General features: G+C 31.7%; 1 protein-coding gene across 1 annotated transcript; it reads left to right on the forward strand.

Annotated features, from left to right (window-relative positions):
- Positions 1–26,113: 26,113 nt before the first annotated feature.
- On the forward strand, positions 26,114–92,044 carry nAChRalpha2 (nicotinic acetylcholine receptor alpha2). The gene is made up of 9 exons (XM_040716792.2): positions 26,114–26,516; positions 48,433–48,477; positions 88,629–88,738; positions 88,802–88,982; positions 89,036–89,308; positions 89,375–89,487; positions 89,546–89,796; positions 90,696–90,919; positions 91,685–92,044. The coding sequence occupies exons 1-9, from the start codon at positions 26,337–26,339 to the stop codon at positions 91,886–91,888; spliced, it is 1,581 nt and encodes a 526-aa protein (XP_040572726.1). The 5' UTR covers positions 26,114–26,336; the 3' UTR covers positions 91,889–92,044.
- The last annotated feature ends 52,135 nt before the right edge of the window (positions 92,045–144,179 follow it).

Consider the following 144,179-nt stretch of genomic DNA (forward strand, 5'->3'; position numbering starts at 1 on the left):
TTTTGACCAAGTGTTTCTTCGTCTCCAACGTTACAGACTTGCTGACAGCATTAACAGTGGTTCTGGAGACGATTAACTGCTTCGAGAGCGCCAATGGAAATTCGTCCATCATGTTCAAATGCCATTTTCCCGACTTGTACGTAAGCTAGACAGCTCAATTTTGTTTTCTTTTTTAACCAATTGTTAAGCTTTAATATATCGAAATTATAAATTAATTTCCATCACTTAACCTTCAATTAATTATTGAATTAGTAAGTTTTCAGATTTCAATTTACCACCCGGTATAGAAATGATTAAAGTATTATAATAACAGATTTTTATAAAGACTCATAATGAAAAAATTAAGACTCTATTTATTAACACATATATTTACATAATGAATAGTTAGACCTTTTGCTTGAATAAAAAATTATAAAAAGATTTTAATTCATTCCAGTAGGGTTTTTTTTCTTACTTTTTATATATATTAAATATATTTTCTTTTAATTTTTTTCTGAGTTGAAACATTTTGAGCTTCTTTTAAAACTTTTCAGTATATTTAAAATACCATCTATTATGAATGTTTATTTAAGCTTACATGTACAAATTTCAATTTGAGTCTTATATAATTCTCAAATGTATTATATAACATATAATTATGTACATACGGGGTGTAATAACGAAATCTGGCTCTTTAGATTTCCGGTCTTTTCCGGCATATATGATGACAAAATTACAAAATGTTTTTTTTTGTTGTAAAATATCCATAAAAACATTTCACTTACTAGCCAAAATACTACGATGGAGTCAACAATAGACGATTTCAAACCTATTTTTTCGGTCTCAAACTTACATATCGACGCAGTTATATAATATATAAGCATTTCAGTTTAAAGTTAAAGCTTCAAGGTAATATTACATAGCAATATTACTAAAATTTACAAAAATACGTATATAAAACTGATCCATTCAATACTATCGGAGGTAAAAAAATTCAGCTTTTACAATGAAACTATTATAATTGCCACCCTAACATCTAGTTTCTTTCGGTATCCAGCCTTCTGCAAGTGGTTCAAAAAGGTTTTATGATCAATTTTCAGCTCTTGGGCGATGCAACGGCTACTAACATTATTGTTTGTCTCGATATTTTCCATGATTTTATTGACTTTTTCGACGGTATTCCTACCAGCGCATGGCGCATTATTCACCTCCACTGCATAAGAACAGAATAGACCGAACCACTGCTGTGCAACACAAATCCTAGGAGTATCGGTCCCGTATACATTGCAAAAAAAATTGTTCGGTTTCGACATGCTTTTCCCTTTTAGGCAGTAAAATGAAAAATATACCATTTTTTTCTTTTAAGACCTCCATACTTGACGTAAGATAATTCAAAACTAAACCGGCCTAGCAAACAAAAAACTTTTAAGTTATCCGCTTATACATTTACAACACTTTATCATATGATCTGATGTGACCAATAATAAACAAGATATACGTAGATAATAAAAAGGGCGGGAAATACGAAATTACTAATTCCCCAAACTTTTTTATAATCCCCAAATTTATCAACCTCAACTATATATATATTTTAATGATTACATTATTGGAAAAATCTTATTCATTCAATATTTTCCTTTCCGAGGCAGTAAATTGGGGTTTCAGCCTGACAATATTAGACCTTTATGATTTTTAATGTTTAATGTTCAATCAGGGAAAGAATATTCATACTTCAGATTACCAATTGCAAAAAATAGAAAACAAATAAACACACAACAACAAGAAAAAAGAAAAAAACGAACAAAAACAACTTCACGAACAACGTAAAAAAAGGATCAAGAGACTGGAGTTTGAGAGCTACATTTTTTCAATATTCCTTTAATTGGTAATAAGCAGTTGCAATATAGTTAAGTGTAATGAACCATTATAGTATTACAATTACTAAATCTGACCTAGGAATCTTTTTTGAAGTCTATATACATCATCTATATTTCCTTCTCTGAGAATGACCGGGGTGCGAACCTACGCACATTGAGTTTGAGAAAATAGTTTATCTCGAGGGCATAGTCCATTAAACTACGTTACTTTAACTATATTTGTTGAAGAGTAAATATTATTGAAGTGCGCTGCAGAGATAAATGTTTGTAGAGATATATATCCTTTGATGCCAAACAAAGTTTTAGCGAGTTCTTCCGAAACTGTGCATAAGCTTATTTGAATGAGGGCCTCTTCCAATCTTATCCCTCACATCATTCTCAATCTTCTTTAAGATGCCATCCGTAGTCCTAAAGTCCCGGAAGATATGAGTTATTGCCTGTCATTGATCTGAGTATCGAACCCCAAATTGTCTTGAGATATTGAGGCAGGTTTCCTTTCTACTCGGCTACACCAACAAACTTGTTGTTAAAATCATGCTTAGCCAAAATCATTCTCCTATTAATGATCTTATATGGACTTGCTTGCTTTGTAATTGGTTTTAGTGTGTATTTTTCGTTTGTTGATTCTTTAATAGATCTTCGTGGTTTTAACATCTATGTCTAAATGATAAGTTTCCGCCTACTTTTGGTGTTATTGTTTTTTTTAATTTAGAAAGTTCTCCTCTTTATAGCAGTAATTAATTTTCTCACACATAATCATACAAAAATCAGCTAATGTTAATAAATGCCTCTGTTCAATAATACCAAAAGTATCTACCCGTCCTTTTCCTCACTATACAAATGCCCATCCAATACTGTTTATTTTGTGTTCTTATGGATTTTACTTTATACGAAGCGTTTTCAAAAGGGGACCTTGAATTTTTAAAGAAAAAAATATTTATTTAATCATCAATATTGATGTTGTCCCCTTCAAAGTAATCCCCCTTAGACACAAGGCACTTGTGCCAATGATTTTTCCAATCCTCGAAAAATACATATGAATGTACTTTTCGGTTCAATCCTGAGCTCTTCCAGTGATGCAATATTTATCTCCTCAATCTTTGCATGTCTCCAACCTTTCATAGGTTTCTTCAGTTTTGGGAACAAAAAAAGCTACATAGGGCCAAATCCAATGAATATGGTGACTGTGGCATGATTCTAGTGATGTTTATAAAGACAAAATTAAGCGGTTTCGGAACAAACTTCGCTAATACTCGTCTACTGCCCAAAATGTTCGCAAAAATTGTATGGCACGAGCCAACCGATATGTCTATCTCCTCTGCAACTTATCTGATAGTGATCCAACAGTTTTCAAAAACAACTTTCTTTAATGCTTCAACGTTTTTATCCGTTGTTGACGTGCTTGGGTGTCCAGAGCGAGGCTCGTAATTTGCATCTTTCCGGCCATCTTAGAAGAGTTTGTACCTCTTGTAAACATTTTTTTAATCGTCAGAACAGTTTCAGTGTATGCGTTTGTCAATATTTCAAGTGTTTTGGAGTACTTAATTTCATATTTATATAAAAAAAAGAGGTGCCAATTTTTTAATCCATCTTTTTCAATAGCAAAAAATCGCCAAACATGCGAAATACTACTAACTGTTATACCTCTGACAAACAAACTATAAATTTTATATAGCTGAAACAGTAAAGATATGTTCGTGGCATGTGTACTAATATCAAAAATCGACCACACCAAATGTACCTTGCCTGCAAATTTTGAAAACTCATCTTACCTTTTCAATACACCTCGTATATAAAGTTCAAATACATTAGTAGGCAAGGAGCATTACATATATGTATATCAATCTCTGTCAGTTGATATATTCTTTATCAGAGATACCATTAGTTTTAAGTTTCAGCCTTAAAATCCGATTTTTAGTGTAGCAACCTAATTCGGTCCTTTGAAGAAGTTCTTTCTAGATCGGTATTTAAAAAAAAATTGGTCTAAATCGGGTGTAAATAAAAATGGGTATGAACTGGTCTTTCTTAAAATTTGTTCTTCATCGGTTTTTATAGATTAGTTGTTGATGACATCAGTTGTGTTGTAAAGTTGTGAACATTGACCCACAATAACGTCAAATGAATTTAAATGTCTCGGATAAACTATATATGTGTATTTGTGGTATCTTGGGGGGCAATTCATTGCCAGGATACATTATCATACAAAGCCAAAAATTTATTTACTAAATCTAAAATATAATTTGGTTAGCAAGTCCTCGTATTGCTAGATTTATAAGCCTTAACGCTATTTTTATCATGATAAAGTTAATATCCTCTTGTAATGTAAGTCTGTTTCTATCATAAAATATTTCTGTCATTCCACTCCTTTTCCCTCCAGTATATTAACATTATGAGAAAACCTGTTCTAGAGTGTCTTTTTCAATTTTACCGGAATAACATTGCCTCTCCTCCGGTGTTTTTCTTTTTATATTTCCAAAGGTTAAAGTATCTGTTATGGTTCTGTAAATGAACAAATGTATGGAGAATCCAGCCTTTAATAGTTTATAGCATGCCATAATTCCCTAACATAAGCCTCCCCACCCCCTTTATCATTAAGATATATGTGGATTAAAACAAGTTTAAAGATGCTTCATATTCATAATAATTGATTAATTGATATATACAAAACCCATAAGGAATTCCATTTTTTCCCTCGAATAATATTGTAATCTATATTCAACGCAACCTAACCAGCTTATTCCATGAAAATTCCTTAATATATATTAAAAACTAAATTGACCAAAAATCAATCAAAAACAGCCTTTTTTAATGGCATTTTTAAAAATGAAATGTAAGGTCTATTTCATATTTTTCGCTAATATATAAAGCACTCGAAGAAAAAATAAAAAAATTAGTTAGCTTCTAACTCGATTTGACGGTGGTTGAAGAGGAAAGTGTTAATGGTGATTTTCGTGTTTTATGTTAATAATAGTAATAAATATGGGGTTCAGCCTGTGGGCCAAATTTTGTTGCATGTAGATATGGTCTAACTAAATTTGTGAATAACTATTTTTGTAAAAATACAAAGAATGATCATTGATTGATCATCTTTATGTTGATATTTTTTCTTTTCAAATATAAGAATTTATATCTTTTTTTTAGTTGCATTTCTTCATTGTATCAATGGTACATTATTCATGTATATATGAATGTAATTTATTACTGAGTCCCATAATAGAACATTAATCATCTTTTACTTAGAAACTGATGAAGATTTCTATATAAAATAAAAGGCTATGAAGAAAATAAAACTATAACACTATGCAACAGGCTTTGTGGCCTCCAGCTAAAACCCATATTCTAATTGTCAATCGCTGTAAGTTTGGCCTTTGAACCCTTTATTTTTTAAATCACGTTTATAGAAAATAATTTGGATTTAGATCCATATTTTGAAATGAAATAACCATATAGATGAAAATAAAAATTGATAAAAAACATTGCAGTATGCCAAAGATAAAACATCAATTAAGCTATCTTAAAATAAAATTCCTAAAAAATCGGCCTAATCATCCAAAAGTGAAGTATTACGAAAAAGGCTTTTTAGGAAACAAATACTCTTTTGCAGATTTTTAAAGAATAAACTTTTTATTTTGACTTCAATAGATATATATTAAAAAATTGACTTTGATTGATTTCTTTCAGTTTAACTTTAATTTTATATAGAATATTTAATAAATAATCTAGGTTGTGTGAAAATGATGAAAATATTCAATTGAAAAAATCAATCAAAATCAAACTCTTTTTTTACGGTAAATCATTTTGAGTTAAATTTGATTCTTTAGTTATATCTATTATGCCAACCCAACATCACTCGTAAATTATTATTGGAGGAAAATAAAATATATACAATCAGTAAATTCAAATCTGTTCAAAAAATAAAAACCACACAAGGAACAATAAAATATTTGTAAATACAATTCATAGATTTGATGTTTGGTCGATTTATAAAAAATGTTCCGATAAATTAATTTTTCGACTAATTGTATATATAAACAATATAACAACTTATAAAAACGTACACTGCATGAATCTCAATACTCTCTCCGGTAAAGGACATCTTTAAAATTGCCCATTACGACCTGGCCCAATTTTCTTGATATATGGCATCCCAGGAATACCCTCTTCGTCACCATCGTCTGAAACTTTACGACGGCTTGTCACACATTCCTCAAGGCCACATTTTGGCTGACCAACAAGAAGCCGGATAGTAGTTTGTGCTGCGTGGGTACTCACCTAATATTTTGGAGAATACCCTCCGCCAGAACTCCCACCGCTTTCTCTATTCTTTTGACCTCCCTGAAGTCGTGTTCCAATGTCTGCGTCTCATTACAGTGACTACGGAGGCTCTGCTTATCGTGAAGTACTCTTGGCGTGAAGTATGTAGAGGCATAATACTGTTCCGTACTTTGTATACCTTTTTTCACCGTTAGTATAGGGTCCCATATTGTTTTAAATATTCTACTATCTTTTCGTTTTCCATTGTGGTCCTCATAAAAATGTTGAGTTCATCTGGACAATGACCTTGCAAATGAAGTCTTCATTTGATGGAGCGATTTGAAACACGGGAATTACAAATTATAAGTGAACATAAGAATTCTTAACACATGCAGTTGGTACAGATATTGTTGTTGTAGGTTTATAAGTTTTGTAAAGGGATCTAAAATAATATCTTAGAAATTTATAGCGAAATGGTATTTTTAACTACTATTTAAAATATAAAAGAATCGGAATCGGTATCAGCATAGAAAATTTTTACTAGAATCACATTGGAATCAGTAAGGGGATTTTTGGGAATTGTCCCAAATATATAATATATATATATATATGTTATTCACAAAAACATATATATAAAAATTGCTATAGGTCAGCCTCTTATTCCTAGCAGTAGCATAAAGGTATATAATTCTAAATACTAGACGATCTATATTAAAAAATACACTTAAAATGTCAATATTTGATTTTGGGAGGTTGATGGTGGTGTGAGCAGAGAGTCTTTTTACGTGGAAGAAGTATCCTTTATGTTGTAACCAAAGTAGGGGATGTAGGTTTGTATTTTTGTTTAAAAGTCGGTGTGGCTTAACAACATCCTTCATTGCACGTATAGGATACAGAGAGATGAGAGCAAGTCTTTTGATAGGGCATTGATGCTACCCAGTGAAGGAAAAAAGGATCCAAACCTAGCCTGCACCTTATGTAAGGACTTAATCTGGTATTTTTTGGAAGGATTCCAGATATCAGATAGGTTCATTAAAATTGGGAGGACATGAAGTTTATAAGGCTTTAAAAAAATAGATGTTGATAACCTACAGATATAAGTGCACTTATTAACTAATTCTATTTATTTTGGAAATTCAAACGTATGAGCGGATAAGGGACAGTATTATTTTTAGACTTTCAACCTATCTTTTTCTGCAGAAATGTTGTCAATCAAAGTTGCTGACATATGCTATTCTTTTTTGTTTACTCTGTCAATGATTTCGACAATTTTCACATGCCTAATAATGATAACCAAGTTATTATTCATAAAACACTGCTCAGGTTGCCAATAAAACCAAAAATCGTACGCTATAAAATGCACAGGATTTATAATTTTAATTATAATGTAAGATTCATTTTGTAAAAAAATAATAGTAATTCTTAGTTGCTAGAGATTCGTGTTAAAAAAATAAATATTTTTTCCCCAATGGGCGTATGAGCTACTTTTAATTGACATTCAAAAAGTATTTATATATAAGAAAAAAAACTTGTATAGTGGAGAAAATAAGTAACATGTAGTCCATTAAAATCTGATCAATTGAAAATTTGAAACTCCAACAAAATATAATTTATTAATTAACAACAGAATTTCAACAAAATTAATACTATAAATAGATGTGTGTAGCCGTCCTTATCGGCAATGATGGCTTTCAGGCGAGGTGGAAGGTCTGGCACCTGCTGCAAATGTAATCCTCTTTCTTGGCGTCCCAGTAGCTTTGAGGGCATCGGTGTTTGGATGTCAGACAATGCAGGCATACACCACATGTATCAAACTGCAGTGACTGTAATTGATAATGATAAGTACGTGGATGACTTGGTCACTGGAGCAAGTGACACTATCGAAGCAAAACAAATGGTGTATTAACATATTAAGATAAATTCTTATGGTCAATTTCAACTACGGAAGTGGTGCGGCAATATTCCGGAAGTGATTTCACATTTTCCTACTGAATTACTCAATTACGAAGATATAACTCTATTACTTGATGAAACTAAGGCTCTAGGTTATTCCTGGAATCAAAGGAAGATAGTATTTACTTGTTTATAGATTTTAACGAGGATTCAAAATCACTAACGAAAAGGGGCGTGTTATCTGAATCTTCGAGATATATGGATCCTCAAGGTAGATTTGCACCTGTTTTCTTCATAGCTAAACTCATCTTTGAAGAAACATGGAATCGGAAGATAAACTGGGATGACTTGTTGTCTAGAGATCTGGATGAGACATGGCTACAATGGAAACGTGAATTAAGACTTCTTAAATCCTTTTCAGTTCCTAGATGGGTCATGAAACCCAATTTTAATTATAAAGATGCTGAGTTGTGTGTTTTTGGAGATGCTTCATCCAAGGGATAGAGTGCAGTACTTTATGTCAGGTTTGTTCTTAATGATGGGTCTATCAAAGTCGGTTTTCTCACATCATGCACTAGAGTCAGACCACGCATGGAATTAGAGGCTGCACTTTTATGTGCTCGCCTTATTGAACATTTTTACCCAATAACTCCGATTAAAATATCCAAAGTTCGTGCATGGACAGATTCTGCTGTATTCAATATATTATATGTCCATCATGTTAGAGTCATGTCTCTGGAGTACATAATCCTGCCGACCATGGATACTGTGGATTGTTGGATGCTCAATTTGTAAAACACAATTTCTGGTTCTATGGACCTCACTGGCTTAGTTTAAAAGAGGAAGATTGGCCAAGGAGCTATGTTATTACTGGTGAAGAAAACAATGAAATAGGCTGTGAAAAAAAGAAATCTATTAATAAACTTATTGTTTCAGATATTCCCACTCTTTTATCTCGTATGCTAAATATATTTTCGTCTTTGTTCAAAATTCAAATATCTATAGCGTGGTTAAAACGACTACTTATATTCTTTAAGGGAAGTGTTCCCAAACTAGATGGTGCACTTTCTCTTGAAGAGCTGGAAATTGCAATAAAATGTATTGTGCGACATGAGGAAGAAATCTATTTTGACAATCAATTCAAGAAGTTAAGTAAAGATGATTTGTTATCAAAGAAGGATAGTCTTGCAAGCTTATATACTGTCTGGGATACTCATGATAAGTTAATAAGGGTTGGAGGTTGCCTTAAAAATATTGCAATATCACCATCCTATACTAGACGTCCGATGTTAGTTTCAAATTTCTCACGTTTTACTGTTCTTCTTATTGAAGATGAACATGCAAGATAACTTCACTCTGGTCCTGCTACAACTTTAGCATCACTCCGTTCTCGTTATGGGATTGTTCGGGACAGACAAACAGTTAATTTAATAATACGTAAATGTGTTAGATGTCAACATTCTTTAACCAAACCATCTCCACAGAAAATGGGTGATTTATCTGGGTAGATGTGGGTTCATTATTTGCACAAACTGGAATGGACTATGCAGGTCTGATCAATATTTATACTTCAAAAAGAAAAACTAATCAAGATAAGTCTTATATTTGTTTATTTACTGACCTTTGAACCAGAGCTGTGCATCTCGTACTTGAAAAGTCATTGAGTACTGAAGATTTCGTCAATACTCTTTGTCGGTTTGTGGGACGAAGAGGAACGTCTAGCGTCATTTGGAGCGATCATAGACGCAACTTTTTACAGAAAGGAAAAGAAGGTTTTGCCAAATGGCCATTTTCTAGAAGGATTGCATGTAAATGCATCGCACCTAGAGCACCTCATCGTGTAGGTGCATGGGAAACAATGGTAAAATTAACAAAAAATGTTCTTCGTCGTCAATTTGGAAATGTACATATGACCGTCAAACAACTAAATATTGCATTAATAGAGATCGAGGCTGTACTTATTAGCCGCCGTTTGGTTCCTTTGTCCCCAGATGCTTCTGAAGATACAATCACTCCGTCAATGCTCATCACTGGTTTCAACGTCACACGCCTTCCGGATCACTTTGTTGACAGCCATTACTATCCTAGTTCAAGATGGAGGAAACTAACTGTTATTTTACAAAGATTTCGTAAAAAATGGATGCCTGAGTATATACTCGATCTGCAACGGCGTCAAAAATGGAAACACGCTCGGAGAAATTTGAAGGTTGACGACTTGGTAGTTGTAGTCGATGAAATTCAAGGAAGTCATGAATGGCCTATCGGCGGTATTATTAATGTCAACCCTGGTTCTGATGGTTTGATTCGAACTGCCAAAGTGAAGCTTTCAAATAGAAACGTTTATCAACGCCCTAAAATCAAGTTAGCTTTGGTTTTGCCATCTGAAAATATATGATCCCCCTGAGGGTGCTCATGGTGGGGAGTATGGATAGCAAAGTTGTAATAATTGATTCTCTCTATTGGTGTTTCCTGTATCATTTATACTCCTTTCTTTTAATATGTCTCCTTTGTTTATTATTGTCGTTTTTTCTTATTATGTACACGAGCGAGTTACGCTCCTGTGTATATACATATTACTCATTCGTTGTGTGTGTTTAAAGGTAGCATGCGGTCGCCTCTAATAAAATTACAATTACAGTCCACTAATTAATTTGTGTTGTGAATTATGGCCGTCCTTGCCTCGAAAATGAAAAAAAAAAACGCTCGGGAGAGGTTTGATTCAATAGCATTGATTCATTTTCTTCACCTAAAATCATATAACAGGTAGTTGATATTCACAAGTGACTTAATTCAGGAAATAACAAAAGTAAAGTTTGATAAAATATATCTTAGAAAGCAGGAGATACTTTTTCTAATTAGTAGTCTGAACAAGATTTCTTATTTTCAAATCTGTTCTCATTATTATTTAATTCTTGAAAACAGAACATCTAAGTATAAAGTAATAACTGGAGTGTGTGCACATGAAAGACAAAGAGTTGTAACAATGGAGGTTTGCTCGGGATTTATTAGTATAAGTCCTTGTTGGACTCGACGTAGAATTGAGGATCAACAACAGAGTAATTTCAGTCCATCTGTCCTTCCTATACACAGAGTGGTATTTGTGTTTATTTATTCTTCTCAAGGCTGCTTGTAGCTGATCTCATAAAACGTTATAACGTTTAAGCAGCTTGCCTCCAAAATATTCTTCCAATTGATAGGGTGATCACGTACATTTTCCATTTTGTTTTATTTTAACATACCGGCGGTACATATACAGGGTTGCCTAGATAAATCCGGACACAATTAAATTGATAATAACTATGATTTTCTTGCATGGAATTCACACCAGAGTCTCTCTATTAAGAGATTGCAGTCTTGTGTATAATTTTATTCCGATTTTTTTATCAAACGAAACACTTAGAGTCATGCAGCAAACCAAAAGATTCACTGTCATCGAACTCGCTCGTGCAGGCCATGGAGCAGTAGCTATCATCAAGCTCACGGGATTTGCCAGGAGCACTGTCTATGATATCTACAGCAGATTCAAAAATGAAGAAAAGGAGGGAAGATCTCCACATAGTGCTAGAAATGATCGTAAAGTCACTCCTATGTTTCTGGCAGGCCTGAAGAGGACTGTGATCGCTGATCCATCATTCAATCAGACAACACTGGCCAGGAGAAAGGGTGTTCTTCGCAGCGCCATTGGGCATTGGGGGAGCTTGGTATGACTTCCTACAAGTTTTATGTGCGTCATCTGTTGACTAAGAAACAGAAGGAGGTCAGATTTGCCACTGAAGGACTCTGATCTCTAGGCTCAAGACGTCCAATGCAGGCCACACTATCATTTTCTCAGTTGAGAACATATTCACTATTGAACGCAAAAGGAACTCTCAAAATCATAGACGGTTTTCCACGTCCAAGGACAGTATCCTTTATCTGTATCATGTCAAATCTTTATTAGTTAGGAAAAGTTAGTAAGGCAAGAAATACTTATTCCTTCACTGAATAGATTCATAAAGTTCAATTTTACTTGTAGAAGTAATTGCACTATACAATTTTTTTAAATAAAATAACAACTACTTAATTTAGAATAAAGATTATAATTTTACTAACCTATCAACCGACATATAGGTTATGACTCAATCCTCATTCCCTTCATAACAACACTTGTAGTAATTAATGAAGGGGAGATGCTAAAAACTGAATTTTATGGGTATTTTAGTTTTGGAAGTACTTGACTATTTTTTTCTTTAATTAAATAATAATTATTTTGCGTCCTTTAAATTCTTCCACCCATTGTCACTACAATGATTCAATTCATTTTTTTATTGTCCCTTAAACAGTTTTCTTATACTGGTTATAAACAGACCTCGACGGTACAAGAAGGCCATCAATCCCGTATGGTTCTGTTCGGGATACATACTGATGAGTACATTAAAATTATGGACACCAAAGGGAATCCATCGTCGGTAATTCTCCTTTGGTGTTCAAATAGGATAACCTCTATGACCGCCGAGGACATTCAAAGGGTGTACAGCAGCTTCTATCACCACCTGCCATTCTGAATTTGCTTTTTTGAAGAAAAAAAACCTTTTTTTGCTGGCTACAACAACTTTTTTTTATGTATACTATATATATATATATAGTATACAAGTGTATACATTAGTACATAGATTTGTACATCTGTTGATATTTTATTAACAAAAACTATCATAATAGCTCCACATAATAAACAATTGAGGATTCGGCTCATGTAAAACATGCATGTTGATTCAAATTATATCCTTTTGTATACATGTAATTGATGTTTATCCTGCGTATATATTACTCCTCTACAGTTTCCTAACGTTATAATTTATTTGTAGAGCTGTATCCGTTCTCTTGTCTATAGACCTAAACATTGATCCATAGCCCTGTTTTCTATTTTTGAGTAACATATTATTTTTTAATACACTTTCTATGTCAAAACAAGATGAAGAAACGGTTCTTGTATATAATTTATTTTTCAACAATCTATTGCAATAAATATATTCTTGTTACCGGGTGGTCCATTGAAATTTAGATACTTGATAATTCAATAATTAATGAAGATTAAGTGATCAAAATTAATTCATATTTTGATATATTAAAGCATACACATTTGTTACAAAACAAAACAACAAATCTGAGCTCTTTAGGTTACGTAAAAGTTGACATAATAAGACCTGAACGTGATAGACAAATTTCCATTCGCGGACCCGAAGCAGTTGGGCGTCTTCAGAACCACCATAAATAAGTCTTAATCGTTGGAGAGGAAGAAGGCCTCTGTGACAAGGGCAAACTGTATTTGACTAAGTTAGAAGAAAAAACCCAGACTAATCTCCCCAGTTCACCAGAGCCCATGCAATAAATATATGGATTTCACACCAGACTGTTCAAAAAGCTATCAAAAAAGTGAATTGAAAGAGCCTTGTGAGTTTGGAGAGGCCACTTTTGATACCAACAATGAAAGATACACATCTCCTGTAAAGTTAACAATTACTTAGATGTGAATTTTGGATTCAGGACACATAGCTACAAAATGGTTATTTTTTGTCAAATTTCTTATGAAAAATGATAGGATTCCTATTTTCTAAAGTTTTTACTAGTGATGAGCTGCGATCTGAATTTTGCTGCTCTAGTATTTTCGTGTTTATAATCAAACACTTCAGGAATTTTGAGCAACAGTGTGCGTAAACAAATCGCTCAGCACTAATTAGAGCTCCATTAAGCAATTATTACTTACAATCGATGTTGGATTATTAAAAATAATTGTTTTGAAGTTTATCATCTTTCACCAGCCTGCTTGCCACTGGACTATGCAATATTTCAGTGGCGAGAGCAAGGCATACAATCTCCAAGGCTGCAATATTGATTCACTGAAGGCGGTAAGTTAAGCCAGGGCTTAGCTTATAACTTTAATATTTGAAGTCTTACAGGCAAACACATCAAATTATTTTTAACATAATTCTCCATGACTTCAATTCACTCAATTTTTTCAAACAAGCCTTCATGACTTGAAATATTTAAATGGGCCACAGAACCTATTAGATTAAATTTCATGAAGACGACAATATAAAACCAAAATAATCAATACATTTTTATTCTAAATATAGGCAAAACCTATTTTTTGTAATCCAAAGTGCTTAAAAAAAGGCCAGTTTAGGCATCCTATTCAGGGGCTTCCGTAGGATTTTTTTCATAATTTTTAAAAAAAATTTAAAAATAACTACCTTCTTCATAAACAAACGCAAGTTGAACAATAAGGGGCGGCAATACGGCATGTGGGCCACGTGTTGGATGTCCCCGCCTTAGATTATAGTATCTGGTGATAAGTAGAGCCCTAGGCCTTCAAAATACGCCACCTAAATGGCAAGGCCTTAAAGGACTCTATCAATGAGTAGTGGGTTGCCATGTCAGAGCACCAGTAGCAAATTCCAATGTGGCCAATGTTTATGTCAAACAATAGAGAGAAACGGAGGTTTTTATATAGTTTATTTTTTAACGATCTATCACAAATATATTCTCATTATAATGAACATTTACTAAAATGTGAGTTCTGTGAAACGGTACAAAATTCAGAAAAATAGTGGAATTTCATTTTTTATTGTTTAAAATTTGATAAATTTTTTAGGGAATATAATATTCCTCGAATAATCTAACACTACCTAAAAACAAGTGATTAAATGGGCTTTTCTTTATATTGGTGAGGTTTAAAAGACACATTAATTAAAATGTAAAACACAATTTAACTTTATTTTACTGCACAATAGTTCATATACTTTTTATGGGGGTATATTTAATGTCATGCACATGGGAGTATAAAATTACTTTATTAGTTTAAATATATATTTCGGAAAAAAGGAGCATGATTAAGAAAAAGTATTATCATTATTAAAAAGTTTTCTATTGGATATTTGAATTTATTTTTATTAAGCCAATTAGATTGAAAGTTGAATGAATCTCATTTTTCGGACTTATATTATAGCCATCTTTTTTCAAAATGAATTTGCAGAAAGTATAATCTTATGATTAAATTAGAAAAGAAAGATCACAGTATTTCAAATAAGAGTTCTAATGAAGCTACGCTCTATCCCCCTTGAAATCCTAATGTAAATACTTTTCAAGGGATTTTTCCACAACTCAACACAGAAGTTAATATTATGATCATTTTTGAAAGAATTTATCCTTAGGTTTTTGATATTCCAGATCAAACTGTTATTTTTCTAAAGTGCAAACTAACTAAATATATCGGTTAATTTGTTGGAACTTCGGTTATGTCTGCCTCAATAGTCATGGTAGTTTATGGAATGATGATTTTCAAAAACGCTGCAATTTAACTAAAAACAATTTCGAATATTGTTAACAAATTTAAGAAAACTTGATTAGCTTTCATTTGGTAACACTTTTAATGCTATAACCTAAACTTGTGGGAAACTACAATGAAAACAAGGTTATATTTTTCCAAATTTTTCAACCCTGTTTAAAAACGTCAAAAATTTACCTGGAGGCAGGCATAGATAAGCGTTCAAGATCAAAGGGTTTCTCATTAATTGTATCGTGTCTCAATTGAAAAAAACTATTATAAAACCATATTTTTGCTGACAAGATATCCATTACTCTAAGCCTTTTTTGAAAGTTTATACAGGGACTGGTGAAATTTAACCAGAGACTTTGCAATGACAATTTTTGTCACTCTGCTCAGCTTGTCTGGCTGTTCTGGTCGAGGGCTGTCTTCAAGGTTCTGTCTTTGTTCGAGGATGTTCCACCATCACGAAACTAAAAAAATCCAAACCTCCAACTGCTTTGAGCCTAAATCCTCTGTCAATTACATCTTCGGTTCAGTATCGAGTGCAAGACGAGAAGGTAGACTTTTGTTTCTTAAGTCTCTCACTGGAAAAACATTGAGCATACTATGGAAGAAGATAAGAAGAAGCTTGCCCCTGTATCCAGTGGTGGTTTTGTTCCTGCTACCGTAGGAACTGTTACCCCAACTAAAAATGAAGTCAAGAAACAAGAACCCGAAGCAGAATTGGATTATGACATGCGATTCAGACTATTGATTAAACAGACTAGTATAAATTTTTTTCTTTATGCTTTGTTTATATGAAAATAAATACAAAATATTATCCATATCTCACTGATAAACTGGGAGATATTATTCTGTTAAACTAATTGTGCGTTCGGTCCCATGTGATTCCTAGAGAATGAAATACACGATACTTTATGCATTTATATGGATTTCACAAAAAGATTCCTAGGTTAAATAGAGTAGTTCTAATATTATAATGTTTACTTATACTACATCAGTGCAACTCCGTCTCACTAATTTAGTACCCTAAAAAATATATGTGATCTACTTAAAACGCCTTTAATTATTTCTGCCCTCGTATCAAGGCAGTTATTGCCGTCGTGAGCGACTCCAATACTACTCCTCACCCAATTAAGGATTATCTTAATAAATAAATTATGTGTATATTGATGGAAGTATCAAGAAAGTCTTTAATAGTTTCCACCCAACTAAAAAAGTTGTAAAATCTAAATCCTTATAACTTTTTATCATTGTTTTTTTTTAATTTATGAAGTAAACAAATTTAGAATGCTCATTATTTGGATACATATAGATTTAGTGACGAGGATATATTTATTAACTGTATCAAAAAAGATAAATAAACTTAATTTTTTTCTTTTAAACTCAAAGGTTTAGTTGTATAATGAAATTCAATTCAACTGAGTCCTATTAAATATCGAAAAATACAAGAAGATTTTGTTGGCCAATATTAGGGAGGAAAAAATATTAGGTTGAGGCCAAGTAATGTCGTATTCCCCGGCCACTTTTTTTTAACCAAGTATATCTTGTTCATTATTGGTCACATTGGATCATTCGACAAAGTGTTTTAAAGGTGTGAGTGCATAATATAAGCGCTTTTTAGACAGTATTTCGCTTGGCAGGCTCAGTCGTGAATTATTGTGCGTCGAGTATGGACGTCACAAAGGAAGAAATATGTAATATTCTATAATTTTAATACCTGAAAGGGAAAAACAAGTCAAATGTGACCACGGTTCGTGTTACACAACAATGGTTCGATAATTTTTTTCCTACTCAATTCTGCTCTCTACTGTGAACAACGCTACCGTTTGAAGATGGAGATTGAACAGAAGCGGCCTGCATTGGTGAAAAGGAGACAATGAGGCATCATCAAGGCACCAGCTTGCACACATCTTTGATAACGTGCCATAAACTCCGAAGGCTCGGATGGGATGTTCTTATACATCCACCCTACAGTCCGGACTTTGCATCAATTAACTACAACCTGTTTTGTCCGTGAGAAACGCACTTGGGTGGACAAATTTTGGCTCAATAGAGGCCTGTGAAAATTGATTGCTCGAGTTTTTGCCAATAGGGAGAATGGGATTCTACAAAAATGGTTTTTTGAAGTTGGGGTTTTTTTGAAGCTGGATTCTTGTTAGGGCATACTGGGCTTAAATCGGATGACTGTAACATTTCAAATAAAGCATTGTAATAAAGTAAAAAAAAAAAATCCCCACCCTATTATTTATTCTTTTTTTGAAAAAAAAAATATAATTCGAAATTAAATTCAAATTTAAAAAGGAAAAGAAAAGAGCTCTCACATTTATCTTGGCTACAGGCCTTGCCTAGGGGAAAACCAACTCTCTCTCTCTCTCTATGCAGAGTACATTAGAGTTGATTGTTTTGAGGGGGTTCAGATCAATTTTTATATGGTATATGGCGTGTAAGCAAATCGTACCGTTTTTGAGAGTAAGATTTAAATCAAATTTATCGAGAAAAATATGTACATAATATCAGGAATATATTTTTATTATATGTACCTTTGATATCAAAAGTTATTTTTTAAATTGTACTCTTTCTTCTGCCACCATGGCCTGCAGTCTGGGCTGAAGGCCTTGGCTACCTTGATGACGTAGTCATTAGACATATTATCTCACTCTTTCTTGAGGGAGGCCTTCAGGGAATCAAAATTGCAGTGGGAAACTTTGCCAGCCTTGCTTTCAATGAAGCCCATATTCAATAATCTAGTCGTAAGCAGTGTTGTGATGAGGGGGGGGGGGCACACTGTTTAGAAGTAAAAAAATCAGTGATGTATTCCTTGCATTTTTATGCAGATGTCTGATTTTTTCTTTACTCAACAGATGTCTCAAACTTATAGCAAGAGTAAGATTAGAGATTTGAGATCAACGTGTCCAGTACATACAATTGATTAATTTGAAACAAATTCCATTTTTTCTAAGGCTCCTTCATTAATGAAATCCGTGAACAGTTATTCAATAATAAGAACCCTAGATTTCATTAAAAAATTGCTTAGTTTAGGGAAATTTGGATAAAATGACTAATTATTTTTATGTAATAATCACAATTGTTTACCATAAAATTATATGGAGATAAACTAATGGGGCTTGATGTTGTCTACTTTTATTCGTTTGTAAACAAAGCTAGAAAAAAAAGAGCTCCTTGCAAGAAAAATAATATAATTCCCCAAACAACAATATTGTAATGCAAAATGTAGGTGCAAGGTTTAATAGAATTGCAAGGTTATGCCATCATGTGATCGGGCTTGCTACAATTTAGAATTTGATGTAGCGTACCGACTGCTGGTCTAGACAGACTGATATGACATTATGGAGAATAATAGCAGTACTCAAACAGTAACAGTCAAACAAGGTGATCTATCACTACTCTTGGTAACAGTTACTCTCTTTGACGTCACAATTAAAAAGCGTGGTGGAAGTCAAACATTTGTAGGAAAATGGTCATGGTATAACTTTGTATAAGTGTATACTACACACATAGCGGGAAAAGCAAAAATTCTTCGTAACATGCTCCATGTTTTTAAATAACAAGGTACAGACTGACAAACCACCCCGTAGATACATGGGGTCCCTGCTTATCCTGGTTCTTGGGAGCAAGACAAATCCACGTTGTACGGGGTATTTTTAGTACAAAAATCCATAAAATTATTTTTCAAAATCGACTTTTACTATGTTTCCTTTTTTTTAAGTATGTTTAAAGTAATAAAAATATTTTTTTTTGTATGTCTACTCTATATTTCAATACATAAATACAAATTAAAAACTATGGTATAAACATCTTGGTACATAAATGAATGAATAGTTTATTAAGTATGGCAAAAAATTCATATAGTTTGATGCAGTTGTACCTTTATACTTAGGACACAAAAATACCTGCCACAAAATGTATTAATTACTCTTTAAATATTATTAGTTTGATCAAATGACAAGTCACAATTATGAAGAAAGGGATAGCAGATGAGAAGGGTTCCGCATGATTTCTTGAGCATTAATGCATATCATGCATGGTCTACAGTTGTACAATTTTAGAAATTATGACTCTCTAAAATATGTACAACGTCATTTGGACATTCCTTCATTTTCAAAAACCCCTATAAGCCCCTCCATCCCCACCTCTGCCTCTTAATTGTTTAACAACGAAATTAGAAATAATTAAAATATCAAGAATATTTTTCTATGGACATTCTTTGTATAGTCTGAACCGCGGACCAGTCCCGTACCGCCCGTATCGACCTACTGTGTTAATGAAGTGCCCCCCTCCCCCAACCATCACAGCCACAATGCATCTTGCCTCTATCATACTGCAATGGGTTGTTGTATCTGATGGCAAAATAATACCAGCTTATTAATTCCCTAAGGCCCACAAGTTTGGTGACAATGAGTACTTGGAGCTCTTAATAATGGTAGTATTGACTTGCCTGAAGTCACACTATCCTCAGGGTAACTACGTTTACCAGCAAGACTTGGATCGGGGGCAAAATACCAAGACAACCCGGACATGGTGTCTCAACAATTTGTCCAACTTTTGGCACTGGACAATGTGCCCACCCCCTAATCAATACCGTATTCCCTTGGATTACAGTATCTGGAGAACCGTCGAAAAGAAGATCTCATGCATTGCTGAACATAGAAAGCAAAGGGAAGTCTTTGGAAATTGAAAAAAGATGTTCACTAGAATATATAAATTATTTAGATGTTTTAAAAACTTATAGAAAATAAAGTAAGCAACAATTAGATATTCATTTATGACAAAATCACATATGTGACACGTTGTCGTTCAAAAGTTAAACTTTGGTTTTTTTACCATCCTCGTAGCTCACATTCATTTATGTCATCAATAATATATTGATTGTCATCATTAAAACACGCTCAAAATTTCTATAAAAAACATACACAATGTATATTTGTTTGGAGGAGTCATTTTTTACAACAAGTCTGTGTATCTATCACTCAGGACGTTGTATTAAAAAATAAAATTAAATAAAAGCAAATGAGTGTGACTTTAGATCAGGTCTTGGTATGGCCAGGTGTAATTAAAGTTCAGTGCGTCATATACAAAACGGGAAAAAAGGGTAAATATATTTAGGATTGTAAATTCTAATCATTTTTTTAGCAGGCGAGTTTTTGTTGCTATTGTTGGTAACCTGAACAATGTTTATCATTTTCTCAAGCTATTAGTATTAATATTTTATTCTTAAGGAGAAAACATGTAAGTGTTGAGTAGTTATCTGTGAGTGTACTCATGAAAAACAGTGAGTAAGACTGATGATTGGTTGAGGCATTATCTTCTACATTACTTGATATCTTTCATACAAGAGTGCATTGCATCTGTTTATAAGATGGCGTGGACTCTGTGATTCTTTCATACAGACATTGCATGTTCCAATTATATTTCCCATTTACACAGGTGGGCGAGAAATTGCCTGTGTAAGTTTTATCTTCTCACGTCCAAGTTTGAAACTAATTGGCTTAAGATCTTTCAGCATGATGCGTGTACGTTTCATACATTGGTCTTCATTGTATTGATTGCACCATACTTTGTAGAAGAAACCATGCATGACACGCTTAATGAACATTTTAGGCACTCCAACCAACTTTCAGTTTTGATTCTTAATGCTTATTTTGCTATATAATCTGACTATTAATTTCGCGATATATAAGTAGCAATATATAATTTAGTAAAAAGGAAAAAGGAATTTTCTATTCCTCAGCTGTTGTTGTTATTATTTAACTCCTTAGAAGGGAGCTTCTTTCCCTACTAAATTCAACTATATACAAAACCTGAGTGAAAATTAATGTGCGTTCATAAAAGACGGAGAATAACCTTGTGGTTTTTGTGTTGAGTTATAATTGTAAGACCTTGTTGGACTCAGAGTAGAATTGAGGATTGACATATAAGAACATTCAAAATAATTGCTTTTCCTTAGTTTTACACTAATTATGCCATCAAATTCAAGCTACTCACAATCAAAAACATATAACTTGATTCCAAAATCATACTTTTATTATATATATATGACCTCTAAAATCAGTTATGAATATTTTTAAATATGTGAGAGCCACCAGGGGTTAAAGTTTGAAAAAGGCCATATCATGCTAACTGAGTGTCCAATTCTGAAATTATTGTTTTAGAAGTGTAAGTTTAATAACATAGATGCTATTTTTAAATATAATTAAACCACGATTATATTGCTTTTGTTGAAATTTAATGAAAAAATCCCCCTAGCCCATATTTGTATGATCTCAAAGCCTCTATCTAGTAGTAGTGGGCGGCCATTTCCAAGGACTTCATGAATGAATGCATAATCGAACATAAATTTAGGAAAAAATTAGATACATTTTCAATTTGATTTTAGGTAGAGGTTTTTTGCTTTACCAAGTGCCTTCTCTTTTGTAAGGTTATTTTTTTCCCTCTATTTGTTTGCTAAACAACTGGATTACCTCAAAAGTTACAGATCCATATTAATCAAACTTGGTACAAAGATTTTATATGGTCACAATCAGAGGCCATTAATTTTTAAGAGGTATAGGTCAAGGTTAAGGTAAGAAAAAATGTAAAAAAGGCATAATCGATATATTGAAATACATAACTCCATTTTATTTTAGGTGGAGGTTTTGTGCCCTACGGAGTGTTCATCTTAGTATTAAATAATTTTTTGGTAGTCCTCTTAGAAAATGTGAAATCCGCTGTGTACTCTTTAATTGAGAAATATAAGATAATAAGTAACAATCTGAAAAAAAAAAAGAAGCAATCCAGACCGAATTTTTCTTTGAGACCGTTACAGACCAAACTTCATTATAAGATCGAATTACTTCGGTCCACGTATGCTCTCCGACCCGTCTAGGATCTTCAGAACGAATCCCAACACTAATTAGTACAAGGATTAGGTTAAAAATCCCTACTCAAATGCACAGGGAATTCATTTCGGCTCAATTTATTTACCTATGACCTATATATGAATGTATTTTGTGAAAGGGAGAAAATCTTAATTCATAAATAGACTGATAAGTCCATTACTTACAAAATTGAAGGATACAAAAACCTTCATAAGTAACATAAAGTGTGTGTTTAATATTTATAAGGGGAACAAAAAAAAAAAAAAAAAAAAAAATGGGGAATGGAGCCATTTCCACTCGCCTTTCATAATTTTCACATTAATGATAATAAGAAAAGGAACACTGTGGATAAGTAGAACATCTGGCCTTTGAATCTGAAATGAAGAATCATGCTTACATAGTAGTATTTTATATCTAAAAGATAATTTTCCATTATATGAATACATTAATAGTCCAAATTTGCAGAAATATTATTTTTTGGTGTTAAAAAGTCACATAATTACATATATTAAACCAAATTTAATTTGCGACATTTCTTTTTCATTTTGCCTCATCTTCGTTTCGTCATGTGATGTATTGTTTAACTCAATTTCTTCTCTTATCCTTATATTCTTCATCATTTTCTTACGTCATGTTTGTTTTCATCACAATTTGTCATACCAAGTCTTGTCTCGTCACATTTATCGTATATATGTAAAACGTCGGAGCGACAGCAAAATAATCTAGGCATGTGACATCTCCTCTACGTGCCGAGGAGGCTGCAAAAACCCTTGGTGTCTACATCCGGACTTCCTACAACATCAAAAAGTCTATTAAGGATGGAAATTGAGACATACTGCTAAAAAAGAACCAAAACTTATCCAGAAACAATATGATTGACTTCTGGGCTGCTTCCTTGTGGTACTTGATGAATAATGTCTGCTGCACCTCTCATCCAAATATTGATGCTCTCCGAGCTGACATTATGTGAGTGTGGCACGCCATGGGCACTGCCTTTATAGTCCTTGCCTGTCAATTTGTTTGCTGGTGTGTCGAGTCTGTTATTACTTTTAAATAAGGACATATCAAATCAAAAATTATATAGCCCGGTATAGTTTTTAAACACTCCCAAATGTTCATTTCGCCTTGTTACATTTTATTTCAGTACATATCATGTCATCTACGTTTCTCAACCAAACATTTTGTCTCGTCACGTTTTGATTCGTCTAGTTATATTCAGTCACATTTTGTGAAGTCAAGTTTTGTTCCTTGAAATACGTATTGTGTATTTTTTTTCGTGTAGCCTTGTCCTATTTTATTTCAGCATATTTTGTCTCGCCCTAGTCTTGTCAGATTTTGTCTAGTCCTATTCTTGTCAGATTTTGTCTTTTCACATTTTATTTCACCAAATATCTTCTCGTCTTCGTTGCATTACGTTTTGTTTCATCAAGTTTTGTTCTACCACATTTCGTATCTTGTTTTTGTTTTTTTCGTTGAGTCTAGTCTCAGTTTTTTTCAGCAACTTTCGTGTTGTTTCTGTTTCGTAACAATTTCAACTCGTCCTTATTCTTTAATGTCTTGCTTCATGCCATTTTGTCTTGCTTTTATTTCCTTAGACACACAACTTTATTCTAGTTTTCTTCCCGAAAAAAATGTTTATAAAATGAAAAAAATAATTTCAATATTTGAACACAAATTATTCCCAATATAGAAACATATTTATTTTAAGAAGCCGATGTTAGTGGTTCGGTTATGGGTGTTAGTCCTATACTGGTAGAAAATATTTATAATTTTTTTTCGTTTTTAACAGAGTCCAGTTTGGATCTTTCATTTGAATAATTCAGTCAGGACAAAAAAAAAAAAAAATCCATCCTGATCAATTTCATTCGAAATTCCCTATTGACTCAAGCAATAACAGCCTCTATGCACTGGCGAACAGATTGACCGCTTTTGATAACGAAGCCTACCATGCTGTCAAAATGACATCTCGGAGGAATCCAAATTTGAAGGTGCGGCAGATATTTTTCTCCAAGATGCCTAAAACTGCAAATTCCAGGGGGTGGAGGTATAGGCTGGAGGTGGGCCACATGGAGATAGAGAAAAAGTCCACGCTATTGTTGCTACAAAAGTGTTGCTGTATGTCTCAATTCCCATCTTTAATGCACTTATTGACGGTCTCTGAAACCTTCTCGGTACTGACACCATGTCAGAGAAGATTGCAGTGGTTTTGCCTATTTTGTATATATGCGGTAAAAAAACAACAACATGTTATTGCCTATTTGAGATGTTGGTTGGTTGTGTAATGGTCCTCGTAATTAAAACTACCGGTAATTAAATGTAACTACAGGTTTGGGTCCCAAATGGTCAAAAACGAAAATCAGTCTAAAGTCACTTTTCAGTCAAAATGAAAGAAAGGTTCACGATTTGAAAACGATTACATTTTGATCTACGGTATAAGACGACGGTTTTGACCGAAATTTGCTTTAAAAATATCAATTAAGGCCAAACCCAAGCAATAATTGACTTTGAAACAAGTCTCAACACTAATCTCTTCAAATACCGGGTGGTCCATTGAAATCTAAAGACTTTTAATTCAATAATGGAATAAGGTTGAATGATTGAAATTCATTCATACATCGATATCGTAAAGCATCAATAATTAGTTACAAAAAAAAAAAAAAAAAAAAAAAACTTGATCTCACTAGCTAACGTACAATTCGAGAAAATGACACTTGAATGTGATTTCCATACGTGCACTCCAAGCAGTTGAGCGTTTCCAGGCCCACTGTTTACGGCGTTATCAAGTCCAAAACGTTAAAAAGAAAGAAGAGTTTGGTCAAAACGGCCATACTAGACCCGTAGGAGTTAAAGAAAATATCCCAAGCTAATCCCTGAATTCCATGAGAGCCCAAGGAAGATATCTTGGGGTTACACACCAAACTGTCCAGAGAGCTATACAAAATGGTGAAAAGAGCCTTGTGAGAGTGGAGAGGTCACTTTTGGCACGATCAATGAAAGAAACACTTCTCCTACGTTGCAAGACTCTTTAAAATTTTTACAGCCCTGATGCCCACCCCCTCAACAACACGTTTTGGGTGCAAGGGCTTCAGTGCCAGTCATCCAAACTCCGAGGTCCTCAAAGCCACTGTCAGCCTGCACTGAGACGCCAAGACATAGGACTACATCTGTAGTGGGTGAACGGACGCCACCTGAAAGTCATCATTGCCACTACAGACAGCCACATTAATTATTTAGAGCGTTCAAATACAGATCTACACATTTATAGTATTAGTTATGTTGAAATTCTATTGTTAATTAATAAATTATTTTTCTTGTTGAAGTTTAGAATTCAAAGTGATGTGATTTTAATGAACCACTCGGTATAAAGTCCTTTTCAATATTTGAAACCCAATTCAGTGTAAATAGGTATATAAATGTATTAATACTTGTGTTTCCTAAATGAGGCTATTTCTTGTCAAAAACAAAACAAAAAAAACTACAGACTTTTATTGGAATAAGTAGATATCCCTTTTTTTTATATTATTATGGATGTTTTTAAATCATTCCGAATAAATAACATTTATTATGAGACATATATATTTATTTTAAAAAGAAACTGTCAAAATATATACTCTCTTCATTTGTATATTGTTTCATGTCTAACAAATATACTGTGTATTTGTTTTATGTTTGAGTGCTTGTACAAAAGTATGTTAGAGGCAAACTCCCTAGATATGTAGATATACATATAGCGTTTTTGATGTTGATTCTATATGTATAGAAGCAAGCTTCTTCTCGCTTACTTTTGTTCTGAGCATCCACCAAAGGAAAGCCTTCACACAGACACACAAATGAAAAAAAATAAAAGATGAGAGAGAAGCATCAGAATTGAGCGCTCTCATAAGAGAATTTCAAAAGTAAAAAAAAAAAAAAAATTATAAATATATAAATTGAAGAAAGGACCAACAAGTATAATCTTAAGATGCGGATAGATAAGAGGTGAAAAAAAGAACTGCGTACCCGATTTCTTTTTTTTTATTCCATAATTATTTGGATAATTAGCAGTTTGTTCATGGAGTATCAGGGAGTAGTGACACACTCAATAACAATGTGCGTTTTTTCATTGACTTCCTCAAGATATTAAAGTGATTCATTAAGAAGGGATCGAAAATGCTTTTTATTCTCATATTCCTCTCGTTTTTTTACAATCCTTCGAACGGAAATCCGGATGCAAAGAGACTCTATGATGATCTCCTTTCGAATTACAATAGACTCATTCGTCCTGTGTCTAATCACACTGAAAAAGTGACGGTCAAATTAGGTCTTCGTCTTTCGCAGCTCGTGGATTTGGTAAGGCACTCTCTTTAAGCTCTTTTATTTCGTAAATTATTCAAGTATATTTATGGTGCGTCACCATAAAAACAATCTTACACAAAAAGGGAAAAACATCTCTCTATATATATTTATATTGTAAATGTAACGTACAAGTAACAACTTCTATAAGCAAATTTTACAATTTGCAAAGAAAAAAAGAGAAGGATAATTTAAAATGAAGGATTTAAAGTACTTTGGAAAAAGGTAATGGAATAATCTATGGATGAGCGATTTTTAAATGGTATAATTTTGGACTATTGTTTTAAAAATTACAAGAATATTCATACTTTGTAGCACCCTATGAACTTCAAATGCAGATAGTTATATTACTTATCTCTCTCTCTATATATAATATGTAGAGTTTGTGCGGTTCCTTTATGGGTGCCCAAACCGGTTTAAAAAAAACATTATTTAAACAGTTTGACTCACTTTCATATCTATTTGACTTTGATAATATAAATATATCAATACTTTGTCCTGGAACACGTTTTTCTGCGGATCCAATTAATTTATTCAGAGAAGAAAAAAATGATTATAAATTTCTTTTTTGCCTTTGATGGCTTTTTATATTTGTCACAGGATATCCTGCAAACAACCATTGCCATAGAATAATTTGACCTAAGTATATTTAGCTGTAATTTATAAGAAAATAAGATTTATATGTTCTTTTTATCAGGCTTAGTTGCTCTATATATTTTTTTCCAACTCTTTATTTGTACAGAAAAGTTGCTTCTTGCATATAAGCATTTTAGTTTGAAAAAAAAAAAAAGGTCTACAAAAAAGGACATTAACATATTAGAATGCACTCAAACAAAACGTACTTTAAACGATTGCTAGAATGACTTACAGCAAGTTTATCAAAATTAAAAAAACAACAATAAAATTTGCAGTATCAAGAAAAACGAACAAACAAGCAAAGGACTATCTTGATTTAAACTTTTTGAACTTGATAAATTGCAAATAATCTTACTCTCCAATTGATGATCAATTTATCAGTGTTTTTTTTTTAATATGTTCATCGTTCACGAACAATTTTTTGCTAGTGTTTATTTTGACTTTATTAAAGCTGTAATCAATATTCTATAATTATTGAGGAGAGAATATGCTACTATAAATTGCGTTTACTCACAATAGACAGAGAGTAACACGGATTATTCGTAAGGAAGATATAAGTGTAAGTCGTTACATAGGCTGCTATATATATTTCAGGCCTAGGCTACACTAAGTGTTGCCCGGTGCAATTTCACATTTCTTTTGGTAAGTTTGACATTTTTGTTGCATACTCATACTCAGAATGTTTTGACGTGCGACCATCATTTGTTTTGTTTATAGTTACTTGAAAAAATAAATTTGGCAAAAAAATGAAATTAAATCATCGACATTTTCGTGCGATCATTTTTCACAACTTTCGACGTGGATTATCACGACCAGAGTGTATTGATGAACTTTAATCTTTGTAAAGCGATGAATCACCATCCTGTAGCACTTTGAAAAACTGGTTTAATGAATTCAATCGTGACCGACGCTCACTCAAAGACGAATTACGTGAAGGTAGTCCAAAAACGGCCGTTTTGCCAGAGAAAATTGATGCCGTGTTGAAGTGATAATGCAAGATCGTTTTGTGACATTCTGTGAGATAGAAGCATCCTTGAGCATTTTTTCCACTACCATACATTCGATATTGCATATACACCTCGTCAAACAAAAAAGATTTGTTTTTGTTGGATCCCGCACAATTTGACAATCGCTCAAAAGAAGGCTCGTGCGGGTTGGGGCAAAGAAATGTTGAAAAAATACACTAACGGTACTTTAAAAGACGTTTATAAGATCGTCACAGGTGACATATCATGCATCTATCCATATGAACCCGAAACAAAACAACAATCGACCGTGTGGGTCTTTGAAAACGAGCCAAATCCAACGAAATTTGTTCGTGGAAGAAGCACTTCGAAACAAATGGTCGCCTGTTTCTTCGGCAAAACTGGTCAGGTGGCGAATGTTTTACTTAAACATTGTAGGACGGTCAATTCTGAGTGGTACATCACAATTATTTGCCTGAAGTCTTCAGGGAAATTCGAAAAACGAAGAAAAGTATACCTATCATTGTTTACCATGACAATGCAAGCTCTCACACATCGGCTCAAGCCTGCCCTTTTTGACCGGCCAAACGTCGAATTGATGTGTCATCCCCCGTACAGCCCTGACTTGGCACCCAATGACTTGTTTTTATTCGTGCAAATTACTAAGGTAAATATCACAAAATGGCTTGGGGCAGTATACGCTGCGGCGTAAAATTTTGTGGCAAATGTACTGGATATTATATCTAACAAATATTGTACTCTATCTATAAAGTTGTAAAAAATATGACCACCCGCTACATTTTGAAAAATAAAATGAAACTTAACGTGTGTGGTCATAAAAGATGGAGCGTCACCCTGGGATTTGTTGCAGAGTTATACTTGTCAGTCTTTGATGAACACAAAGTAGAATTGGTGATTTACATCCGAGTAATTCTAGCAAATGTTCTTATTTATTTCCGTCTCCCCTTCCTCCCTTGTCACAGCTGATTCTAGCTGATCTAATGAAACATCATAAGCATTATTCTTTATCTTCTCAAAAACATTTTTCAAATTGCCAGGGTTACAAAGTTGATTTTTTTTTAACTTGCCCATTGTTCACATGATTTTCATCACTACTTATAACTCCTGACCAAACCCTCAGTGTTACTTTCCCTCATTCAGGAGCACACGTATTTTATACCAAGATGTTAAATATTAGAAAGAATGTGCTGGAGGAAAACAAGTTGGTGGTAACGACGTTTTATTACTTAAGCTACCGGGAGCTGACATATGAAGTAGATAAAGGCAAATCCAACACACAATATTTGGAAGGACATAGGCAGATTTTACTCCGATGTTAATCCTCAACTCTACACTGAATCCAACAAGGACTTATAGTTATAACTTCGCAACAAACCCTCAAGGTTACTCTCAATCTTGTATGCGCACATATGATTGTTCAATCAGGTTTGGAGTATCGTTAAATGTACTAGGAAATGAAGTACACTACTTTTGTCTTAAATAATAATGAAAACAACTAAGGAAAAGAAACTTCCTTCTTCAGATTACCAATCCCAAGAAAACAGGCCATATACAAAATCACTCTATTTATATCACTAATAATACCCCCTCTTTACACAGAATACTTTGTTGGGGTCTTCCAATTATTTTAAAGGAGTTTCATACAAAAGTACTCAGACCAATTATTCCCCAACATCTCCTCAGTCCAACTCTTTGACATTTTAAAGTTGATACTATCATGGTATCTCTCTATAATTTGATTTTATCTCCTCAAGAATATACCAATAATGACATTGGAAAAAACAAACAAAAAACCACTGTGTTATATGCAACATAAAAAGGCATCGCCCTTGCCTAATATCATATTTTTTTAAACGATGAGCAAAATTGTCTTGGACCCATCAATGACATAAGTACAATGAAGTTCGCTTTCAACCAAATTAATAATGTGTAAACGTTTATATAAGTAGTCGGGGAACAGGTGTAAATTACCCCATTTGGGGTATAAATTTTTTGGGGTAATGGGAGTACTACCTCTTAGTATTAAATGAAATAAACAATTAAACAACATGCAACTACAAGGGCGATATCAGGAGTGGGCTGGAGGGGTTGTAGACTATGGGTGTAAAAGATCACTGACATAAAGGACGTGCCAGCCTATTTTAAGCCCAACCACAATTCAAGTCCAACAATACATATTCTAGGTGCTTAAAAAACAAGTTTAAAAAAATTAATGAATTTTTGCTTTTCAATAGAATTTTTTTGGTCAGGATGAAAATTTTTTACGCAAGATTAGAGATAAAAATTTATTTTTTGGTGAATAGCAAAGGATTTTGAAATATTTTTCGACAGAATAATAATTTTTTAGCCAGACTAGCGATAAAAATTTTTTTTTTTGGGAATAGCTATGGATTTTTGATATTTTTTTCAAACATTTAATAAGTGAGTTTTTTTCCAAACAAATTAATTTATTACATTTTTTTTCAAAAATATTGAATTTTTCAATTTTTTTATATGATTGAACTTTTCAATTTTTTTACAAAAATAAATAATAGCTATAAGTTTTATAATTTTTTTGCGAAAAAAATATTATTTAAAATTTAAGTTTTGAAATATTTTTTCTAAAAATTATAAATATTTTATTTAATTTTTTTAATTTTTTTAAAGAGTGTAATATTTGAAATTTAATTTTTAAAATGTTTTTCTAAAATTTTTGAATTTTTTTTTCCCAAAAAATTTAATTTTATTTTAACAGATATGGATTTTTGAATTTTTGTTTATAAATTTTTTAGTTTTGGAAATCTTTAAAAAAAAATCAAAAAATCAAGCCCAAATAGCCAAATATAACCCTGCAGATGCCCCTGAACTTGTTAAGGGTAATCAATTTTACTACAAGTTCTTTTGTGGTAACCGTAAAAAAAGTTACTGAACCTATGATTGATTATAAACTATTTTAACTGATTTAAATATTTTGGGTTTGTTGCTGGTTTGGCTGAAAACTCTGGTATAAAACCCCGATCCAAACCACATAAATAAGAAATTTATTTCAATTTAATATAGAAAATGTACTTTGTACCTATATAATACATACATATTTTAAGACCTTCCCCTTTCTCTAAAGATTGAAATTATATATGTAAACATAAATCAAGAACTCAAGAACATACATACAACCCATCATTTACATTCCATTATTTTTTTCTATCCAAAATTCGTTTCTTAACTTGAGAGTTGTTTCAGGATAATTCATATATATATATATACATTTACCTTATTGCTTTAGAAAGCCATACAATAGTATTTTTTGTGAGAGGAGTGAGTTTTAATTGTTTTTCAAAAGACAACAGAGGTGGGGAAAAAGGCCTTACAGTGCAAATCCCACGCATTTTTCATCACTTTGCGCACAAGTCCATGTTCTGGCCTTATACGATACGCAGAGTTGTGTAGTTTTTAAAGGAAAAGAGAGCCCGAGCAGAACCGAGAACTATACATATATTATACGTAAATTAAGGCCTTGGTTAATAGAAGCTGCCTGTTACATGATTTTGTGAAGAAAAATGAGCTGTTTGTATGAAAATGAGAACCTAATTTATAAACTTAGTTTTTTAATGACAAACTACTCAACTCTAACAATACTTTAAAGAATGGTTTATATCCAGTGAAAAATAGAAACTACTTTTTAAGTCGTGTCGTGAGTCTTAGCTTTTGAGTTTAAGTCAATTATATACCATTTCCAATTATAAATGAAAAAAGTCAAAATGGGAAAATATGAACCTTTTTAAATAATACTACATTAATAGACAAATCAATCTATTAAAAGTATTAGATTACCTCTAATGCTAACAAATTTTTTGTTTAAATTAATTTTTAAAATCTTTTTTTTTATATTCCTTTAATTGGTCAGAGGAAGTTGTAGTAATTAAGTACAAGTAAACATAATAAAATCTCATTTACATCAGCTGAGCTAGGAATCTTCTTTGAAGTCCATATACAAGTATATTTCCTTCTCTAGAAACGACTGGGGTGCATACCTACGCAGTCCAAGAGCCTTAACACTAATTTTAGTTTTGCCGCAGTCCCCGAACACATTGTCCGAGAAAACTCGGCCAGACAAAGGCATCGTCTGTTGCACAACGCCCTTGGAATACCAAAAGGCATCCTAAGCATTTCTACTATCTGTACCAGCTCTTAAACTAGCTATATTTTATTTTAAGGTACAAGATAGGAATTACAGGAAATATTAATAAACCATTACTAATGCCAGGGGTAATTATAAAACAACAATTATTAGATCAATTAAAGCTTTTTATAGCATAAATGATTGAATAGAGTAGTTCAACTTGGTTTATGTGAAAAAGTTAATATACTGGGTTTCATGAATAAATTGAGTAGGATACGTATCACTGTTTTGAAATAGATGTTTGGATTTGAAACTGTCAAGTAGTTATTCAGTGGCTCCCATTGTTAGATAGGTTGATTAGTTATGATTGGTGTGACAAAAGAGACGAAATATCCCATGAATATCGGAGAAGATCTGCAGATGCATGTAGGCAATATAGGATAATGAAAAGTTTGAGATCATATTTTAACCCTGCCATGCTGTCAAAGGAAAAGATTGATATAAAGGGGTGTTTCAGATAAAGAAAATGAGTTCAGAGTTACTCCTTTGACCTCTGGTGTATTATACTGACTATTTTTTTTTGCATCTTTGCCTTCTGCAAGTCTCCAAAAAATTTCATTTTTTGTAAATAATCCTTAGAATTTAGATTTTTTTTTAAATATCCGTAGATTTTAGAAGTTTTTTAAAAATATCTGTAGATTTAATTTTTTTTTATAACTTAATATTTGAAATTAAATTTTTGAAATTTTTTCCCAAAAATTAACTTTTTGTAAATAACAATGCATTTTGGAATTTTTTAAGTTTTTTTTATTTGAAGTTTAATTTTTTTTCTTAAATTCAATTTTTTATGAATAGCTTTGGGTTTTTCAAAAAATTTAAAATTTAATTTTTGCTTTTTGAATATTTGAGGTTTAATTTTTTTCCCCAAAAATTCCAATTTTCAAGTTTTTTCCAAAAATTTAATTTTTGTGAATAGTTTTGAATTCTTTTTCAAAAGTCTTTAATTTTTCAATATTAAAAAACCAAGCCTCTCAAAATATAATCCTGTGTACTCTCCTGCACGTGGTTCGGATTTAGGATATTTTTAGACGTTTTGACGGGAAAACTTTTATTATCAAGTAATTAAATGTTGTTTTTTCTGGAAACTTGGTGTTCAACCCTGAAAAATCTGGAAAAACGGGGACCCGTGAGAGAAACCATCCTGCTATAAAGCACACACATTAATTAACTGTGTTATCATTTACTTATATACGACATACCTAAATTAATTTGACTCTTAATATATCATCATCATATTCATTGTCATTTCTTCCCCCAAGAAGACTCAAAGGTTCTCCCTATTTCTTTCTCTCTAGAGGTATCCTTGTTACCCTTCTTTAATTAAGTAGGATGTCTCTAAATAGACAACAAAATACATTGAAAATATAGTTTCTATCTTGTTTCCTCTTAATTCTTGGCAATGTTTAAATACAAATCCTTATTAACACTCTTAAATTTAGATACACGTCTTTATGAGTATGTTCTGTGTAGTTTTTAGCGTAGATATACACTATACAGGGTAGAAATTTTAAATCAGGAAAAAATTACACCTTCATTCATTCACAATCCCTAGAGCGATGTTTATGAAAGAGTGCACATCGAGTGACCATTATTTTGTGCTTTCGTGCAGGGTGCACGTCCAAGGAGAATATGAAGTTTACAAAGCTGACCAATCAAATGTTTACGATGTCTCCACAGCTTTAAGGAGTCTGATGGTTTTGGAACAACTTATGAGCGTTCTGAGATGGAAAAAAATCCGGCACTATAGACATCCTGAAGCTAAAGGGCAATAAAAATGTGTTTTCCTAAGTACCCGGATCTCTAGTTCTGAATCCATTGGACTAGAATGTGTGAGGCTTGTTCATGAGAGATACCAATAAACGTGCAGCTCTTCATCAAAGACTGTCCCAGGTTAGAGCCTGTTTTTAATACTGGAGTTGGTTGGTTAGATTGAGTAATTGACTTTACAATGGATCCCTATCTGTAAAAGCGAATGATTTGGGAAAGGCTGAATTAATTTTGGGAAATATACATTTTTCTTAGATTTTCCGTTTTTAAAATCCTCCCCTGTATATTAGGGTGATCACTCTACCCCTACCTCTTTTGATCTTACTGGTCATTTGCATGGTCTTGAGGTTGGATTTACTGAGCCTCATAAAAATTGGGAAATATATAGTTTTGGCACATTCTTGTTTTCGATCAGTTTAAGAAAAAATAATAATCATCTGAAATAAAAGTTTTACATCTCCATGAAAAAATAAAGGAACCATGCCATTTTTCCCCAGCAATGCCAATCAGTCGGAAGGAAAAGTCTGAAGAAGAAAATGAAATTGTTCTAGATGATTTATTTTTTAAAAAGATATGAAAAAGTATTCTAAAACAAATTGTATGCTCCTAGAAAGCCCAATTTATTACGTCAGTGTACTGGAATGGAAAACTTATGAAAATTCCAATTGCTTGGAAGAAAGATTAACTGAAGTTTTTTCGGAAATAGGAGGAGTAAAATTACTGGGTGTTCCTGCAATACCATACAAAAATATTGGTTTACTCGGAAAGAGAATTACAAAGGCTACTTTTATTTTATTGAGTGATTGGAAATGTACAGAAAATGTTAGGGCTCAGGGATTTGACACAACAGTATCGAACACTGGGAAACTATTTGTGGCTTGTGTATCTATTCAAAAATTATTAAGAAGATAGAAATAAAGTTAATGTGGTTTTTTTGTAGACATAAAATTGGAAAAATATTGCTTACACATTCTTGAAATTTCATTAAAAATTGGAAGAGTAAAAAAAATCATGATCTTTCATTATTCAGAAGATTTAAAAAAAGTTTTGCAATATTTAAGCACGAAAAAACGGGTTCTCTTTCAATAACTAGAATGCAAAGAGAATTGAAAACACACAAAAAAAAAAATGATACCTTCATTCTGCGTGAAAGCTTAGAAGTTTGATTATTCGAGCTCGTTTATCTTGGTGATACATCTCTGAAATTCAAATATCTGGAGCTTTTCACAATGCAAAACGGATGGCCAAAATACTATACTCAATTTATATGATTCTTTTATAGGGTTAAATAAATTCATAACTCAAAGAAACTGTTTTTAACCAATTATTTCAATAGGAAAAAATATTTTTTTTAGTATATTTCTTTCTTTATCCGCCCCATCTTCAACTTTTGCTCCGATAAATGATTTAAATCGAAGTCATAATGCTCTAGAATATAAAAATGTACATCCTACTTTGTCAAGAGCAACTATCAAAGTAATTGGGTTCTATATGGGCTAATTGAAAGAAAAATTGGTTCCATTAGCATTGTTAAGAGAGTCTATCGATGAAGTGGCAAAAAAACAATGAAAAAAAAAGAAGGATTTTGAGCAAAATTCTCATAAATAGAAAATACTTTAATATACTTAAATAGAACTGGATATGAAAAACAAAAATTTCCAAATGAAACTAAAGACTATACAACTTTTGAGTCAAAATTCATTGAGACCGATAGTTGGGCTTTATTTCGGATATAAAATATCTCTTCTGATTTTTTAAAGACATGTCTATCTAAATGGAAATCAAACCGTACCTATTTTAATATAAAATCAGTAATGAAAAACCTATCTGCTGTAAATGATGTCGCAGAGAAGGGAGCGTAGCTAGGCAATAACTAGGTAGACACATACAAAAACGAGGAAAACATTTCCACAAACTACAAATAGTCAATATTTGTCGTGGTGGTTTAGTTTGCCAGAGAAAAAATCGATCGAATAATTGAATAAATCTGTATTTAAAAAACGTGTATTGAAAGAAAATGGAAATTATTCAGAATTCTTTAACAATATAAATTCCTTTGAGAATAACATAAAATGAAAAATATCCAATATGTTTAATCAAGATATACTAATGTAAGATATTGTTCAATTCTCGGCAAGTTTTGAAGAGTAGTTTAGAAGGTAAAGTCCAGAATAAAGGCCAATCACATCCCGTAACTTTTTGAAAAAACGGGGCAGAGCAATCACCCTTCTGTATATTTGTAGTGTACAATTTGGGATGTATGTACAAGTTGCAACTTGTATAAGCAAATTATATTAGTGGTGATTTCTTTGTTTTAAAATTCATTATTGAATTAGAACCTATTAACTCCAAGTACTGTAAATCCTTCAAATAAAATGTTTCATCACATGTTTGGGGTTTCAACTTGGATAACTTGCTCATAGTTACTATTAAAACATATACATCAAACCTATTTAACCTTAATATTTGTCGTAATAAATGGTTTATATATAGAGACAAATCTAGATAAAGAGAACTACTAAGTTACAGAAAGAAATACTTCTAAGCGAAGTGTAAAAAATAATAGCATTTTTTGATAACGAAAGTACGTTGGTGACTTGTAAAATAATTTGTTCGTCATTTCAAGGCATGTTTATCAAGCATAGTCCATTTATTTCTCTCTCTTTTTTTTCCTGAGAAAGATTGATTAAATTATTTATTTCAATTTCTTCAACGAGGGGTTTGTCATCCCCGTTATACTGAAATAATTTTCTTCTAATAACATAATAGAAAAAAACGAATGAGTTAAAAAAATATTTGTTTATTTCCATCTGTGAATTTTGAAAATTGACTGCGTAAAATTGCGCGATTAGATACAAAGAGGGGTCCCAAAACTTGTTATAGAATGACTATATTTCAGAAACCGTGATTTTTATTAAATCAAGACAATAAAACTCAAATCCAACTTAAGAAATAATTTATTGTTATATATATAGTCATATCTTTTGTTTGATATGTCCTCCTTCACATGCAATAACATCCTCGTCACGTCCTTGTACCGATTGGCAGCTCTTGATGATGAAGGCCTAGTCCTTGACGTCTAACATTGCATGATGGCAGCTTGTACCAAATACGGATTTCTATGAGAGGTACGCCAGACATTCTTCTTTAAGACACCTTAACTGTAAAGTCTATGGACTTGATGTAAGGCTGGAGGAAGGTCACATGTAGTTACGCTAGAAGTCAGCCATATTATTGCTGAATAAGTTTTGGTTCTTCTTGGCTGTATGGGACTTTTTGATGTTGTAGTCAGTCTGGATGGAGATGTCAACGATCTTTGCAACCTTCTCGGCACTGATGATACTGGCACGGAGGAGATCGTACACGCATTGCCTTTTTTTCTGTAGCTCCGACATTCTTACACTAAGGGATATGAGATAAAAACCTTATTTATTTTTGGTTCAACTCTTGTTTGGTTCTGTAATGAAACATCGTAATTAAAAATATGGGGGGGGTCGTAATTAAATGCTACTCTGTATACAGCATTGCTTCTCAAACAATAAAGTTAAATGAATATTTTGTAATTATAAGCATTGTAAAGTATGGAGTTTTATTTCTTGTTAACTTCATTTGTTCGAAAAAGATAATTCTCTTTTGTTTTCTCTTTTCTTTAACAGAGAAGAAAGCCTTTTAATTAATGTATGCACTTTTTTAATACTTCCATGTTTGTTGAGATTTATTTTTATACATAAAATATTTTACATATAATTAAATAAACTTTATGATAGATTAACTTTAAATCTGCTATTTTTATCACAGTATAACTTTTTATTACCATCAAAAATTGAATTTTTATGCTGCAATGTGAACCTATATATATATATCAACCTACGCTTTTTATTGCGTCATGTTATCGAGATCATCAACTCACCTACTCTTACGACGATGGCTTAAGTCTAACTGCATATATACTCAAAACAATGATTCCCAGTACAGGAATATACGAGTTTGAACTTATCGCTGAGAACGTGTTAAAAGAGTGTGACAGTCCCACGTTATAACGTCCTGTCAAAGGCAATTCCAAAAAATTCTATTACCTTTATTGAATTTCACAACTTCTCCTCCATAAAGAAACAAAAAAAAAATTGCACAAAATGATGGTGTTCCAAGATTTGTGTCTTTTTCAAGGACTAATAATGACATGAGCAATTTTTATTTCAATATTTAGAACCGATGCGATCCCCATATTTTATGTAATGCAAACGTATTATATATATGGGGATGTGAATCCTTAGGTTATCTTAGAGGTTGAGTTTTTTTGTTGGCAATCTGAACATTGTTTTTTTAAGCTGTTATTCATATATGCCAGATTATAAGGAAGGTCAATTGAAACCAGGGAATTATTGAGAGAAGTTTCAAAACTCATAACACTTTGATCATGGTGAACCCATATAAATTTTATGTCCTCCTAATTTTAATAAATGGTTCTGAGATCTGAAATCCTTTCCAGATTCTACGTGATTTAGTCCTATAAGCTATATTTGTGTCGTTTTTTCAAACATTGGAAGATAACGAAAGCTATCCTTACAAAATCGAAATCCTGTACCTCATCACCCTTTATCATTGATGTGAGGGTTGAGTGATTAAAATTAATTCATATTTCGATATAGTAAAGCATAAACAATTAGTTACAAAAAAAAAAAACAGAGCTCTCCTACTTTCTTACAAGTCGCGAAAATGACACTTGAACCAGATCGACAAATTTCCATTCGAGCACTCCTTGACACTGGACGTCTCATAGGCCACTGTCTACGCCATAACTCGTCCGCAAGTCCAAAAAGTTTGAAAATAAGTGTGCTCTGTCAAAAAGTCCAAACTGAACCCGCAGGATTTAAAAAACAGCCTAGCCAGTCCCCTCAAGTCCATGAGGCCCCATGCAAGAAATCTCATGGTTTATCACCAGATTTTCCAGAAAGCTATCAAAAAAGTAGGTGGAAAGAACCTCTTCAGAGTGGAGAGGCCACTTGTGATACCAGCAATGAAAGAAAGCCATGAGTTTTTGAATGAGTCGTTTAATTTATTTTGAGCTCTATATTTGCACTTTTGAGCCCCCTATAGCCCTGATGCTAATCCCCACGACAACACCTTTTGGTGCATGGCAAGAGGAAGACCTGCAGTTTTTGTCATACAAATATCGAGTCCCTCAAAGCCACTATCAGCCAGCACTGGTACGCAATGACGGAGGACTACTACCACAGCGGATGCTAGGTCTTCGGCCACAACCTGGAAGCCATCATTGCCGTTTAGGGAGGCTACATTAATTATTAAGAGACCTGGGACACACATCTATTTAAAATATTGATTTTGTTGAAGTTCTATTGTTAACTAATAAATTATCTTGTTGATGTTTAAAATTGAAAGTGTTCCGATTGTAATGGAACACTCGGTACTCCATTCAAAAACAAATTGAGCTGCATGCCTGATTATTCCATGTGTCTATAATTTCATTGTACAAATGAACAAATTATAATCTAGTTATACCTAAGCCCTGAGATATCTTACTTTTCTACATATGTACATCTTGAATATACAAGTTTTGGTGAGCTTTTCTTATAACATGGATTATTTTTTTCTTTCCCCCTTACCATCCCCTTTCTAAGATTAGAATAGAAGGATAAAATGTGTGTTTCTATTGTGACATTCAAGGGAGCCAAAACTCTTTATGATTCCATGCAAGGAAAATAAGTTATAAGTCAAGTTTTCAAACAAAGTGATTTTCTAAGGTTTTTATTTAATTTTTTAATTAAAATCTTATTATTCATTTTCATTCAAATTATTTATGTATTAAATCAGTTTCTTTTTATAGAAATCAAAATACAAAATAGGGGATAATATAATCATTAATATCAGTTTAACTTTTTAAATTAAATACGAAAAAAACAACAAAACAGAATATTATTTTTGTGCATATATTTATATATGCATACAGAGTTGGAAGCCAAGACTTGCAGTAGCATGACTTAGTTACAAAAAACATAGCAGATGAGACAACTCAACCCCAATTTATGAAAATTTCTACACACTAAAGGGTGGTCCTTATAACTTGGAAAAATCTTTAAAGGCTTATAACTAATAACCAGACGGGATAAACCCATATATTTTTTTTGTTATTCGAAGCCTACATTTAATGAATTATTCATAATGAAATCTGCGTCCCTTGATAACTTTGCACCAACAGCACCGGAAGCTTTGGTAGGCCCGTGAGACCACGTGCAGATCCACAGACGAATGATACTTGGTACAGGAAATATTCCCCAGAGATAGAAGTTGTATAGGTTCAGGTCAATGCTGTTTGCAAGGCAAAAAAGGAGGTACCTAACATATAGACATTTTTTTTAGTGGAATATGGATCTCTTGAAGAAAAAAAAAAAAAAAAAAGTGCAATCCTTCAAATGGGGCCCCAAAAATATGTCTTTCGAAACATAAAAACATTGCAAATCATATAGTTCCCTTAGTTTTACACTGATTATACCATCAAATTCAAGCTCCCACCCCAAAAAAAGTTACAATTTGATACCAAAATCAAACTTTTATCATGAGTTATGACCTCTGAAATGAGTGATTAAAGTTTTCAATATGTGAGATAAAATTTTAAAAAGGCCCATACCTCGCTAACCGATAGGTTGATTTAAAAAATATATTTTGGGATGTGTAAATTTAACTGCATACATGCTATTTTTAAATATTTTTTCACATAATTCAACCATAAGTATTTGTTGATATATAATGAAAATATACTATAGGGGGTTTTCCCCTCTTTCTGAAATAAGTGTTGAGAGAAAAAAGATTAAAGAAAGTTAACGTTATATATGTGTATTTTGTTGATCTTCTTAATAGGTTCAACCCTCCCCAAACAATAGTCATTACAAAGTACGTTAAAGATATATTTTATGATAATAATGTTTTCTTATATTTACAATAAGTAATAATTAATCAAAGCAATGGGTGAATAAACATGTAGGATACATCGTCGAAAGTTATATAAAATGGTAAAAAAAAAAAAGAGTACATTGTATTAATTTACTTGCACGTCATACATTCTCTTCTTATCTCGAAATTGTAGACCGTGTAAGCGGATAGTTGAAATACAATTACGGCAACCATTTAGTAATAAGTAATTAGTAATAACTTCATTAAGTGGAGCAAATATATTATTGGAGGAAAGAGAAAAAATCCCCAAAATCATTTATCAATTTTACTCAACTATAGAATTATTGCTGGGACTTGTTGACAGCTGACTAAAAGTTAAATATAGTTCAGCCAATCGACATTCAGAGCACGGGTAAGAGAAAAAGAAAGGGGAAAAAAACTCAGTTACTTGACATAAAAATTGATTTTTAAGTTTGGTATTGGGGAAGTAATGATACAATTTATATGATTTTTTAATGAAACCATTCAAATACCATCATGACTGGACTAATTCAGGTGCGACAGCAGGATATATATATTTTTTTTTTTTTGGAGGGGGGCTAAGTTTTTTGATTTTTTTTTTAAATTATAATTTTACGGAAACAAATTAGAAAAATTAAATTTTTCTGAAATTGTTTTTCAGAACTCCATAGATATTCTCAAAAAATTGAAATTTGAAGAATCCAGAGCTGTTCACAAAAAATTCTAATTTTTGGAAAAAAATTTAAAAATTAAATTTAAAATTTCTTGGGAAAAATTCTAAACATTTGATTTTTCGTATAAAAATTCAATTTTTGAGGGAAAGAATTCAAAAATCCATGGCTATTCACAAAACATGAAATTTGTAGAACACTTTAAAAAAAAATCCATAGGTATTCTCAAAAAATAATTCAAAAATACAGAGCTCTTCATAAAAAAAGACTTTAAGTATAGTCCTGCATATAAGTCCTGAAAATTGATTACGTTCAGTCTTTGATGATATCATTCTACTTATTTTTTTAAAATTAGTTATAGTACTGATAATCCAATAGACCGGTAGTCTTAAGGACCTGACCCAAGGATTGATAGAAACGGTCCTTAGACTGGAATTGATCGAATAAATAAATATTAACACAACACTTGGGGAGTCCAATCGATGCCAAACGTGAGGAGTTTTGTAAATACCTGGAAAGAGATGGTATATTGTAGAGCCTCACTTCAGTTCTGGTGTCCTTGTACAAGAGATTGGAAAAATCCAAGGATGGCCTGTTATGCCTCAAAAATAACTTTGATATTGGAGTTGAAAAAGGTCAAACTAAGGAATGCCTCTCTTCTACAAAAGATTGAAATGCTCGAAAAAAGAAAAAAAACAGGTCTAGAAAAATAAATAGAGACAATAAAATAAGGTGAAGCAGGCCAAAAAACTTTCGTAAGTGAGTCGAACAATAACATTGTAGAAGAAAGGAGGAACAAGAATTTCAAGATAAAATGGAATCCAGAGAATCTGCCGCAATATATATCTAGCCGAACCCTCACCCGACTGATCTAACCCTAGAGTTCCCGTTTTGGATGACATTTTAATCACCAGAAGAGTACTGCTTTGAACAAGTCCATTAAAGTAACAAGGGATGAGATGAGATCACAAATTATTACTTGAATGTTTTCTAAGTACTCTTGTTACTTACCCCAATATTTGCCCTAATAAATCATCGAATTTTTAAGGAAAACACCCAAGGACCGACAGTTAAAGACCACTTCAAAGACTGAACTGAATAAATAAGGACCGACAATACATAACCCTCACCTTTAAGATACGAGGGGAATTTAGAGTGGAATACAAGAGTATTCATATTTTCTTTCCCAAAAGAAATGAATGACAACTTAAATTCAAACTGGGCATTTGTCATTGTAGAAAATAATTTAGTGAAACAAGTATTTCTGAGAAAGAGTTCCTCCACAAATCAACGCTCAATATGTTTTCTTAATATGTAAAAATACTTTTTTGATTAAATTTTCTATTAATTAAAACATTCATTTAATTTCAAACTCTCAAACATAAAACAAATATACAGTTTATCTCTCTAGTTTTGAAACAATATATGTATGGAGAACATTTTTTGACGTTTCTTTTTGAAATAAAATATATATGTGTTTTAAAACTATTATTTATTCAGAATTATTTAAAAACTTACACACATTGAATATTCATGAATATAGTTAGTGAAGAAATATATTTTCTTCTTGAAAAGTGGAATATCTGCTGATACTAATAAAAGTCTCTTTTTTTTTGTAAATAAATCATCTCATTTAACATCACATTCAGGAAATAAATGTATTTATCAAAAAGGGGACATACTTCCATTGTATTGGGTTTCAAATATTAAAAAATGATCTGGATAGGATAAGTGTTGGGAGATAGTTTGAGACCAATTCTTTTTAGGGTTCATTTCTAATCCAATCTGGAGCAATATTTTGCTCGAGACCTTCGTCTCGTCTCGTGGGTTAAAATTTAACTGCTTTCTAATCATGAATGTTTTGTGGTTTCATTGTATGAACCCATTGCCTTTTGATACCAATTAGGAGTAGAACATATTTAAAGCATTTTTTAATGTTCCTTTAATTGGTCTGATGGAGTTGCACTTTTTCAGCATAAGTAAACATTATAATATTACATTTACTCCATCCGACCTAGAAATATTCATTGAAGTCCGTAAACATTTACATTTTGTCTATCTACTTCACTAGGAACAGCTGGTGTCCGAGCCTACAAGAGAAGATATTTATATTATTAACGTCACACACCATTTATATATAAAATCAGCCTAGAGTGAATTTTAAACGAGACATGATCAAGACTGTTTTTTGTGGGTCCAATCTCAGGCAAATTTTTCCAAGTGGCAGATCCAAAACGAATTTACTTACAGCTCAATACACAAAAGCAATTTCTGTATCTAGAAGTGAACATGTTGAGAGAAATTGGTGCTCAAATATTAAAAAAGGATATTGATTATGGCAAGACTAGAGAAAATGTACAGAATTGGGATACAAAACTTGGAGTAGCATGATTTAAATACGAAATTTGTGATTTCATGGAATCAAGAAACCACCACTTAAAAAAGTAGGCGTATGTTTAAATACTAAATTTAGGTAGATTGCTATTCAATATGTCCTCCTTAACAATCTATAATACACTAGACACGCTAGAAAATAGAGTGATAGCTGTAGACGATAAAGGCAGTGTACATGGCGTGCCACACTCACTTAATGGCAGCTCGGAGCGAATCCATATTTGGATGATAGATGCAGCCAACTTTTTATGTTCAACTCATCCAAACTGCAAAGGCCCGGGGGTTGAGGTAAGACCTACAAGAGGGTCACAAGGAAGCAGGCAAGAAGTCGACCATATTGTTTCTGGAGAAGTTTTGGTTCTTTTTAGGATTATGGCTCCATTCTCATTCTTAATGGGGGTTTTGAATGTTGTACGCGGTCCGGATGTAGATTCCAACGGGTTCTGCAGCTAACTTGATACTGCCACCGGCGTTAATGAGATTGTATATTTGATCAAAACAAGACAAGACCTGACGAAATGTGACGGACAAAATGAGGTAGAATATAAAGAGACGAGAAGAAATTGAATTACACAATATATGAAATAACGAAACCAAGATCAGGCAAAATGAAAAAAAATGTCACAAACTTTAGATATAAAATATATAGTATTAATATGTAAGCATCATTCTTCATATTTAGATTCAAAGGCCAGATGCTCTACTTATCCACAGTATTCCTCTTTTTATGATCATTAATGTGAAAATTATGAAAGGCGATTGAAGATGGCTCCTTTCTCCTTTTTTTTTGTTTTTCCTCTTTATAATCGTACAAAAATTTTGCGGACAAACCAATTCATCAAACGTTATATACATATAAGTCTTTTAATATAATATTTTCATCATGTATTTTAGAAATACTGTAAAAGTAAAGTTTTACATAGGTAAATTACACACATGTCGGTCATTTTGTTGTTGTTCATTGATATTAAAACTAGAGGAAATCACTGAAACGAAGCACATGTTCAAATACATTCTCTTCTTTCATTTCACAATTATTTTACTCTTAGTTGGTCAAAAAAAGACAGAAAAAAAAGAATGTATGTTTTGATGCAGCATTTGTTTTGAATCGGCAACCTAATGGGTGAACTAAATGCAAAAAGGCGTCAGTTATCCTACTTTTTGACACACAGATAGCTCAAAAAGACATCACTGCCAACGTAGGGATCAATTTGAGGACTATCCACAATATTCTATATACGAAACAACCAACTTTACCCACGTTCCTCGTATACTGAATATTGTTGATAGTCCTCAAATTGACCCCCAGGAAGAGGAGTTCCGCCCCCCAAAATTTGGAGTATTTTTGGTCCTTGGGCATTTGGCCTCAGTCATCCCCTTTCTTGAACTCCCTTGATTACCTTTGGTGGGGAGCTAACGAAGGCATATCAAATCCAACCCCACACTGAAATGGGGATTAACTCAAGTCCACCATCTCCAAAGTGGACTCTAATTACCTTAAGAGTAAAATTGAGAAAACCTGTACCAGCTTCAGGGACTATATTGAGGCTTTCATTGATTTTAATATAGGACATATCGAATAAGATGCAACCCCTGTAATTTAACGACAATTATTGGTCGTACATATTTTTTTTCAAATCAGTTTATAAAATTTTGAGTTAGTGAACCAAAGAATTTAGTTTCTTTGCTGAAAACTTTGCTTCCACACTCTGTATAAAAGCAAAATTGGTCTGTTTGTCCACACTTAATAACTCGGAGTAATAATGGGTACTCCCAATAGTATATTCATAATTTCACAAATAGACTTTTTATGTGACCTAGTAAGGTTGATCATTATGTGGGTTAAAACCCAAATAAAGTAACAACCGTTTCCCCTCAATTAATTTCTTGGACTATTGATCTTCCCAAGACACTGCTCTATTTTTAAAAAAATTGTGTGTATCATATTTTTACTATACCTTCTATGTAAATACTTAATTTATCATATGCTTTTTGTTTCTAATTTTTTATGGGATGTTACTTTTTTGTTTGTGAGCTAGTATTAATAAATTCTGGAATTAATTATAATAGATGTTTCAAAGTATATTTTTGAAGGGTTTATTATTTTTTATTCTCACCAACTAAGGATATGACAAAGATAGATTGAAAGGAGAGTAGGTAATGTCTTTTTTTATATAGAAAGTGTCATTTTTGATAATAATATATTAAGTTAGAAATATGTAATATATTCACTTTAATATCATTTTCTTCAACTACTGCTTTAGATTATGAATTCATAGGCATAAAAAATAAAATGTTAGTAAAGTCCTAAATATAATCACTTATGATAATAGTACCTGTCATATGTAACAATCACTTTGGTCAAATAAAGTTTGATATTGCGAAAATATTCATTTTAATTCTAACATCCAGCTTTGATATAACTCTTTTAACACTATTTATTAGGATTGGAGAAAAAGTTATCAATTATATTTTTTTCTTTATTTCAATGCTTTATCAGAAATTGATTTTTTTTTATTTTTTTCAAAAGTAAAAAATTGCGAAGCAGATTGTATGATGACTAACCTTTTTTCTGTCAAAATCAAACTAACAATACAAAATGGCGGATATTTTAAAATACTTTTTGGACATGAGTAATAACATACTAAATTAGAGAATTAAATGAGAAAATTACCTTTTATCAGAGTTGTATATTTCAATAATTTCATTAGTTTAATTCCATTTATATATATTTTATAGTTTAAATTTATACCCATAAATTTAAGATGTCTATGATCTGTGGTCAAAAATAGATTAAATTCACTTAAAAATGTGGTTATGAATGTAATTGTTTTCTCTTAATGGGTTTTAATTTGCATAACTATGTCTATGTAGGGTAGGGAGAAAATTGTTGTAAGAAACAAAATAGATTTACATAAATATGCTCATTTTTTATTTTTTCTCTAAAAAAACAAAAATTATGCAATTAAAATTTTTTGAGCTTTTATTTAATTAAATAAATTGAAAAGAGAAATTTGCTTTCTATCAATATATGGTGAATACACTCTATATATACTTGAGCCTTTTCGTTTTAATAGCTATATATAGAATGTAGGTATGTTATATATATACAGATATAATACAACGTTACTGTTCGCTAATAAAAACGCCTAACCAGGTTATTTATTTCACAAATGGAGACAGATATAGATCTCAAACATAAAATAAAAGTTGTTCAGAATTCTGAGTTACGTATATAAGACAATGTTTTATTCTGGTCAGACAAGATTCCAGGGCTGTGGAGGGCGACTTTGTTTTTTTCACTTATAAGTTGATTTTAGGAGAAGGATTAGAGAGTTTGTCTCAGTATGTATTAATAAAATAATTAGAAATAAAATGGATAATGCGGGTAATTCCTAGTTAATTATATAATATTAAAAAATTATACGATAAATGTTACATTTGCTTTGCAAATGTTGTAGTATACGCATTGATAAAAAAGGTTGCAGAATGAAGAACCAAATAGTTTTGAATGATGGGATTTCACAAGAACCACAATCCTTTATGTTCATATTCCGTCACAATAATATATGTGATCACATTCAAAATATTCGATTAATCCTAAATTTCTATAAGTCAAGTTGAATTCTTAAAAAACGTTTTTTATTTCGTAAAATTATAAATATTTGTGGTTAATTTAATAGTTAAATAGAGGTACTCAATTAAGTGTTGATTGTTTGAAGTCCAGGAGTAGATATGGGGCTATTAGACTCTCCCAAGTTGGGCAACAAAAAAAAATTAAAATGCCCGCAATGTTTGATAAATTTATAATATACAATAAAGTATATTAGATTATTTGAAATATATTTTGTTCCATATAAATATTTTCTTATATAATTTATATTTAATTTTCTCACTTTTCAAAAAATTGTCAACATTTACATTTATATTAGATAAAAGTATCATTGACTATTTTAGGAAATTTGTGTAAAATTGTTTTATTTGAAGTTTGAAAAAAAAAAAAAAGGTCTCAAAATCTAGTATACATGTAACACGCATTATTTTTTTATCCTCCTTTTCTTGAACCACTAATGGCAACTTTTTATTTTAGTAGAAAAGTTATAAATGAAATAAATAATTAAATTAAAACTATGTTGTAATGAATGTCTTAAGGAAAGAAAATAATTATCATTTTAATCACATTAGATAAGAAGGACAACCCAAATAAGTTAATTTAATTTCTTAAAACATTCATATAAATATATTATCTTCTTTTATTTCATATATCATTTTCATAGCCCTTAGTTGGTAAAAGAAAGAAATATTACAAATAGTTTGAATATACATACTTATATAATATCTAATTCATTATTTTTTTATATATATTCCAGAATCTCAAAGATCAAATCCTCACTACCAATGTTTGGCTTGAGCATGTAAGACATATATATCATTTACTTCATAAATAGATTATGCAATTTGGTACGTGTTAGATCGGTCCTAGACTGATTGCCTAATCAATCTCTCCTCTCCCCCTCTATTTAGTCTATTTTTTTTTATTGGTACATTGTTTTTTTACTATTCAACGGTCGTAAGCACCGAGTAGTCCATTCTTCTGTCCTACGTTGTCTTAGTTAGGATTGTAGTATATAAAACATGGCCTGTCGATTCCCTCGTTTCAATTGATATGCCATGGCTATTTCATTTTTTATTCTTTTTGATAAATAAACAAATAATTAAGTTATACTATACTCATTCTCCGTTTTCAAACCGACAGGTAAGCAAATTCTTTTTGATCCCTCGTCGTTTACATAATATATATATATATATTTACCATGTTAATATTTATTTGAAGAAATTTTTACCATCATATAGAAATACAAATGTATATCTAGGCTACAAATAAAATTATACTAAGCAATATTATTATAAAATGTCAAATAAAATACTTTATACGATTTCAATATAAGGTTAAGTAAACAGTTCTGAGCGTTTTTCGCTAGATGTTTTTAGTGAGCTATATCTCATTAATAAGACATTGCATAAAAAAAGTGCTTAAGATAAGCTAAAAAGTTTAGCGTACAGTTAAAAAAAAGTTCATAGACTCTTTTGTATTTTGTAAAGCTAGCTGTGTGTTACAGCATTCCAAAGTGGAAGTAAAAAAAGAAAAATTTGATACATTCTTATGAATTATATATTTGTAATGCATTTAAAAATTGTGGAGAAATAAGACGTCAGTCAGACTGTGGGATTATTTAAGAAATATGCAACAAAATGACGTATTTGTCTAACAACTTGATGAGTTCGGACCTTTTAGGTTTCTTTTTGCAGAAAAGGTTGCATGATAGAATAAAAATAACGACTGGAAAAACGTATAATACTTGAGTTTTATGTTTTAGTCACAAACTTTCTACATTAAACTTAAGATATCTTGTTTCTTCGAAAAGCTTTATGATCGAAATGACGTTGTTCGGAGCTACGCCATTTCAGCTATTGTAGTTACCATAAAAGACCGCTAGGGACTGGTCATAGGACTGACATAATTTTATAAGGGCCGGATCTGTAGGATGTTAGTTTTTTAAGCCAATCTAACACTACATTCGGGGTATATATATATATGTGACGTGCCAAGATTAAACCCGGCTGGAATTATTTTCGTGAAAATCGATCAGTACGATAAAGATATATTCATTAAAATATATTAACAATTTTGCAGTTGTTTTTAACTGCTTCATTGCGTTTGATTCAAATTTTAAATGAAGACTATCATAAGGAAGCTCAAAGTTTCACCTATAATAAGACCATACTGTCAAATAAGATTTTCCTCTGTAGAAGTCCATATAAATGTCCTGTAAAAATATATTCTTATAAAATAATATAGCCAGAAAAAGAGAAATATTTCTTTTTGTCTCAGCTTGTTTTTATGTTGACAGGCCACATATATTTTTACTCACTGTCATTCATAAAGATAATAAATTTTGTAGATACTTTCATAAATAATTACTTTGTATGAAAAATAGGCGTACTAAATGCGACGATTATTTGGAAATACTTTATGCTTCTTTATTGCGTCTATGATTAATATTTAGTCTATAGGAAGCAATAAATCACAAATCAATTTGTCAATTGCTACTTATGTAGATAAATTACTCGCTTTTTTACTGACACTATTTTTATTCTCGATACAAAATAAATGTATCGTCCCTATGAGTAATACAATAAAAAGTTAATAAATGTATTCAGCAAATAACTCAATGGACAACATTCTCGAAATGAAATGTTTTCTATAACTCCATTTCTGTAGTTTCAATTAATAGTCACTTCTAGAGAAGGAAATGTAATTTATGTACAGTGTGCAAGATAAATTCGTGGACTTTTCAATAACAAAACTAATTGACTCAACTGTTTTAAGAATGTAAAGGAGTTTAATTTTGAGGCTTTTTCACAGACTTCTTTATTGATATATTTTTATATTTTTCAAAATGATTTCCTTTGATTGCATTCATGACACTTTTGATGAATGTCTCGAACATGGACGACACCCGCTACTCGGAGGAGGTCTTAAGGTAATCCACCTTTCGTTTAGGGGTAGCACAGACTCTCTTCTTGACTACACCTCAAATAGCATAGTCGAGGGGGATCAGTCTGGGGATGAGGGAAGCTAAATTGACCCATTATGCACCAACCAAAGTTAATAATTTATGGCCTCCCTTGACATAGTTTGACTTGGTTGCTGTTAAAAACAGTTGCCGATGTCGTCGTACATAAGAGGCGGTACCCAAAAGATTACTTCTGCATTTTATGATAAGAATCACATCATATAAAAATTATTTTTATTTATAACTAGAAAAACATATCATTGCTAGAAAAATACAATTACAACCAAATATGAAAATATAAAAGACCTGTTAGAAAATGATTTTTTAAAGATGTTGTTAAGTTAATGTGCTTTTTTACATACTTTTGGGTGTCAAGGATATGAATATTTAGTTATTTTGGGCTTTAAATTTTCGAAAACGCCAAGAAGACGAAGGTGCATCGGTATAGTATAGGCAAGGCCATCCAATAGGCTCCAGGAAGGCTGTTTAGAAGAATTGAGATGCAACTTCTGTCCCAACGTCAAAAAGAAACCGTTCTTCACTGATGTCAACAACTGTTGAAGGATCTGAAGCACAACAGCAACCTGATAATTTTTTCTCGTATGAAAAGAACTATACTTTTGACCCCGTCTATATCAAGTAAAATTGGCTAGGTTGACAATAGCATCAGGATAGTCACCGAGACCAATCATCCGGCTTGAAGGAAAATGTGGTCCCATAGATCACCAATACCATGAATAAGTCCAACAAGGCCACGTACGAATTTCAGCCTGACAGGGCTCCGGCCCAAACTGCAAAATATTGTACAAGAGTGGATGGATAGCAAAGTGAACTTCTGATCCAAAAATATTAGGCCCCCTCAGAGCCCAGATCTAAATCCACTGGATCAATTCATTGGTGGCCAAATGAAAAGAAGACCTACAATGTATACCACCCGAATATTGATTCCCTGAAGACCTCCACCAGCCAGCAGGAGAGGACCATGAAAAAGGACTATGTTGTCAATGTGTGCAAGGGGTTCCAGAGGCTGTTGGAGGCTGTCATTGAGGCTGATGGTGGCATAATTCATAATTAATGTGTATTGTTCTAATAAAAAATATTATTAAATAAAATTTTCTATGTACAACATCATCCTGATCAATTATGAGTATTTTAATGACTACTTATAGGCAGGTCTCAGTACTTTTTCTAAATCCAGTATATGTATACATGTGTTGACTAATACATATTGATATGACTCATCGTTTCCTTTGTCAACATTCAAATTAATGTGTTTTCTGAGTAGTAATTTATTATGCTATGTAGGAAACAACAGCCTTCCATTAGTGAACATAATTTTTAAAACGCAGTTAGTGAACTTGGTAAAAAAGAAATCCCGACAATAAAACCTATTTAATTGCATGATAAACAGTTGAACGTTCATAATAACTATGTCATTTAAATTTTGTACCATTTAGTTAACTATTCAATTCATTTTTAACTTGTAGATATCAATTAAACTGCACAAAATACTTTGTAGGAATATAAGATATAAAGAAAAAATAAAACTTTAGAGGGTTTGGCAGAGTAAAAGTTGAACTAGAAATGTCCATGACCTCTGTCAAAATGTGGTGTGGTGTTTTCTTGGATAAGGACTAAGGTGTTCTTTGCAGCACTTCTGATGCCCTTAGCCGGAAAGAAGTTTTTGGCTAGATGATTCACCGATTGAGTGGGGTCCTCCCTGATCATATTTTCCAAGCCGGACATTCATCCTCTTGGCCATCTTCAACAACAGCCATCTGGACCACTTCCAAAGTTCAATAAGCCTCACCACCTAAACTTCAGCATCTATGAGATACGCCATCTTTTGGCGTTTTGCTTACCCATGATGACGTAATCTGTATTGAAGTTTGTTTGTGCACAAAAGATGGGTAGACCAGAGTGTCAAAAATTAATCATCAAACCTTCTTATATTAATGAGAAAATAAAATTAACTAAATGCCCACGTTTTGCAGCCCCACACTGTTTGTTAAATAATCTTAGTAACATGAGTTAAGGGATTCAACAAGGTATAATTTATTCTTTTTACAGTGAAAATATGATATTCTAATTCTTTACTTTAAGCAAATTTTAGGAATGAAATTAGTAGTCGTCAGTTTTGGATGAGATTGTGTGTACTATGTAAAATAATCTTTAAAAGCAATATAACCAATGCAAAATTTTAGCATCCTAGGTGGGCACTCGTTAAGAACAGCAACTCTATTTTATATGTATTTACAGATTATCTACTTGTAAGGCTTTTACAATGGTCAATTCATATCATCAAGACAAGACTGACAGTTCTATGTTTGTGCAATAATATATATATGAATTCAAAAAGTGTTGTATCAGTCGTTTTTTTAGAACCGATGACATCGGTCAATTCAATTCCTATTTGTGGGAAGAGTGAATTATAGTCATAAAAAATACTATATTAAAAGATATCAAAATTAATATGATTAATAACTAAAGAAGGTTTGCCCAGCACATTTAGAAACTAAATCAATTAAGAACTCTATTGCTAAATATGAAACCAAAAATAAAGACAGTAAAATTTTAATAATAATTCTCAATTAGGTAGCTTGAATATGAGTACACAAATATATATTTAACATTCATCTTTCACGGGATGAGGAAGTAGTTGCAATATCTGGCTCAAACTCCGAACTTGCAGTCACGCAGACGGTTCCATGAGCATTAAGGAAAACTCTTGATATCCTGAAATACTGTAACTGTCATGTTTTTATGTTGACGTACTGGGACAAAATACAGTTTACACTCTTCTGCTGCTTCATTTCTAGGAACCAAGGAACCCTGCCAATAAGCTATAATACACCCGCGCCCTTAGGTTGTGCAAAAAAACTACTGGGCCCGAGTCAAGTTAAATTGATCTGTTGCCACTTCCCTCGGCATCAAGAAACTCTTATAATATCCCAAAATACACCACAGGCCTCAAGTTGTACAGGTGAATTACCAGGCCTCAATACAGTTTAAACTGCCCCGCCATTCCACGTCTAAGCACCAAGGAACCCTTCCAATAAGCTAAAATACACACTCGCCCACAGATTGTGCAGACGAACTGCTGGGCCACAGTCAAGTTAAATTTATCCACCGCCGCTTCCCTCAGCATCAAGAAACCCTCATAATATCCTAAAACATATTCCGGACCTCAGGTTGTAAAGATGGAGTGCTGGACCAAAATACTGTATAAACTCTAGCACTGCCACAAAGAACTCCTTCAAATAGGCTAGAATACCCCTCTACTCTCGGTTTGTAGGCTGCTGGTCCCTGTGGGAGGTTAAATTCTTCCACTGCAGCCTCCCTGAGATAAAAATACAAAACAGCATCTAATATAAAATACCCTCCGGTCCTCAAGTTGTACAGGCAAAGTGCTATAAATGATATTTAAAGGCCGCCATGACCCCGAGGGCCCAAAAAATGTTACCAGAGCCGTTTTTGGAGCCATAAGAACCTACATGAAAAGTATCAGCAAAATCCATCGATTGGTTAGGTCGTGATTAAAGGACATACACCCACAGACGTTTACATTTAATATATTGATAATATTGAAAAATATTATTTTTTTTTATATTTCTATATAAATTATATTTGTGTTAAAAATTATAGTTATACTTATTTTGCGGCTCACATTAAAAAAAAAAAAAAGACTCTCAGAAAAAAACAATAAAAAACGACAACTTTTAAGCGAATCAGTTTATTAAATTAACTAAGCCTCGATTAAACATACCTAAACATGCAAATTAATATTTTGCTATATATATGCAATATAAATATAGAATTAAATATCGTCAAATGTAACGTTTTAAAAACTAAAAAGTATTTGCTATAAATATAGATTCAAAGGAGTAGAAGCTTTTTTTACAAATCTGGGGGTCTATAATATCCCAGTTCATTAACGAGGTACTTAAAATGTTATTTCATAGAGAACAAACAAAACTATATATGTCATTATATTTTAGAAATGATGCCCGACAAAACAAAAGCAAACTAGAATGATTTTTCTCAAAATTGAGTGTGGATCCCCCATTTCTATCAACAAATTATTTATATTCTTTTTTTATTTTGTTTTCTTCGTTACATTCGGTGTACTAAATTATATATATGTAAATGAGTGATGGTAAAAGGGTCTGCTTATTAAACTCGTTCGCCTCATTTGTTCTTAGATCCCCCTCCAAATAAAAATAGTTATATTCAAGCCGAAATCAAATATATTCGATATAATACATATAAAACTATAAACTATTAAATGGTGATTTGTTATAATATATTTAATTTAAAAAAGAAATATATTCTTATTAATCCTTTTTTAATGGCCGCAAATTGGACTAAAAGAAGGAAAAATATATTGCCACAATAAAATAATGAGAAATTGAAAGATTACATTTGAAAAGGGCCCTATTGGGAGCAAAATAAGACTCTTAACTATCTAAATTATAGCTCATATTCTTGGGTATCTTAAATCATTCTACAAATTTGATGAAAATCCTATAATGGACTCAAATGTCTGTAAAATATTATTGGGCTGTGTGTTTATATGAAAGTTTAAAATTCAATTGGATGTTCTCCTTCTCTTAATTATTGCTAAATATATTTTTTCTAAACATCAGAGAATAATTAAAAAAAAAAAACCAAAACAGTTAAAATTTTTTTAATGATACTTCGAATTCATATATATTTAGATGAGATTGAGCAAATTAGTTTTGACATTTATTGAGCTGAAGAAGATTTGGGTGAGTTTTCCGAGAGTATATTGGATTTTTGTACCTTAATAAATTGTATCATATATTTCATTTGATTAACCCATCCAGAGTCTAAGGTTAAATTAGCCTGGAGTGAAACTCCACCACAGGGAACATATCTTAGGTAGTCGTCACCTACAAATTTGTTTATTCATATTAGATTAAACTATGTATGAAGAATTATGTAAGATTGATTTTAGATTCCTAGGTAAGATGGAGTAATTGCAATACTTTAATGTTAACTCATACTTAATCAGTGAAACTCCATTTGTGGGCAACCAAATAAAGAAAAAAAAAGAAGATTGTTGTATACTGATAGACCACAAATATTAAATGTATACCTCCGACCTATATTTTTTTTTTGCGTGACCTTTTCAATATAACACATATTTTTAAAAGTAAAAAAAGCAAGCTATTATGATTACTTTTGAATTCTTGGACCCATTATCTTCTATTTCTATCGACAAACTTTTCTTATTAACCCTACCTTAAGAACCAAAAATTCCTCTTAAAGTAGCAAAAATTGATCGTTACTTAAACGAATGAGTATTTGATAAATTTTATTTTAAAAGATCGATTCAGTAGTATTATAATTATCTTATATCTAATATAGGCTCAAAACTCGTGGTTCCTTACCTACGACACCAATGCCTCGGTGTAGTTCATTGATTTTGAGTAGAATGTGTATATTATATAAAACACTATGACTAAATATATTAAGACAGTTAAATAAAAGCATATTATGATACTAAATTAAAGAGTTCAATACTAAATTAATTTGAATTTGAGAGCATCTGCACAATTTTTTTTTCTTAGACGCCAGATTTTTGTATGAACGGTAAGAATACCGTGTCAATTGTGGTCAAGACTGCGGAATGGAAGCAAAAAAGGTTTAAGGAGATACTATTCTTTCTCAAAACATAATAAATTCTGTATGGAGAGTTGATGGAGTCTACTTAATGACCTGAAACATCATGTTGACATGTTTTTTGTTTTTTGATGAAGAATTTACGCAATGCTTAGGTACTTCACGAATAAATAATCTTTAATTCGGTATTGCAATATATGAATTTTTTTTCTACAAAAATGAAAGTATATTATATATAAAAATTGAGGTCGTTTCTTGAATGTTTCTTCTAGCATGAGTCACTCACTATATTTGTAATTATAAGAACTAATATTCTAACCTATGGTTAATATTTATGGGTGTTTTAAATCATCTAATAAATTTCAATATGCATCATTAATTGACATATTTATTCCTATGACATTTTTGGCTTTATTTTTTAATGAATGAAAAAAAATAATTACGATTTTCTCATTTCTTTAAATTAGTGAACATGTCTTTTAATATGTTGACGCAAACATAATTGAATCAAAGAAAATATAAATAGTTGTTTTGATTAATTTATTCGATTTGCAGATATAGAGGTTTACTATTTAGAATAATCAAATTTAAAAAATCATTTGAATAAATTAAAAAACCCTTATTTGAAAAAAGGATATTTGTGAAAAAATAAGAACGTTTTGTATAACAAAAAAGGTCATCATAATGTTATGACTTATAAAAAAAGTCATTTGAAGGTCATGGTCTCGCTGTTGTTCTAAAATTTAGTTATTGTTGAACAAAAATTTAGCAGTAACTTTTTGCGAATTTTTTGATTTTTGCACTATTTCATCATATCTAATTACAAAATGGCTTATAATTAAATTCCATCTGAACAACCAATATTATATAAACAATTTAATTATTGGAGTTTAATAAAAATGTATTAAAATGATTTGTCAGTATGTTAGATTATTGAAAAAACAAAATCTTTTAAAACATAAAAAAAAAAAAAAAAAAAGAATTATTTTTTCTTTTCATTCAAAATCAAAACTAATCATTTAGCCCAAAAATGTTAAAATCGTTAACTCCAAAAGAAAACAAATCTTTTTGCCTTCATTTGACTTACTTTTATGTAATTTTCTAATTTCCAATTCTCAAACATTTTTTTAAACTAAGGACTTTTTTCTATAACACTTTTATGCAATAGCATTTTGCCCCACTGTCTAAAACTGCCCCTTATAATTACTCATAAATAAGTCGTAGGACCAAAAAATAACCATTTATAATTTCAACAGACGCAATATTTCCCTTTAAAAATGTTTCAAAATTATTTGCAACTAAGTTGATTATCTGACTAATTGAATAAGTTATTACTATTATAGAGGAGAAAAGATTAACTCTGACCTAAATATCTTATGCAATTGATTATTATTAATTACAGATTTAGTAATCTAATGGACTTGTTTATGAGTATCTTCAAAACTTTATATTGATTATTTATTAAGTATTCACATAGGGATATTAAAAGTTAAACTGAAAACATCTATTAAAACGAACTTTTTTTCCACAGCAAATCCTTTAAATTTGTAATATAAGGTTCATTGTACATAATAGAGTAGAAAAATAAGGAAAAAATGCTTGCTTCCATATAAAATTATTCATTTTACTTATATTAAAATTGATTTGACAAATTATTCTAGTACTTCTAATCAAAATAATATAATAAATCATCAATGTTTGATATGCTGCAATGATTTTATCAATTAATTTCTACTTTTAAGATCCTCTATATAGTTCTTTTGGCGTCGAAAAAGGACATTGAATCGATATTAAATAGTCATCAGGGCTATTTAAAATAATGAGACGCTGATGTAAGATAATACAAATGATTTGAACCCAAAATTGCCAGTTTATATGCTGTATTTATGGTACGGCTTATACCTTGCGAAACGGTCTAGATACAGAGCACATTGTCCGACTGTTTTTTTTTTTACTAATGATGGGCTAGTGTGATTGCAAAGCCCTGTGTATAAGTCCTTTTTGACACCACAAGTACTCCCTTATCTTTCTACCACTATTGTATACATAACTAGGAAAATATTTCCCGGCGTTGCTCAGGCCAGGGCTGGAGCGGGAAAGCACATTGACAATGGTCAATATTATTTCTTCTTAATTTTTAGATTCCTTTGGCGGGGGTGGGCATTATAATATATGTATTATTATGGTTTTAAAAAAATATATTGAGTAATAAAACCTTAAATAACATACCCACATATATGCAAATAAAAAATTCCGAGATGAGAAGTCCATCTTTTATTTTTGTCACGAAATTGATAAACCGAAATTATAATTGAAAATTGCAAAAATCTTTTAACACTACTTTTGTAGTAAAAAGTAATAAATAGCCTAAATTGGAATTGTATAGAGGGTCAAATACCTCACAGGTTTTTTTCGTACTTGCAAAACAAAAAAGTTATGAAGAATAATGTCGACAAAAAAATAACCCTCGATTACTAGTTCATTTTAGAAATATCGCAACAATTATTTAATAAAATGTTTCTGAAATTGAACATATCTTCTTATTAAGTTATACTTAAAATTTTTATTTCTAAAATGCATAGTTTAGTGCTATTTCATCTTAAGTATTAAAAATTGACGTTTGATGAAAAAATGAAAAAATAGAAAAATTATTCAAAAAACGACTGATATTTCCATTAAACAAAATGTGTATATTTACATGCAAATGTGTTTACAAGCAAATTTCTACAAACGTCATTAATCTAGTATCATCTAATCATTAGTCACTAATCTAATATTCCATTTTTCGAACCGAAAAGAAAAACTACAGGCCAATTTTCGCAGTTTACTTTTTTATGCCCATAACTTTTTTGATTTTGAATAAATTTAGAAAATATACGTATTCGTATAGTTGTTATTGAGACCCCGATCCCTTTTTGACTTATATTTCAACCCCCTATATTGTGTCCTTTAGCTTCAAAAATATTTTTTGTGTTTTGGTTAGAATATGACGACCCCTCCCGAAAATCGGCACCGCCATCATAGCCTGGCCAGATCAAAAGAGTCACCCTTCTAAAATTATAGCCTCATAGGTTCAACGGTGTGAGTAACTGTAAAAAACTCTATTTTATATATATTTACTGTTGACCTACGCATAAGGCTTTTCCAATTGTCTACTCATATCATCAAGACATGATCGACAATTCTACCAATATTAGTACTTTAATAATATTTAGATACAGTAAGTGATATCTTATCAGTCCTCATTTAGAACTGATGACCACGGTCAAGTCTAGTAGTCAAAATATATCTTTTGTATCGTCATTGAGTTTATTTTTCCTTTTTTTAATGATTGCGTTATATTTGTAATAGAATAAATTAAATTTACAAGTTGAAATATAAAATTTTATAATGAAGAAAATAATATTTCTGCAAAGAATGTGTAATGCACTTAATAAATGTCTCATATATCATATTACATACTTAATAAATCATAGAAATTTATAGAGAAAATTCCAATTACCAACAGCTAGATACTTTTCCCTTGGACCAACAGCTAGAGACCTTTCCCTTGGACCAACAGAAACCTTTCCCTTGGACCAACAGCTAGAGACCTTTCACTTGGACCAACAGCTAGAGACCTTTCCCTTGGACCAACAGTCCTAAGAAACGGTTGGACCATATAAATAAGAATAAACACTAGATTCAAATTTGTATTTGAAGTGAAGAGTGGTAAAGAGGCCAATACTTGATCTTGGCATAGTTTACTATATGCTTGTTAAAAATCTAACGAAGCTTGACAAAATCAAGCTTGAGATTGGAGGTTAGTTTTTGACAGTTTTTTTTTTTTTTTTGAATAAATGTATTTAATAGTAGGTTGACAATGCTCCCTCATTTTTGTAGGCCTGTCCCCACTTTTAATAGTATAGCAAGCCTTGTTGATTCGTAGAGTTGAGTATTTTGTAAAATAAAAACTATGCTTAGAAATTAGAAAAGGAAAACCGGTTTTTGCTTGTTCTTTCTCTTCTTTTTTTTTTTTTTTTGTTATATAATCGATTTTAGTGGTGTTAACTTCTCCCTCTGAAGAATTTATTATTACTTATCTTTGATGTAAATTATAGTAAAAAGGCATAGTTAGATATATTATATGAATTTAAATATTTTGACTATATTTTCCCTGTACAAATGCTATTTTAGATGTAGAAAGTTCTCCTCTTTTTAGCTGTAATACATTTTATCTCCCCCATAATCATATAAAGTATTCTGCTTGAATATGAAAGGCAGTATAAAATTGGGATAAAGAAGGCATCCTGTACTTTACCCAGTGGGACAGTCAAGTCATGGACATGTTATAATGTTGTTTTTTTTGTAGAAATTTTAATAAAATCCTTGAAAAAATAAAGACACACTAGATTTTTTTTTCTCAGCTTGAAAACGTTTACATGGAACATCCTTTATTATTCTTGGCTTGTGTCTTTCAACAATGGTATTGAACAATTCTACCAATCTAAAACTTTTGGGAGGATCGAACTTGGACTGTTTATATAACTACTAAGGAGTTATTATGTTTTTAAATTTATGTTCTCGAATGGAAATCTATTTTTTGAAAAGGTGAAAATGTCTCCGGATGTCCTTATTTTTACCATTGAAATTTATACTATTCTTTATAAAAATACGTATATATATATATATACCAAAATAGGGAGACTCACAGGAAGGAAATGAATCAAAAATATATCATCATCTCAATAATGAACATCTATAAAATAACTAGCATAAAAAAAGAAATAAAATGTTCCATTTTCCATGATGTTCATGTTTCATGTTCGAGTCAAACTACCCATGTACTTGATATATATATATGGATATATTTGATTGGCTTAGTATCGAAAGGAAACTCCTTTACAAAACAATGTCCAATCCGAAACAAGGACACACAGAGCTTTATGGAATATTTTAAGTAAATGGGTTGGTTCTGAAATGAAAATTTACAGAATGTTCCGCGCTGTGAAATATCACTTTTGTTAAAAAAAAACCTTTCTAAACTAAACAGGAATTGAAATATTGGGAAATTTGTCTATAAAAGATATTTTTTACTCAAAAATCCCCCTTTGTTATTATTTTCAATGTCTATTCGACGTATAAGACGTTGACACAAGATACAACTCATGATTTGAATACAAAAATTACCTTCGTATATGAGGTATTTAAAGTACAACATTATGTAGCCAAACAGGCTAGATACAGGGAACTTTGCACTAGCCTAACTGGTTTTTTTTAATAGCCACGGGCTAGAATGTCTGTCATGCCCTGGTTATGTATAATATTCACTTCAGTAATCACGCAACTTGTTATTTTTCTCTCGTATTAAAAAGTGAGATCGCAATGACCATACATATAAATAATTTTATCCAAAAGTATGTTCATGACATTAATGACGGTTTAATGGATAAGGTGTTGCACTGATTACGTATAAGTAAACATTATAGTATTACATTTCCTCCATTTGACCTAGGAATCTTCCTTGAAGTTCATATATGTACATAGAGTATATTTCCTTCTCTAGGTACGACCTGGCGCGCACCTATGCACATTGAGTTCAAGAGAATAATTTCTTCTTAGTTTCATTGACTTATATTTATAACTCTCCAACAAATCTTCATTGTTACTTTTAGCCTTTCAAGCACTTTTTATTACTTTATATTTGTCAGTTATACGTTGTCTCTTCGAGAATATAAAAATAATGACAACAGCACTGGAAAATAACAAATATATATTCAAGTAGCAACTACGAAAAGCTTTGCCCTCTTCTAGTATAATATCAATTTTATACTTGATCATGTTCATGGATGAAAATAATATAATCCAGTGGTAGTTGATTGGTTAACACCTTGGGAGTCAATTAGAACTAAATATTACTTCTCTTGTGGGAATGAAAGATAATTAATCAAATAAAAAGCAAAAAACGTGACGTTATATTACATCTTTTTTGTCAGGTTATACCTTGCTCAATCATTCTCTATGGGGGAACCATATTTATTCTATTGTTGATAAGTTGATGGTCATCAAACGTCAACTTTCAACTTTTAAAAAAAAATCCCACAAAACGATGCATTTTCGACAAAAAACTCTAAGCCTTAACTAAACATTATAGTATTTTCAATTGCTGGAACATTTTATAACATAATTTTTGCAATACTTGCAAAAATGAGCCAGTTATGGAGGGTTATTTTTTCAACAACATTAAATCTCTATAACTTTTTTGGTTTTGTAAGTACGAAAACTATTTTTAGTTTGAATTTTCTTTCTAATGCTGTTATGCTATACACTATTTTGTTTATTTTTTAAATTAGTCCAAAACAGTTTTTTTGCAATTTTGATTATTTACTCTTAAAAGTCATATTATTTTTTTAAATAACTGAAAGAATATGATTTAAATTGCTTTGTGCTTAGTATATTTTAACTATTAGTAAAAGAAAATATCATTACTTTCGACCCATTATTTCATCATTAAGTATGAAATACATTAGTGAAAAGAAACATACAACATTTTATACAATTTATAATTATTAGTGTGGCCTTGAAATTATTTTCATTTACTCCTACTTATCTTACCCTTCCTTATTTTGTTCCTTTCATGACAAAACTTCCCTTAACAAAATACTACGGACTTGAACGAATATTTAAAGCTGCCTCTTACTTTTTAATGTTTTGCCCTATATTTAAAAAAAGATGAATTCCCTCCCAATTTGTTGCCAAACATTTCATTCCCATTTTGAAAAAAGTATATTATGTGGCATCATACCCAATACAATTACAATTAGTTACAATATAAAAAAAACCTGACGTACAGGTCGAGAAAATGACACTTGAACGTAATCCTTGAATTTCGATGCACACACTCCAAACAGTTGGGCGTCTCCAGGACCACCGTTTACTCCGTCAGTCAGTCCGAAACGTTGGAGAAGAAGAATGGCTCTGTCAAAAGGCCTATCAGGACACGGAGGAGTTAAAGAAAATTGTCCAAATAAATCCCCTTAAGTCCATGAGGGCCCATCCAAAAGATCTCAGGCTGCCAATACCATAAAATGCTAATAGTATAGAAACATCAAAAAAATATTTTTCTCTATTTTTAAATCTGTCAAGGCTTATAAAAAGTATATTTATTAACCAAACAAGACATTTTTAAAATGGATTTTCTCCTAAACAAAAAATCAGATTTTGATAAAAGTCAATGCAAATGAAAACTGAGTCCAATTTTTTAATTATTATTCAATATGATTGCATTTTGCGTCAATAACTCTGTCGTTCTGAGCTGGGAACCAGGAGCAGGTCTTGATGACAGTCTCTTTTGACGGATTGCGGAATTCCTCCAGGATCTTAGACTTCATGTCGGATTTTGTGATACAGAGGGATATTTTGGTGTCTCACTCAACTGAACCCTACAAAAAGAAATCTATAGGATATAAGTGCGGTGAGACTGGAGGCCAAACACCAGGTGCAACAAAGTAAAAACCAAGTCAACATTTAATTTGATTACATCGTTTTGCTGTTGATTCATAACACCCTCCAGACACTTCTAGTTCCTTCATGACTCTCCAGACATAGGATTTTCCTATGTATAAGATGTTTGCAATCTCAACATTTGTTTTTCCGGAGCGAATCGCAAAAAGGGCACTCTCCTTTTCCACGATTGTAGAATAAATTCTTTTAACTGACAGCAAACAATTCCGGATAGCCCCCAAAACAACAAACAACGTACTCTCTGTGCAAGTGCAGCTGTGTCTGGCTCTCAAAGTTCGCTGTATACAATGCTGCACTCTATAGACCAAATTTTCTGAGATATGCGGAATTAAAAAAAAAAGAGTGGCCCTTCCATGTATTTTTTGGTCATTGTCTATATAAGTATACTACTTTATATAATCTTAAATGAAATTTATATTAACTACTTTAAAAAAACGTAAATATTGAATACTTTTGAAGGTAATATTTTTAAAATATAATAAGAATGAAATACCTTATTACAGTTTGAGAGAAACTTTTTGTAGAAGCATACTTTCTTTCCTAAAAAAGTCTTATTGAGTTAAAACTTATCCAAGAAATCAAATTATAACTTTTTTATCTTCATCAAATATTTTATAGTTAATATAAGTATGTTCATAAAAAGTAGACAGCTGTTACTTTTTTCATTCAAAATAGTAATTGAAAGTAAATGATTTGAAAAAATCTCCATCAATAAACTTATATCCGTTCATTTACTTTATCAAGTCATTGCATCTTAAATACATTTATAATGTTCAACAGACAATTAATAAGGATGTCTCATGGCCGTACGAAATAATGCATTTCTAAAGTAATGAAAGATTAAAGTATCATTCAGTATTTGAACATGATTTTCAGAATATTAATTTCTTTTGTAATGCCTATGAAAATGTTTTTGTTATTTGAGTTTCAAATGCTTTCTTTTTTTATGACACAATTGAAAAGACTTGAAGTATAATCTAAATACGGATTTACACCCGTTATTTATAATTATAAGACTTCATTACGCAAGCAAACGACAGCCGAAACGAAAATAGACTTGCTTTGTTTTTATACCATGTCTCCAAGTGTCAAAATGTCGGAGCAATAACAAAAATGGCCACGCTTTTGCAATCTCTTCTTTGCTGGTGTCAGTATCGATATGCCTTCAGAGACCCTTGGCATCTCTTGCCAGACTGACTACAATATCAACAAGTCCATTACTGCTCCATACAGTCAAAAAAATAATGCAGCTACAATATGGCTGACTTCTGGCCTGCCTCCAGCCCTGACCTCAACTGTCTGGACCTTGAAGTTAGAGGTGTCTTAGAAAAGAAAGTCTGACTCACTTTCATCCAAATTTGGATTTACACGGAGTTGCCATCGGGACAGCTTAATATGTCATGGACAATGTCTTCATCGTCAAAATATGCAAATCTCTTCACCTGCATATCCAAGCTGTTGTTGCCTGTGAAGGAGGAAATAGTGAATAAAAAATATAGCTGAATATAGTATTTAAAAATATCACAAATTGGTTTTGAGATGTATTTTCTTGATTTTATAAAAATCACGTTTTTTGTAAGTTTCAGGTCCAAAAGGTTAAAGTTACCTTGAATATATCCTTTTGTATTGGAATAAAACAAGAATAGGTACATTGCTGTGCAAGGCACGGCTTACAATCTTTTCCCTAAAAATTAATATTAATTTAAGTTGTGTACTTATTTGAATTTGTTCTAAAGTTGTGATCGATTATGCATTTTTAAAGCTTTTTGTGACCTTGACCTTTCACTTTGACCTCTCAAAATTTAATTTTAGTTATGTCTTGCAATTTTTTCAAAATGAATTGCTGCAGGTTTTGTTTTTTGGGGGAGGAGGCTTGGTTTTTGAAATTTTTTTGGGAAAAAATCCAAAAATTCGCAAATAAAAATTTCAAATATTACATGTTTGCAAAAAAAAAAAAAAATAGAAATTCACAAAAGTTCATAGCTTTTCTCAAAAAATAAATATTTTAAAAAAAAAATATCAAAAATCTACAGCTGTTGACAAAAAAAAATTTTTTTATTGACAGCCGTCCACAAAAAATTAAATTTTTTGAATAAAGAATTCAAAAATTAAATTTCCAATATTCTTTAATGGGGGGAGGGGCTACAGCTAATATAAGTTTTAGAATACAGTACAAAAGAATTTCCTACACCTTCAAAAAATATTAATAATTGTTCTTTCCATGGCTAAAAACAAGTTTTAAAATTCAAGGGTACCAATCCTGAAACAATTTAGATCAAAAACCAGTATATGAAACTTTTTTTTTCATTAAAAAAATTTGGAAAAATTACGACATTACTCTTATTAAAGTATTTGATAACTTTTCAATTATACATTTATTATATCTGCGCTTTTAAATTTTTTAACATCTGAATTAAACGGGTATGAAAATAAGTTAAATAATTATTTTTATATACTTTAAGTACAACATTAAGCATAGGCTACTTTTAAAGCTCAAGCGCTAGTGTGTTTTCGGCCCATCTATATATTCAGTTATTATTTACTTTAATCTAAAACCCTTCCATATTCTGTAAAAAAAAACTATGGTACAAACTTATTTAATTGATTAACAACCTGACATTTTGTAACAAAAAAATAAGGATCCTTTGCTTTTGGAGACTATAAACATTATTTAAGGAATGCCAAAACTGTTTATTAGCTCCGCAAGGAAGCTATGTTTTTGCCCTCTGTTGGCGGGTTAGTAACAAAGATTACGGTCAGCGTTAAATATTGATTTTGATCAAACTAGGTGCAAAAATTATGTATGTTCACAGTAAGAACCCATTAAATTTTGAGATGTCCAGGTCAAAGTAACACATAACGTAAAAAATGCATACTCCACCATAACTTTGAAGCATATTGAGATACACAATTCTATTTGATTTTAAGTGGAGTTTTTTTGTATCTCCAGTGCCTATTCTAGTTTTCCCTTCTGTTTCCTTGAATCCCTTCCAAAACAACTTCTTAATAGAGCCTAGCAAACTCATCGTTCAAGTTAGGGATTTCAAATTTCGGGCAAGGGTCTAATGTTAAGTGGCAAAGTTTGGAGGGAAATTGCATTTAACCCTTCGTTTGTGAAATTGACTTTTCTGAACTCAAGACTTATCAAATTGCTTATATTTGGTTTAAAATAAATTATATCGCTAAAAATTAATTATCAAAGTTTGGTGAATTGTTTGTTTTTAAGTCTTTCTTTTGCTTTTTCGATTTTTTTTTTTTCAATTTAACATACGTGTTGTTACTAATGCTATATCAGCTGTTATTATACAAATCACACTCAACTTCATTAAAAAATTAGTGAATACAATTTTAGGTCCTAAAATTTGTTATTAGTAATTAATATTCCATAGAAATTCTAGTCAAAAATGAAATGATAATGTTTGAAATATAATAATCACAAATTATATCTTATTGATAATGCTATTAAGATTAGATATTTAAAATAATGTATGTTTCTTCCTTGTCTTTAACTGAAGCAAATACTTTTAAGTAATATTGTTTCATATTTACAACTATAAATAGGGATAAAATAGTTAGGAAAATATTACAAATATTATGAGTCAATGTCGTCTGTGGATCATGTAGTGAAGTTCACATAGAAATTAAGTTTTAAATCCATTTCATAAAAAAATTAATTCCCTATCAAAGGATTAACAACCTTCCAAAGACGCTTTGGAGCTTGGGGTATGAACAAAATTACTTTATATTGAGCAGAGTAGATTATGAAACTCACATGTCAAAAGTCAATTGAATCTATCAAGCTGTTTTGAGTCTACAAACATATATATACAATACATAAAAATAATTTATAAAATACTTTTGTATTTGTACTTTTGAACAATATTTCCTTTACTTTATTTGTTTTTATTACACAACTTTTATTTCTTTGAACAAAAATAAAAGCCTTCAAGTAATTTATTATATATATACTATGCAAATATTATTTTTTGATGTTATAAGTTATACCTGTATGTAGAATATTATACATCATACATACATACCATCACCGGGTGTAAACTATAATTTCATACACTGTATGTTCCTGTGGTTGTTAGTATCTAAGAAATATGAGTTGTTACCAAACATTTAATATTATTTAATTGAGCAAAGAATGTACACAAGGCAACAACACCCTTTAATCTATATTTCAGATTCCAAAATTAATTGTAGTGACCAGGAAAGCTGTTTAGAATTAATGCAATTAAGTAGTTAGAATAGTATTGGAACATTGGGGGGGAAAAGGATGGTATTAACAGGGAACCTATTATAATTAATCCAGATACCCTCGGACACATAATTGAAATGAAGCCAATCTATGGGCAATCATGCTAAATAATTGGTAGTCTCTCGTACTGCAGTCAACACAACAGCTGCAATGCTTTTCGATACGTCCCTGGTTATGTTAAAGAAGATTTTTTTTTACTAATTGCAACAAACATATATTGGAAAGTACATTTAATGGATCTTAAATATACATTTGAGGTTGACTCCATTTCTGAAAATTTGTTAAGATAAAGGTCAGTAAAGATCATCATGAAATGGTAGAGTAAATAAAGGCAGCTGTTTATCATGTACTCAGGACTACATCTGTAAGTACTCTATCTCTTTTCGACAAAAAATTACTTCCAAAGTAAGAACCGATGGTAACAGTATTGAATAAATAAATAGCTCAGGGTATTGTAGATAATTTTGCATAAGATTATAGTTTTGTTACGCACAGGATGGGTGCCCAATACTTGGAGTAAACAACAGCTGAAACAAAAATATACAAGTTTCCTTTGAATCTCATGTCTCTGTACGTAAAAAAGCCAATGAAAGCACCACACCGATGTCAGTACCGAAAAGGCTGCAAAGGTCGTTGGCATATGGTACATACGGACTTTCTACAACATCAAGAAGAACCAAAGCGTCCGGAGCGACTTCTTACCTGTTTCGATATGGCACTCCGCTTACCCTTACTTAAATCACCTGGACTTGGTAGTTTGGGCCATCTTGGAGAAAAATCTCTGCTGGGCCTCTCATTTTTTTTTTTTTTTTTGAACAAATTAAAACTATATTTTTTCCAATAAATTGAAAATACATATTTTGGATTATTTGAAAAAAAATCTATTTCGAATTTGGATTCGCTCGAGCTACCATAATGGCAATATAGGACACCGTGTATATGACCTTTAGTGTCAAGAGCTGACAATTTGTTCGCCGGTGCGTACAAGCTGTTATTACTGGGGAAGGAGGACATATTGAATACAAAATATTGTTAAATACAGTATTTAAACATATCACAAAAAAGTGTTTTGGCTGTGTTTTCTTGATTCACACCCGCTACATTTCGAGATACGTAAAAATAAAATAAATTATTTTTATGGGGAAATTCCTAAAAAACAAAAAGCAAAAACCATTTTATATCATATTCTCTTCATTTTAACTACAAAAGAAAGCAGATTTTTTATAGATCCTTCAATTGTTTAGTTCTAATAAACTTGATGTTTCTGGCAATGATAGACGAACAACTCCTTATCTTATTTCAAGTTTATTTTGTGTTTTTAACATTAATTAGTTATCTTTTCTAAATATAACATGCTATAACAACACTTCAACATTTGAAGTAGTTAATGTTATGTTTGAGGTACTATGAGATTTTGTAGTCTGTTTATTATAATGACACAACAATGGACAAAAATAAGTCATAATATTTTTGAACTTCATTAAAAAGCAGTGATTTTTTTATAGTGTTGATTTATTTAAACAAGAATAGAAAAAAATATTTTTTTCCAAGATTTAATAATTTTTTTTAGAAAAACAAATTTTATTTATATTCATTTTTAAATTTAACAAATTTTTATAAAATTATCATTTTATTAAACAAATTGAGCAATAAAAATTTTTTTTTTTTTTAATAATTAGCAAAAAGAACAAGTTATTGTTGGATTGAGACTACTAAAATATATGTTAAAAAAAAGAAGTTATTTTCATACCAAATCCCCATTAAATAAATAGTCAGGGGGGAGAGGGTTGTATCATCATAGTCGGGAGTTTATTTGGTAATTTTTAAATAAATAGGATATGTCTAATATTCGATAAATTGTTATAAAAACTAGAACATGGGGAAAAATATTAATATCCATATCTCTGAAAAGAAAATTATATATTAAGAAAGAACATTATTTGTTTATACTTAGATAAATTAACAATACCATTATTGTTTTGTTTGTCTCAAAAAAAAAAAAAAAAAGTTCTAGGCGAAATTAAGATAGGATATAATATGATTAAATTCATAAGGACAAAATTTGACAAACCGAACAAATTTAAATTTTGCTTATGAAATTAGGACTGAGTACAAAGCAAAACTGATATTTATATAAAAACATGATAAATAATGTTGGCTGTTATATAAAAATGGAAGAAATGTCTAAATGTGACGATACGGGAAAATGACAAACTTTCAAGATTTAGGACCAAACAAACTGAAAAACTGATTTCAAAATTAACACTGAAGACTAAATTTTTTTTTTTCTTTTTTGATAAAATAAGAAGAAATTAAAATTGTATGGTATATAGAAATAAAATAAATGACTAAATCTGACGAAACCGACGAAGAAAACATGTGACAAAACGAGACCAAGATTAAATGTGACGAAAAAAGACTGGGCGAATTAAAAAAATAATATTTCCCCGTAAATTAAGAAAACATTTCTCGTTTCAATTAACTATTAGAACACTAATTTAAATGCTTCGAAAAATATATGTTGGGACGTAGCTCAATAGACAGTGTTCTCAAAAGAAAATATTCTCTGGAACTCAATGTGCATATGTATGATTCTCGCCCAATCCTAGATAAAGACATAAATAGAATTTATATTTACAATTATTAGGTTCCTTGAGCGATTGGCATATTAGGTTGGAGAAAAAGTAGATGAATATCAATCATAAAATCGTTTTAAACTATTTGCAGAAAGCTGGATACAAAAAGAAACTTGATGTTTGGTGTTAGACGAGCTGACGTAAAAAACATCTCATGGACTGAATTTCCATCTGCAAATCGCTGCTGAACTGAAACAAAATCGATTCATTTTTTAGCGGATTGTGTCTGCCGATGAAAAACGTCAATGTCAAGCGATAGAGATCGTGATTGAAAGCCAACAAAGCGACCCAGACCGTAACAAAGCCAGGATTGACTGCCAGGAAGGTGTTGCTGTGTGTTTGGTGGGATTGGCAGGGAATAATCTACTATGATCTGCTCCACTATGGCCAAACGCTCAATTCTGCAATCTACTCTAAACAACTCGACCGTTTGAAGCTTTCAATCGAACAGAAACGGCAAGCATTTGTGAATAAGAGAGGAATCGTGTTTTAACTAGACAACACCAGGCCGCACACATCTATGATAACATGCCAGAAGCTTGGATGGGAAATTCTTATTTGTCCACCCTATTGTCTGGACCTGGCACCAAGTGACTACCATCTATTAGCATTATTTTTAAGGCGCTTGAAGGTACCAATTTAGCCACGATAGAGGCCTATGAAAATTGGTCGTCAAAGTTTTTTGTCAATAAGGACAAGGGCTTTTTCAAAAAGGGCATTATTAAGTTGGATTCTTGTTGGCAACAAGTTATCAAACCGAACGGGGCATTAGATTCAAACATAAAAGTAAGGCGGGGCAAATGATGAAAGAATATTGAATGATCAATTGTCCCATAATGATCCAGTTGTATATGGTCGATAAATATCCATACGGAAATTCCACTAGTATTATCGTTCATTTTTGAACAGTTTCCTTTGAAACTCTCACAAATAATTTGAAGATCACAACAAAGTATTTTGCAAAAATAAGGCTTAAGTAGTTGTGTAAATCGCGTATATTTTTTGGCTAGTCCATTTTTTTTTTTTTTTTTTGCATTGGTAAACAAAAAAAAAAAAATATTTTCTTTTCCTACACTGTTGTCATTATTATTCAACTCCTCAGTAGTGAACTTCTTTTCCTAATTAATATTGAAAGCCATATTGAACATTGGAGTCAGAGAGTTCCCTTCAAGATTTGTTGTGGAGTTATAATTGTAAATCATTGTTGGACTCAAAATTACATTTGAGGATCGACATCAGATTAATTCCTGCTAATATTTTTGTATATTTCCTTCTCCCTTGTCACAGCTGATTGTAGCTGAGCTAATGAAACACCATGACAGGGAAGCCATTTTGATTTTGGGTTTCTTTTTTAACATGCTCAAAATACATCATATTTTCATCACAAGGTATGAGCGTATTTTACTTATTAGTATTTTGTCTACTTACTCGAGGATTATTGGGCAATTTTGCGTGTATTATTTTATATTAATAGTTTAAATAGATCTTATTGGTTTAGGTCCACCACTTGGTATTATATCTTGTAGAAATTGGGAGTTGACATCTCTCTATGAAAAAAAGAACAAGAGAAGAAGAAGCGAGGAAGACATATGGTACTCCTTTTTTATGATTTTAGAGGGAGAAAAAGAAAAATAACTGTTTTACATAGACGAATTTTAAGCATTTAAATAATACTCATTGGAATATGGCGTTGAGTGCTGTATATAGTACTTTTCCATTTATGTATCATATATGTACATTTAAAATCCTTGTTACTATGGGTATTTTTAGTTTATTATTTTGTACATCGTCTTATATTTAATACCACAATAATAATATAGTTATAAAAAAAAAGATTTTGCATAATTTAAACGAAAATACGTAGGTATATAACTTTTTATGTTAAATTGTTAGCTTATGCTTTCAAGACAGACACAAAAACAAACATTTTAAGTCTGCTGTATATGATTCTTTTGTTCAATTCATATATGCATTGTATACTTATATTAAGAACAATATAGCAAGCCTAATTTGAAAGGTTCACATCAATATACAGCCATTATTTTTATTATAATAAATGTTTGGGATGTATGTAGAAAGCCACATTTAAAAAAGAAAATATCAGATAAAATTGTGATAGAAGGTTTTTTTTTGATCAATCATGGTTTTCTTTCTCAGATAATTGTAACCCCTCTCTATGAGCTTAGGGGATTAACCCCTCTCAAAAACCACGTGCTTATTTTTACTTAACCCACTTAACTAAATTTTTCTCATATGAAATTTCATTAAATTACGTATTTTAAGAGAAAAATAAAAGGTTTTTATTTAAACTAACTTTTTTTAGATAAGGGCAAGCCTTTTTATAGAACCAGTAAAAAAAGTTAAACCATGTTTTATCCAACCACAGTTTTTTTTTCATAAAAAACTTTCTATTTTTTTATCAGATGTTCCTTATGAAGTCATTTATGCCATTTTTGAATGTTATTTAGACCTACGTTGTTTTATGTTGACCCCGGTTCCTCTTAAACTAGAATAAGTGTGATTTTGGTCCGGATTCCTCAATTTCCGGACTGACCACGTGGTTTATGAATACCATATATTTTTTCCTTTAAAAAAAAGAAGAAATATGTAGAATAGAATGAAGAAAATATTTAAAAGAGAAAATTCCTTTAAAGGGCTTTCTAAAAATGGCAGTATAACTAGTAGTATTTATTTTTTCATTTGATAAATTATAATATATAGTAGTTCATTGATTTAGCAAGGACATATTTAGTAAAATTTTATTAATTCATCTAACGAAAACGGAGGGTATTATTCTAGTAGAAAATAAATTAAATATAAATAATTTTTCACTAATAATTACATAATAATAATTATTGGCTAATTTCTTCTATTTTTAATATGCACCATTATTTTTAATTTTAGTGCGGTAGGAGCTATTTGAAGGAAAGATGGCAACACACTTTAGTTAGACTCACTAATTTACTGATGCACGCATATTTTTTCTCCTTTTCCCTTTTTTAAAGTATTAAAAGAAAACAGCTCATCAAAGATGACTTGATTAGAGTTTCTTCCATAAAAAGAGACTCCCGTTACACATTTTATCCGTTAGAGGTTCCGATGAATTTATAGTTAAAACATATTAACTTTTAAAAAAAGTGATGTGATACAAATATTAATGAATAATATTATTATTAATGAATATTATATATTCATTAATATAAAAAAATACTCAATTTTCCAATTTTTTTATTTTTTTAAACTCAAGTTAATTTTCTACTCGACTCTCAAATTCGACTAGTGACACATCACTAGTACTAAAAATGATGTAGTGCTATGGGTTTCTCTCATGATTAGATGATGAAAATCATCTTCTGGAACACTAAAATACTCATAGCCAAGTTCTTCATTGTGGTATCAAACACCATACTACAGTTTTTATCATTCCTGTATCGACGTCATAGAAATAAATTATTTTTCCATTTGATTTAGATGTCTATTAGCAAATGAAAGGGATATCTGGAGAACATCCTTGCATATTAAACAATGTTGGAACATGGTTGGGACTCAAAGAGTCAACTATATTAGTAGATATACAGGGTCTAACGAACCCATAGTCAAATACAGAGGTGGTAAAAACGGATGCAACTTATTTATTTATCTAAAACTGTTGGATCGAGAAAACTATCCACTCCAATGTGTCTAGGAGGCCTTGGTATTTTTGATATTGTGACGCAATTTTGCATATGGTGCTAAGTAATTTTGAATTAAACTATTTTCCAACTGCCAACGTTGCCTTAATGCAATTTTGGCTCAAGAATATTTTGCGTTAATATATATATAAATGAGGTTTAGACGTCGTGTTTGTTATTTTTGGTTGAAATTAATGTTCCCTTGGAATTTTTTAATCAAATATATAATATGTAAACGCATTAAATGTTTCTTTTCCTTTATTTGTTTATTCTTCCTACTTTCAAGTTTCAGTTTCTTTCAACTTTTTAAGGTTCCTCTTTAATAATGCTTCTCTTCCCATCTCGTGTATGCTTAAATCGACAATCATGTTTTCCCTCTAATTCCAATATATCAAAATGTATTTATTTGATGCACTCAATTATAAATGCAATGAACCACTTTTGACCGTAAAAAACAAAACAATATTAGCAACATATTGTTTTTCTTATTGAGCATATAAAGACATAAAATAAATAAAATTAATTTAAAAAATAAATGGCAGTACAAGTTGAAAACCAGTTTAAATATTTATATTCAAAACGGATACCTTCAAGACGGCCAGAGTATATTTTAACGTCTCATTTTTCATTTGATGGTATACAAAATTTATTCAGCATGATAAGAGCAACAATCCCTTCTTTTTCTGCCCAAGAATTTAAATATATAGTTCGATTAATATGTTTTAGTCAATTTATGAAACGTTTAGTACAATAATTATGAATATGAAGATTCTTCCTCTTTGGCTGAGTTTCTAGATTTGAAATCATCTGAGTGTGATCAAAAACAAACTTAAGAAGAAATATATTCATTTTAACCATCTAAATAAAAAATAGGATTATCCTTATTAATTAAGCTTGTATGTCCTAAAAAATACATTAAGTGAATATTACGAGAACATCATAACTAAAATTATGAGTATTTTGGATTACACTGCGCAGAATCTAGTCTAATGTTCACATTATACTAAAGAAAAACACGATTTTCCTTTTCCAAATTGTTATAAGAAACATGGAAAGATGTCTTTACAAGGCTCAAAAGAAAGTCCTTTCAAAGGAAATAAAACATGCAAAAGATGTTATAACTAAATATTTTAACATTATACGTAAATTAAATTTGTTTAAAAATATAATTATGAATCACTTAAGAGATTAAGACTTGTCATTTTAGTCAAAACATCAAGAAATAGCAAGAACTAAGAAATAAAGGGAAATCCAATAATCAATTTACTTTGAAAAGTATGGAAATAAGATTTTGAAATTAATGATTATGTATATTTGCAGTGTTCCTATAAATACAAAATTATTTATTGAAATATATAGTTATGGTAAAAACACCATTGCATACGTTTTTTGAGTTGACAGAAGAAGGCTTTACGGTAAAAATTTCAGGTATGGCTCATTTGAAATCCTATAATTTATACTTCACGAAGAAAAAACTATTGTAGCAAATATTTATGGTCCAAATGAAGACATTGCAGAATCTTTTGAAGAAATTTAAAACATCCTTTGTCAACTTGTTTATGTAAAATTGTAATTTTGGGAAATATGTTTTATTTTTTAATGAATAATCTAATTCCTTCAACTATTTAAGAGAATACAATCGAAAGTCTGAGAGATTGCACTACTGTGCGTATCGAAGTAATGTTTAGTTAGTAGCATCACGGTCTTTTGGATTCACAAGTAATAGTCCTCATTGACTATCCAGAAAAGGATAATACTTCTACGGGTGCATATTATTTATCAGTATTGGACCGTTTGAAAACCGAGGTGCAAGAAAAACGCTTGCTCACACCTCACCATTTTGGTTGCAAAATTGATGGAAATAATGTTCCTACTCGAGATGTTCACAGAACAAGCAATCTTGCACAGTTTCACTCTTTTGTCATCCAACATCATATCATGGATTTTATCAATGAGTTCTGGAGTAGTAACAGAGTGTCCAGAGCGTTTAGCGTCATTTGTAACAATATTGCCTAATCGAAGGTGTAGAGTGCCTTTAATATTATCAAGCTTTTTTTAGACTTTTGAAGCGTTTTCCTTTCATAAAGTAATGTTTAATCAACATTAATCAAAATTCTTAGGTGATAATTTTTTTTAAATCACTACATTTCCTCAATTTAAACGAATATTAAACATAAAGTAATAGACTGTTCCGGCTGAAATTTTCTTTGTGCTCTTCCAAGATATGATAATAACTAAACATAACCTCGAACCACGTAAGTAGTGCCATCTCTTGGACAATGTACATACTTTTGAAACGACCCCCGTGTTTGAAAAGGTTACAGAGATGGGAGCATCCGTGGGAAAAAATTGTTAAGTTACATGGACACTATGTTGAAAAATGAACAATAAAAATTAGATTATTTGTATTTTATCTTTGGTACATCGAAAAATTTTCAGATCACACTTGTATTATGTAAGAATTCACCATTAACCAATATGGCTTATTTTTTTCTCTCTCGTTAAAGCACTTTACTTTCTTTTATTGAATATGGCATACCCATATAATAATTAAATAAACATTATAATCAAATACACATGTTGCTTATTCATTCTATTATGGGCTTTAAATTTTATTTTCAGATCTTTTTACATGTATACACATTAGGGTGTCCCAAGATATATAACATAAATTTATTTTCTCAAAAATTTGATACCCATTTTTTCCTATTTGATCTCTGCTACTCAAATCCGAAAAAAAAAATTATCTGAGACAACGATAAGTGGACTGAAGAGAGCTTACATTTAATTCAATGACTGGATCGTAGGATGGAATCGGACATTTCCATACAAACAAAGATTCCACAAAAAGTAGTCATCATAAATGTATTTCAACTCATTTCAGCATATTTAAATACATGTATGTCTTTTGTGTAAAACTTTGGCCTGTCTAATTTGAAGTATCTATAAGTAACTTAGTAAATACATGTTTCAACTTTCCCCAGTCCACCTTTTCTCTATATATATAACCTCAGGTGGAGTTTATTTTTTAGAACATATAATTTGTATTTGACTTATTAGGATCATTTTTACATAATAACACAATAAATTAATTTTGTTGTATATATTTTCTTTAAATTGTTTTTTTTTTTTAAGAGTTTTGTTAAGTACTTTAAATATAATCTTCATTTGTATAGTAAATTTCCCGGTTCCCTCTACGATCAAGTAATGGAATTGACTTGAAGAGATCAAATATAAAATAAATCAATATAACATTTTTGATAGAGAAAAAAACATAATATAAGTCTTGGCGCACCCTAATTTTCATTGTACATAATATACCATTTCATTTGAGAGTAGGTGTTAAGGGAAATATAATAATGGTTATAATAAGTAGGATATTGTGTAACAGATGGTATCCAAAGTATGTTTTCAATATACATACATATTAAGTAGTGTAGGGTTCGAGTACTACTCGAACTCGAATCAAAAACATTATCGAAAATAATTTTGTCAAAAAAAAAAAACGAAAAAAAAAACCTACTTGATAATTGTTTCATTTTTGCAAATATTGCAAAAATCTTATAATAAAATGCTCAAGAAATTAAAAATATTATTTTATAATGTTAAAGTCTATGAGATTATGTTTATTTCGTGGCATTTACTCTTGAAAATGGAAGTTTGATCAAAAAAGGAGAAAATATACGAAAAAAATATTCCGAAATGGCAAATATTTCAGTAAAAAATCATTTTTTGGGTCCACGTTATATGTAAACGAATCTGCAAACTGATTTCTACAGACTTTGTTTTATCTACAAATCCAATATTCCTTTGATATACCATTTTCTAGCCCCTGAAAAAAAAAAAAATCCCCGTATTTTTTTTAATTTATAATAAATTTGGAAAATATTTTTATAATGTATCCGTTTGTTGAGACGCCAGCCATTTTTCATATAAAAAACTCAACCCCTTATCTAGTCTCCTTAAGCTAAAAAACAATTTTTGTGTTTTGAGTATAAAATAGCCCCTCTCATATGACCCCACTCCCATAAAAAATACTTCTGTTTTTGCTTGACCAGGTTCAAAAGAGAGCCCATCCAAAGTTTCATCCCCTAGACCCAAGGGTTTAGGTACCCATAAAAGACACACACACAAAAACTCTATTATACAGTTATTTTCAAAAGATTTAGACCCCTCTGATATTTAACCTAATTAAAAAATTATTGTTTTCTTGACGTGTATGAATGTGTATTATGTAAATATGGTACATATGAGGCTCCACTGGGTCTATCAAGTGTGTTTATCAAGCTTTTCCCTAATTATTTTAGCAGGAGAAGGTTGTGTTTTTTTATATTAACTGTAATTGATATTTTTCAAAAATTACAAAAAAAACATATATTTTCTGATGTTCAAAGGGCTAAAGTACTGATGTTACACGTAGAAGGCTATTCTAAGTGCAAAATTGCCGTAAATGTTGAGGTAGCTTTGTGGTTCTAAGCCGGATCCTCTTTCCGCTTATTGGCTACGTGGATTTTTTTTTAATAGAAAGCTGCTGGTTTGTCTTCCTTTGAATTTTATAACTTGACCCGAAAAGAGTTATATTTGATATGATTACTTCACATGAACGGAAAACATTTATTAAAAAAAGTATTAAAAGATAATTATAAATGTATTAAAAATTTATTTCCTTTGCATCTATATAGGTAAAATTTCGATTTTTGAATAAATTTTTTATTCCAAATTTTAATACTTAGGTTTTAATAAATTACACAAATAAAGACAACATTATTTGAGGCTTGAATTAATTCTGAGACCGTCATGATTTTTAGTGAACCCAATCAATTCGAAGAAGGTTCCTTCGGGATTGGTCACATTCCAAAATTGGTTTAGACTGATAAATGAATTGATGATGATGTCAATTGTGTATCAAAATGATTAATATCATATAAAAAAAATTTAACATCATATAACGTTATGGATGTTGTATAAATCATATTCACCATAAGTGAAAAAATTTGTTCATAAGTTAAGACTAAAAAAATTTGACAACGATTAAAAATGGCTTCAAATTGTAGTAAAACAAAATCCCGATCCTAATCAGTCACTATATAGAGAGCTACAAAATCGGTTCAAAATTAATTAGTAAATTACAGCATACTATTTGAAAAGTATTAAATTACGGTATACCGTTTGAAAACAATGAAATTACAGTCTAAGGTCTGTGATCGTGGATCGTGACCACGATATCTGTCCAAATTAATGCATAAGATGAAACCAAAAACATCGATCCTCAATTTGAAACGATTCATTTATAGTATACGGTCTGAGATCGGAGTATATATCAAAATATCATTCTAAATCGGTATATTGAGATCGAAAAAATTGCTCTATTATTAATTTAAGGTCTATTACCTGAGATCGTAGTTTAGACGGATATAATTATCCAAAAAGCAATACATATGTTGGTCTAAACTGCGGCACAATGAGTTTTAGAGAATAATTTCTCCCGAGTGTGTTGCACATTAAGTTATTTGAAAATTTTCCAACCTCAGTGTGAACACGCAGTTGTTATGTAGCGGCCAATTGAGTGACTAAAGATGAGTGTTTCGGTAAAAATGGACGAAATCGAGTATCGAGCTGTCTTAAATTTTTTTTTTTTGAAAGCGTAACCTTTAAATATATCAAAACAATAACATACATAAAAAGGCGTATTGTCTTAAAATTTTACGTGTTTAAGGTAATCTAACTCGAAACAATTGATCCAAAAACAATAAATGTCTTGTGAACAATATTTATTCAAAGAAAATGGTGAGTACTACGAGGGTTGATTGGAAAGTCCGAGAGATGACATTACTGCACGTATCGCTAAATAAACTCTGAATTTTTTATTTATTTTCAACAATTTCCTAGTAATTTAACATTCTTCTCCAATAAATACTCCCATCTCTGAAACCTGTCTCGTCTGTTACTCAAAAGACTCTTATATAACAATTGCACGTCCAAAATGGCTGAAACTTTGGTAAGGAACTGTCATCAGCCGCTAGATAGATTGACTAGCTTTTATTTACAAGTGGTGCATCTTCACTTTGAGGTTGGAAACTTTCAATATAACTTCATATTAGCCATTAATTTTTTATACATACTGGGGTGTCCATTGAGATCTAAACACTTACTAATTCAATAACTAATGAAGGTTGAGAGATTGACATCAACTTATATTTTGACATATTAAAGCATGAGCAATTAGTTACAAAAAACAACAACAACATATATTAGCTTTCCAGCGTACTAGTCGAGAAAATAACACTTGAACGTGATCGACAAATTTCCATTCGCGCACTCCACAGATTTGGGCTTCTTCAGGACACCCGTCTACTCCGTCAGCAAGTCTTAAACGTTGAAGAGGAAGAAGGACTATGTCAAAAAGACCAAACTGGGCCCAGAGGAGTCAAAGAAAACAGTCCTGGGCGATTCTCTCAAGTTAATAAGAACCCATTCAAGAGATCTCAGGGTTTAATATCCGACTTCCCACTGAGCTATCCAAAAAGTGGGTGAAAAGAACCTTATGAGGGTAGAGAGGCCATTTTTAACACCAACAATGTACGAAACCAATCTCCTCCGTTGTACGACTCTTTTTAATGAGTTTTGAACTCTTTTTTGACACTTTTGGCCCCCAATAGCCCAAATGCCAACCCCTCCGCCTAAACCTTTTGAGTTTATATGGAAGGGAAGGCTTTAATTGTCCATCATCCGAGGCCCTCAAAGCCAATGTCAGACAGCATTGAGACACCATGACAAATAACTAATCCTTACCGGGTGTCATGCCTTCCACCAACGCCTGGAAGCCATCATTGACGCTAAGGGGGACTACATTACATAATGATTAAGAGAGCTCAGACACACATCTATTTATTGTATTTATTTTATTGAAATTCTATTATTATTTAATAAATTATTTCAAAGTGTCAGTTTATATGGACGACTCGGTAGAGGATGTATTATAATAATATTTTTTATCCTTCATACAAGTGATCAATCTTTTTTTAGATTATCATATTTAATAGACAAACAAAATTCCATTTTTTGGAACTTTCTCTTTTTTTTGTACCTAGTTGTACCTAAAATGGATGAACATAAAGAAATTTCTTTCTACACATTATACAAGATGACATAAAGATCTTTATGAGTAATAGGCAAAAATAAAGATATACGTGTATGCTATACGTACTGCATACATACTATAATGCTCATATAAATAATGACTACAGATGGATTAGAGGATCATGTAAGTAGATTCGAGATAATTTTATTTAGAAGAAGAAAAGAAAAAAGAAAACTTTAAAAAGATCCAAGTAAATCCCTAGAGAAGGAGATAACAGAGTATTATTTCTTCAAAGAAAGATACTCTCATTTTTAGAGGTGTATAAAATATGAACATCACCTGTGTATTTTCGAAATTTTTCGCTTTATTTCAATCCTTTATAAGAAGTGTTACAATCATCCAATTTAAACCAAATATGCCCTGTTCTGTTTGTCAACTTGTTGCCTACGAGAATCCAACTTTATAACGCCCCTCCTGAAGAAGCCCTAGTCCTTATTAGCAAAAAACTAGGCCAACCAATTTTTATAGGCACCTATTGAGGCCATTTTGTACCACCAAATATGTTGGCTATAGGCAAGGACTGGTGGTAGTTACTCGTTATAGGTCCAACCTATAGGCTGGATACATTATAACTTCCGATCGGAGCTTTCGGTGCGTCATCAGAGATGTGTGCGGCCTGTTATTGTCTGGATAAATTACACCTTTCTCTCTTATTCGATTTTATTTTTGTATCCGGCCTTCTACAAATGGTTTAAAACAGTTTTATGATCGATGTTCAGATACTAAGCGATGCTACGACTCTTATCATGACAGTCTATTTCGATACTTTACATGATTTTATCGATATTTTCAAAGGCATGGCCGCCAGTGTGGGGTGTATCATTCACCAACACTACACTAAAACGAAGTTGCTCGAATCACTGTTGTGCAACACGAAGCAAAAGAGTATTGGCCCTACTGAAAATTTTCCTGGTCGCTTTCATAAAGTAAAAATGTAAAATAAAGTTACTTTCTTCCTTTGAGACCTCCATACTCGACGCACAATAATTCATCACTGAGCTGATTAAGTGCAATACTATCATAAAAGCGTTTGTAGATCATAGTCGCATCTTTAAACCCCTTTCTTGTATGATCCAATGTGACCAATAATGAGCAAGATATAATTAGAACAATAAAAAAGCATGAAATACAAAATTACTTTTTACTCAACCTCTTATATTATATAAAAATGATAATTAGAGAAGGGTAAAGAACACACTCAAAATAGTGCATAGAAATAGAAAAATGGGTATTCAATTATCAATTATTTTATTATAATTTGATTCAATAGTGAAAATAATTTAAATATATTAGAACATATGTATAATTATTATATTTTCTAAGCATTAATGCTACTTCAAATAGTAATGGTTCTCTTCTTTATTGCAGTTATTTATTTTTCCCTCCAAAATCTTATAACAGACAATTGACATGAACAATAGTCTTAGTTGATTCAATTTATATCTATCTAATAGATGTAAAGTATTATCCAATTTTCTATAATAACATTTTTTCTCAGCAGGGATTTTTTCCTAGAATCGATTTTATTAATGCTTATTTTAAAAAAAAGAAGAATAAATACAGAATAGTATATCATTATGAAATATTAAAAGCACTATTGTAGTCTTTTCTTAAATTTTAAGACTAACAACTAGATAACAAATATGTACCATAGTAAATTAAGTGTAACCCGGAATGTGTTTGATTCATGAATGACGGGAGAATAACGTTGAAGAGTCATTATGGTGTTATATAAGTCTTTAATAAACTAACTAAGAGCATAATTGAAGAGGGGCATCAAATCAATTCCTGCCTATGTTTCACCCGGCTGGATTGGCTTATCCTCACGTCTCCTACATATGATGAGTGTCTCAAAATAGAGAACATTGTTTCCCAGATCCATGAAGTGTTCTACACGGCAATGCATAGGAATTGAATTATTTCACTCGAAATCCAATGCTGCGTGTCCACCTTCAATAATATAATAGACTCCTTCTCAGGTGGAGGCACGCAGTTTGTCACATAATTGTCCTTTTTTTATCATACTGTTGACAAATAGCATCCAATCTAGGAATGTTGTTCGTTGGTCCAGGGCTGCTTCTCTATCTCTGAGAATTTTTAATAGGAGATGTACTTGTGGTTCACTAAATTATTAATATCATTTTATTGAAATTAATTATTTAAACGCATTCTATGTATAATTTTCTAATCATATTATATATGTTGATTGTGTAAAATTGTGATTCTAAAGAATACAATGAAGAATTCAAAATTTAACAAAAAATAATATACATACTTCAATTTGTAAGGGTCACTATGTCAATTTTCTGTTTTTTTAGCATTCAAGTGAATAGTATTATTTTCATCTATGTTGATGAGAGTCGAAGACCTATTTTGAGATAAATTATATTTTTATTACTATTGAGCACCGACAAATCTTCGTAGAGTAAGTCGAGCAGTGCATCACTATCATCAGCTATCAATAAAGCTTTCTTTCAAATTTGTATTTTAAAATATTATAATTGTCACATTTAGATACAAAAATGTATATTAAAAAGAAAAGGATATATGTAAAATCTTGCTTGGTCCCAGAAATTGTAACAGGAACATTTTCCACAAAAGTTTCCTTGCTACATTTGTCATTTTTCTATTTTTTTCAAGTTTTATTTGACAAATATGGCATTTATAGAGCCGTCAGTATTAAAATCCGATTATTAGCGTATTTTGGATTTTGCGTAACGTCTAATCTGCAGTCGTCATACATAAAATAGTTCGAATTAATAATACTGCAAAATTTTAAGCGTCGAGTAATTTTTCTATATACACTTTCTCTCCGCCTTTTAATGTATTTATATAAGAGGTTTGAACGTAATACATAGTTTTTACTGCTGAAATATTCCATTCATTCTATGCATGGAGTGGTTTACATTGCTTTAAGCATCAATTAAGATCATGTAGGTATTAAGTATAAGATGCCACTTGCCAATGACGTCTTTTCGAAATAAACTGATAATCTCAGACCTATGAATTCTTACTCTTTTGTCGTTAGAGACACAATACGTTATCTATTCTCACACTATTTTCCATTTTTCTCCTTTGATCTACGGAGTGGTTCATTGAGATCTGAATATTTTAAATTTTAAACTTCACCAAGATATAATTCATTGATTAACAATGGAACTTCAACAAAAGCAATGCTATAAATATATGTGAGCCTAAGCTCTCTTAATCATTAATGTAACCACCCCTAACGCGGCAATAATGACTTCTATCCAGCGGCGAAAAGCTCAACATCATCTGCAGATGTAGTCATCTATCAAGGCCCCCAGTGCTGACTGAAAATCGCTTTGAGGGCCTCAGGGGTTGGATGACGGACACAGCAAGCCTTCCACTCGACAAGTATATAATAGGTGTGGTCAAGGGGGTTGGCATCAGGGCTGTAGGGGTGGGAGAAAGTGTCAAATGGGAGTCAAAAGACTCATTCAAAAGAGTCTTGCAGCTCTGGAATTCTTACGTTACTATTCGAAGTTGTCAAACAGAGATTTGAACTTAGAAGAAAATATTAGGTTTTTTATATGATCGAGTACAATATAACGGCTTGTTGTTAATTGATTTCTTTCATGAAAAATACATCCACAAAAAGTTTTTGGAGTTGATTGATTATTGCAACATATTTACATATATGTAAATATATTTTAAGCGTCTTTCATAAAAAAGAAACATGAGATGTGCTCTTTTTTTTTTTTGCATTTATGTAATTTGCAATATTCTATAGTCCTTAAGTTATTTCTATATTTTTATCAATAGGATCTTAATTATACGCAATTCCTTGTTGTAAACTGATTGTAATAACCGCCATTATGAATGCCTATAATTGGTGCAATTAAAAAATCAGTATTTTCCCTGTAGATGGCTCTCGTATTGTGTATCACACTTTTTTATAAGTGCGATCGGTTTATAAATTTGTAGTTAGTATTTTCGTATCAAACCTGAATTTTGATCATTTGTACCCTTCTCTTCGCGTTTTACAAAATGCTCAAACCCATATATATGATACAATTGTTTAGTATGTATATATTTGCCTTGAAGTTAAATATCATAGCCAAAAAAGTTCAACACTCTCATGTTAGCCTGACCAGATTTTAAAGAGATACCCTGCAAAGTTTCAGCCTCCTAGGCCCGCTAATATATATACAGACGGTGTGGGTGTGGACTAATTATGCTATGAATGTTCCGTTGCTGTCGAAAAAGATTCTGGTACTATAACGATAGGGATAGGCGGGAAATTGAGCCTATTTTATACTAAAACATGGGTATAAAATAGGCTACACTAGACATTAAGAAGTACAAAAATATATACGGATTTTCTACTTTTTATTATTTTTGTTCTAGATTGTTTTTATATTGACGCTGCACATCTTCGGGAAAAAAAGAGGCCTTTCAATGTATTTTTAGAATTATATGTACAAAACAATACTGCCAAAAAATACTTGCATTTTTAACAAACAATACTTATAGAACAGGGATATTTTGTAAAAAACTTACGAGGCACAATACATACATTTAAAGGATAAAAGAGAATGAATTAAAGAGAAGAAATAGGATAAAAATAAGGAAGGTTATGACAGAACTTTCTACCTTAATCCCATACATTGGTATAAATGGATGTTAGGGTGATTTGTTTTTCAACTTTTTTTTCTAATTTTCATTACGGCACGTTTGGAAAAGTTTAGAGTTGGTAAGAAAATGCTCTATGCAAGATATCATTTTTTTAAGATGCCATCTTTAGGTCGCTCACATCTTGTTCAAAGTTTGAAAGAAGACAACAGTTATCTATTTCCTCAATAAGTAATCAAAAACAGTATAAATCATTATTTTGTATTTGTTCATTATGATAGACATTATTCTAAGCTATAACAAACTATAAAATGGTTTTTTTTCTCTTATGGAAAAAAAAGAGAGAGTAAAATACGAAATTTTTTATTTTTCAATTCTGAAAATTTAAAAAAAAAAGGATGCTTGCTATACGTGGGTCATATAATTTATCTCTTATTTTATTCTCTGGGACAATTTTAAAAGATAAACGTTGAAATACTTATTACAGGTTAATGCAATATCTGTCAAAATTATTTTATTCAAAATTACGAAAATTGTCTTTTTTAGTATCTAAATTCACAATGTAAAGAGTGTTTGCCTGTTTGCATAATTTGATTGAGATCTGGGACCTAAAGATGACCTCGTAGGAAACTGTAATTTTGCAAAGGTAACTTTCATAGCACACGATAATTTTTCTGCTTTAGCGACAATTGAAGTTCGAAAAAAGTTGAAAACCGAACCGCTCTAATGTATATATTTTTCTTCACTCTATGTTGAATATAATTATATTCAGCCACGTCTTAGAGAAGGGAGAGAAAGGAAGTACACACAAAAAGACTAAGAAATTGTCTATTATCATAATTTGAAGCGTCTAAAATGTTGGAAGAATCCTTTTTTAAATTATATATGAGGTGCATCAACATGAAACCCATCTACAACAAAAATTTATAAACGAAGCAAGTCCCAATTTATTTTTGTTCACTTCATATACAGAATGGGCACCCAAAACTCGTACTAATATTTAATACCAAATTTTCATTACGCCACCAAAACGTCAGTTGAAGCAAAAAGTGTAAAAATGTTAAAGCAACAACCAAAAAGGCAACACATCAAGATCTTCTCCACGCCGGTATCTGGCAGCACGGACCGTTGGCATCTGGACTGCCTAAAAAATCTGCACTTATATTACTGCCCTATACAGCCAAGAATAATAAAAACTACTGCATCAACTATATGGCTGACTTCTGCCATGCCTCCATGTAGTCCTCCTACAGCTTGGCAATTTGTTGCGTCTTGGAAAATAATGTCTGACACACGTCTCATCCAAATTTGGATTTGCTCTGAGCTACCAGCATGACAGCGTGATAAGCCAGAGATACGTCCTTTATCATCAAGAGCTACAAATCTATTTGCAAATGTGTTGTTGCTGTTGTTTCCTGTAAAGGAGGACTTAATTAATAAAAAAAGTAGCAGTATTATTTGTGAGATCCATAACGATTAGAACTATGTTGTGATTTCCGCAAATAGTTTACATCAAGTTTTGTGTAAAAAATGAGATTAAGTACTCCAAAACACTTAAAAATTCTCAACAGTTGCATATTGTGAAATTCTTATTTAAATATTTAAAAAATATATAGAAATTTGTTTTTGAAAAACCGTCCAATAATTATTTGAGAAGTTGACTCGTGCCATAATTTTTTTTCGAACGTTTTGGGAATGAGACGAGTGTCATAGAAGTTTGTTCCGAAACTGTTTAATTTTCACCAAAAGAATCATCCCATTTTTTTTGGCCGTAGACAACACCACAATCACCCCTCAACCCCCATATTCACCAACTTTGGCTCCATGTGACTTTTTCTTGTTCCCAAAACTGAAGAAACATATGAAAGGGACAGAAATTTGCTGCGATTGAAGTGATAAAGCCTGCATAGCTGGAAGAGCTTAAGGCTATACCGAAAAGTGCTTTGAGGATTGGAACAAGTTCATTGAATTTGAAGGGGATAATTTTGTCTGAAAAAAAAAAATATTTTTTTAAAATTTGGATGAAGGTACTACAGTACCTCCATCCCACCCCTGCGGACACTCAATATGTAAAGCTTACAATTTTAGTCTTTACACTCAAAACATTAAGTGGGAGATAAAAACTACATAGAAGAATTCTATTTAGTTTGTCTAATAAGTTGTAATTCATAAAACATGTGGTTATTTTTTTAATATAACTTTTCCTCCCTTCCCGTTCACCATGTGAACTTACGTTGTTCTTTTCTTTATCTCTTTTACAACCACTTATTTTATTGTTACAGGAGGTAAAATATTTATGTGATACGAAAATGTTTATTCATACTTAATCATTGCGACTCCATTTGACCAATTAAAGAGTCAATTTAGAAAAAAAGTCAAGATAAAACTAATAACAGATTGATGATTAACAAGTTCAGTACTTTAATAACTGTACATGTAACTCCTTATATTTTTTTATGTTGAATAATGGAATAATTGCATTTATAATAAACACTATTTATTGACCTTTAATATACTTTTATTCCTTATAGGAATGGAAGGACTACAAATTCACATGGGATCCATCGGAATACGGAGGAGTCACGGAAATCTACGTTCCTTCTGAGCATATTTGGCTACCCGACATAATTCTCTACAATAAGTAAGAATGAATAAATTATACTCCTGAATAACTGAACTTAAATGACACTAATTCCCCAAATAGTGCTGATGGGGATTACATTGTAACTACAATGACAAAGGCCATACTCCACTATGACGGAAAAGTGGTTTGGACACCTCCAGCCATCTTTAAATCCTCTTGTGAAATTGACGTCGAGTTTTTCCCATTTGATAAACAGACCTGCTTCCTCAAATTTGGATCTTGGTCTTTTGACGGATTCCAGGTTAGTAGCCCAGTCTTTTTCCATATGTGTGACGTAAATAAATATTTTTTTAGGTGGATTTAGTTCACATTAATTCTCAGCCGGATAATGACACTGTATCCTACGGAATGGATCTTTCTGAGTACTATTTGAATGTTGAATGGGATATATTAGAAGTTCCGGCAGAGCGACATGTCAAGACTTACCCATGCTGCCCAGAACCCTACCCAGATATATATTTTAGCATAATTATTCGGAGGAAACCTCTTTTTTACGTCGTAAATCTAATCATTCCCTGTGTTGGAATTTTTTATTTGTCGATTTTGGTGTTCTATTTGCCTGCTCAGGTAAGTTACCAATGTTTGTGAAAAGGATCTTTAACCTTTTCATTACTTATATTATTCCTCAAATAGTCTGGGGAAAAGACAGCCCTTGTCATAGCTATTCTCGTGTCTCAAACTCTCTACTTTACTCTTGTCATAGAAGTCATCCCAGCTACTTCGAAAACACTTCCCCTTCTTGGAAGGTAAGTCAAAGTGTTAGAATGTAATTAGATTTCTTATATACGGTGCTTTCTTCTACAGGTATCTCATATTCAGTATGATATTCATTGCCATAGCTGTGACTCTAACTACCATCATTTTAAACCTTCATTATCGTAAGCCCTCAACTCATAGAATGCCCCAATGGGTTCGAAGAACCTTTATTCAACGTCTTCCTCGTATATTGCTCATGAGGGTCCCTATCCAAGTAATTAAAGATACGATGAAAACACGTCGAAGTAAATATCTACGACAATCGGATCCGGCTCTCAAAAGTTTGGCTGGGAAGTACGGTAATGAACTTATTGCATATATATGTACATATCCGTAAATAATATTTTATAGATGCAACACACACTTTTTTTTTCTGTTACTTTTTTAACCAACATAAGTCAATATTTAGAGTATAATCTATATTGATACCGTCTGATAATCACGCTCAAGCCAATGCATTGATGACGTTGAAATTTCTTTGCATATATATATATATATATAAAGAGGTGATAAGGTTTAGAGAAGAAAAATAAGACAAAGGATATTTGACAATATTAAGAAATATGAGCAAACGCCAATTCAACTTGAATATTTATCTTTTCTAAACCTTATAATCTCCTATATAAAAAAGTGTGCAAAGAAAAGTTATTTATATTTTCTTTTCTGTTAAGCAGATTTAAATTTTAATTTCTTAATGTCCGGGCAACGTTGGGAAAACCTATTCAAGTAGCTATTAAAAGATGGAAATGAATTAAAACCATTGTTTCATAAATTTCTTGAGCAATTGAAATACTTTTTGGGTTGATATATAAAACTTTGCCAACAAAGTTCAGTAAAGGTTACATTCCCCTCCCCCCTTTTTTGTAATTTTGTTGGTCACCAAGATTAGCCCAAAAGTTACGAACCCATTTTGATCAAACTTGCTGGAAAGATTATTATACATATATATTCACAGTAAAAGGATATTTAATGCTGTAAGGTCAAGATGAAAGGTCATTGTCGGGGTAACACAACTTATAATAATTTCCTAAGATATTCATTACACAATGATTTTAATTCAATTTTCTCTAACATTGCATTAATTATTCTAAAAATAGAAGAAAATAGCTTTTCATTGATCAAAAAAGAGGAAAGGAAAAAAGTGTGCAAGTTTCATGATGTAAATGTCTAGGTGTATATTTTAAATATATTAATTCAGGAGAGGATGACGATGAAGAAGACGATGCTAAGGGTAATGGAGGACTCAACAGTCAACTACGAGGCCATTTGAATGGTCTTTACAGAGGCTTAACGAAAATCATGACCTCTACCTGTGATGTAATGGATGTCAAGTCCTCAACATCTCCCTTTGCAATAGAAAAAGCAGTTCATAACATTATGTTCATCAAACATCATATGAAACGTCAAGATGAGTTTGATGCGGTAAGCCTCTAAAAACGTGATTCCCAGCCCCAGCCTTTTAATCATTGTAGATTAGGCAGGTTTGTATTTGAACTATTTTCTAATTTCGATTATGGCTAGTATCTTTACTTAGTATAAATAGAAATAAAATGACATTTTGATTATATTACATAAATAATTTTGACAGACGTTTTTTAACGTTTGTCTAAAATTCTCTTATTGACCAAAAAGGAAAAAAAAGTTTGGACATTTTGCTAACCCATATATAGCGTACATCAAAATTTTCTTATGTATTATTTATTTTTCCTCCATAGAATAACGTTACGAAAAAAACTTAGGAAATTATTTTTATAGCTTACTATAATGTCTATCATAATTGATAAATGGAAAATAATGATTAAAGAGTTATTTCAATATTCATCTTTAAATAAAGAACTTTCGACTCCTTCTTAAATATTGAAGAAGATATGCTACCAAAAGATAACTTTATAGGTCTTTGTAATTTTTCATAGTTTATTTTCATAGCATATAACAACTTTTCTGCACTAGCCGTAGTTAAACTTCGAAAAAGTTAAAAAAAAAAAAAAAAAAAAAAAACTTGCCCTATTGATAACCCATTTTGTATTTATTGGGTATGGTGAAGTGTCCCATCCTTACAGGTTAGTTGAATAAATATGATTGACCTAATCTTTAGAGGAGCCTTTGATAATAATCCGTTTGGGAATCACAACAAAAAAAAGAATGATAAAATTTATCTAATTATTAATTCCACTTTGTTTCATACAGGAGGACCAGGATTGGGGCATAGTTGCCATGGTGCTAGATCGTTTATTTTTATGGGTATTTGGTATTTCCGCTCTTGTGGGATCTATAATGATATTAGTTGAATCGCCCAACATGTACGAAGAAGTCTCTCCCATTGATGTCATTTTCTCTAAAATTGCTCTGGAGGAGAGCTCCAGAGTATCTCAAGAAAAAGTTTTCATGTAAAAGACAATGAAAACATCCTCTTGCTCATATTTAAAGAATAAAAAAATCTTTAAAACTCTTTTTTTAAGAAAAAATAAATGCATACATATATTTAAGTGTATTGAAATAAAATCAGTTATAATTTATTAACGAAAAATATATTGTTTTTTCTATAAAGTTTTTTATTTAATAACTCACTCAAAAAAGAAACTAGTGTTAGTTTTGGGTAATAACAGGTGTTGAGTTTCGGTCTAGAAATCTTTAATCGGTCTGAGGCTATTATAATTTTATATAAAATTATAATATTATAAATTGTATATACGTCATGCAGGTGTGCACGTCTAAAACTGAGCACTTCTTTAAATTTTATGCCATGCACATATTCATGATTTTATTGAGTTGAAACCGGTTTATACTTCGAGGCAAGGGTCTGGAATAGTAATAAGAAAAACTCCAGCAAAATCTAAAAAGCAACAGTAAAACAACAGCCGATAATATGGAGAGACGTCGAGTCGCCATTTTGCAACTTTCCGAACGGTGAAAAACTCCCACTGAAATTGCCAAGGTTCTGAACTGCAGCCGCACCTCCGTTTACAGCGTGGTAGCCAAAGGGACTCCAGAGGCGACCACTAGATCTAAGTCAAGACCTCGAAGGTCGGACAAAATGGTTGCTGCTGCGAAAAATTATGTGGAGGACAAGAGAGGCAAGGTCACCGTCAGCGGCCTCTCCAGGGAGTTCAACGTCAGCAGAAGGATCATGGACAGGCTAGGTAAGAAAGATCTTAGCCTTAAGGTCTACAAGAGAACCCCTCGTCAAGCCCTTAAGCATGTAGACAAGGAAAAACGCCCCGCAAGGTCGAAGATTCTTCTCAACAAGCTTAAGAATGCCGCCTCACTCCCGTGATTGTTCGCCGCTTGACTTCGCAGTGTTTGGGTGTTTAAAGGAGATGCTGTCGGTAGTCCAATACAAGTCCAAGGGCCAGCTGAAATCTGCCCTCAAGAATGCCTGAGCCGACCTCGACTAGAGCTTCATCGCCAAGTCATGCAGCAAGTTCCCGTTGGGGCTGGAGTTGGTAGTTGGTTGGTTGGTGGCGGCCCTAATGAATGGACATGTGTGTAAGACTCTCATTTTTCATGTTAAATAAATTAATTCGTCGACCACTTTACAAATTACAGAATTATTTAACTACTTTAAAAATTTGAGAGTGTTCAGTTTTAGACGCGCACACATTTATGGGTTTTCAAAGTTTCAACACGATACAATGATATCATACTAACTTTGAAGAGAGATAGTTAAGAGGCATTGCCATCCTGTCGTCCTTCCTGGAATACGGAACTCCGAATTCAAGCATTCCTTGAGATGAATGATCAAATTAAAAGTATATTGCTTTGATTCCTATTACCTTCCTTTGGTTCTAACTGTTGGAGAACACAGAAGTCCACTTAATCCAGTCTTAACGAATTATGAAGGATTATAAAACTTGGCAATTGTCAAATTATAATCATATCTATATGTCAAATTTTATAAATTTTAGAATTATGATTATACTCTATACGAAAGTTGATGACAAAGTCCAAAAATTAACTCTACTGGCACGTATCAAAATTATGTTTAGTAAGTAGCATCTCGTGGGAAGAAACCACACCAACTTTCAGCCATATCGGTATAGTTCTTTCTGTTTGGCATTCGTTTGAATCGAGGAAGTGAAGTGATTTCCAAAAAATGAACAAAAAAGAATTTTGTGTGTTGATTAAACATTACTTTATAAATAAAAGGATAAAGACCTCAAGACACTAAAAAGAAGCTTGATAAATGTTATGGAGACCCTGCACCTTCGATTAGAACAGTAAATAATAGGTTTCAAAATATTCGGAGTGCCCATATTGGCAAAAGTGACGCTGAACGTTCTGGACGCCCTGTTGAGGTTACTACTCCAGAAATCATTAATAAAATCTATGATATGGTGATGTATGACGGAAGAGTGAAGTTGCATGGGATTACTAGTGCTGTGGGCATCTCGAGTTAAACCCTATTTCCATTAATTTTTTCGACCAGTACTGCTGAGATGTAAGCTGGTGCATTGTCATGATGGAATATGATTTTTTTGTGGGACAAACGTTGATGTTTTTCTTGCAGATCGGGTTTAAAACGGTACAATAACGATGAATAATACGAACCAGTAATAGTTTTACCCTTTTCCAGATGGTTGATGAGGTATATTCCTTCCGAATCCAAAAGACATTAGCCAGCCATAATCTTTCCTGCCGATTCCTCGATTTAAAGGAATGGCAAACAAAAAATAAATTACGGATCTGGCTGAAAGTTAGTATTTGTTCTTCCAAGAGATCCTAATAACTAAAAATAACATTGAAACGCGCCTCTAGTGTCATCTCTTGGACTTTGCACGGACTACTTTTCAAACATCCCTTCGCATTTATAAAATAAACCAAGAAAAGTGATAAAATTTTGTATGGGGGCTTCTTTTAAAGTTAGTCAGGCTAAAACAGAGGTGATAATTTTTGGGTGGTCATATAAGGAGGCTTATTCTATACCATACATACAAAAATTATTTCTTAGAGTCCAAAGAGTCTATTAGATAGACCGTTGAGGTCAAAATCACAAAGTGACTGACGTTTAAAAAAAAACTATAAAAATAAATATTTTTTATAAATTTATACGAGATCAAAGAAGTTATGGCAAAACGAAAAGGAATTGGTGAAAATTGCTGTTTTTTTTTTCCTTCTGTTACAAAAAATAAAGAAAAATTTTCAATGAAATATTTGATTCGTAGATAAAATAAAATATGTAGAAATTTGTCTGGAGATTCGATTGCATATAAATTTGACTAAAAAAATGTTTAACTGAAATATCAGTTATTTTGTCAATAATTTACTCTTTTTTTCATCAAACGTCAATTTGATATTTTAAGAAAAAATGTCAGAAAACGATGCATTTTTGACTTAAAATTACAAACACTAACTGTAAGACATAAAATTTTCCATTTGTGAAATATTTTATTTTATTATTTTTGCCAATATTTGCCAAATTGAACCAGTTATTGAGGGTTATTTCTCCGACGACATTATAATAATTTATTAATAATATGATTTAATGAGCCAGGGTGTACTTTATTTCATTTCTAAACCTTAGAAAGAGTCACATTTAATTTTTAAATAATACGTGTAAATAAATTATTTCTATTTTTTTCTTTTTTAATAAGAGTTAAACTAACAAGTTCATTCAATTTTATATAATTTTTAAACAGTTTTATACAAATTCTCTTTTTTAAAAGTTATACAATTAGTATAATTAATAAATTTGAAACAAAGTTTGTCTAAAAAGGTCTCATTTTTGAAAGTGCAAAACACAAAAAAATAGCAGGATGATAATTAACAGAAGAGTCATAATCAGTAAACCAGGTTACCACATTTATCATGCCTTTCACACGTATACGCGTATATAATATATTATTTTGGGAAAAAGTAATTTTTATCTTTCACTTTATTTCTATGCTGAATAAAAAGCTTTATATTCGTCCTATTTAAGCCAAGTATGCCCTGTTCTCTTCAATAACTTTTTCCCGTTGATAATCCAACTTCATATTACATAAATTAGTGAATGCGGTGCAGAAAAAATTCCCAGTTTATAAATATCTATAAGTTTTGAAAAATGATTTTCAAAAATATTCAAACTTAAGAGCCTACAAATAATTATAATTACTCATCTGTTATCAGAATGTTTGAGTCAAACTACCGATATATTATGCATTAAAATCTAACAAAAGATCAGAATGTTTGAAAAATGGGAATGAAGATAAAGCATTTTCGATCTGCCAAGAAATAACAAAGTAATTATGTGAATAAAAAGAAAAGTGGTTAATCTGATTGATGGAACGATCAAAAAAGTATATCACTACTACTTAAGAGCCTACAAATAATTATAATTAATTTTTATAAGTAGAAAATTAGTTCTAACAACCTTTCTAAGAAAAATAAGTGAATATTGACTATTGACAAAATAAAACTATATTAATAAATATAAAGTTATCTATCAGAATGTTTGAATGAAGATAAAGCATTTTCGATCTAAGAAATAACAAAGTAATTATGTAAATGAAATCTTGCAGGGGTTTTCCATGTAAAATTGTGCGTATAGGGGATACTGTGGATAGTGCTCCCTGATGTATATCATATACATATATATGATCTAATGAATATCAATGTGGTCATGTGTACGAAATCTTAAAGTCGTTTACATTTAGCATGGAGTTTTTTGATCAAGTAAAGCATTATCCAATAAATTAAATACTGTAGCGAAACAACCCAATTGTGAAATAGCTAAACAATTTTTATCCTCACTGAGAATAGCTGAACTAGCTCTTAACGAGATTTGATTAAACCGAATAAAGTCAGTTTCTTAATTCTATTGTTACATGATTGGTTGATTTTTTTATGTGTGTTTTTTTTCTTTTGTGAAAAATTTGTTATTGTTATGGATGTCATTATTAATGCATTTCTTCATTACTATTCGGATGAAATGCAGGATAACTTTTTTATTAATCGATTTATACGATTAACTACCGAGTGGACAATTTAAATTTCAATGCTTACGTATCAAATAATTAAGGAAGGTTGAGAGATTAAAATTAATTCATATTTCAATATATTAAATTATAAACAATTAGTTACAAAACAAAACACAATTGTCCTCTGTAGCTTACATATCAGTTGAGAAACTAGAATATGATCCACAATTTTCAACTCTGACAATCCAAACAGCTGGGTGTCTTCAGGACCACCCTCTACGCCATCAGCTAGTACAAAACGTTGGTGAGGAAGAATGAGTCTGTCAAAAAGGCCAAACTGGACCAGTTAGAATTTAAAAAAAGCCCAGGCCAATCTCCTCAAGTCCAGGAGAGCCCATGCAAGAGATCTCGGGGTTTCACACCAGATTGTTCAGAGAGCAAAAACAGTTGGTGGAAAGAGTCTTGTGAGGGCGAAGAGGCCACTTTTGACACCAGCAGTCAAAGAATCTTGTCTCCTCTGTTTTAAGAATCTTTAGAATGTGTCTTTTGATTTCTTATGAACTATTTTTTGACCCCCCCTACAGCCTTGATGCCAACCTCCTGGACTACACCTTTTGAGTGCATGTCGAGGGGGGAAGGACTGCAGTGTCATTCATCCAAACACCGAAGCTCTCAAAGCCTCTATCAGTCAGTACTGGGACGCCATAACAGAGGACTAACATCTACAATGGGTGCCTGTCCATCCCCCACCGCCTGGAGGCAATCATTGCCTGTAAACCAGATACATAAATGATTCAGAGAGTTCAGACACACATCTATTTAGAGTATTAATTTTGTTGAAATTATATTCTTAATTAATAAATTGTGTCGTGGAGAATTTTAAAATTCAAAATGTTTGGATTTTAATGTACCACTCAGTAATTATTTTATGTCATTTTATCTTCTCAAGTGTTTTTAAAACCTAGTACAAAAATTTAATCAACTTTGTTAATTTAAATAGGTTTTTAGAAGAATAAATTACTATATATTTAAAAAAAATGCTTTTAGGTATACGGTTCCATCTAATCATTTGTGAAATATTTGATTGGTAAATATTTTGATACCAGCAGTAGTTAAGTGGAAGACTTGTACAAAAACAATTTGGCATACTTTTGATCTACCTATTTACTTGATCATAATACATGACTTTTTAATGTAACATGTGATTAAGAAGGAGGCCAAGGACTCATTGATGGTGCCTGCAGAGGAAAAAATATATGTAAAATTTTAGAAAGTTTAAAAATCCAATATTTTTCCTAATTGGCAAAACTTTGTTATTGAAACTTCCATTAAATCTATTTGAAATTTAATTTTCCCATAGATATAACTCTTAAATAAATATATAATTTATTTGACATTTATAAAAATCCTTTAAAAAAAGTAAAGTAAAGTTTTGCTTCAATTTTTTCTTCTTCAAGGACTACTTGAAGGAATATCCTCTCCTGACAAAAACGAAAAGGAGAATCCATTATGTTCTGATTTAATGTAATTTAATTACTGTAATAAATGTGATTGCCTTAATAAATAAACGAATGATAGGTATATAAAAATGAGGAACGTTATTATAATACGAACAAATTTTTTTCTTGTCTCGTCGTTATTATAACATTTACTCTGTAAACTTAATTAATGATATTCGCATTATACCCTTTTTTTAATTCTTTAATTAGGAGTGTATATACAGTGTTGATCTTATCTAGTAGAACACATTTTATTATTTTCAATCTGGAATAATATTGAAGCAAAATCAACGAGGGTGACAACCAGGCATCAAATCTCTGAAAAGAGCAGGCTGAGACGGTTGGATGAGCAAAAAAAAATTCTAAATTATCTCAAGCCCAACAAAAATTGAGGCAAATTTTTTCTCTTTTCTGATGAAAAAATTTCACCGTTGATGCCACTCTGAATTAGCAGAACATCCAGAAAATGGCTCAGCTTCAATGGAAGCTGTCTTCAAAACACAAAGTCTAGCCGGCACCATGGTTTTTGGTATTACTGAGTCTCTCCTGGCATTTTTGTGGAGAGTAAGGAGCGGGTCAATTGAGATGATTACATGGAACTTCTGGATAAAAAAGTGCTACCTTGGACCAGAGAAAAGTAATGAGACAACATTGATTTCACTCAAGACGGAGCTTCGCGTCATTGTACCTCCAAAACACAGGCCTTCGTGAGAGAAAACTTTCCAAACTTTGTGGACCTCATCATGTTGCAGCCCTTCTCTCCAGAAGCGAAGCCCACGGACTACTCTATGTAGGTATGCCTGGAGGAGGGTGTGAGTGCTACTGCTCACAGAAGTGTCCTGTCAGATTGTCATCGCCTAATAACTCCAGGTACTTCCGTTGGTAATTAGTTCAACTAAAGTTGAAGGTTCTGAGGTTGGCAACGTTATTCCTGATGGCGCAGATTGTGTTTGTTTGTTTTTTGTCTGGTGAAACTGCTAAGGGAGACTATTCTCAAGAAGGAGTGGACCAAGCTCAAGACTGACTACGTAGTGAAGATCTGAAAGGACTTGGGCCTCGTATTGAAGCAATTATTAGAGCTGAGAACTCACATATAGCATAGAAGTTGTGCTTGACACTATTCACTTCAATGTGTGAGAACCACGTAATCACTTGTTATATCTAGAACCAGAGTCTGTTCTTTAAAATCAACTTCTTTTTCTAACAATTAATGGGGTCTAAAAGGAAAAATCTTCATGACTCTACAGAAACAACTGCTGTATTCGCTGTTCATGCTTCGTATTTAATAAGGGTTTCTACAATTATTACACTGATTAAAACGTTTATGAGTTTATACACCCCCTAAATATCTAAACGATGTGGGATTAATGGGAGTAAATGGGATATTTCACACGTTCAGAAGGCCAACTATTTCCATCATGGAGGATTCTCTTTAAGTGCAATTCAAATAACATCTTTACAATATCCTTTATATTCAACTTAAAATGTACCCTTTGTACTTTAACTGTAAAAAAGCTTCCACCCCATTTATTTGTACAGGTTTAATGACTCAAAAAAGTCCACTCTACAATTTTTTTTAAGTGTCAAAACTTTTCTAATTTATTAATTTACAAAAAGGTGAACACTATCTATGCATATAACTTTCTTATTAGTTTTTTTTTGTTGCTAAGAGTAATATTATCATTTTTTATGATAAGACATATTAATAAAATCATTCATCATAAATATTAGGGACACAATTTAAAATTAGGGTGGCTCCTAAAAATTTATGTTTTACTTTCACTAGTCTCACCCTTCCCATTTTGTTTTGCACAATAAAAAAATCATTCTCTAAAATCTTTTTGACATTGTTTTTAATGTTTTGCTCTATAGCAGAGGTTGGGGACCTTTTTTTAGCTTTACTCTAAAAGAACTTGTAGTAATATTAATTACCCCAAAATTAGTGCAAGAGCGTCTGCAGGATTATATTTGAGGTGTGGGGCTTGGTTTTGGGGAAAAAATCAAACATCCATAGCCATTCACAAAAAATTACTAATAAAAATGAAAAACAGCTATAAAGTGTGTTTTATAGAATCACGAAAAGACATTTGAAAACAATTAGTCATATGTTTAAATACTATATTTAGCGGTATTTTTTATTCAATATGTTCTCCTTTACATCAAAAATAGCCACGACATGTCGGGGAACAGATTGGGATTTCTTGGTTATTTGGAATCAAGAAAAGTCAACTTAAAACCATTTTGTCATATGTATAATTACTATATTTAGTTGTATTTTTCGCTCCAATATGTCCTCATTTAAAAATAATAACAGCCTCAAGACGCCGACGAACAAATTGGCACCTCTGGATGATGTTGACCTTGTTCATATCGACCCACGCTATCATGACGGTAGCTTTGAGCAAATACAAATTTGAATGAGAACTGTGACAGACATTCTTCTCAAGACACGAGAAACTACAAAGTCTATTGGGATGAGATCAGGGATAGAGGAGGGCCAAATGGAGGGAGACCAGAAGTCAGCCATATTTTTGCTACAGAAGTTTGAATCTTTCTTGGCTTTAATAGGGTTATTGGTGTTGTAGGCAGTCCAGATAGATATACCATTGATCTTTGAATCCTTTTCTAAACTAACATTGGCTCAAAGGAGATCACACACGTTAGCCTTTTTTTTGTTGCTCTAATGTTTTTACGGATAAGGGTCTGTGATAAAACGAAAACATTTATATTGTATTATCAGCTGTTGTTTGACTGCGCAATGAAAACTCATGGTAAAAAATCACGGGAATAAAATTGAAACTCTGTACCAGCACATTTAGCACCGAAAAAATAAATCGTCTATTTTTTAAGTAAATAGTCTGACCCATCCTAAAATATATAGGATGGTTTTTAAAAAAATATTATATAAAGTTACATTTTCATTACTTGACATTTTTTTTTGTAGAATTAATTAAATGTCAGTAAGACATACGAGTATATAATTTTTGGTCAAATATGTCCTGACTTGCAGATTTTACATACAATATATCTGTATGTGTGTATTACATATACGAGGAGAAGGTATTGTGCAAAGTAGACACATTGTCATAAGAAAATCTATGGCATGAAATATTTATCATTATTTTGAATACAGTTGTAATTTAAGTAAACTAAAAAGAAAGCAGTCCTTTAATGCGAAAAAGGTTGAAAGACTGGCTCTGCTACTCCCCGACCTTTATATTCCTTTTTTTTTTTTGCAATGGACTCTACATTGTAGACATTATCGTACTGTTATATCCATTGCTGCACGAACGATTTTCAATTCCCTACCCTGAAAGAAACTAGTTGTTGCAGAAGATGTTCCCTTTAATGCATTGAAATTGTTTCTTACCTATAGCAGAAAAACAGCTCAAACATAATGGCTGTAATAAATACAAAATAATAGAAATGTACGTATTGTGTTGTAAATGTGCGATCAGTTAATTTTGGACGACGTTAGAAAGATAAGATTTCATACTAAAAAAGCTCATAAAACAGTTTTGTTCTTGTTTGACTCAGTATTGTTGTAGTGGGTGTCAAAGATGGACACCAGCATAGAGAAAATACTCCATATTTTGCAGTTTTTCTTCCATAAAGGGTAAAACACAAGCCAGGTGGCTAAAAATGTGAATAATGTTTATGTTCTTAATATTGTATCAAACAATCTTGCATAATTTTGATTCCGTTAATTCTGTTATATTCATTTTGACTTCAAAGATGTTGCACACTTTGGAAGGCCAATTGTCGAAAATGGGAAAAAATAATGGAAATCGTTGAGTCAGACCTTTAGGTAAGGACTTTTTTTAATGCCATGGAGATATACATTTATAGATTTTAAAATCGGTAAAAAAAGTAGACCAGTTCTTTTTTGATTCACAGACAGTACTCTTGAATGTTTAATTGTGGATTTGTGCTAGGGTAAATTTTAGACTTCACCAAAAATGGGAGCCTCTTATCAAAAATAACTGAGTTGTCTTGGAGGCATGGTACAGGACAGAGTCCTGCACAAATACCAGATTATTCTGGCCAAACATCTCCTCCATCAAGGGACGCAAGATATCTTTCAGGACCTTTAGGTACTTAGTCATACTGATATTCAAAGTAGCCTCAAGGAAATGTGAGGACATTATGGAACCATCGCTGGCCACAGTTCAAAAAACCATAGCCCTGGCTTGATTTTTGGATTTCAAAACTGGAGTGACTGGTTCCAGATCCCAGATGATTAATATTGTATTTTGCTGACAAATTTATGTTTCCATGTCAAACTTTTTTTCATCATCTTGCAGAATGATTTTTGAAGCCTTCTTAACGTTGAAGTAGTTCAAAAGGTTGGGACAGTGGTCAGCTCTTATGGCCTTGCCTTTCTCTTTAAACAAAGTTTCATGTGAAAGAGAGAATTCAAGCAGTTTTTAGCACAAAATTCAAAATGGGAGCGAAAATATAAAGCAATTCAAAAAATTTACAATTTACAAAGCACTGTACGTTATGTATATAAAAATGGTATTTACACGTTGTACAAGGTATTTATGCAAACAATTTGGCGTGCTCTTTTGGGCCAATGCATTTTCTTAAGTACCTGATTTATTTATTTTTTAGATAGCTTGTTCAATCTTGTACCAGTTGGAAAAAATGGAATCAATTGACGAATGGGTTGTCCCAAATTTCGGGTTAGGCAAGGACCCTTCTTTGGAATCACGACAAAGCAATACCATTAAAAAGTAAGAAGGCAATTTGAGGCCTCTAAAGGTGATTTTGAGGCACTAACAATGCAGGCTCTGGTGAAAGGTCGATAGTGCTTTGTCAGGACGCCAGAATCCAACAAATCGCAAAAAAGGAACCAGTGAAGTCCAGCAGGCCAATTACTCGAGAATTGTTCTGTCAGAGTCGTTGCTTCGACTCGGCCTTCACAAAAACTTAGTCCCTACTCCTAAAAAGATGAAGAAGGAGTCTGATTTTCACAAAAAATGCATAAGAAAAGCGCTCAAAGCTAAAATGTTCCCTTGATGATTTTGAAAATTTCATCTCGATGTACTTTTGACCACCACACTTACTGGATCTAAATCTCATGAACTATTTTTTTGTTGTCCGGGATTTACCAAGTTGCGAAGGCCTGCTCGCGCTTTTGGCCTCTTATAGAAACTATAATTGAAGCTGGAGTTGATTTTATTGAATACGATAAATTAATATCCATCTAACAGTCAGAATATGTTTTTTTTAAATCTGATAATTGGTTTGAGAGAAAATTGCTTTAGAAAAATAATCCTTCACGTGGCACAGATAACTGGTGCACCCTGTACATATAACTATAAATAGAAAAACTATGAATATGTTTAATGTACATGTAATATGTGTATATGTAAACCCTCCTCTATTACTCTAAAAACATTTATGCTGCAAATTCAATTAAATACAAAGTCTATATTTTGGAAGTAAAATATAATAACAATTTACTATTTCAATGTTAAAATTATAAAAAGAGAAAATATTATACAACTTTTTTATTTGTTCATATAATTTTATGTCTTTTTTTAAATATTCTTCGACAAACTTTTACCTTTATTATTTTGTCTTAAAAGTATAATCTTTCATATCATATGCACATTTGTGTACCTATTATATATTTGGTAAAATGCTCAAAAAACAAATCTAAATAAATTTTATGTAAAAATTAGTCTCTGTAAATAATTTGAATACTGAATTATTTCTCATGAAACTTTTATTTTAATATGTACCTAGACACGAGATCGTTTGAAAATTCCGTGCAAAGTACAAGAGATGTCCCAACTGGTAGTTAGTAGCATCTCTTAGAAGAACACATACAGGCTTTCAGCAAGATTGGTTTATTTCAATCTGTTTGGCTCATTTGAGTCGATGAATCGGCCGGAAAGATTATGTAGATTGTCTTTTGGATTTGCAAGGAATAAACCTCATTGACTATCTCGAAAGGGGTAATACCATTGGACGTGCATATTATTCATTGTTATTGAACCGTTTTGAAAACAGAGCTGCCCGTCATTTTTCTGTCATCCATAACCATAGCATGAATTTTATCAATGATTTCTGGAGTAGTAACCTCAACAGGGCCTTGTTGAGCGTCACTTGTGACCATATGACCACTTTGCAAATTTTAAAACCACTTATAAACGGTTCTAATTGAAGGTAAAGAGTCCCCTTTTAGTCTTCTGAGGAGTTTTGCCTCTCATTAAGTAATGTTTAATCAAAACAAAAAATTCTTTTTTGCCCATTTTTAAAAAATCACTCCACTTCCTCGATGTAAACGAATGCCAAACATAAAGAAATGGACCGATCCGGCTGAAAGTTTGTATGTGTTCTTTCAAGAGATACTACTAACTAAACATAACCAAGATACGGGCCAGTAATACTTCATATTAAAATAGAAACGAAAAGATAAAGTATATATGTATCTTATATAAAATAATGAATTTGACTTTATATGAGGTTATGCAAAGCATGCGTGAAATTAAAGCTCAGCGTGCCATATTTAGAAAGGAGAAAAAAAAAAATATTTGACTTTAGGTTTAGAAAGGAGCGCGTGTATCTAAAAATTGGCGCGTCATAAAATAAAAAGAGAGTACATGGATTATACTTTAGATGAGATGAGTGTATGGATAGCTAGGAGCTCAGTACATCTTATCATAAAATAAAATAAAACTTGAGTATATATTTATATTACAAATGCTAAAATTATAAGTTTTTTGTCTTTTCATCAAGTTCTATTAATTCCAAATAACAAAGATTAATATATGAATGATATAAACAATACTTTTTTTTACAATAAATTTAAAATAAACAATAATTTTTGTTCAGATTTTTTAAGGAAATTTAGTCAGTAAAAGTGATATTCTAATAGCCATATTGATCTCAAAAATGATATGCCAGGTCAGCTCTAAATATAGTAACTAGTAATTATTTAACACAAAAATAAGATTAAAAGAATGTTTTAATAAGTTAGAACACGTTGTACAATACATTTTCAACTAATGTGAAAAGAAATTAAACCACTCACATGTCACGGTTAGTTATTTCTAGAGTTGTAGTCAAGTACGTCATATAATTTTTACTTATAATATAGACATTAATTTTTTGCAGTGTTTCTCAAACTTTAGACACATTACTGTAATACGAAACATTGAAAAAAAAAGTTATTTTGTTTTTAAATTTTGATATTTCAAAGAAGCAAAAAAATTCTCCACATACTCACATGACAAAGCTTGGGGTGCACCCAGGAACATAGTTTAATAACTACGTGTTAACACACACAAAAAGATAGTAAAATATCTATTTTATTAACGATATTTTTTAAGCAGATTCAAAAAGTTGGGCCTCCACCACACAAATACAAAAATTGTTTCATATAAATCGGCTAAGAATGTTCCAAAAAATCCCAGAAAATGTATTAAGAATAATTTAAAACTAGAATGGGCACTCGATAGAGTATGAATTGAAAGATAATGTTATTTTGAAGAGCTGTTTGAATCTTAAAATTGATTAAATCTTAGAATTTAATTTTTGTGAGAAACCCATACCGTTGTATTACCCCTGATGCCGAATAGGTCGTCCTTGTTTTGAAATAATGGAGAATTTAAATTATTTCCTCATAGAATATACGAAAAAGAGATTAATACATAAAGACCATCAAAAAGGTTAAGACTGATTAGACTTATTCTTGAAATATCAAGAAACTTCTCATACATAATTCCTAAAAATATTTAATAGAGATGATTGGCCTCTTTGTATCATCAAGACTGTTAAATATAATATAATTATAAGGAATTTATCTAAAGATATTTAGAAAAACCATATCTTCCGAAAATTAATAATAAATTCAGAAACTAATAATCTTAATTTACAGCTGCCACAACTCAGCAAATGGAGATGGAAGAAAAGAAAAGAGAGATTTTTTTCAGCAAAATAAATTTATAAAAAAGTTAATAAATGATTATTAAAGATACGTAAATATTACAAGGTTGATCTAATCTACTAGTGCAAATTTTATTTTTCCATTTTTCAGAAGTAACATTTTGAAGGTGATGTGAGGACATATATTGAACAAAATCATCAGAAAATAGTGTTTGTCACGATTTTTGTTCAATTTATTATTTTGCTATCTGTTGATTATTATTCAGATATTAATTATTATATACATTGAATATATCATTTAATATATATAAATTTATTATGAAATGACATGAATTTTAAATGAAAGTTTTTCATGTATAAAATTCAAAATTGTAATATCAACAAAATGATTGCTACATGGAGAGAAAAATTATAAACTCTACTTAAGGCCCAGAATGAAAAACCCAGGAAGTAAGGGGAGACTAAACAGTTCAACTGTTTTCTGCCAATCCTCTCTCATAAAACTCTAATTAATAATAATCTTAATGAGGCATAATAAATGCAAATTTATATAACATTTTCAAAGATGCATCGCACTCGAGAGAAATTATTATCTGAAAAAAATAATTGGTCGGAAAAAGTGGGTGGAAGGAAACTCGTAAGGGCAGAGAGGACACTTTTTACACCAGCAATGAAAAAAATCAATATCCTCTGTTCCAAGACTTTTTTGAGTCCTTTGAAACTCTTTTTTGACACTTGTAGCCCCGATAGAGACCTGATGCCAACCACCTAGACTACATTTTTGGGGTGGATATCGAGGGGAAGGCCTACAGTGACTTTCATTCAAACAATGAGATTCTCAAAGCCACTGCTACACTATTACAGAAGGTTACATTCGCAGTCGGTACCAGGCCTTCAGATGCCGTCCAGAAGGCATAATTGCTACTAAGGGTGCCTACATTAATGATTAAGAAAGCTCAGACACACGTCTATTTAAAGTATTAACGTTGTTGAAATTAATAAGAATTTCGTGCTATATTTTTTTTTTTTTTGCAGCCAAATTCGAAGGGCTCCATACAGTCAAAGCTACCAGCCCATATTCAAAGTCCTACAAGAATTATAGAATTATCAAAATTGGATGAAAAAATAAATTATTACTTAAAAATGGCAAAAGAAGAAAAACTTCTTTCATAAAAAATTTCGTTTCTTTTTGTTAAAAACATGTTAATTTAGTTAATTCATTAAAAAGTGCATGTATTGAAGTAAAAATAGTCAATGAGCGTAGTGTGCAAATTCTTATTTTTGATAAAAATAAAAGAAAACGAGTGGAAAGGCTTAAATTTTTCTTGAACAAAATACATAGCATAAATTGCATGTCAGTTTGAACAAAAAACAAAAACAAAAAAAACTATTGCCTTCCAACTAAAAACTGATTAAGATATTTTTTATTTAGGATAATATACCAAAATATCCAATTTAATCCTCTATATTAAACTATATGCTGATCCCCACCTGCTTTCCTGAAATATATTCCACATCATTGAGCGCAAATTAGTTTCTCTTATCATGGATTCAGGAGCAAGGACTACCCAAGAGGATTTATTTTCAGGAAGCTCCAAGGATGTACCCTGGAATATTTTCCCAAATAAGATAAATTTAGTAAGGTACAGCTTATACCTTACTAAATTAACGTCCGGATGGAGGAAGAGTATCAAGAAAATAACTTCTTCCAATATTCTCGGCGATGGATCCGGAAAACCAGGAACTATGAAGAACAAATCATATTATCTATATCAGTCATGTATATATTAAAGATTAACATAAAAAAAAAACTGCAAAGTGATAAGTATTAGTCCTGAGTATTTAATTCAAAAATGTTAGAAAATTTTCAACAAAATATTAAAACATAGTTATTTCTTTCCATTGTATAAGAGATCAGAGGGCTCCCATTAATATACTATTATTTAGATTTTTACAAATTGTATGAAGATAAATTCTTTATTGATGTTAATTGCAGTTGTCTTTATTTAAAGGAGCTACAAAGTAATCCTCCCTCTATAAAAAATATCTTGGCTTTTCATGAGAAAAAATCTTGGTTCCTTTCCTCAACTTCGTGAGAATGAGGAATTCAGGAATGGACTATATAAGTATTATCTTGAAAGATCCTGTTGTTATCTTGGTGAGTCATTCCTTGCTCACTAAAAAAAACCAGATTCCCAGTATTAAACTAATTTGACATTAGCATCGACATGAGGAAAGGGAGTTCATACTCATCTAGAAACTCTTTCCAAAGAAAAAAAAAGCCATTTTCTTGTTCCCCAACCTTGTAATAGTAACATTGACTAATAACGGGTGGGCCAAAAGTCAAGGTTACCATTTTGATTACGCGGCATCTTGTTTATGTGACCTTTAGCTCAGTTTCGCTTTAACCATTATGTTGTGTAGACGCCAAAGTTTTATGATGGATAAATATAAACCACAAGAACGAAGAGAAATAGAGACAATATTTATTGGAAATAATCGTTCCATTATTGAAAAGTCAGCAGAAATTTCTTCTAAAATATCCTAATCGTTCAGTGCCTCACAAAACCACAATTTATCGTTTACATATAAATTTTCCACAGTACGGTACGACAGCGGACAAACCTAGTTCTGGAAGACAACGGACGTCTCGTATAGTTGAAAATGTGGCTCTGGTGCGGGATAGTGTTGCAGAGTCTCCAGAAACATCAATTCGAAAAACGCAGTTTAAGGAGAATTTAACAACTGATTTAAAAATCTTCCCGAACAAAATTCCCTTATTCCATAAATTGCTACCAAGAGATCATGAGCAACAAATTGAATGAAGTAATGTTATTCTTTGGCTATCCGGTGAAATTGAAGATTTTTTGTCTAAATTGACAATTAGCAATTAAACCCATTTTCTTCTCAGTTGCCACGTCAAGAAACAGAACAGGCGATTTTGGGGAACAGAGAATCCTCAATTAATTCATGAAACATCAGTACATCCACTAATAACAACTGTAGGGTTTAGTATTTATACTGGAAACATTATTGGTCCCTATTTTTTTTTATTTTTTTTTTGAAAATGACCGTGTTGTTCAAGTTACTATTAATGCTTGAGGGTACCAAGCCATGATTCGAAATTTTCTTGTGCCTGAAATGAAACAGCAAGGACTAAAATACATTTGGGTTCAGCAAGATGGGGCCAAAGTACACACAGCACCTGTTCAATAATTCAATTATTGAATGACCTTTTTCAACAAAGACTAATTTTTGTGAAATGGCGATTTAGTATGGGTAACCAAATCTCTGGATTGAACAGCAACATACTTTTTCTTATAGGGTTTTTTTTTAACCGAAAGTTTATGTGAATAAGTTCTAAACGATTCAACATCTGAAGGACAACATTCCTTGCGAAATTGAAGAAATTCAGCCTGGCGCCTTCAGGATGTCATGAAAAATGCCTTAAAAAGAGCTTAAAGTTGCATAGCGAATTGCAATCACCACTTAGCCAATATATTTTTCCAATCATTTCAAATTTTATTCCCAAACTGTAATTCAAGGACTACTCGTGAGAAAGACATAATACGTTTCCTATTTTTTTGAAAGAGAGATCAATAAAAGGATGTGTTTTGATTAATATTGAATCTCAATGTACAAGTTTACAAGAGATCAAAAAGTACATGATAGAATTTTGCTTAATTGATCAAAATGTACCATATTCGCTTAGCACCTTATTTCTCAAAAAAAAAAAAAAAAATATATAGAAACGTTTTTCAATGCGAAACGGATCACTACAGTATCAACTCGTTTAAACATTTACATCCAAACAAGAAATCCATCATCTCATAATTCTTAATATTTATGCTCCAACATTATTTTTCAAACAAAGGAATATCCTCAAATAAAGCCTGGTTCTAAACAATTATTTTTTTGCGTTATACTGCCTTGCAAGTTATGTTATTTATTTAATACAAGAAAATATAAATGCTTCTATTTTTTTCTTTGTATTTTGTTCAAAAATAAGAATTTGCACTCAACGTGTATTGACAAAGATTGACCGATATGAGCCCTTTCAATTTTGGCTGCACAACAAAGGGTATTCTTACTTAAACTTAAATTCATGTCGTGCATTTTGGATTTTGGTTTTGTTAAAATTTGTTTCTTACTCTAATATATATACATATATAGTTTTTTATAAAAAGCGTGTTGAGATATAAGTTTACATTTATCACGTGACTTTGATGAGAATAAAATTAATTTCTATATTACAACGCATTGACAGAGTTTTCAGATTAATTCAGAACGACCAAAATAAGGACAAACATTGCAAAAAAATCCCAAATAAAGGAACATTTGAAAAATGGGGGAAAGAATTATATGAGAAAACAGAGAATTTTTTTTTTTTTTTCATGGATTTCTATTTATTTTTAAAATTATGTTCGTATTTGACCCATTATATTGAAAGTTTGCATATATCTTCATTAGATGAATTAATCGCTTTATTCTTGTTGGTTGGTAATTACATTTTCACAAACTGTTTCTTCTTTGTATTTTAAGAAACAGTTTGCAAGTAACACACAGTTTAGCAGTTCGAATACCGGTTTATACCCGTGATATTACTAAAAGATAAATGAGCTTAAAAAATACATAATTTTATAGATACGTTTAAAATAATCCATCAAAAGAATGTATTTTGTAATTTTTGTAGAAAAAAGAAACGATACTTCTTTCAAAAAGTTATCCCCCCCCCCACCATATTATGATATATGAAAGGAAATGAGGCAATAATAATAAAGAAGTATGCAGATAGAAACATCAGGCTCAAAATTTCCAACGTTCCATGTCTTTAAATTGCAAGACAAAATGTGTTAAAAGTTATATGTATAATACTTCCTTCAAAATATATGATGTGTTTAAATGATTTCATCATCCTTGAAGGAGCGTTTATAGAGATATTTTAATTATTTTTTATCTCATAATATATGTAAGTTATTGACTGACCCATTTAGTCTTATGGTTAATATATATTTTATGGTTCCCATAATATAAAAATCCAAAGATGAATGGGAAAAAAAGGAAGGAAATCTTTCCAATGAGTAGATGGGATAAATATTAGTGTTGAGACTCGCTCCAAGACCGATTATTTTTTCAGTTCGGCCTATGGTTTTTTTTTACTACAGGTTTGGACCGTAATTTCGACCCAGACTCTGATATCTGTCGAAGACTACAATTTAATACTTTTGTTATGGTGTACCGATTTTTTCCGTCTCAATATATGAACAGATTTTCTATCCTAGACAGCTGAAGTATGAGTTAAATTTGATGCATACATTTTTATATAGATGGTCACGATTTTGAAAAAACATCCAGGTATCATCAACACTTCATTTACAGAGTGGGAATGCAAAACTTGATGTATTATAAATAAATTTAAAAAATTGTAATATTTATAGAGTCAAGCAAAGACAACTCAAAAACAATCTGTGTTATTTCTAACAACTATATTAAGCAATCTTTTTTATTCATATGTTCTCCTTCACAAGCAATATACTGTCTATACAGACCGGCAAACAGTTTGGCATCTCTTTTCAATGAAGACCGTGTTCATTACGTGCCACGTTGTCATGATGGGAGCTTGGAGCGAATCCAAATTTGAATGAGAACTGTGACAGACATTCTTCTCCAAAACACCCCAAACTAAAAAGTCTATTTGGTTCAGGTCAGGGAAGGCCACATGGCAGAAGTAAACTATATTGTTGCTGCAAAAGTTGTGGTTCTTCTAGGTTGTATGGGCTTTAATGGGTCTATTTATGTTGTAAGCAGTCCGGATGGAGATGTCAACGATCTTTGCAACCTTTTCGGTAATGACAACGGAGCAAAGGAGATTACAAACGCCTTTTCCTTTTTTTGTTGTTTGACATTTTTATACTAGAGACATTGAGTTAAAAAAAAACTTGTTTATTATTAATTCAGCTGTCGTAGAGTTGCGTAATGAAACCTCGTAATTTAATCAAACAGTGATAAATTCTTAATTAAGTGCTACTGAAGCTTTTTGGTCACCACTTTGTATTGAATATGTTTCACCTGAATTTTAAAGGATAATTAATTTTTTGTATGGTTGAACTTCTTTAAAAAAGCAAATCAGTTTTGACCATTAAAAAGTAATAACTGTCCCAGACTGGCCTAGGTTTTTCAGAAGGAAACACAATACTAGTAAATACCTTATTTATATTCATTAACATATAAACGAATTTATATGTAGGTTATGAAAAATTATACAAAAACTACAAAACCTCTATCATTATAAAAATAAAAATAAAAAGATATTTCATATACTTCCACAAATCTTAGAAGACGGCAACATCTTTTTTATTCATATTTGCATCTAGTAGAACCGGTAATCTGTTCAATTTTTTATTTATGTTTCTTTAATTGTCAGATGTAGTTGCATTGATTCAGTATAAGTAAATACTAGGTGTAGTATAATCTTCTTTCCAGTCCATATACATAATGTAAATTCTCCAGGTCGTGCTTCTTATTGAGCTACGTTGTTTCGGTGCGGAGACAAAACGTCGTAGGTACAAAAAGTCGAACAGACAAAACGTCCACCGACAGAACATCGACGGTAGAATGTAAAAGAAGGAGTTTCTTCAAATGGTGTTGCATTATATCCTATTCAGATATTTCACGCTTGAAACATACCCCACCACAACCACTCTTATATAAACTACCAGGGAGGGACCCTCCCATCCTCTTATAAAAACCGAATGTTGAGCCACTATTTCCCATATTTAAGATACCTCCAAGGGAACCTCACAACCCCCAATTTACCAACCAAATGTTGGGGCTGTTTTGGGGTGCTGACATACCCCAAAACGGGATGAAACAACTGCCACTATTTGAGCAACCACGAAGAGCCCCTTACAACTTCCCCTCAAAACTTACATTTACCAAACCATCAAACAAATACGAAAATGTCAATAAAGAGTTATCTAATATCTTTCATAAATATGGATACTTCAGAATATCTACATTGCATTAGTCAGAATTTATAATTTTACATTTCCTATTTTATATGTATAAGATAATAATAGAATAAATATGAATATTTTATAACTATTAATTTTCGTGGAATAAATTTGGGTATGGTGAGGGGCCTTTAAAAGTAATTTAATCAACAGGAGTGGGTTTCATCTCATTTTTGGGGCCGACGGTACCGGAAATAGCCCCAAACTTTGAGGTACAAATAGGGATTTCTGAAGGTGGGGTCAATATCTCGGGCAGTAAGTGTCTAGAGGGAACTGTTGTATTAACTGTTTTTCATATTTTGATATGTAATATTTTCCGTTCGACGATTGGGCCATTCAACGTTTCACTTTTCTACCATACAGACAAGAAGCAACTTAAATTATTATAAGATAGACCTACATATACATATATATATATATATACAAAATTGAATATATATAAATTCAACCATTTGCTAATTTATCTTTTTATTAATGATATGTTACACTTTTTCAGATTTTTGAAATTAAAAAACAAAAATTATAATATATTAGAATAAAAATTGTTAATTTCTTAATCCTGCTGAATAATAATAAATAATTGTTAATTTATAAGTAACTATCAAAGGGTTATCCAGCGTTCCTTGACCAAAATACCAACACATATGCATTTAAAAAAATTCTGTAGGTAAGAGGTCCATCTTTTATTTTGTCAAAAAATTGTCTAATCCAAATTCTTGAAGAAAATTTGTTAATGGTAGTTTTTTGAAAAAAAAAAAATAGTTAATGTTATTCATTTGAATTATAAAAAGGAACAATGACTAACAAGAGTTTGGTCGTATTTGAAAAAAGAAAAGTTACTGAGAATAATATCGTCGAAAAAATAACGTCGATAATTGATTTAGTTTTGTAAATATTGCAAAAATTATCTAATAAAATATTCTGGATGTTAAAAATACTTTATATGATTATTAAGATCTGTAAACTTATTTCCAAAATGTATAATTTTTTTTTGTATTGTTTCTTAAAAATTGAAATAAACTTTTCTAAAAAAGTGAAAAAAAAAAAAAAAAACTGTAAAATTTGATAAATTATTCAGAAAATTATAAATATTTCAATGTCTCTGAGTCACTTTAGTTCTTAAGCAATTATTTAAATTTGTCACAAAAATTATAATTTAGACACAAATCTGGCATTCAATCAATAAAATCGCCGTTACCTCGGACAACTTGTTCACAATGTCTCCTGTATTACTGCCTTCTTGACGTGGTAAAGTACAGAATGCCATTTTATCCCATCTCTTATGGATCTTGTGGTGTTGTGGGAACCTTAATTGGAAACCACTTCAGCATTGCCTTATACAAAATAGTCTGAAGTGTTCAATTCCAGCGGGTTAGGGACCGAGATCAGCAGTAAATACATAACATTCTCAGAATAAAGAAAATCGAGTATTCTTTTGCTGGTGTGACAGAGTGAACTGAAAAAAAATTCATGTCTAATGTCGGTTTTTTATGACGTTGCAGATCCATAGTAACACTTTGGTTCACAGAACACAAACATAACTCCTTTAGGCCGTGCTTGAAAATGAAGGGTGGAATAATGTGACAATCGCATCCAACAAAGCCAAGAACCATTTATTTATAACGGGATGGAATGAGGACAGAGAAAATTGCAAACATTTAAAAAAACTACTTTAAATGTTAACGGGTCACTACGTGTTGCTGAATAACAATTAAATGTAATAGAAACAATTATTAATTTCTACACATTTTGTTTATTATTGACCTTATTTCCGGTAATACTTGTTTAAAAGAAAATTTGATTCTTTGTCTATTTTTAGAACTTACTTCTTTTTTTTTGAAAGACCACTCAAAATTGTAATTGTTTGTATTGAGAATGAAAAAATTTATTTTGCTGATGATTATAAAAAAATTACATTATGCTTTGTAAAATACATGTAAGTTTTTGTAATTTTTAGAAAAACACTTAATTATATTACTTTTTTTATGAGGCAGTACTTAAATAACACTGTCATACCTAATAAATTCAAATTTTTTATATCCAATGTTTAAGATATTGTGAGCATGAAGCAAAAGTGTTTCAAATGACATTTTGTAATTATTTGTTTTAATATATGTAAAACTGTTTTGATACATCATATTTTTCATACTTCTAAAATTTTTCATATTTATCAACTTTCAAAGAGTAGAATTTCCATCACCAATATATTATAAGTATGTCAAATATAATATATAAAAAACACTTTACCATATAATAGGTTTGAAAAAAAGAAATTCCGTATTTCCCAGGTTTTTTTTTTATATTTGAGTTTATTTTTTTTTATTAGGTACCAACGGATCATGATTGGATTGATCAGAAGTGAATTATCGAGCGTCGAGTATGGAGGTCTCAAAGGAAGAAAATTGCAGTACTTTACATTTTTACTAGTTGAAAGGGAAAACCGTGTCGAAAGCGACCAAAAAAGTTTGTGATGTTTAGGGGAACGATATTCCTTCGGGTTGTGTTACACAACAGTAGTTAAAACAATTTCGTTTTGGTGTAGTGGAGGTGAATGACTGGCAGTCCTATCGTCGAAAATGTCGATAAAATGATGAAAAATATCGAAATAGAACGTCATGTTAACAGTTGTAGTATCGCTCAGGACCCGAACGTTGAAAACCGATTTGAGACATTTGCGTAAGGCTGGATACAAAAATAATTGATGAGTAATCGTGTTTCATCAAGACAGCTGACGTCTGGCTGCACACATATTTGATGAGGCGCTAGAAGAGTTTGGAGATCGGATGAAAAGTTATTTTGCATCCACTCTACATGTTCGGACCTGGCACCAAGTGACTTCAACTTGCTTCTGTAAATGGCTAACGCACCTGGGTACAAATTGCGCCTCAACAGAGGCTATGAATATTGCTTGCTTGAGTGTTTTTCTAATAGGGATAATGGCTTCAATGAGAAGGGCATGATGAAGTTGGATTCTCTTTCGTAGCAAGTTACCGAACAGACCAGTTCATACTTGGCTTATATTGGATGATAGGACCACTTCTTATAATCATTGAAAAAATATAAAAATACAAAATTACTTTTTGCCCAAAAAAAAGAATTACGAACTACTTTTTACTATCAATTAGTCATTCCACGTATAAATCCCCATAATTGTTGTTTGAAATTAAAAAACATGACGCGCTCAGCATAATAGAAACAGATAAAAAATAGTGTCTTACGCAGTTTTAAGATATAAATTGCATACTCAAAAATGAGGCCTCATCAGACAGACCGACATATACACTTTACTTTATCAATAATGATTTGAAATTGCATAAATTATGTTTTTGTGCGAGAAAATAGGCAAACTACAGAAATCATATAGGGTTAAATGAATTATCAAAGTTTATTTTGTTACTGCAGTGATCATTAAGGATATTCTTATACAACATTTAAGGATTCGATTTTATAATTGTAACATTCCCTTTGTCAAAGGTTTGAAGTTACTAAATCAATTAACAATAAATCGCAATTTTTGTAAAAAAATAAGTGTTTTCGGTATGTAAAAAAAACACACGAAAATTATCATAGTAGCACTACAACTTTACAAAATGTTTTCTTGGAGAACAGCTAACATTACATGAATTGAGATGTAAAAAGTTCGTGAGTACTAATCAAAAAGAAAAGTATATGCTCGCACGATTGATTGACAACATATCTGCTCACAAATATGACTATTTCGGGCCTTCCTTGCTAATACGTTTGAAATTTTAATTTGGATTTTTTTATAATGTATATTTCATATATACTAAACAAATATAAATGTAATATCTTATAAATTTAATAAAATACCATTGCCATAGTACTGGTTCTTGTTTACATTTTTAATTTATATTCTCTGGATGGATGGAGTAGTCCAAGGAAGAAGTTTCACGCAACAAAAAAGTCAATGCACCAGCACACAAGGCAAAAAAGGTTGTCTTGGTTACAAAATGTACTCACTTTCGGACCCCAGATTTTTAGCCTGCAAACAGCCTGGACATAAATCCATGCAATTTTTATCTCTGGTTGTCCAGGCCTGCCAAAGCTTCCGACGCAGTGTGGCCCACGATATAAAGAGAGGCAAATCTCATTACGAATAAATGCATGTCCCGAGACGAAAACAATACAGTTTTTTGAATGTCTTATCTGACTCAAACAAAATTTTTAATTCTTGATGAGACGAGACGTGCATAAGACGTGGGTAAAAGTGACATAGTAAGAGGATTTGAAAAAAATGCTGATGAGCGTGAGTAAATTCGTTTGCCACGTGACATTTTTTTCCCTACAAGATATTGTCTTTTATGTTCCGAGTACATATATCGTAACTTTATCATTCTTCCCCATAAGATATGCAATTACTTTTTCCCTACAGAACCTTGCAATTTCAATTGCATTGTTGGCTTTAAGTTGTATAAAATATGACCTGTTAGTAAGTTGAAAAAATAAACAGAAAATTAGTGTGGCAACCCTGAGGAAATAAACAATAATCTCCCTCCCTATTTTTATAAGGACATATCCAAGGTGGAGTTAGACACTTCTATTATATTGACTTGAGAGGCTCTGAGTGAGGAAATAAGAATTGTCTGTAATTGTATATGTAGCCATGTTATCAAGCACCCGTTTCTCTTTTTTTTTTTTTAATTGGACGATAATTATTATCGCAGCGAGAATCAACACTTAAGGAATCAACTCTTCTTCGTACGGTTAATACACCAACAAAGGTGGCCAGGCTGACAGGAATGGCTTGTAGTACCATATAAAATGTTAAGAAGAGGATAGACCGCAACTAGCCCATAGAGAGACTAGAGGGCTCGTGAAAAAACCCATTATTTTTCACATGTCCACAAGGTCACCCTTGATCTGTTTCCTGATAGCATAATTATTTCTACAGGCTTGACATTTATGAAGTCAGTTTGTGATCAAATTTAATCGACATTTTTTAAAGGCCAACCTTCTCCCCTCGTCCAGGAAAATTTATGCCATCGTCTTTCAGTAATACTGCAGAAATTTCTCAGACCTATGGATTTTTAGCTAACATAACTGTTAATAGCCAGTGGGGAACCATACTGTTTCTCGGACAAGAGAATGTGACTACTCATCTTACATTCTGGATGTCAATCCCTTTGACTTTTCTTTCTGGCTGCACATTGAGAGGAGAGTCTGTAGCATCTGAACGTTAAAGCCATGAAGGCCTCTGTCGACGAGGAGTGAGCGACCAGCTGCCAGTGTCATGCCTGAACTTCATTTTCAATACTTGCAACTCTTTTTGCAAGGGGATTGTCACCATCTGTGAGGACAATAGTGACTGAATAAAAATAATCAATTTGACATTGGCTATGTATCAGAAAAATATAATAAAGTTTTTTTTAAATGTATAATTAAAGAATGTTCATGCTATTTTGTTTTTCTTTCCAAATCTGTAAGTTTCAAGTTTCTACTCGGTACAGGAATCACTCCATTGTCGATCCTCAATTATACTCCGAGTTCAACAAGGACATTTACTTTGTATAACTCCTCAAGAAATCCTCAATTTTATTGTTAGTAATTCATTAGCGCATGAAATTGTAACTATGACTTTATTTTAAGGTGTTCTTTTTGCAAAAATGAAAGAAGACAGCGTTGAAATTATAAACCCTATAATAAAATTAAAAAAAAACTCTATGTATAACATCATCCTCATCAATTATGAGTATTTTAATTACTACTTAGAGGCAGGTCGCAGTACTTTGTCTACACCCGGTAATTGTTCTCTAGTATTGACTGCTATAATAATATACAGGGTGTCCACAATAAATTGGAACTACTTTAAACTTCATCCAGATCCATAATGTGGATATTCGGGGTTAAATAAACAAATAGTCATCATGAACAAGCAAGGAGAGACACCATCCTCGAATTGGCTCGCGCAGGACACAAGCCTTCTGCTATCTACATGCTTCTTAACTACCCCAAGACCACGGTGTACCGGGTCTTTAATGCCTGGGAGGTTGAAGGGAAGGTCTGCTGTAAGGCCCACAACATGAGAAGTGACCGAATCCGCACTCCCCGCTTCCTTGAAGGCCTCCGGAAGTCCATCAAGGCTCCTCGTCCAGGTTGGCCAAGAACCGTGAAGTGAGCAAGCAGCTGGTCTCCAAGGCTGTGAATGAGGACCTCAGGTACAGGTCATACCGAATGGCCAAACAACACATCCTCATAGCATCCATGAAGGCCACCAGGCTCACCAACAGTAAGCGTCTCCTCAATGACCTGAAGAGCCGTGGAGGAAGAATCATGTTCTTCTCCGACGAGAAGAACTGGACTGTCGACAGAAGTTACAACGTCCAGAATGACAGGTGGCATGCCAAGGAGAGAGAAGAGGTCCCTGCGGTCTTCACCACAAAGTTCCCGGCCTCCGTGATGACCCTGGGTATCATCTGCAGCACCGGTGAGGTGATGCCTCCTTTCTTCTTCAATCCCTAGGAAAGGGTTAACGCAATAAGGTACTGCGAAGTCATGGAGGAGTTCGGCATCCCCTGGATGAAGGATACGGCCCCTGGGAGGGAGTTCATATTCCAACAAGACTAAGCACCCGCACACATCGCCATGAGGACAACTAACCTCTTCAACTCCCACGACATCACTTTCTGGGATTGCAACACCTGGCCCTCCAACTCACCCGACCTCAATCCGTGTGATTACTACTGGTAGGGGAAGTTGGAGAGGGAGGTGTGCGAGGTCAGCCACAGGAGTATCGCGGTCCTGAAGGGCTCCATTACGAGGGAGTGGAATGCTGTCGATTCTGTGGAAGTCATCAGGGCATGCAAATCCTTTAGGGGCAGGATGGAGAAGATGGTGGCTGCTGAGGGAGGACATGTTGAATAAATTTATTGTTTAAGATCATGTCTAACTTTTTCATATTAACAAATACACTCCAAATTCCATTTTTATCAAGCAGGTTGAATTTTAAGATACTTCTAATTTATCGTGGAAACCCTGTATATAGACCTCTATTTAAAGAAAAAACATTAGTTAAGTGTACAGAGTAAATGTTATACTAACTATGAGATAGGAAAAATATTGTTAATACTACAAAAACATTTCTCATTTTTATATACCTATCATTCGTTTATTTATTAATGCAATTACATTTATTAGAGCAAGCAAATTATATTTTATAAGACCATAATAAGTACTCTTTTTCCTTTTTGTCAGGAGAGTATATTTTTTTAAGTAGTACTTGAAGAAAAAAAGATTCAAACAAAACTTTACTTTACTTTTCTGAAAAGGGTTATCATACTTGCTAAATATATATTTATTTAAGAGCTATATCTATGAGAAAATGGTATTTAATATTAGTGTAATGGAAATTTGAAGCACTAGTGATGCCAATTGGTAACTATATCAGAAAATTAATCATTTTAACTTATTTTCATACATTTGTACAGTTCGTTCAGAGTTGGAGTCCAAACCCAATAATTTAATGGAATCGCCGTAGCTTATGGACAACGCACTCGGGTGAAATTATTCTCTTGAATTCAATGTACGTTATCGTCCAGGTGATTCCTAGAGAAAGAAAGGTACTTTCTATATATAGATTTCACCAAAAAGATTCCTAGGTCAGATGTAAATGCTTACATATAATTAATCAGTACAACTCTATCTAACCAATTAAAGGAACTTTAAAAAAAATGTATCTTATGGATAAAATTGTTCTGCACAACTAGACAAAGACATCTTTCCAAAAACGTGCAATAAGTACGTACAACTTTTTCAGAAATATTTACCCCATAGCCTCCTTGGCCAGCCATAAAGGAGTACCTGCTGATCTTGGTAACGGCATTTACATCCTTCTGTACCACATTCTACATTTCAAGTGATATCAAAATATTTTCCTACCAATATCATCAAAACCTTATTTATGATCCAATAATTTACAAATAATTATATGAAGCCGTTTCCATAAAAATATTTGTTTTGTTTTTTAACAATTGGTTTGTTTGGGTACAATATTTAGTTTTATTTTGCTACAATCGGTTTGTTTGGACACAATATTTAATTTTTATGTTTATGCTCTGTTTGATGGAAAAGGCAGACTCGTGAGAGACAAATTAATTTGGTGGCAAATATTTTGGTTATAAATTACAGATTGATCAATTTGATCCTGGTTTAATAATGCTAAAAAATTGACTGTTTAAAAAAGTGTGATTTTTATTGAAAAAACTTGACAGGCCTTGGTAATTAATAAATCCTATCTTGAATTTTTTGTTTGATCTTTGAAGTAAAGTAAAAAGTATGGATAAATAACTTTTGTAAGATTATAAAGTGGCCCGAAATACTGAAAAATGAGTAATTGTGTGTGACTTTTTTATTTATATAATTAGATACCTAAAATGTTTATATCATACTATTGACAAGCTTATTAATAAGTGCTAAAAAAATATGTAAAGTGGTCTCCTTTTAACATAGTTAAAGCCGTCAGTCTGTTCAGGACGGCATTGCAGCAGGCACGGACCATCTCCTTGTTGTCGTATTCTAAAATTAGAGAAGCTTTCAATAGATCCACATTTGGATGAGGTGTATTGCATTTCCTGTTCTCCAAAATAGACCAGAATACAAAAGCCATCGACTTAAAATTTTGAACATGTCAAGTTTAATTATTACAAGTATTACTTTAACACTATATTTTCTTACACATTTAATTAATACTATTTTACTAAACTGTTATTTATTCTTTACGCAGCAAGAAATAACTACTTTTGCATACCTATTGGTCTGGAGAGACTCCTCTTAAGATCCCACGAAGTGCTGGAGAGGTTCGACACATCTAATTTAAAAACCTTTTTTACAAAGGATTTTGAGAAAGAAAGAATGCCAAGATGATCTTGCACAGTTTTTGATGATTTATTTTAGGAGAAATTTATCTAGTAATGCTCAAGAAATCATGCATACAACCCCTTTCTTTATAATTGTGACTGGCCATTTCATATAACAAAAATCCTTGTCACTATTGGACATTATAAAAATATTTAAAAGATTTTAATAGATCCTGTACCTGTTTCTTAATTATGTAGTTTGAAAGATTGATGTAAATATTGCTAATCCATAAAAATGTTTCCATGACAGTTATCAGTATGTAATTAACTGATTTTATTATTTGTTGAATTGTATTGTAATAATTATTTTAACACTGATAGTGTAATCAATGTTGTCGTACTTTTATACTATGAGTTGTAAATAAAACATTTCATTTTCTGAAAAAACAAATTACAAAATTATTTATTATATTAATTAATTATAATCCACAAATGTTGGCGGGAAACTATAAACTATTTATCAGAGAACAATGATATCACTGTAGTAATTGGCAACAAACAACCATTTTTTCTTGTCTAATTTCTAAACATACTTTTTTCATTTACAAAAATAACCTCAAAAAGCTATTTACATTCATATGGTGAACGCATTTCCATGTGTTTTTAATTAAGAAATTGACAATGTACCAACAATACAAGATACGCGTCAGTTACATTAAAGATACACTTTCCTTGATTAACATAGTTACATAGTTGATGAATATAAAGTAAGTATAACTTAATTAAACTCTTTGAGGTGCAATCATGGAACTACTCCTCACTGTAGTAGGTAGGTAATTGGTATATGCATTCATACGGGTAGACATGAAAGAAAAAGTCTGCAATGTCTAAACAATACCCACATTCACTTACCCACAAAATCCAATACTTCAATACAAAAAGCTTTACATCATTTTAAAAAGAGTTTTCTTACAATATGGCGACGGCATTTAGTGCTGTGCAGACTTGGTTCTAGTCGTTATAGGATCGAAAATTTGGAAAAAGGAAAAAAAATACCCTTACAGAACTATTAACTTCAATTTTGATAGGCCTTAAGTATTCTAAGACTCTTCACAGAAAGATAGCAACAGAGAAACCACTTCTAACATGAAGATACTTTTTGGTGAAATTTTGAAAAATCTATGTGATTTTTCAGCATATTATAGTGTCTAAGATCCTACTGCACATAAATGTGTAGTAAGGTGTCCCAAAAAACTGAAAACAAAAATGGGTAAGATGATACTTGCGCTGTTTTATAATGAGGGGTTTCAATATATATCTAACATAACAAAAATCATACAGGTATCTTAAGAATTAAGCCAGCCATAAGGTTTAAAGATTTACTCTATTTTGAAGGGAAAATTGCTACAAATTGTATTGTTTCAGCAAATGCAAACTTTATACTTCAGTGAATATGACTAATCATTAATATTGTTTGACCTATATTTTCATTCCAATACAACTACAAATCAATATTTGACCTTATATTGTTTTAAACTTGTTATACATATATATTAGGCTCATTTTCGTTTAATTCAAGTCTTTTTCTGGATTAGCATACTAGTTGTAGTTCTTCATATCAACTTTAGAGTACTACTTAAGTTGCCTATCCTTTGTATGCATTGTAATTATGTATCCAAGGTCATACCTCCTACATTCTCCATTGATACTTACTTTAATTATCTTTCCTCTGTTCTTTGTCTATCCTTTTTGTAATTAGCGATACTACAGTTCATTATGTCTGCAGTTAAACCAGCTACTAGGAGCCTTTACAGAAATTCTCTATTTAGGCCAACCTATTTCTGTAATAAAATCATCAACCTTAGCAACAATTGGTCAAGTTTTGAAATATTTTCATTCTAAAAAAACATGTTTCATTTCACTATACGCAAATAACAGGAGGGGGAAGTTCAGATATCCAACTTACCAAGAGTTACAAAAGATTGCGTTAAGAAAAAAACTTATCATGTACTATAAGGTATTTTAAATTAAGGAATGGCCCGCTTTAAATAAATACAAAAAAAGGTCATAAGAAGTTTATCAACAAAAAGTTGAGAAATGTTAAAAAATATAGATATGTTTTTTGATATCTCCAATCTCAAAACAAAAGAAATACTGCGTTCAATGCTAGGAATAGATGAAGTTTAAGAAGATATGGAGTTTTTAAAAATGCTCAGAGCAGGAAAAAAATTAAATCTGGGAACAAAAGATAAGGTCTCCGAAAAGAAAATGAAAGGAAAATAAACAGAAAAAAAGAAAAAAACAACGTTTCCAAAAAGAAAAACAGCGTCTAAAAACTACAATTAATTTTCAAATGAATATTGTACGATGACTCAACCAGAAAGTTCAATTCAAAAGGATTTACAATTAGTTCCTAAAAAGAGGAAGCTCTTTGATCCACTTGCTTCAAGAAATCGCAACTGACCTTGCCCAAAAATGTTGTTCTAATACAATAGGAACTCTACTTATAGCAGCAATAATTAAAAATGGTGGAGGAGAAAGTGAGGATTTTGTTCTTTCAAAGTCATCAACAGCCCGGGCACGGGAGGAAATACGCACCAATATACCCATAGAAGTGAAAACCCCTTTCAGAGAAGTAACATCCACGTATCCATAGGGAATAACGATTCACTGGGATTCAAAAATGATATTAAATGTAGAGAGATTGACAATAGTTGCAACTGGAGCCTCTTTTAATGAAAAAATATTGACTATCCCTATAATTGAAATAGCTACTGGGTAACTACAGGCTAATTCTACATGTAATGCTATAAATCCATGGAATATAAAAGAAAATGTATCCGCTATGTCTTTTGATACAAAGCATCAAATACTGTAGTTCATAAAGAAGCATGTCTGGTTGTTGAAAGACCCTAGAAAAACCTCTTCTTCATTTAGTCTATTGGCGATATATTGGAGAATTAATTATTAAATCTGTGTGGGAGTCTATTTTTGGTGAGAGTACAAGTTCTATATCCGGTGTTTATGGGGCTTTCAAATAAATAGGGTGAAATATATAAAAAAATTGATTGGTTGAAAACCATCGTCAAAATGTAAAGAGCTCCTGTTCAATGCGTTTATTTTTCCAACAATCAAAACTTTTTCAATACTTTATTGAGGTTAGTTATAAAAGAATTGATTAAAACAAGAAAAATAAAGAAAAATATTACAAAAATATACATTCATACAAGAAAAAAAATATATAGAAAAAAAACTCACAGAGAATTAATCGACCTTTACGTGGTTCTAAGGTTTTAAACTAACAGGTTGCAAAAATTTGTTCATCCTTGTAGACTTAATTACATTTTTGTCAAAAAAAAAAAAAGAATGTGGGAAAATATTTGGATTTCAATTTCATTAGCTGAGAGCTGGCTTAATTTTTGAAATATCTGAATAATTTTTGTTATGTTAGTTAATTACTGAAAACCATCATAATAAAACAGCACAGGTTTCATCATACAATTTTTTCTATTTTTTTTTAGACTCCCTACTGTGTACCTTGATATAATATAATGAATATTTAATGAGATCTTAATTATTTTTGGAAAACATGCTCTACCAAACGGTCTATTTAACACTTTGAGGTAAAGATAATATCATCATACAATTCAAATGTATGGAGCACTAAAAATGTGATTATCTCTAAATTGATACTTTCAAGTATATCTCCTGTAAAAATTTGCAAATTTGTATAATCTGTCTATTCACTTTCCCCCTTCTTTAAAAAAAAAAAATATCTGAACGACGTCGTCTGGTTTAGCTATGATATTGATTTATAACCCTAACTTTGTATTAAAAAAAGAGGTCGATTGAAATAAGTAATAGATAACAGGTGAATACTAAATTATTTGATGGTGCTAGGCCACCAACCTTTCTGGGCCTTTGTTGCAGAAAATCCGAAAGACTCCGATGTTAAACTAAGTGATGATAATGAATGTATAGATAATAATATTGATTATCATTCCACACAAGCAAAAGAGACCCGATACACTTCTTTTGAATCTATGGATAAGGAAGAGGTTGTCTCAACCAGCTAATTTCTTGAAACTACCACCTCATAAGAAGTAAGAGAGAAAAATGGCCTTAAAACTGTTAGTTTGGCAGAGCTAGAGGACACCTATAGGAACCTAGTTCACCCCCACGCAAAAACCAACGAAGGATAATCTGGAAGTATGAGGATATTGAGCCTTTCCAGATTACTGATCCAAGCTTTGAACCCCATTATGATCTAAAGACACCATTGCAGTACTTCGAAACACTCTTCCCCTACAAGATGACCGAAACATATTGCACCCCGTACCAATCTATACTCTGCCCAGGAATTAGGGGTTCCAATCAAGACTAGCCCTGAAGGGATTGACGATCTCCTGCCAATACAACTCATCATAGGCGTTTTCGCCTTCCCACCCATGGATGACTACTGGCACCATGAGTTACGCTTCAATGTGATAAAGGATGTTATACCAAGGAATAGATATCAAAAGTTACACCGATTCATTCATTTTTAGTTATGACAAGCAATGCGGTGTCAGTCCAGACAGATTTGACAAAATCCACCCTCTTTTTGAGATACTTCGAGAGCAGTGCTTAAGTTGTTTTGTAGGGCCAGTTCATGTGGCATCATCATGAACCACTGCTGTATCAACGACATCCACATTCTACAATGTTGACCCTAGTTAACAGGAGCAGGCTCTACTTCTAGGGCCAAACTTGTAATAAAATTATGCAAGACAATAACACTACCACGTTTTTTAGTTGTATTCTGTGACAACTACTTCAACAGTTTCAATTTGGTCCAGAACCTGCATGTAACACTGGGTGTTAGGTACATCTGTATTGTTCGATCAAACAGCATCGGTGGACCTCCCTGTATGCGCATAACAAGCTGATGTGCAGCAAGTCTGTTGAATGGGTGATTGCAATCAAATGGCTTGACAACAAATGTGTCAATCTTCTCAGCATTGCATGTAAGATCGAGCCTCGCTCAACAGGTCAAACGATGGAGTAAAGAGGCCAATGTAAAGATCATGGTCTCATGCCTATTACTCATTCCTGCCTAACTTTTTGAGTATATTGGAGGCAATGATATGCTTGACATGCTGGTTCGCTTGTACATGATCCGGGCAAAGTCGAGGTGTTGGTACATTCCCCTCGTCGGATATGTCATGACCTGTAGACATGAAAGAAAAAGTCTTCAATGTCTATACAATTTCCTCCTTCACAAATTCCTACACTCCAACACGAAAAGTCATAGATAATTTTTAAATAATGTTTTCTTATAATATGGCGACGATAATTCGTTTTGTGTATACTTAAATCGAGTTGTTCGGGATGGATAAGATTGAAAAATTGGTAAAGGAAAAAAAAGGTACCCCTACAGAACTATTATCTTTAATTTTAATAGACCTAAAGTATTTTAAGTGCACTTTGTTCACCTTTCGTCTCAACTGTTAGGGATTGCAACTTTGAAGACACATACAGTGTGGATAAGCATATTGTATCCTGCACCAATTAGAGCTTAATATAGCCATTGTTATTTCCATACCCATTTTGAGCTATTAAAAAGTAATTGTTTTAAAATTTATACGTTGTTTTATTGTTCTTCAATTTATTTTGATGAATTTACTTTCTCTTAATTCATTATTTTTCAATAGATGGCTTTAGTAATGTATATCTTGCGTTGTATTAGGCAGATTGGCTTATGCTAAATGATGTTAGAAAGATAAAAATGCATACTAAAAAAAAACTTTTATAGCATTTATTTGATTGTACGACTCAGTATTGCTTGAGGACGTGTCAAAGATAGAAACAATATGGCTAGAAAATAAGGCATATTTTATAGCTTTTCTTCTAACAAGGCGAAATTCCAAGCCAGACTCACAAAAACATGTGCACAGTATTTATGGTTGTAATACTGTAACAGCCCATCAAGCAAAATTTTGATTTTTTTCGATTCCGTACCGGTAATTTTGTTGTCAAAGATGCACCACGCTCTGGAAGGTGAACTGTCGAAAATGAGGATAAATAATGGAAATAGTCGTGTTCTACCATTGTATAATCACTGTTTTAATTGCCAAAGATAAACATTAATAGTGAAAAAAATCCATTAGAAATAATGGTTTTTTTTTAGTGCACCTAATAGAATGTTGCCAACCCAATGCTTGACGATGAGATTGACATTCTTGTAGTGATACTCAGCATTACAATCTTCCAAAACCTTTTTATAGTTTATATTCGTCTTTCTCTGTTAAAATAAACCCACTATTAATATTATAAACGTTTTTTCCCTTTGTCAGTTGGCAAAATTATAAAATCTACAAGAGATCTAGTACTTATTTTCTCCGCCGTATAACTTTAAAAGAGAGCTATATTATTGTATGAATCATTATTGTTTGAACACGTGTCAAAGATAGACACATTGTAAAGAGAAAATAATCTTTATTTTACAGTTTTTTTTTTCTAGCCGGCAAAACTGCTCAAAATGGTAATGATGCATCAAAGATACATCACACTCTGTAAGGCCAATTGTCGAAAATCGTCATCAAATAATGGAAATTTGATTTTTTCTCAGAGACAGTGTCAGAGATGTAAATAAAAAAGTTCGATTGTGTCAGTGAGATTTTCAAGGACAACTTTAATTCAATTTATGTCAAGGAATAAGAGATGAAGATGGTTTTTAAAAAGATAAAAGTACGTGGAAGGGAGATGTGTACGAGGATAATTTTAAGTTTATTTTGTAAGGGGACTGTCAAATCGACAGATTTGGAGATTGCAGGTCATTGAATCTATGAAAACACAATATATAAGATAAGTAAATAATAAACAGGAATCTATGGGCTATAAGGCCTTTGTTCAGCAAATATGGCATGGTATAAATTGTAAAAGACTGGACTTTTTCCTGCAATGGTAATTTATAGAATTATTGAAAATACTTTACTCTTTGGAAACGTTTATGAAAAAACACCGCAGGAAAGACAATATTTTTTTTTCTGTAGACTTGAAAAAGAGACCCCAGAATTTTTCTCCCTAAAATCTTAAACTACAGAAAGGATAAGAAATAAAGTGTCAGAGATATTGTATGAGCAATACGTTTTCGTTTGATCTATATTGTCACTATTGCTTACATGCATTACAAATTTAGAACTGATATTTTAGATTTTTTACAGTTCCGTGTTTTATAAAAAAAAAAGTACTGTAGTGTAAAAACAATGTTTTTTTAGTATATAATTAAGAAAAGTTGAAGTAGAATAAAGTTGTACCTACATACAAAAAAAAACAAGGGCTATACACGCCACTGTTCGTGTGACCTGTTATTATTTTCACTTTCTTCGTAATTAAAAAATATTGACATCAAATATTATTATGAATAAAATTGATAAATACAGAATTTATGTTCAAAGAATAGCAAAACACAAAATAAACAGGTTCCTTCTGAAATTGGGGGTTTCAAATACCCCAGATATACAACAAAAGAATATTGTCCGTGCCGTCCTTAAATTTATAGTAATACTTTATTTTTCTAATTTTTTCTTCATTTATTAAAGCCCAAGTATTGTTATGGTCTTTTTAATCACCAATGTACATATTATTATTTAATTACTTTTTTTTAAGAAATAAATATTATTATTTATTTCAAAATAAAGGTGAATTGTATTTTTCCAATTCTTAGGATAAAAGTTTCTCTAATTTCTTCCCAAATCATAATTCTTCTGGCTTTCTTTATTGTAGACATGTCAACTTTTTTTCAGTCACTACATAAATAAGATAATTTTTTAAACTAATATTCATTTTTTTGATGAATATTATCCATAGGAGAAATCCCCAGTCCCCTTCCCCCATAGCCACATGCCTGGGTAATGTTATTGAAGATATACTCATTTACTTTATAGATAAAAAGCATTAAATTGATAGTTGATAAATTGGATTATCTATTATTCAAAAAATTATACGAGTGAAATAACTACTTAAAAATATTTTTATATTATTATATATTTCATATAACGGTAAAATAGAAAGTCATTAAAAATATTTGCAATATTAAAAAAATATCTCAAAAATTATTCGTTAATTGAAATGGTTATGCAATCCAATGAAATATAAATAGAGCCTTGGATATTTACACATTTAGAATGACATTAACAAAATATTAAATAACATAAATAATATAAATTAATTATTATTCTAATAGATTGTTTTATTAATGTATACCTCATGTTTTATATGTTTGTTCATTTTTATTCCAAATGGTGATAGAATGATAAGATTTTGTACAAAAAAAAACTTTTTAAGGAGTGTTTTGATTCTTTGACTGGCCCTTGTTTGAGTACGCGTCAAAGATGACCACCGGAAAAGATCAAATCAACAATAACTTACAGCTTTTCTGCAAACAATGTGAAAACGCATGCCAGGCGGCTAAAAATATGCGTAATGTTTATGAAACTCATATTGTAACAGCCAATCTTACGGTGTTATAGTTTCGTCAATTCCGTTTTGATAACTTTGATGTAAAATATGCACAACACACGGAAAAGTCCATTCCCAAAAATGGAAAATAATGGAAATCGTCAAGTCTGACCCTTGTTATTTAATCAAAAATATTGAATTTATAATGGATTTATTTCTATTGGACCTGATATATTTAAATGGAAATGGTGAGCAGTGCCCTAGAAGTGAGATTTTTCAACTATTACATGGTTACCCTGATAATTAATGATGATTCCAGAGGAGAATGCCCTTTTATAAAATTACTTAATATGTACTATTTTACTTTTGTGTAACAGGGACTTATGTTCATTAGTTCCTAACAAATCTACGTTACTAATCAATAGAATTAGGATTTGTGAACGTTCGCTCAATCGCTCACAAACTCTCCAATCTGATCTTTATTTATTTTTGAAAAACTGCTCCTTTTTGCCTTTTTTGTATGGAAATAGCTCATTTGTCTAACCTGGTATGAAATAAATATGGAAAGTAGACTACTTAACAGCTTTTGATGATTATTTGATAATATTTTTCGTGGGAAATATACCTTTTAAGGCCCTCCTTCCTTAGGTCCTCTTTTAGGAGGTTAAATATATATATAATGCAATCAGTGTTATGATTACAGGATCGGATATGTAAGGGAGCCAGATTCCGACAATAGCCAATTAGAGGAAGGATAAATTTGGGGCAAAATTGAAGGTTGAATAATCCAATCATGAAAAAGGTTGTACGTGTAATCAGTGGTGGGCATAATGAGACACTTAGAAAGCTGCAACGAATCTTCAATCTTACTCTTCTTTTTCCAAGCACTTCTGATTCGTTTTTTCCTTCGATGTTCTTTCTTAAAGAATAAGGATAAAAACTGTGTAAAATATAAAAACATTGTTCAGTTAACGACTATAAAATGTATCCTTTGCTCTAGTCTAAGTATATATTTTTAACAATTAGAGTTATTTCACAGCTATAATAAAACTTGCAAGAAAGTGAAAAATAAAAAATAACCTCTCTCTTATCTGTACATCTTTTAAAATAGTATATATAAATATTAAGATAGGTTTTTTTTAAATGGTGGTGATGAATACAAATTAAATTACATGTATTCGATTAAGAAGTTTATTTTACTTTATCGAATCTTATATGTGTTATCAAAATACTAGTGTTGAATATATAATTATATAATATATTCAACAATATTATTTCTTTAGCAAAACTTTTTATATAATACATAGATTTTTTATCTTACCAAGTATTTTTAAAGTCAGTGGGAATCAAAAAAAGTTATTTTGCTTTTATTTGGTTTTTTATTAAAAACATTATTTAAGGAGCTGGCCTCCTTTTAACCAGGATGATACTTTTATAGAGCATAGTTTCAATCATGAAACAATATTTACAATGCAAATTCGATATGGAAGTGTGGTCTAGTTCCCACGTTTGATTGTAGACACACTTCAATTTTCTAGCAAGCTATTACCAATTGTAATTTGGAACTATTGAAAGGATTGCCGGTTATTTCACGTTAGCAATTTTTCTATAATATAGACAAATCTTACACAAATCTAATTTACAAACTCGGAGTCAAAAAATTTCATGTTCATTATAAATTAAATTTGATAATAGAAACTTACAAGGTTGCTCTGGTAAATCCCGACTACCTTTATTAACAAAATCTAATAATACAAAAAAAAAATCTTTTAATGTGTTTTGTATTTTGGCCAATAATTTGCCGATAACAGGGCTTGATAACGTCTGCAAGAGAGAGTTTGTTCAAGTACTTGATTATGTATGCCTTCAAGGAGTCGATGTTTTTCTGTTGTATTGGCAGATATCTATAACTCCCCCTACAAGAAGACATTCATTAAATTCATATTAGAGGAGGGGGGTTGCGGGCCAGGTGTGAAGGTGTCAAAATGACACCTCTTCTTTAAACAAGTTTTGGGTATTGCAGAACTTGTGAGAGGGGGCCAAGTCTTATTCAAATAGGAACTCAACACCTTTGGCCCAAGCCTTCATCCAGGTATTACTTGGTACAACAGGAGTTAACAGTACCTCTTGGCACCCACTCTCACCTTTGGCTAAAGGAAGATGGGGGTATCAGAATGCCGTTGCTCCAAATGACCTCAAGGGTCATGATGCTGAATGGAAACTTGGTTGAAAAGACGTGGGGGGGGGCTCTCTCTGAGACCAAACATAAATCATTTTACATGTTTTGGATCTGTCGAAAGCCCATTGTTTCTCATTCGAATAAAATATGACTCGGTTACCACGGGAATTCAAATTATTCCGCAATTTTCTTCCACGATCAGCCCGGGTGGTCTTCATTTTGTGTGTAAAGATATGTCTATTGTAGACGTGGTATGACTTCTTCTTCAGGTTCGTATTTATTGCCCTGGAGATTATTGCACGACTTACTTGGGGCTTTTTGCCAAGAGTGTACATTGGAGTCCCAGGAGATGACTTCATGAAACATGTTGGACACATGAGGAATATGCGAGTACGTTTTTTAATCGCTACAGGACTTGTGACCTAATTTTCTTATACACCCTCCTCCTTCCAACGGTTTTAAACGTCGTAGACTGTGCTCTGTGGATATCTGAGCACTGTATGAACACTAAGCTGTTTACCGAGCAAGTAAATTCGATGATGGTTTTCCTCCGATCTCGTACATCATAAACACTTGTTTTGAAATAAAACCAAAAATAGCTTAAACCTAAGGCTCAACCTCTCACTTTAAAATTGAAATAACTTAGTTAATGAACCGGATTAGTAATATGTATTTTAGTGTTGTCCGGTATACCAGTACTAAAGGGATACTGACACGTTTTAAACAGTAATATTCTATATTGATATTGAAACACGACTATATAAAATAATATGGCATTCTAAAAATGCAACCTTTGTCTCAAAAAGAAGCAGAAAAAAGGCCAAAAATGGCCGAAAATCAGTATGACAGCTAAGAATTTTTGCCCAACTATGAAATTATTATTTAATAACCCTTGGTACAGTTAAATTGATAAATTAACTGTTTGTTGGTGAAATGAGTTTTTCAGTATTCAAAATTATTTAAAAAAACGCTTTTAATTCCAATTAAATTATATTTTATTCCCAGAATTAATTTGTATGCTCTGGAAACATCTAATCAAATAAAAAAGAATATTTTGTAGTTAACATAATGTCTTTTATAAAAATTTGTACAATATCCAATTTTTGATAAATTAATTTATTTGTACATTTTTGGTTTTTCATTTTCCACTTTTTCCATGAGCAAGACGAGTAAAATGTTAATTAACGCTCAAAGGCATTATAATTGAAGAGTACTTCTTCGACTATCAGCCAAACTTTGCTTAAATAATGTTGAAAAACCTCCCAAGAAATCATCAGTATTACTTTGCTTTTTTCCTGAGGACAAACACCTGTATCTACTCAAAACTAAGATGTTCTCTCCACACAAATGAAAGCACAATAATTAAAACTTGAGTTTATCTTATTATGACATATGGAGCCAAGAGTAGTTTTGTATCTGGAGCACTCCCTTGCTGAATTTTAGCAACACAAGCTTGTTGATAAACCTCTCTATATTCACATTAAATATTTTATAAAATGTACTTCCCTTTTCTTTTCTTTTTTAAATTTAAACTTTAAACTTTTAAACTCTCGTTGTTAAAAATGAGACATTAACTCATAATTTCATCATAAGGAATAACAGTTGGAAAAAAAAAACCATGAAAATGAAAGGCAGCGTAAACAGACTCAACATTAAATTTTTGTTTTTATGAAATGGCCCGGATGTCGTTTCTTTTTTTTATGTGATTTTAATATATTATACAAAGGCAGCGAAATTTTCTTCTTTTAAATAAGTGTGCAATATGGTACGTTTTGCTTATATCCATTTTTGACGACCGTCCAAAAAATCACAAAACTGTTTTAAAAGTGTTACGAAATGTTATCTTTCTAACACCATCCACTGTAAACAGATCACACAAAAAAAAAGATTTCTTTTTACTATTATGTTCCAATGTAAAGTTTGATAATGAAGAGATAAAATGGTTAGGATGATACAAGTGAAAGTAAATAGATATTTGTAAGGGCCACCCTAATTTACTAGATATATATTTTAATTAGAAGGATTTCCACATCTTTTGTGTGTAGCGTTTGTACCGGGTGGAAACTTGAAATTTACACACTTGGATTTTATTGATTTGAAAAGTTCTGTGTTAGAAATGTATAACTGTCTGTAAATTTAAATATAGGTAGTTGTGAATACCACGTACCTGCTGCTTTTTGAATTTTTGAAATCGTACGAGAAATGTCATTGCAGCGAGAATCAAGGCTTAGGGTATCAACTCTTCTTCGTGCGGGCAACATTCCAACAGAGTTGGCCAGGCTGAGGGGAATGGCTTGTACCTCCATCTACAATGTTAAGAAGAGCTACACCACAACAAGACCATAAAGAGGAAGGAGGGGCTCTGGAAAGAAACCCGTCGTTGACTCCAAAACCATTGGGGCACCTCTGAGCGGTTCCTTGAGGTTTACAGTGTCACAGCAGCTAGTCATATTGAGGTTTTCAAGACCAACTTGCTTCCCTGTGTCCAGGAAAATTTCTCCGACGCCAACATTGTCTTTCAACAAGATAGGGCCCTGCTCTCACTGTTAAAATTACTCAGACCTTGTTAACTGACAACAAGAGAATGTGGCCACCATACAGTTCATTACCCACGACTTTTCTTTCTGGGTGCACATCGAAGGGAAGGCCTGTAGCATCCCTCACCCGAACTTTCAAGCCTGCCATGGAACAGAACTTCATTCGCAGTAGATGCAACTATTTTCGCAAGAGGCTTGTCAATTTGGGAAAATACATTAGCTATTTATCACAAAAAGATAAATACAGATATTTTTTAAATCTATCATTAAAGAATATCATGGTAATTTTTTTTTCTTTCCAATTGTGTAAGTTTCAAGTTTCTACCCCGTAAAGGGAGAAGTATTTACAAAATACTTGCCAACTAGAAAACATATACAATACATACTTGTATAATCCTTTCTCATGTTAAAACATCTGCAATATGCAACAATAGACTACCAAAGTAACAAAATGAAGATATAAATTGCGCAGAAAAGGCTTTAGAAAAGAACATATTCCATTTTTTCAATTTATATCATTATGTACAATATAAATTTTGTTGCCAAATTGATATTTAGAAATAAAATGAAAATTGTCAATTTCTATATGGAAAGTAATATGTACTATACAATATACATATTATCAGAGGTGTATGAAATACGTCCTAGAAAGCAGGAGTGGTTTTTTGGTAAACCAAAGAGAATTTCTTATATTTTTCAAAACTATTATCCTTCTTATTTAATTCTTGAGGAGGGAACATCTCAGTATAAACTAATCCTTACATCGTGTACTCATGTTGCCAGAGAGTGTATCTTATTTGATAGGTTTGGGAAAAAATAATTATGTATTTTCGCTTCATTTTAATGGTTTATAAGAAGTGTTACAATAATCTGATTTAAGCCAAATATGCCCCATGCTGTTTGAAAACTTGTTGCTCACAAGAATCCAATATCAGTATGCCCTATTCGTAAAATCCATTGTCTCTATTGGTAATACACTCGGACAATCAATTTTCATAGACCCTTATTGAGGTCAAATTTGAACCCCAAAGCGCGTTGGCTATAGACAAGAATAGGTTTAAGTCACTTGATGCCAGGGCCAAACTGTAGGGCCAATGTATATTGAACTTTTCATACGAGCACCTACAGCTTCAGGTGCATCATCCAAAATGCTTGCCGCCTGGAGTTCTTCTGTGTTCTCTTATTCACCAAGGCTGGTCGTTTCTGTTCGATCGCCAGCTTCAAACTGTCGAGTTGTTCAAAGTAGAGGGCAGAATGGAGAAGGAATAATCAAATAAAAATCCCTCGAACCCCTGTTGCGCAACAGGAACCGGAAGAGCCTTATACTTTGCAAATTTCTCCCTTTGACACCTCTATAGTCGACGCATAATAATTCAAGACTCAACCAGCCAAGTGCAATATTGTCAAAAAGAATTTGTAGTATATACTTACACCTTTGAAACAGCTTATAGTATGATATGATGTGACTAATAATGAACACGATATACTTAGTTTAAGAAAGAGGGCGATAATGCAAAATTACTTGTTCCGTGACCAAATTTTTATTAAATCGAAGTTTGTCCGTTATTCGACAGTTAATTACTCCGGCCAATGGTAGGAATTAAAGTTAGTCATTAATAGCAGAATTCATATTCTTATTTTAGAGACATATACTTTTTTTTGAAAATATTTAGATCCCTTGTTATGACAACTAATTTGCTCTCATTGAGAACATATATTTAATAAAATAATAAAATGTTGATTTATTCAGTCCAAGATCGTAATTCTTACATTATTTAAAATTCAAACGAAAATACCGGTACACAGTTAGAATAAATAAGAAGTATTATAATAGTAATTTAAAAATGAACAAAAAACAATATTGCACATGTGTCAACATAAAAACAGGTACATGTGTTTTTTTTCTTTCATCTCTAGATCCACCCTCATTATTTTTCTTTTCTCCAATATATAATTCAGTATACATATACAAGGACTTCTGTAATCAGGACCGGGCACGCCCAAACATGAATTCATATACGCGTGCAACATGGGTCTATTGAAAAAAAAAAGCAGACAATGCAACGTGCTTGGTAAGATAATAAGTAATAACTTTTCAGCTGTTCTTCAAAAAAATTCATTCGCTTTGTTTAATGTCATGGGTAAAAATTTAAGTGCTAAACTAAATGATGACATCCGATTTTTAACAAAAAAGAGAATGACAGATAAAAATTCTGTAACTAATAGAAAAAAAGCAAAATTTCAATCAAAATCTTCTGACTTGTAGACTTGGACCAATTTTTTACTTTTTGATAGTGTCTTTTCTTTTTATATGTTTTTAATGTTTATTTTGATTAAAGTACTAATAAAATACCATTTCTATTATAAATATATAGCCTCATTTTATTATTTTGATGATTTTCCCTAGTAAAATACTTTAAAAACTCTTTATTTTTGTAGCAAAAAACTTTAAGAGATACATTCCCTATAGAATAAACAAAGACCCATATTGGAAACGCGTGAGCGCAGTGTCTTGTCATGCTTACATATACTACATCGTACATATATAGTAGTATCCATCAACATTGACGTTACGACGTGGCAATCCTGTTCATTTATTTAATAAAATAGTAACAAAGTAGAGCCATCTAGAATCTGTCAGTTCTAGAAAATTCCATGGTCCGTCCTTAAGGTTTATACGAACTCAGTGAGAGCCGGCCTCCCCAAAAGCGTCTAAAAGGAAGATTGACTTCCTTATGAATTTATCCAGCCCCATGGGTATGTTGGAATTGCAAAATCCGGTAGCGTAAAGGTCTAGTAAAACTTTAATTATAACTGCTTCTCGTTTATGATTCTTTTCATTTTTAGATATGTTTACCACTGATTAGAAAAACTCCTATGACAAAATTTGAAGTAATTACAATTAGGCTTTCCCGAGTTATTTCCGTTAAGGCATTGTTTCCCAAATATGGACTTGTTCACATTAGGATCCGAAAACTAATTTAGGTAATATTTGAAAAAGTACTGGTAGAAAAAAAAAAAAAATCATGTGTGATCATTTTTTGATGTTGAAAGAAACAACAACATTAGAACACCCATAAATGAAGACATTGCCTTCAAAAATAACTATTTTTGTTTCAGTGATCGCATCTTCCACTCCGGTTCATATCTCAAAATACCCCTATTTCTTTTTTTTTAATAAATTTATTTTAATATACTCAAACTAACTATATGAAAAGTTAGGTGTTTGGATCAAGTTAAAATCTACTCAAAATTTTCACTTCAAAGGATAAAATCAAAAGTAATTTCTGCAAAATTTTTAACGAAAAATTGTCCGTTTCAAATTAAATTTGTTTGAAGTTATATATTTAAGTAATCTATTAAGTTGTATCATATGATAAAAGTTGTTTGTCAATACAGGTAAGTCACAAACATCAAAACTTTGATCAAAAGAAACTACATTTTTCAATGATTTTGTCATTATTTTCTTGGAGATTGAGTAGCTACGTTCAGATCCCTTTGTATCTGAAACGTCAATAATTTTTAATATTCAGATTATTGGTATCAAGCATACATCATCCCATAGGGCCTATGATTTTTTTTTTTTGATGGACCTTTAGTGTGTAAGAACATGATTTCTAGTTCCATGTCTTTGTTGTTTTTCTTTTAAATCAGGCAGAGCCACCAGCACCTGTCGTAAATAACTACAGTATACGATCCAACAGTGATATCCTCGTCCAAGTAGAATGCAGCTTTAAAATCGAGAATAGAGACAAACTCTTCATCATCACTTCATTATTTTGCCCCAATTTTATCTACACTTAGTGGAATGAACTGGTGGTAAGATCTGATTCCAGGAACAATATCATCAATTCCGTCGTAAGGATCTGAATGAAGAGTTTGCCATTCTGCCATTTTAATATTAGGTACATACTTAAACTAAATGCTCAATATGGACAATATTCAAAAATTTCTTCTGCAGATAGAATTTGGTTGCTTAAACTTTCTGCAGCTTGCAAGCTGTTTCACAGTACTGCCCACCCATTCCATGGAAATTTTCCATGTAAGAGAAAAAAGAAGTAGTAAATAAATTTCACTGAAGTTCGATACTAAACTCTCTTTCAAATTAGCAAAGTATGTAAAGTATCTTCCTAATTTTGCATTGTCTTGCACAACCATCAGTAAACGAATGTTAGAACAGCATACAAGTTAATCTCTCTTTCAAATATGTCATGATAATATCTATGAATTTATAAACTAAGGTGCACATCATGAGAGCTGTCATCAAAAATAATAGTTTAGGAGATATGATTAATAACATTGTCTGACTTAAAGTAGAGGACAGTGGATGACATTAAAACATGGAATCAATCCAGTAAAAACACTGAACTTTATCTTGCACAAAGAATAAAAATCATATTTCTTAATCAGCGAAAAAGATGGCATGTGAATCATCGTGATCACTTTTCAGTAGGTTCAAATACCTAGATTGTCCTTTTGAAATGACGGAGTGAGTCCTGAGTTCCTGCAGTGAATCAATAAGCTTTTCGATGAAGCAAGGTACATATGAAACCCTTTTGGAGAGCGTAGGTCTATCGGGGTTGTCTACTGAGTACACATCACTAGTGATCTTCATAATAATCGCCAAAAAATGTAAACAAAAAATCTGTTAACACCTGTGACTCTGGACAGCTCTCACATCTACCTAGCATACACTCTTTACTTTCTACTGAGCGTACCAGTTGTCCAAGTAGATCTTTATAAGATAATTTTGAGTTGACTACTTGAACAAAAAGTTTTTTGTTCTGATGGTAGGTGCAAACATATACTGAATGTGTTCGACTAGCTCCTGGTAATCATTTGGATCTCAATGTGCAAAATTGGTGAATAGCCAATCTCAATCTCAGGATGTGTCTTTTTAAAAGACAATCAATTCTTACATGTTACTTATGGGCCAATTGTTTTTGTTTGTGAACATTTTTTATCAGTTTCAGGATATATAAATGTATTAAAATATTATAACTGCTATACATGTAACTCTTTCAAAAATCATTCATTTATGAATCTTGATTTATACTGACTAATGGAAACTAACAACTAGAACTTGATGTTATTATAAATTTATATTAATTATTATAGATAATATAAAACTGATGAGGATATAAATTTCTTACTAATTCTAAATGTAATATACATACTAAATATACAATATAGTGATTTACTTTACTACTAATTATCTATACATATTTTTCCCAAAGCCGATGATTTTACTCCAAAACCTTGCAGAAATTACTTGATTCTCTTGCATAAAATAATTTTTTAGTTGATTTCACACTGATCTAAAATTGTTAATTCTATATCAAGTAAATATTTCCTAAGGACTAAACTTTTCATATTGTTAGTTTTGAGTTTACAGAAAATAAATTTGTCAAAAAAATTAAAAAAATTGGGTGTTGTTAGATGTGAGCATGGTACGATCACTGAAACATATTTAAATTTTTTAGAAGGTAATGCCTTCATTTATGAGTGTTGTTTTTTTAAAATTCTACATCATAAAATGATCACATATCGTAATTTTCAGAAGGTCAACAACCAGAACAAATGCTAGTTGACCTTTTGCTCAAAGGATGTGCCCGTTTTCACGTAGAAACCATTCACAGCCCACGTTATGGTGATTAGAGTGGTTAGTTCGGAGGGCCACGTTATACATCCTCATGCGTTCCTCCAAGGCATCAGGTTTCACACTGATACTTACATAGACGTACAACAGACCATGGTGAAGCCCTAGAGTGACATGTTTGACAAAGGGCAGCCTTATATGTTGTACCAGGACTTGGTTTTGTCTCGAACCTCGAAAAAAGTCTTAATTGGCTAATTTTGACTTCTTTATCTCACCAAACTTTTGACCCCAAAACCAGCTGAATATGAATCACATAGATTTTTTTTTGTGTGTGTGGGGTGTAATCAAAATTCAAGCCAACTGAACCCTCTGCAATACCAATGACGAATTTATGAGTAGGGTCAAAAAAGTAAGATTTTCCGAAGGAACAAGTAGAGAAGGCTTGCTCGCTATTATGACCTCGTATAGAGGCTGTAATTAAGACTGGAGATGATTTCAATGAATAAAATTAATTAAAATCTAGCAAAGTTTTGGAATCAGTTTTTATTTTTTTAATCTGATAACTGGTTGGAGAAAAAATTGCCAGCCTGTAAGTTTTACAGTGAAGGCACAAGATAAATGAATTATATTAGAATGTGAAACTAATCCACCTCTATTATTTATATTTTATCAAATTTCGTTTAAATGGTTGAGCTTGATCAACTTGAGCCCATGACGATTTTCCATATTGCAGACTTTTTATAATACAATTCATTATGACAAAATATACACAAGTCATAATCTAATAATAATATCTTTATTTATGCTTAAAGCTGGAGAAGGTCATCATCGTCATAATAGGAAATTCCGTCTTTTAATTAAAAAAATATATAAATAATTCTGCAATATTCTTCCTTCCCCTCTAACTTTTAAATATTCATAATCTTATCATATATATGAAAATAAAATATTTTATTAATTCAAAGGACTTAATTATGTGCTTACTAAAGTTATTTTTTCATCAAGTATAAGAGAAAAATGATAACATAATGATAAATGGATTATAAAAAACACTGCTAAGGTGGCAGTCAGCGTGCCCCTACATGACTTGTTCCTATAACCATTTGGCCAACACCATCATTGTCACCAATGGTCAGCACGAAAGTAGTAGTCCTGAATACCTTTAAGAGTGAGCAACCTATTATCTTGATGAGGACACTGATGGTCCTACAAAATTAAAGATAATAAAACTGTACTTATATAATTTATTGAATCAACAAAGAAATAAAAAATCCATAATTCATTAGATAATGATACTTTTGTATAGTCATTTAGAAAACGAAAATGCCTCAAAATTATAAAATATTTATCCTACACTTATACTGATATAGATGTAAAAGGGTATCTTCTTTATAATACATAGCAATTCATTTTCTCCGCCAAAATTATATAGCAGACTCTTAATATTAAAAACGTCGTAATTTAGTATTATCATTTGTGATGAAAATCGTGATAAATGTTTTGGAGGAGATCAGTTACAATCAGCTTTGACAAGGGAGGAGGGGAAGAAGGAAATTAACTAGGACATGTGCAAGATTTATTTCGACGTTGATCCCAAAATGTTACACTGTGTCCAACAAGGACTTACAATTAACAGACTCCAACAAATACTCAGGGTTACACACCGTCTCTTATGAGCACACATGAATTTTCAATCAGTTTTGAATATATTTATATATATTTTGAAAATAAATTCATTATTCAAGAATTAAAAAATATTAACAAATTCTAAGGAAAAGAAAATTCATTCTTCAGATTACCAATTCCAAAAAAATTGGCCAAATGAAAAATTCAAAGAATTTACATTAATAAGAACGATAAATCTTGCACCAGCTTTCTTATAGAACCCTCCAAAAATCCTATCCGTAATCATGAGGATGTTAAGTTATATGAGGTAGATTAAACTTTCAAAGAGTTTGGGTCAAATAATAATGCCATCGAAGAAAACAACTATTATTGATGACAGATTAAAAGGCACCTACAGAGTTGAATTTTTTTTTCATGTCTCCCTGGAATTGCGTTGTTCTCCAAAGTTCGAGAAGTACTGATCCTAATTGCTACTATTTGATATAGTATATACCTTTCTCTAAACATGCTTGATTAATTAATCATAGACACTAAAAAATGTATATTCAATATTTTGTAAACAATAAACAAAGGTATGTCTCAATCAAAAATATGCATTACATTAATCATATTAATAAGAAATTACATTCATGTATTTCTCATAAAAGGGAATTTATATCTATTCTTAGGATTTCTTCACAATTATACCTGGTCTAACAGCTATCTCTTTTAAGACTGTCACCGCACTAAGTTACTATAAGTAGTGTGGAAATACAGAAATGTAACAAAATAGAACATCTGGTTTAAGAGGTCACTTGACATAAAAGGTCACTTTTTCAGTTTACCTAGCCTGACCGCTTAATACAGGTTTGATTATATTTATATATATTATATATTCACTTATTGTATTACTGGTGGTAGTAGCCGGCATTGACCAAAGTTTTTAGGCGACGACAAACAGACAAAGGTTGAGTTAGAAATATAGAAAATAATATAATTTGATGCGCCAGGAAGTATTTTGGTCGGTGTTTAACCTCATTTAAAGTCGTATTCATTTTATTTTAAATAGAGTACTAGTATGTTTGTCTCTTGGTCACTGGGATTACGAAAAAAGTTAAACGTAGTTTTTGATCTAACTTTATAAGAAGATGAAAAATGATCACAGTTGTTTGGGGTTTAAAATTTTAAGAGGTTAATGTCAAACGTGAAGAACAACACGTAAAAAATACATAATCAGCAATAACTTTAGAATATATTGAGGTAAAGGGCTCAAATTGGTGTCCTTATTAACGTTTAATAAATAGTCTTTGTATTGCAAAAAATTCAAAGTGGTCAAGATTTAAGGTCATAGTCGCATACAAAATGTCTTAAAGACATAACCGTCAATTTTGAAAGAAAATAAGAAACAGAGCTGAAATTATCTTTCAAACGATGACATAGTACTGACCAGCATGTTGATATCATCACTACGACACAGGAATATTGACATCATCTATGGAACAATTTGGTACTAGTACAGGGAGCGGGGATCAAATTTTCGCCTACTTTAAACCTTGATAACTTGAAGACGACATTATCAAATAAAAAACCGGTTACCAAATAGGAAAGCTATTCTCGTCAGCTGACGATACGTAGTTCAGTCAGCATCATGCTGTCATCATATGAGGAGATAAAGAGCTATAAGTGGAACGAGGAACTTTCGAGGTCCGCCGTAGTCATGGCATTGGTTAATACTGGAGGTGAAATCTCCAATTCAACGATTGCTTCAACCTTAGGAGTGAATTTACGGACTGTTCAGCGTATCTGTAAGAAGCTAGAGGACGCCTGGGATGTTGATGCCACCATAAAGAGGGCACCCAAGAAGGAGGGCGCCGACAGGAAGGTCAGGGACACCGACTTTGTCGACAAGATGAAGAAAATGGTTGAGGATGACCCTACCAGGTCCATGAAGGCCATGGCGAGGGATCTGGGCTGCCATGAGAAAACAATAAGGGACTGTGTATCTGAGGATTTAAGGTGCAGGAGCTACAAGATGCAGGTGGGCCAGATCTTGACCCAGAAGGCAAAGGACAACAGGCTGATGAAGTCAACAAAATTGCTCAACATGCTCAAGCACCCAAAAGCAGCCCGGGATGCTGTGGTTTTTCTCTGATGAAAAGAATTTCTGTCAAGATCAGAAGGTCAACAAGCAGAACAACAG

Source organism: Lepeophtheirus salmonis, chromosome 7 (genome assembly GCF_016086655.4).
Source record: "Lepeophtheirus salmonis chromosome 7, UVic_Lsal_1.4, whole genome shotgun sequence".
In the NCBI taxonomy this organism is placed as follows: Eukaryota; Metazoa; Arthropoda; class Copepoda; order Siphonostomatoida; family Caligidae; genus Lepeophtheirus; species Lepeophtheirus salmonis.

Coding starts and splice junctions, on each gene's coding strand:
- nAChRalpha2 (XM_040716792.2), top strand. CDS start 26,337: ATGCTTTTTATTCTCATATTCCTCTCGTTTTTTTACAATCCTTCGAAC. Junction 26,517..48,432: donor TTTCGCAGCTCGTGGATTTG/GTAAGGCACTCT, acceptor TATATATTCCAG/AATCTCAAAGATCAAATCCT. Junction 89,797..90,695: donor AAGTTTGGCTGGGAAGTACG/GTAATGAACTTA, acceptor ATATTAATTCAG/GAGAGGATGACGATGAAGAA.